Here is a 126,091-nt window from a genome sequence, read left to right on the forward strand (position 1 = left end):
ATAACTGCGATTTTTTTCCCAATGTACTGGACAAGCCTTTAAAAAATCGTGATCGACCGATTCTTGAACCTTATCTACTACTTTTTTAAGCACATGCTTTTCGTGTCCTATATCTTTAAGCATTCTGTTTATCACCAAAGCACAGGATTCCACATAATTTATAATATTTAAATGAGGATATTTTAAGCTCTGCTTTTCGGAATTGTATTCTTTAAATTGTAGGAATAAATGTTCTACTAAACACTTTTCCTTGGAAAATAAAATGTTATTACAGCTAGAGCAACTACAATCAAGTCTTTTAATTAAAAATCCACAAACATATGCACATGCCTGAGCTTCACCACTTGATGTTTCAGCATTACATATACTTTCAAGTTCCTCAGACAAATTTGAGGAATATGAAAAACTCTGTTGAGTGGAAGTTGTATAATTTGTGCATAAGTTTGTGGATCTGGTCAATACGTCTTTATAATTATCAATTATGGCTTCGCAGTAATCGCTCTCGCAATTCCCAGTGCTTAGGTGAGCTAGGTTGCTTAATATTGATGTTTTTAGTGCTGCAATAAATTGACCAGCGGTAGGATTGTAGTTTGCACCACAATTACTCCGAATGCAACCAAACAGATTTTCTAGTGGGTCCTGCTGTAGCCTGCGGGTGGCAAGACTTTGAATATTTGAATGCTTATTACGGAGTTTATTCCATAATAGTTCAATTGCATTCAGAGTCCACACCCATCCTTCTTTTGAAGGTGGTGTACGTGTGCTGCCTACAAATTTTGAAGTATTAAAAAATATTTTCATTTTCTTAAATAACGTGAGATGTGGTGTGGTTTGTTTCAAATTTGTAGCATGTATTTTCCCGCGGCGCAAATCTTTAGAGTCGCTGTTGACAGAATCAAAAAGTTGATCCATGTTTGATATGACACCTGCAGTTACAGCTGCTTCAGAAGTCAATACTCCTGAAAATATAGTGAAAATGTATTTAGAGTCTTAGATGTCTTTATTGCTTGATGAATAATAAAAAAACAAGGTTGTGATAATAGATTGAAATAATATTATCATAACAATACCTTCTGAAATTTATGCCATCATCCCAGCAGCAACTGTATGACTCAACGTTTGTGCTGCCAGCTTAACCTTCATTTTTTGCCTGCTGTTCGGATTGAGGTGTTCTAATTTTAAGGCAGGAGCAAAAACAAAATTGGGGTTCTGGTTGTCCAGTTCATAAAAAGTTTTTATGTGGCTCCATTTTGCAACTCCTAAAATAAAGAATTTCATGTAATATATCTTCTAAATAGATAAGATATATAATGATAAATATTCTCACTTCTTATACTATTTTTAATTCTTACCTATTCCACTTTTGTTGCTAGATGTTATTTGTGTAGTGCACTGGATATCATATTTCAGAAATAAATTTCTGAAACACTTTAGAAGATGCGGTGGGTCATACATACTGATAATCTCTATATTATCTATATTAATTGAGGGTTTTTCGGTAGTGGCACCCAAGATGGACAAAGCTCGTCGATTTACCCCATCCATATCGCAAACCATCACCGGTATGTTAAGACCTGCCGCACGACATTCACGTATTATCTGCAAAAAAAAAAACAACTGGCAATTAATACAATACATAACCTGCAGTTTACGCAGTCATCATCATTAGCCTTATTCCGTTTACTGTTGTACATAGGCCTCCTTCAATAAACGCCAAGACGGCCAATCCCCTGCCACTCCCATCCAGCCCAGACCGGCATAAATTAAGTTTTCACAGTATCTAAAATTATTATTTAACATCTATGTTTCAAATTAGTTTTGCTAAATATGTCACCCATGTGCTGTGCATCTGCTACTTCAGAAAGATAACACTGGAATATAGTTCTGAGTTGTATTTGTACAACTCAGAACTTGTAATTGTTGTGTAATAACATACCTCTTTTATCAAGACTGCTAATCGGTCTGCTGTAACATACTCGCTTGATAAGTAATAAGCCACAGGCTGCTTAATCCTCTTTCTAATGCCAGCTAACATAAATACAAGAGCGTGTGATGCTATTTGTGGTGATCTGCCTTGAAGTCCATGGTCTTGAAAACCTTCTATTATATCTGTCTTTCGGTTGTACATGATATTTTTTTTTATTGACATTTCATCAAACATGATAATGTATTCATTGTCTGATGCAGTTTGAAGTTCTGCTGTTCTTTTTAAAACAGAAAAAATACATTCGTTAACTCCAACTTTAAGGGAGAATTTGCTCAAAAGAAATTTTAGAGTAGATTCAGATGGTAGACAAAATAACCTTCTCAACAGTCTATAACACGTTGGTGATCTTTTATATAATCTGAGAGCTGTTACTTTTTCTTCAGTAGTCCATCTCCTTCCTTTAGTTTTTTTTTTTACGTTTTTGATCTGTGCTTGCAGCAACAAGGCAAATGTAGGAGTAATATTTTTCATCAACATATCAATAGACTTGTTTTTATGTAATACTTTTAACATGTCTTTATTTTTCAATGTTTTTATTCTATTTCGCAGTTGCCAAATATGTTTTAAATGTTTCCTGCATTTTGTCAACAGATATTGTTCTTTTGGGGTTTTAGGTTGCCGTGTTGGTGTCTGAGATAGATGGTTGATTTTACTCAAAACATTATTTTCTGCACATGAAGCATATGACACATGCGAAGTCCCAGGTTGAGGTTTAAGTCTAGGTTTTTTCATGGTGGGTACTGGTTTTGGTTCAGAATAGCAGTTGGTAATGTCATTCAATACTTTCAGATGACAATGTGATGGACCTGGTTGAGGTTCAGTCTGAAATTTAAATAAATAAATGTTGTAATAATAGTAATAATAATCATATAAACTTACTTACTTACTTACTACTACCACTGCAACAATAGTTGTAATAACAAAATAATCTAACATCGGGTCACCTTACTCACCAACAGGAACACAATACTGCTTTAAAACAGTATTATTTAGCTGTGGTCTTCACTGGCTGGCTAATCACAGAAAAATTCATAAATCCATTTTAGCATTATTGAGTAACAAGTTTTCAAACATTGTCATAAACTTTTGCATTTGTAAAATTAGTATGATTCACGATTCAGACTGTAATATCCCACTGTTGGGCATAGGCCTCTTCCCCATGTAGGATAAGGATTGGAGCTTAATCCACCATGCTGCTCCAATGCAGGTTGGCGGATATATTCCCTACTATACTATGAGTAACGATTGCTATCAGGTGTACATGATAACAACCGGGACCGACGGCTTAACGTGCTCTCCGAGGCACCAGAAAACCCAGACCACGGCAAACATCTGTATGGCCAATACAAATGTTGTCGTGTGTGGGATCGAACCCGCAACCTCCCGCGCAATAGCCAATCACAATCCAGTGCTGTGACCGCTGCGCCAACGCGACGGCAGCATTATTTATTTAAAAATTTAGTAGGATATCCCTTAAACTAGCTTAAGTTCTGAACCAACAGACAGAAAGTCTATTGCTTTCCATACTCCAAACATTTTGACATGAAACTACTACAAACAAACCTACTATGTGAAATTTCAAATGACTTTATATTATGTTAAATATTATAATAACACTAGCTTCTGCGCGCGACTTCGTCCCTGTGGAATAGGATCAAATCTGTCATATATACTTATGATTTGTGCGAAACTAACCTTTTACGCAGCGGAAGCTCTCAAAAGGATAAAAAAACCGATTTTGAAACATTCTTCATTGGTGCTACGCTTCTAATGGTCCTAGCGTGATTATATATAGCCTATAGCCTTCCTCGATAAATAGGCTATCTAACACTGAAAGAATTTTTCAAATAGGACAGTAGATCCTGAGATTAGCGCGTTCAAACAAGCAAACAAACAAACAAACAAACTCTTCAGCTTTATAATATTAGTATAGATTAATTATATACCTCTTTGATGTCATCTGGAACAGCAAATCTGTGAAGCTTCTTTGAAGTTTCAGGGTAATCACTAAATGATGTCCTTGAAAAATGTCTATTACAGAGCATTAAATGTCGTGTATGAAGTTTTTGCTGAAATTCTGGAGACCAGTGCTCTTTATCAGGAAAGCAGTACTTTGCCCATAATTCACAGCTGAAATAAAATTATAACTATATCAAAATAACAAACTGACTGGGATAGTTGATTGTGAAGTAGAATCAACCTAATATAATAAAACACTGCTCTACTTATGAGAGTAGTGATACATAAAGATAAAATTGCATCAACGCTGCCATCCCCGGTGTGCATTGGACTTTACAGAACAAAATGTTATGACAAATGGCTGATTTCATTTTGTTGTTTGGGGCTGTAGTGCTACTCACAAAAATTAAATTGGAAGATTGGGTGGAAGGCTTCATAGCTGTAGTTTAGTAGCTTTGTTGTTGTAACACATACATCTAGTTCTAGAGTCTAGACTAGATATCACTTGTTCGAAGTCCTGGTACAACTCATACAATGTTCTATATATAATTAGATAATTTATCATAAATTTTATAAATACATACCGTAATGTGTTCGTTATACCGGGTTTAGGAAAGCGAAACAATTTAGTCAGCGAGTCCTCAGCCGGTGAACGTCCGCACTTATAACATCGGCGTTGATTTTCCGCGTTATTTACCGAAGACATAGTCACGTCTTAGTCACTTTTTCGAAATAGGTTCATAAAAATCGTAAAGATAACTCAAACCACACACAAGAGTCACTATCTCAAAATATTTCAATCCCACCGAGTCGAAACAAAAATAAAATTAATATAATAAAATAAAAATTCAATTCTTATAACCTTTTATGACAATAAACCAAAGCAATAAACAAAACAACACATTACACAACGATGGACGCTGGATAAACAAATCCGCCATTTTGATGCTCTGTGTTGCCGTCATCAGTGAATTTTTAATTTCTCGCATTAGGTCCCGATTTTTTTTTACTCTAGCCCATGGAGCATAGAGAAGAGGAGACCGATCGCTACGTACTAAAACATAGCCCACCTGTCCCTAAAAACTTGTACATAATTGTAGTTCATTTTCAGCCACCAGTCTGCGCTGCTGACGGTAAGTTGCCTCTGTGAAGTTAGCTGTTTATGTCATGTGCTTATGAGTACAAGTAAATGAAGTTAGTTGAATAATGTATTTTGTAAACAATGATTACAAATTTTCTTTGCGGCATTTGTGAGAAAATAATCGTGCTCCGTAATTTTTTAATTTTTGACCAAAAGAAACATTAAAAAATGGTGAAACATTGTATTGTGCGTGGATGTAAAAGAGATTTAGTCGTAGTAGAATTTGCGTCAATCATCTTTATTCAAAGTACTAAACTACCAAAGGTAATAATATCTTCATACGTTATTGATTCATAGCTGTACATTGGAATACTGAATATGTAAAATTATTATTTGCTTAGTTAATCATGGTTTTTTTAAATAAATTAATCTTTATTGAACTTTTAAGAAATTGTTGAAATTAAGGTTAATTACAAGATTTGCAAGTAATTACATTCTCAAAATTTATTCATTCACTTTCAGAATATCGTATTGAGGGAAAATGGGTAAAAGCTTTATCACAACAATTGACTCCAAATCAGTTTGTGTGTGAGAAGCACTTTCGCGAAGAAGATATTAAGAAAATTGATCGATTGATTATTAATGGAGCTGAAATTATCATCCCTCGCGAAAGGTGGACTCTTTTGAATGACAATGTCATTCCAATAAACCCTCAGGATTTGGAAAAGGACATTTCTGAAGAGGTTTGAATGCCAAAATTTATTATTTTTAGATGATATTGAAATATAAGAAATATCAAATCTGTTTACTTTACTTTAAAGTTGTTTTTTTTTTTTGTTACAGCAAGTTCCAATAGTGCAAAATGACATTAATAACTGATCAATCGAAAACCTGGATTATACACAACCCTTGTTAAAAATCGTTCAAGTAACAATTTAAAAGAAGATTCTCAACCAGCAGGACCCCATCATATGGAATCACCAGAGATTGTAACAGCTAATAATGTAAAAGAATTAGATATTATTATGTTTATCATATTGTTATAGATTTGCGAGATTTTAATATTTTTTGGCTAAGATCTAGATTAGGTAAAACCGAATTTCGGGACCGTGGGGGGATGGGGGAGGGGAGGGTGGGGAACACTACCCCTGGTACCACTATCACACCTCGGAACCCCATGGTTATGGAGATATCGATGGTTAAAGTTTTGAGGTTAGAAGAAGAATTGGTCATCGTTAGTTAAGTGGCCTCCAATTTATGGGGTGAAATGGGGGTGGGAGGGTAGAGGGTGGTGGGGAGGGTGGGTTTTTTAGCCCCCCGTAGTGTGCGTTTCGCGTAAACCCCGTGGTTTCGAAGATATCGTGTTTGAAGTTTTGGGGTTAACTTTACGTGATTCAGAGATATTACAATACCTTAGAGCTCCGTGTCTGACTCCACCTTAACTCCGGTGCAGCGGGAAGTGCACTCATATGCTCCATTCACCAACTTTCACATTTTATTTTCGAACAAATTTACGTAAAAACGATCTCGATTGCAAGATCAACAAACGATACGAACTGACGCTTAACGACTGACAAATCGACATTTTTAAACAAAATAACGCGTCAGACATAATATTCTAATAAAATTAGTAACATTGCGTGCTAGAATATAGGTTTAGAAATTCGAAAAATACCCAAAACCGAATCGGAGCACCCCACTGTCCACGTGGTCTTGGTCTGTCCTACCCCTAGAGTGGTTTTTTTGTGCCGCGGAGGCGCGGAGGGAGGGCAAACCCTCGCCCGCCGTGCGAAAGCGCGCGAACGAATGCGTAGAGGAGCGGCTGAGGCTGGTCGCCTTCGGCGACCAGCCTCCGCTGCGGAACGGAGCATGAGTGAGCGTGCTTTCGCACGCAAGGGCGGAAGGGCTGCACTTCCCGCAGCGCCGGAGCCAAGCGTTCCTCTAACTTTCGAAATTCTTCTTCTAACCTCAAAACTTTAACCATGGATATCTCCATAACCATGGGGTTCCGAGGTGTGACAGTGGTACCAGGGGTAGCGTTCCCCACCCTCTCCCCCCCCCCCATCCCCCCACGGTCTCGAAATTCGGTTTTACCTAATCTAAAGCTTTACCTATTTTTTTTTTTGTACATAAATTTCAACATTAGGCCATTATCTCGAACATGTCTCCACCATCATGTGTTACACTAGAAGAGATCCACTCATTTTCACTCAATACTGATCCAAGGATGGTGTTATTTTGCTTGTGATGAAGAGTTGATATTATATAAGATATGAATTTTACTTTCCTAATAATCTTTCAGTGAAGGTAAATAATTTTCTCATGCTTTTTTAAATAATTTTATCTATTCATAATGCATACAGAGCATTTTATAAAATTTATTAAGTTTTGCTCACATAATCATTTCTGATACAACAGGTTTCTTTCTCTCAACAACCAGAAATTGTTATTGATACTACATCGTCTATAGAAGATATAAAAATGTATATGGAAACTCTGCAAGCCACTATTTTATGTAAAGGAACTGACATACACTAAAGGTACGATATATTTTCTTTCATTTCTTTTAATATAAATAAAAATTTCATACTATTACACATTAGGTGAAAATTGAAAATAAACTTAAAGATTCACCTAAATCGAGGCTCCATCTAGAACTGTGACACCTGAAGTAAAATCAAGCATCAAGTACATCTTTTAGTAGTAGTGTGAAAAGAAAGAATCTACATTACCTTTGAAAAATTCCAAATCATCTTGTAAGTCAATAGATATGTTTTTTAGGTAGCAGATTTTTTTTGTAATTATCTAACTGTATGCAAATGAACTTGTAAATAATGTAAATACATTTAAAAAGCAATTTTATGAAATAAAAAAATATGATATTTTAATTGTTTTTTATTTATTTTACTACTATGTCGTTAAATCTAGCAAATTTTGATCTTTCATTTCTACTATCACTCAATATTTATACTAATTCACCACTTCGCCAGTAAACCTGTATAGTAGTCACAATGCAAAGGCCACGTTTATATTGTCTCATTGTTAATTAAATAATTAACAGATAGTCTAATAATATGGATAATATATTTCTGATAATTTTAGTACTATTTATTGACTCTTAATTTACTTTGAGAAAAGTTGTATTTATAATTATAAATTATGTGAAGAAACATATTGTAAGCATCATTAAAAACAGTAATTGTGGTGTTTTTATGATTTTTATTGAAAAAAAAAATTAATAAAACCATATCAAAATATGCATAATATTGTTCATAATTAATGAGAGACAATAATGTACTTTTTATACAAAAAAAGCTATAGAATGCTAAAGGTGGTGGTTGCGGGTTCGATCCCCGCACATAACAAACATTTATATTGGCCATACAGATGTTTGCTGTGGTCTGTTTGTGCAGTCCTTTTGAGTCTCCCCACCGTGCCTCGAAGAGAATGTTATGCCGTCGGTTCCTGTTGTTATCATGTACATCTGATAGCGATTGATAGGGAATAAATCTGCCAACCCACATTGGAGCAGCGTGGTGGATTAAGCTCTGACTTAAGCACTGACACGGGGGAAAGAGGCCTATGTACAGCAGTGGGATATTAGAGCATTACATGCTGAAGCATACAGGAAGAATACCACTAACAAATGCTATAGTTTTAACTTATTTAGTATCACAGAACAAAAAAGAAAAAATATAGACCTAATCCCAGCCGTGGGATGTTAAAATATTGATCTTATAAAAACAATTTCACATCTTACTGATAAAGTCTCAGTATCTGTAACTTATTGAATCTATAACGATATGAAACAGATAAGTTTCTGAATGTTTTCATTCCGCTTCACACTTCACTATCTGGCAAATACTTTCTATTCAGAACCTTTTTTAATTATATTATAGGTAATTTCATATTCGAATCTTATTAATAGTTAATCATCGTAAATATTTTAGTTAAAGTTAACATTTACAATAAATGTTAACAAAAAATAAAGGTTATAAAAAATGTATGAGTGTTATATTAACTGTGAAGTTTTATACTAAGCTTCCTATCGCAGCTTTATTGCATTGAAATAGATTATTATTACGTAACTTAATCCAATATCGTCTACTTCTGAATGAATCTTTATTGTGAATTAATGCCCATGGTTAAAAATATGCAAACACCTCACAGACTTATAAATAAGACAGTCTTCTCTATAATTATTATTTAGTACTATCTGATCCGAAAGGCTCGTCCTTTTTTGCGAATTATCGAAGTTTAATCACTGTATTCTGATTTTTCTTTTCAATTTATGCGAAATTTTCGCATGAGTTCGCCACGTATATACACATCTCTGGAGTTGTTATATACGTTGATTTTTTTTTTTCTATCGGTCATTGTAACTTATACTTAAAATATACATAAGTTAAAACTTAAAGAATATCAGGTAAAATGAAACCCAGTCTCTTAATTTATATGCTAGTGTAAATTCGAAACAACATCTGTAAAAGCGTAGAAACGTGTGTATACTATTACGATAACAACTTTTACAACTTTTTGAATTGTTGTAGCTCAGAAACAGTTTTTCAGCTTGTTAGGAATTTATGCACCTTCGAATGTCAAAAAAATGATCGAACTAAATGTTGATAGACTTGATAGGTCAGTTCAAATTAGCGCACAACAGCCCGCGCTTTTATTGAGGCAACTTAGCGATCGCAGCGCTACGCTATTTCGTCGATATTTTCGGGACACTATTTTCTATAGCGATCGTTCTCCTCTTCTCTATGCTCCATGCTCTAGCCTCACTTGAAATAGCCCTTGAAGGTATGTCGTTGATTTGACGTATAGAGTCGACACCCCCTGGTATGTTTCATTAAAGTCCACTCCTTCTTTCTGGGTAAAACCCTTTGCCACTAAACGAGCCCTATATCTCACTTTGTTGTCACTTTCTAACTTTCTTTTAAAAACCCACTTGCACGGAACCACTCTGTCTGCGCTGATCGCCTTTGAACATCTTGTATTGTATCTTTCTTTATAGTGTCTGTATTTTGGTGTACATAAAGAATAAATAAATAAATAAATAAAAATAAATTAACCGTTAACTTATACACAAAGTGAATATGAGTTGAGCAATAAAAAACATATTCTTTTTAATGAAAAACTACTTACTACTACTAAATTCAATTTACAATTACTATTAATTAAAATATTTAAAATTTAAATATTACTATAAAACTGTTTAATACACTCATTTGAAATTTGAATGCTTCATCAAAAAATGTGACTGACCGTATAGGGGATTGCGTTCCGTTTTATATAGTAACCAGTATAACTGGCTATAAATATATAGGAACGGCTTTACACTTATAGTATACTAAATTGACGTCACACTTTAAAGTGGTCACAGTGCATATCGGAACATATCCTTATCTCCTCATCTCTCTATGCTCCATGTCCTCATCTTTAATGACAGTGACAAATGAAGCCAAAAAGAGAATTTCATTTTGAGTGATAGTGTCATAAACACTGTTAATAATTTTGTTAAGTTTTTATTAACTCTTTAATACAGTTTTATATTAAGAAAATTACGGCAAATATAAAGTTACCATTTCTACTATACAATTTGTTTTCGGAGCTCCTCAACAGAAATTGATTATGTATTGATACTATGCGTGGTGAATCATCATCTTAAAACAAGGATTGACATTTTATTCACGTTCATATTGTTTGCCTTAAGGTAATTACTAAAAATTTTGGTCTTTATTTAAACTTTCATACTATATTATTAAAATCAATACAATATTGCACGATAAACAAATACGTTATTCTGGATTCTTTTTGATTTTTATTAAAAAACAGCTACTAGACTTCTTGATGTGATTCAACAGTATTTAACTATTTACTCTTAAATATAAACAATAAAAAAAGTGTTCCTCTTCCGTTTGATTCAGAAAGTCGAAAAATAATTTCAGAGTGTCCTTAGAGATAAACAATGGAGTGGTTATTTGGTCACCGGTTGACGCCGGATGAGATGCTGCGCAAGAACCAGCGAGCCCTCAACAAGGCCATGCGGGATCTCGATCGCGAGCGCCTCAAGATGGAGCAGCAAGAGAAGAAGGTCATCGCTGACATCAAGAAACTCGCTAAAGACGGACAGATGGTTTGCTTATATGATTTGTTTCTAATCTTACCATTCATGATTATATTACTCAGGGTCGGTTTCACTAGTTATGGATAATGTTTATCCTGCACGTAAGTTACAAATAGACTTTAACAGCAGGAGGCAGAGTAGGCCATTAGGAGCTGTTTCTCTTCATTAATAACTACTTTTAGATTCATGTTTGCAAATAGAAATATTAATCTAACTGTGGTAGGGCACAGCAGGAATTTCCTACTCAAAATATGGAGCAGCCCGACTGGGGTAGTACCTCGACCTTACAGAAGATCACAGCTAAATAATACTGTTTTCAAGCAGTATTGTGTTCCTGTTGGTGAGTAATGTGACCAGAGCTCCTGAGAGGGATTGGGGATTAGGTCGGCAACGCGCTTGCGATGCTTCTGGTGTTGCAGGCGTCTATAAGCTACGGTAATCGCTTACCATCAGGTGAGCCGTACGCTTGTTTGCCGACCTAGTGACATAAAAAAAAAAAAAGATATTACATAAATATAGTGGAATTCTATTTATATAATTTCATGATTATCAAGGTATTTAATCAATCAATCAATGTTCTTACAGGATGCAGTAAAAATTATGGCCAAAGACTTAGTCCGTACACGACGGTATGTGCGCAAGTTTATGCTGATGAAGGCCAACATCCAGGCTGTGTCTCTCAAGATACAGACACTAAAGTCACAGAGCAGCATGGCACAGGCCATGCGCGGCGTCACGCGTGCCATGGCCACCATGAACAGGCAGCTTAATGTGCCCCAGATACAAAAGATATTACAGGCAAGTTGCATATAGATTGTTATGAGTTTATTTTATGGGGTTACTACAAATGTTATTTACAAACTTTCGATATTTTGACATCATCATAGCCGCAAAATGTTATCTTCATATTTGTGGTAAGTCTCATAGAACCAAAAATATACTACATGTGTTTTACAACAATGTAATACTATATTTACATGAGAGAAGAAATAATATAATTTGTATTGAGTAAGTAATCTATAATAATCTATAGAAATCTATAATCTATACTCTTGCAGGAATTTGAAAAACAATCAGAAATAATGGACATGAAGGAGGAAATGATGAACGACTCTATCGACGAGGCGATGGAGGCTGATGACGATGAGGAGGAGAGGTAAGCAATGTCTCTACATAATTACTATTTATTATTACTATTATTTTTTTTTTTGGCTGAACTAGTCAGCCCTCTTTTCACGCATAATAGACCACCTTTGCGTCTAAATGCGGAAAACCGAGCCCAATACAATACAATACATACATAATTATTACTATTTGTAACATATCATTAGTTTTATTGATATCATCACCACGGACAATTGACATCTCTGCCCTTGTCAACTTTTATCTATAGCTAAAGAAACTTGCTCTGTTTGTAAATACATATTATAGAACAGCCTCTAAAAAAAACAAAACACTTATTATTACTTACTAGCTGTGCCCGTGACTTCGTTCGCGTGTAATTTAACAAAAAAGTTATTGTTCAGTTCACAGTTATAAAATAAATAAATTTGTAAATTAAAAGTAGCCTAAGTTACTCCTTATATTAAAAACAACTATTAACCTCGCCAACATGATCAAATTTAAATTATTTATATCCAAAAGAGAATTGATGATGATGTTTTTGAAATCTCATAGATGGCGCTGCTTTAAAATTGTCTTGATACTACTTATATTCATTTAATTATGTTTATCGGCCTAAGCTATTTATATTGCGCGATTTTTATTGTGTGAAGCTTGTAGCATGGTTATAACAACAACATTCAAATATGCATCATTAGATTACACGTTGTTACAGAATGTGTTGAAGAAATAAAGCTTCACTGCTCGTTCCCCGTAGGTGATAGGGTGATAATATGTAGCCTATATGTTGATCCGACTAATTAATTTTTTTTTTTTTTTATGTCATTGTATATATGTATTTTTTTTTATGTCATGTCATGTTTATGAATAATTGATTGTAGATCACAACCCTAGTATTTTTTTTTAAATATTCAATGTACAGTTTTGACTTTCCTACCATTTTATTATATGTATAGATTAACCACTAATTTAAATACTTCAAACTCGGTGAAGTGGCTTCAGCTTAGGAGAAGACATGTATTTCTATTTTAATAATTTAGGTTCTATATCAATGTCTAAGTGTTTCTTATCATACATATCTGTAATCATAACTTATATGTGCAATCTTTCCAGTGATGCTGTGGTATCTCAGATCCTCGACGAGCTGGGACTACAGCTCAATGATCAGCTGTCAGGGCTGCCTCAGGCTACAGGCTCACTCTCTGTCACAGGTAAATGTAATCTTTGGCTAATCCAGAGAGCCATGAATTATTTATATGGAAAGGAGTATAGTGGAGGAAATTGTTTATTTTAGGATGTGTGTGTGGAACCGGTGCCAAGGTATTGTCATAATTATGTTCATCCTCGAATAACGTCACGCGTCTCTTTACAGCAAAGACGCCGGCGGCGGCGGTGGCGGCGGGCGGCGGCGGGGCGGGCGGCGCGGGGGCGGGCGGCGCGGGGGCGGGCGCGGGCCCGCTCAGCGACGCGGACGCCGAGCTGCAGGCGCGCCTCGACAACCTGCGCCGCGAGTAGCGCCCGCCCTCGCCACTGGCGCCACACCCTGCGCGCGGCTGCCGCCCGCCTGCACTCTGACCCCACCACCGACACTCACAGACGCTATTGGGTCGACAGCCTGCGCGAGTAGTCTGGAGGGCCGCATCGCTCTCCGTCCTTCCGCTGTCTTTCTTTTGTTCTTTATACAACTCGGTATATCAAACAAGCGTACGACTCACCTGATGGTAAGCGATTACCGTAGCTTATAGACCTCTGCAACACCAGAAGCATCGCAAGAGGGACATTCCTAGCCCCAATCCATAGGTGCCTGGTCACCTTACTCACCACAGGAACACAACACTGCTTGAAAACAATATTATTTTGCTGATCTATACATAGTACGATACTATGATTGTTGATAATATAATTAAACTAAGGCATTGTGTGGACTTCATCATATTGTATGAACTTATTTGTCGAGGGTTTCTGTGAAGGAGGGGTAGCTATATCTGTCCTATCTTTGATGGGTCCATCGACATTGGCATTGATATTCGTGGGTAACTTAGTTTGTCAGTATGAGTCATGGATCCTTCCATAATTAAACAGTTATCCATCGTGGTCATCAACAAAACGCTATTGGGCCAGAAATACCAATACATAAATATAATTTAAATATATTTTATATAACATTAGCAACATCTGCATAAGTTGTTAAATCAATAAATAATTTATAGATAAATGATTTTTATGAAATTTATTTTTATATTGTCAATAATCTCGAAGCTAACACGGTGTCAGTTGAAACTGTTTCTTGGACGTCAGCAGCGGACAGAGGTCCTGTGTGAATTGATCCGAATTACCTCACGGTATAAGTGATATGGACTTTTATGACAGAAGTTTTATCTATAATTTCCTGTTTTATTTCACACTGTTCACATAGCAAACATTTATTTTACCATTCGATTGGCGTAAAAGTTTCGCAGTCTCTGCGATTTACTTGATACAACTTATGTCGTAAATTTGATATCGAATATTATTTGGCTGCAATGACGTCTGCAAAGTACAGCTTGCTATATTGTTATCTATAAACTAATGTAAATATATGCCTATATTATACCATTTGAATAAAAAAGCTACAAAAATAGTTGTGTTTTTCATTGTTATCATTAATAATATTTCAACAGTTTAGTGGCAATAAATTTGACGCGCACGTTGTGCACCTCATTGATTCGTTTCCTATTTTCCATCAATCTGTACAGACGCCGGTTGAGTGGGCTTCGGTTAATAAAACAAAAGCATAACCCATCACAATAAATGTATTTAATCGTGAACGCAAGATACTGCACAGTACATTTATCAAACCCAACATTTAATAAAATATTACACATATAAAGTAACTTCTAATAACAATATCTAAAATGACATTTTGTCGTACATTACTAGCTTATATTACTCTCACTACGTCATACGTGCTTTCGCACTTGCAAAGATCTACAAAACAACGTACAGCACGCGGCAAGGATGTTCACAGAGTTGTAGGGGGAGATGAGGGAGATAGAGAGGGTCGGCTCACTTCGGTTTTATACTATTCACACGGAGCCGTTAAAACATCCCACAAGCACAATATGGCGTCTATGTGAAAAAATAATAAAATACGAAATTACTCATGAAATAAATAAAGCTTTAAGTGATATAATAGGCCAAATGTAATTTAAGCTCGGACTAACTAACTAACTAACTCATCTTGCTCAGTGACCCGAAGTGAGTTTTGGCCTCCGAAACAAGATTTCTCCACTTCGCACGATCTTGCGCGATTTCCCGCCAATTATTGGCTTGGATCTAACATTTTACACATTAGGCTCGGACTAAAAAATTAAACTAGTTTTTTTTTTGTCTGCTGTCTTACATAAGTTATACGGAAGTACAGTTCATTTTAATTATTTAATCTGGCCTAAATATAATAAATAATAATAAATATCTTATAACATACACACACGATAGTCTGTTCCTACAGTAAGCAACTTAATTCTTGTATTATAGGTAAATGTCGGCTGATATAGCTAAATATATAAATTTTTTTTTATAAATATAACTAGAAATATTACATATATAAATACAAATATTACACCCAGATTCAGGCGGGAATCGAACCCGCAATCCGCGGAGCAGAAGGCAGGGTCACTACAAACTGCGCCAACGAGTTAGTGAAAGTCTAAGTATCTGAACCACATTAATATTTTATTAAATTCACGAAAACTAAATAAGGATTTTACGACGTTATTATACGTCGTATATTTTTTTAATTATCTTGGAGCTGTTATACAAAAATTAAATTATAAACAGTATTTTATAAGATAAACACAATAATTAATTATGTAATAAATATAGCTATGGTTATGGAGGCGTGCACTTTTCGAAATTCCAATTTTGTCATTCCAAAATTGCATAAATGTAAAATGTCACATGAAGCGGCTACATGTGTAGTTATCGCGAGATGCGCCGATCTGTGAATGTTTTGTACGCCACCTACATCGCTCTTTTCGAACACAAGCTGACCAACTCTTACTCTGAAACTCAGTGAGCTATACTCATTGCCAGGCGCTGTATTTAAAAGTGTATTGACTCACTGAGGGCGGCCGCTGACGCGCGTCACAAGAAGTCGTGCATGGGACAAGTCAGACGCATGAAAATTTCTCAGTCTCATCACAACCCTATGAAAAAATCTCATAAACATCATAAGAACTTGGACACATGCAGACCTAATTAATAGATCTCATAGACACTCATAACTCGGTATGAAAAAATGGTCTGCATTTGTCCGCGTATTATGAAGTGCATGAGTTTTTGCAGGAACTGATGAGCAAGTGCTGACTGTGTATAGCACGGAGGTGTCGAGGCACTCACTATGAGGACTAATAATTTATTATAAGTAACTGAGTGTCGCGTGTCAGTGACCGCCCTTTGTCTCCTACCTCGAGGAGATTTTAGACAACTATAATATTTTTACAAAATATAGCCTATAGTACGTATAATTTAACTTTACTGTCGAGATATGTCTCATTTTGAAAATTGCATTAAAGATGCAGTGTAGATCAGATATAATGTTAGAAAACGCTGCAGAACTTTGAGATTGAGTGGGATTTTTCCGCGGCTCACTGAGTTCCTCACTAGAGTCGTGAAATGAACTCGTGCAAATGGTCTGTGATAGGCCGTGCTTTGCATTTGGCAATTGTAGGCCATTATCAAATTATTACAATGGACACTATCTCATATAGCTTTGAATAGGCAATATCCATATATACCTATTATTGCTGTGAATAAAACATATCGGCATCGGCGGATATCGGAAATATCGGAATATCGGAATAGATTATCATTAAAATGTTCAAAATTTATGGTGATTACTTCGTTCTTACGAGACGAAGTATGAATTTCGTAGTATTTTATGGGAAACACATTTTCCCATAAAATACTACGAAATTCTAGACTTATTTCTACTCGTTCCATCAATGTTAGATGCGATATCAAAAACTTAGGGCATTGTACAACACCACTCATAGCTAAGTGTTATTATTTCACAACATTGCAAACTGTAGGTAAATGGATTGTTACCGACAGGTGTATCTACTTACGATACAGCACAAGTAGGTTCTGAAAAAATATTAAGTGGCGAACATTTGTTCACAATTTTTATCATTAGGGTAAAAAGGGGTATTACCGGTCAGGCGACAAACCCGGTCACCGCAATATTTTAAAAAATACCGTGTTAGTGCTCTCTCATGCATTGCTTGAGTATGGCGTAAGCGTTCCCCGCGCCGATGCTACGATCCCCGCTCAGTTCCAAGTAAGCGTCAGGCAGAATCACACGTCAGATTGTTTCGCGCCACTTTTTTATAACTTTTTGATCACGGAATTTAACATGTGAGTGTCTTATTTTGCGTATTTTATTCTTTGTTAGTGGTAATTGTTGCCATTTGTTTATTTATCTACACGTTGAGTTATATATTTCATGCTGTTTGGGACAGGTTTTTGTTAAAATTATTATAAATCAGAAAAGTATAAGGATGGCTAATGCCGGTCATGCTGACCGGTATTACCCGCTAGTTTTGTTTACAAATAGATATTTTAGACTTTTTTATTCAGTTATTTTTTATGTAATTTCCTTTTTAGATGTCGGGATTTCGAACTAGGAGAAAAAAATTGAAGGCGAAATGGAGCCAAGATGATATAAATAGGGCATTTAAGCTTGTCGAAGACGGAACCGCGATAAGAGAGGCTGCACGGTTGAATGGTATTCCGTTTTCAACCCTTCAAGAAAGGCTTAAGAGCAAGAACCAGGCGTTACCAGCTATGGGAAGAAATCCAGTCTTCACGAAAGAACAGGAAGCGGAAATGGCAGACCAAGTGAAGTTTCTCGGCAATATATTTTATGGCTGCACTGCCATTCAAATAAGGAAAATGGCTTATGAATACGCTGTTCATAATCACATAAAGCACAATTTTAACAATACTTTAAGAATGGCTGGGAAGGATTGGCTTACAGGATTTATGAAGCGAAATAAGTTGTCTGCTCGGAAAGCTGAGGGCACGAGCCTGAATAGAGCTAAAGCTTTTAACAAGCATGAAGTTTCTATATTTTTCAAATTACTTGAAGAGTTAATGGAGAAATATAAGTTTTTACCAAGGAACATATTTAATATGGACTAAACTGGCATCACATCAGTGCATTACCCGGGAAAAGTGATAACTGAGAAAGGCCAAAAACGTGTAGGCTCTATAACCTCTGGTGAAAGAGGGACGACAGTTACAGCTGTGTGTGCAGTAAGTGCTACTGGAAGTTACATTCCACCAATGCTTATATATCCTCGTCAGAGACATTCACTGGCACTGGAAAAGGATGGTCCACGTGGTGCAGTATACCGGTACTCGAAAAATGGATGGATCAACGAAGACCTTTTCATAGATTGGTTGAAACACTTTGCTGCTGTCACAAAACCTTCTGAAACTGAGCCAATACTTCTCATTTTGGACAATCACAGCAGCCACATTTCTTTGAGAGCTTATGAATTTTGCAAGGAGAGTAACATAGTTATGCTGTCATTACCACCACACGGCTCCCACCGGATCCAGCCCTTGGATGTTTCCATTTATGGTCCTCTCAAAACTGCCTATAAGCAGGAATGCAATATTTTGATGAAAACTGAATTAGGACGAAAAATCACACAAAACGACATTGCCTCGCTTTTTAGAAAAGCTTATCAAAAAATAGCAAGCATCCCAAAAGCTGAAGCAGGATTTGCTGCTACTGGAATATATCCCCTAAACCCAGACGTGTTCACGGATGAAGACTTCCTAGCTGCTGAAATTTTAAACAGCAGTGAATTAATGATATCCGTAGAAGAAAGGCGCAACCAGGATAATAAAACTCCAGAAGTTCAAACCATCTCACTGAACACAGAACCACACATGTCATCATCCAATTCACCATCACTTCTCATGAACCAAAACCAAATAGCACCAGAAACTAATATTGTGGAATCTACTCAAGTTCTGCTCCCTTTCATAGATAATGCCACTCCATCTACTTCAGCAGCTACCGCCAAAGATCTTCTACCAGTTCCAAAGAAATCCACAAACAGTAAGAAAGTGCAGGGAGCCTCTCGAAAACAACATGCAACAGTACTCACAAATACTCCTTTCAAGGAAGCTCTGATACAAAAAGAAGAAAGAAAATTGACGAAGGAAAAGAAGAAACAATGTGGCGTAAAAATGAAACTAGAAACAAAGACAAGGAAAAGACCAGCTAAACCTGCTACTGTCAGAAAGGTGAAAAAGAAGCTGCTTCAGGATAATAACAAGGATCAAAATTTATCAGACTCGCAAATCGATATGGCTGACGTACGCGATGATGATGACACCGATGTCGAAGATCTTGAGAACAAATGCATGTTATGCGACGATTATGGTCGCAACAACGAGCTTTGGTACAGGTGCGTACAGTGTGGCCTTTGGGCGCATGCCGAGTGCTCGGGTTATGAGTCACCCGAAGGCTACGTGTGCGATTTGTGCCGATAAAAAGCTTGACCGGCATTGCCAACCTGCCGACCGGGATTGCCCGCCATGTCGGTCAATACCGGTCAAAGTTCTTTTATTTTTAAGAGTTGATTATGGATTTTTTTTAATTAATATTGATCTCAATGGCTGTGATTTCGTAAGAAGAATACCTTAAGTTATGTTTTATAAAAGTTTTTTAGATAAATACTTATTTTTAACAGATTTATAGTTGTTTTCATTTAAGTGACCGGTAATACCCTTCTTTACCCTATATCTCAAATGCATTTATTTAAATTCATAACTAAAATACACAACATATATTCAATTTTGTTCGCGTGCCTTATACGAGTATACGTCGTAACTTAAATACTTAGGTATTAAGTTGACCTCGCTGTGATCTCACGACCTAAACACAAATAACGATCTCTAGCTAGACTAGTAGCCAAATAAAATGAATACCTTCTGGCTTATACGACGCGACATACTCATTAATGCATTAAGAGCCAATACTAGCCAACGAGTAACTAAAAAAAAAAAATGTCGGTCAATTTCTCATTTTGCCAATTTCATTTTATAATGAATAATCGTGGATTACGATATTTGAGAATTAATCGCACAAATTTGACACGAATCATACGACAAATGTTGGTGACAGCTCGAGAAGCGCCGCAGGCCGCGCCGGAGTAGAGATTCTATACAAAAATATTGAGAGGTTCAGTCTTAATTGTAGCGCTATCGATCATTAGGGTCGGTTGCGACGTCCGCGTCGACGTGCATCGATTGTCAGAATCTGACCGGTGGCGACCGCGCCCGTATCGCCTGGGCCGGGGCTCGGAGGGAAGACTCGGGGTCAGATATGTGAGGGCCTCGGCGCGCCTCTGCGTGATGCGGTAAACCGGTGACCGGGGAGCCCGGGGCTTCGTGCGAGTGTAAAGAGTGCCGGGACATGAACACTAACGGCGTTTGGCAGCGCGCGTCTGATACCGCTTTATACCGCGACCGGTGGACGACTGCGAGGGTCGGCCGAGTCGAGAACGAACACTTATACAGCATATCATAGACGCAAGGAAAAGTTGACTAATACACGGTAAATTCGACGTATGTATGTCGAGGGACACATCGATTAGGAAGATCTAAGACTTCGACAAAGTCGAGAGGGATGATACCGAGCTAGAGCAGCCTTCACCCGCCCAAACTCTGCGCCGCTACTGCGTCGTGGGCGCGGGCGGCTGCTCCAGCGCACTGTGTGCGATGCACAGCTGGCCCAGGTAGTACGTCGACATCACCAGCACCTGGAACCATAGCCGTTAAAGATATTGACGCACGTTATACGAGTAGAGATATAAGTTACGTCTACCTTCCAATGGTAATATTTGGTGATGTTTTGACCATCTCTCGCCATATTCAAAAAATCAAATTACGAGTATATTGAAATTTTCAAAATATTATTTTAAAGTACAAGTACCCGAACCAGTTTTGGAAAATGAAGCATTGTGAGAGAAATTTCCAGAGAGACATATCTAGATTTCAGCGTGTCTGTTGCTTAATTTTTTGGTTTAGAAATCGCACGTTTTAAAAAATAAATTAATTAATTATTTATCGTTGTGTCCATTTGTTATAAATATTCTTTGACGATTAGCAGGAAAGTGGACATAGGGTGCCAATCAAACCACCAATTGCAAATTCATGCGACGTTTCGATCCTTTATTGGACCATCATCAGGCATCTACAAAATACAAAATATTGAAGAAAGTTGTATACCTAAATTAATCCACATTTGGTTGTTGTTGTGGATTAATTTAGGTATACAACTTTCTTCAATATTTTGTATTTTGTAGATGCCTGATGATGGTCCAATAAAGGATCGAAACGTCGCACAGTGCAGTGAAATGTATGGCGCGATGGACAAAAATCATAACACAGTTTTAATGCTGTAATAAACTATATTTCGTACATAATTTTGTTAATGTTGTCTAGTATAATAATTTTTAGCTATATCTAATAACAATATATTAAATATAAAATTATATTTATCTTAATTAAGGTAAAAAAAACACAATATTCATTCTAACTTAATTCATCTACCAAAATAGCCAAACTAAATTATTTTAAATTAATTAAAACTTTCTGGCAGGCGAATCTCCCGTTGTAGCCAACCTCCGTGGCGTTGATAAAGTCTTTGGCGGCTACGACTAACTTCTGTAAGGTTAATTTAATTAAAATATAATTCTTAAGTTTTTTTTAAACATTTTGTAAGCAATGATTAGTCACATTGACTAATCATTGCAAACAAATAATCAAATGATTAATGTCGGTCATTCGATATGTCGGAATCAACTGACAGCAAAGATGTCGACGCACTTTACTTTGTACCGAGCTGTGAGAAGGTTATGTCGAAATATAATTCTGTTTTATTCCTACAAACTACGTTTTATTTCTGAGATAAGGATTTGACTCCTTTATCTCAGAAGTGGGATATATCAAGGACGCCCACGATTTCGAAGAAATATCGCAGATTAAGAGAAAGTAGCTTACACAAGTGCTATTTTTTTTTCCTTTCTACCCTCAATTGAAAATTCGTATCCATTAATTTCGTTTCGAATATAAACGTCTCGAGCAACAATGAAGGTGAAATAAGAAGTCACCCTCGACGAAGAACACCGACTCTAAAGAAAATACGGCAAAAGCGGCGCCGAAACCGAAGTAGAACTGTGTCGAGCGTACGGAAGCGTCGACGACAGCGGACGGTTAGCCCTTCAAGATCTTGTGACGAAAATGAAGATTCTCTTCGGCGAAGTCGTAATCGCAAAAGAAGGAGTGTTAGCAGCAGAAGACATATACGTGATTTTTCGGGAGACCGCCAGTGGAAGGTCACAACATGGCCGCAGAAGACGCAGCAGCAGTGCGCAGCGCAGTAGAAGTCGCAGTAGCAGACCGCGTAGCAGCAGGAGGCGTGGCGGCAGTACATGCGACAAGCGTGCTAGTAGAACGAGGTCGGTAGCGAGAAATGACTGTAAAACTCCTCCCATTCATGTAAGTAATTCTAATTTTCTCAGTAGTGACACACAAACTTTTCTGAGTACTTTGGTAGAGGCTCTGACTAATAATCGACCAAAGGGTAACAAATTTCCCATGTTGGGTAATGTAATACCTGAGTTTGACCCCATGATTAAGGGTCAAACTATCCACATGTGGATTAATAAGGTGGATGAATGTGCGAGTCTTTATAATTGGGGTGATGACCAAATTATTCATTATGCCTTACCAAAATTGTCAGGTGTTGCTAAAACCTGGTATCAGGCACTCCCCACTATGTCATTTTCGTGGTCGGAATGGAAGGTAAAATTGAAAGATTCCTTTCCTAGCAGTGACGACTATGCCGAATTATTAACAGAAATGCTTTCAAAACGTGTCAGGTTTAACGAATCTTTAGAACTTTATTATTATGAAAAAATTAATTTACTCAACCGCTGTGAAATACAGGGTAAGAGAGCTGTTGATTGTCTGTTGTATGGCATCGATGATCGATCCTTAAGGCTAGGTGCAAAAGCGGCGAAATGCCAAGAACCAGAGCAAGTTTTAAAATATTTTCAATCAATAAAACAACAGTCTCGCGAATTAGACAGATTAAAGGTAAATAACGAAAAACGTAATTCTACTAATATAATGTCTAATAATAATTTAAAGAGCATAGCGAGCAGTAACGAGTCTAGAATGTCAAAATCACAAAATAAATCGCCAGTCATTTGTTATAACTGCAATGAACCGGGTCACTTTAGTACTAAATGCACAAAAAGGATATTAAAATGTAACGTTTGCAATAGGCTGGGACACTTAACTATAAACTGCCCCAGATTACCGACAGGATCTTTAAATAAAAATGATACAAGTAAGGACAAGGATGTTATGCGTATCGTGACAAATGACTGTAGTGATTCTAAATATTTATTGAATCTTAAAATCAACGGGGATACAATTCAAGGTTATATTGATCTAGGTAGTCAATGTACGTTGCTCCAATATAGTGAGGCTATTAAAAGGGGTATTACTTGGTCAAATAAGAACTTACCATGTATGAGGGGGATAGGTAATAATATTGTGCAACCATTAGGCGTCACAAATGTAAGCATTGATATTCAAGATCTTATAGAAGACGTCGTGATTTACATTGTTGATGATAATGTTATTAAGTACCCTATCTTAATTGGGCACAGCTTTACTGAAAAGACTGGAATCATTATAACAAAAACTACTGATTCCTTAATATTTTCATGTGACAATTCAACCAAGCTACATTTACGATTATTAAATGACGTCACGGTTCCGTCACTAGGAATGTTTCCGTTACCAGTTTTCTCTAGTGATAATTATTCGGGTGCAGTAGTCGTAAGGGGTTCTTTACGCGGTATACCACAGTCCGAGTTCTATTTGCTTCCTGGCGAGTACGAATTAGTTAACGGAAGGGGTACGTTGCTGGTACAGAATTTTACCAAAAGACCAATTACGTTAAAACACAATTCACTGATCACTCGCGTCGTTTGTACTAAAAATTACTTAAATGTTAATCTATTAAATTTCGATAGTGCCGATACTGTTAGTTCATTTCACTATGGTAAACAGTTAAGTGATACTGAAGTTAAACGATTAAAAGAGTTACTTAAGAAATACGAAACATGTTTTTCGGATAATTTGAATGATTTAGGACTTACTACTATAGTCAAGATGGAAATCGAACTGAATGACAGTCAACCAGTGGTCTATAGGCCATATAGACTATCGTTTCCGGAACGTGAACAGGTTCGGAGTATGGTTAAAGAGATGGTTGAAGCGGATATTGTATGCGAGTCTAACTCATCCTACGCCAGTCCGGTTCTCTTAGTAAAGAAAAAGACTGGTGAAAGTAGACTCTGCATCGATTATCGCGCCTTAAATAATAAAACTTGAAAGGAACACTACCCGATGCCCCTAATAGATGATCAGCTAGATCGATTAGCCGGTAATTCTTTGTTTATAAGTTTAGACCTCGCTTCTGGGTATTACCAGATCGCAGTTGATGCAAACTCACAAGATAAGACATCGTTTGTTACACCCGATGGGCAATACCAATTTAAGCGTATGCCCTTCGGATTGGCAAATGCACCCTCGGTTTTTCAACGAGCGATGAATAAAATACTTTCTAGAGTCAATTACACCATCATTTATATGGATGACGTATTAATCCCGGCGCGGTCGTTCAACGAAGGTATCACTCGCTTAGAAGAGGTATTAAGTATTTTAAATGATGCAGGACTTACCTTAAAACTTAAAAAATGTAACTTTTTCTGTACCGAACTAGAATTCTTAGGATTTCACGTTAGTGGTAATGGTATTCACCCAGGTACACGCAAAACCATGGCCATTAGTAACTTTCCAACCCCAAAAAGTGTTCATGACGTTAGGCGATTTATAGGTCTCGCTAGTTTCTTCCGTAGGTTTGTTAAAGATTTTGCTCTCCTAGCCCGCCCTCTAACAGACCTAATGAGATTAAAATTTGAGTGGAGGTGGACTGAGAGGGAAGAAGAAGCTTTCAAAGTCTTAAAGACAAAATTGATAGAGCGCCCTATTTTAGCCTTATACGATCCAAAATTAGAAACAGAATTGCACACCGATGCTTCTAAAATTGGAATAGCTGGAATTCTAATGCAAAGGGGTGTTGATGGTTTGCTGAGACCTGTGGCTTATTATAGTCGCAAAACGTCAGCGGATGAACAGAAGTTTCACTCATTTGAGTTAGAAACCTTGGCGGTTATTTCTTCTCTAAGCCGTTTTCGTGTTTATTTGTTGGGTTTGAAGTTCAAGATAGTGACGGACTGTAATGCGCTTCGTACCACTTTAACCAAAAGAGACGTCATACTCCGAATTTCTCGCTGGTGGGTTCAACTTCAGGAGTACGACTGTGAAATTGAGTACAGACCGGGCTCCCGAATGAGCCACGTAGATGCCTTGAGTCGTGGTCCTGTAGCTGAGCCTACTGATGAAATTTCCGAACACGTAATTGATGTTTTACATGTAAAAAAATGCGTAAATTTACTAAAAAGTACGTGACTTCGTGTCTGGAATGTGCGCATCACAAGGCACCAGGTGGCCCTAAGGAAGGAATGCTTCACCCAATACCAAAATTAGAAAAACCCTTCCATACCATTCACGCGGATCATTTAGGGCCGTTCATTCGTTCGAAAAGGGGAAACATGTACTTGTTAGTTATTATAGATGCATTTGCCAAGTTTATTAATATATGTAACTGCTGTTAAGGTTACAAAAACTACAACCGCGATGAAGGTATTTAAACAGCACTTTAGTTTTTTGGCTTACCTTCACGCCTTATAACAGATCGCGGTTCTTGCTTCACTAGTGCAAAATTCAAAGATTTTATGGACAAAACTAAAATTAAACATATACTGAATGCCGTAGCGACCCCGAGAGCGAATGGGCAGGTGGAAAGATTTAACCGCACTATCTCAGATGCCTTAAGTACAAAGTGTCATGGAGGTAATGATAGCATATGGGACGAATACATCGGTGATATACAATTAGGAATTAATACAACGGTCAACAAAAGCACGAGTAAAAGTCCCTCTGAATTATTATTTGGGTGTAAATTAGTTAGTGCCTCAGAAAACCTGTTGGTTGACGTGATTGATGAAACATACGATCGGGTTACTGGCGATGATCTGATGCAGTTGAGATCAGATACTAAAAATAAAATAGAGAAACAACAAGAATACGCTCAAAAGCAATTTAACAAACATAGAAAAAGACAAACTAGTTATAAGGTAGGTGACCTAGTTAGGATTGAAAGAACCGTTATCGATAAAGACCACATAGGAAAATCTAAAAAACTGATCCCTAAATTTCAAGGGCCCTATAGAATTTTAAAAATTTTGCCAAATGATCGGTTTTTAGTTGAAGATACCCCCTTAACGAGAAAAGGGAATAAAAGATATGAAAATGTTATCGCTTTAGACAAAATTCATCCCTGGATGAACTTTACTGGTTATTCCAGTGACACTGAAAGTGAGCAGGGTAACAATACCGATGCAACCGATGAGTGAACATAATAATTAATTTTGTATTCATTCGTTATATTAGTTTTTACTCTAATACTTATTTTTGATGAGATGTTAGATTGTGTGTGTTACTGCTGAGAATTACTTTATTATTTAGACTTTATGAGCAATCAGTGCAGATTGAGAATGGCATCGAGTCCGATGTCGCACAGATGATTGCGAGATTATGATCTTTTTTTTTTATTATTATTATTGTAAGCACAGCTAGTTGTCAGAGGTCAGTGCAGATTGAGAATGGCACCATGATGGTGTCGCACAGATGACCGCAGATTGTGACAAACTGTGCAGGATAATAAGATAATAGAAATATAGACTTGAGATTTGTGATAAGAAATAGATAAATATTTGTAGTTTAAATTATGAACTTCAGACGAGAATTGTACTAAGATTAATTAAGGTATTTTATTTAAGGTATAGATTTAATTAGTGTATTTTATTTTGTTATTATTACTTTTTTTTCTTTGCTATGCATACTTATATTATTATTATTTGTGTAATTTTTTTTCTCTTTCTCGCTCTCTTGAGTGATTTTGTTAAATAAAGTGTTGCGAAGGATTATTTAAATTAAAAAGGTATATGATTATTACACGTAAAAGTGAGAGGACTCACTTACAAAGGATGGCCGAGCTGTAAGGTTAATTTAATTAATATATAATTCTTAAGTTTTTTTTAAACATTTTGTAAGCAATGATTAGTCACATTGACTAATCATTGCAAACAAATAATCAAATGATTAATGTCGGTCATTCGATATGTCGGAATCAACTGACAGCAAAGATGTCGACGCACTTTACTTTGTACCGAGCTGTGAGAAGGTTGTGTCGAAATATAATTCTGTTTTATTCCTACAAACTACGTTTTATTTCTGAGATAAGGATTTGACTCCTTTACTTCTTTCCACTTATTGCTCATATTCTAACAAAATAACCGACGAAAAGAGAACAAATTCTCTCAAATACAGCTGATTCTCGACCACTTTTTTCCGTTTCAAACCGTACTTCTACCAGATTACCCGGAGTTTTTGATAGATTTCCTTCTCGCTGAAAAAGATATTATAAAAAAAAATCGCAAACGGAAGCACTTAAACTGTACTGAAAATTAAAGTATACCAATGTAGTAATAATAAAATGTTACAAGTATGCAATGTTATGCAATGTTTTTTTTAAAACTTTCTTCAAAGTTTTAAAATGCACCGAGTTATACTTATTTTCAATAGCAACTTTGGATAGATTCATACATAGTTAAAGACAACGTATAGACTCAAAAACTATAATAATTTAAAGTACATATCTTGGCCTTTAATCTCCATAGCTGTTAGTTTATAAAAACGTTACACTTTCTTTTTACAATGCACTTTGCACAACAGACGATTTACGACTGATAAGGTAGTTAGCGGTATTTATTCAAAGTGAGACATTCAAAGTGTCATTGTAAGCGAATAAAAACTATCCAGCTAATAAAAATTGGTGCTCGTTGTGTAGGAACTCATTATTTTTAAAACGGCAATACCGATTTGTAGGAAACCGAAATTTGTTTTTTTCTTTTTTGTCCTAGACTCACAGCACTGTGCGTCGCATGAATTTGCAATTGGTGGTTTGATTGGCACCCTATGTCCACTTTCCTGCTAATCGTCAAAGAATAAATTAATTAATATTTCATTACTTGACACGCGACATTAACGAGGCGTTGGCGCAGCGTTCACTGTACTGACTGTTGCATTGGCGGTCGTGGTTTCGATCCTCGCTCACGACAGATATTTGTATTGGTTATATAGATGGTTGTCGTGGTTTGGGCGTTTGTGCATGTGTATTGTGTGTTTCCGAATCTCCAACACAGGAGAAAATCCTACTGGCGGCCGTTCAGTGTGAAGCGCTTATTTTATTTATTACGAGTTCCTCCCATCCTCCTTGTGATATTTCGTTATGCGTTATGATGGGTTCCCAACCCTCCCGGATCGCCCGGGAGACTCCGGAAATAATATTTAATCTCCCGACCTCCCGAGGAACAATAATTTTTCCGGTTTTTCTAAAAATTATACGCATCCTACACTGGGTTGACTTCTTTACTATATCGAAAGATAGAAATCCTTGTTCTGAATTGAAAAAAATGGTCACGTTTGTTCTTTCCATTCCTGTCTCTAATGCTTCTTGCGAACGTATATTCAGCATAATGGAACAAGCATGGAGCAAGGAAAGAAACCGAATGAGTATTTCTTTAATAAAAGCAGAATTACAAGTACTCACAAACTTCGATTTTACATGTAAAAACTTTTACGATTTTGTAATGAAAAACCGTAAGATATTAGATGCTGCTAGAAAGCAAAATAAATATAAATTTAAAAATTAATTGAGTTTTTCTTTCCCCAAAGTCTCCCGGGTTGGTCCTTTCAACAGTTGGCAACCCTAGTTATGAAGCTCGCGCGATTAACGGCGGAGCCCACGCGCCTGTTGTCCGGCGACACCCACCTTGCCGTAGGGCACGGGCCCCGCGAACAGCCCGTAGCCGAGCAGCGCGTCGGACAGCAGGAAGAGCAGCGCGCCGCGGCGCTGCGGGCCGGCGCGCGCGGCGCCGCGCCACGCCATGGCGGCCAGCAGCAGCGCGTAGGCGGCCACGGGCGCGGCCAGCGGCGCGGGCGGCGGCGCGGCGCGCAGGAACAGCGCCGCGCCGCCCAGCAGCGCCAGCGCCACGCCGTAGCGCCGCGGCCGCAGCCCGAAGGCGCGGACGTAGGCCACGTGCGCGCCCGCGAAGGCCGCCATGCCCGCCACGAAGTGCTGCGGCCACACCAGCAGCGCGTCGCCCAGCGCCGACAGCGCCAGCCCGGCCGCTACGCTCTGCGTGTACTGCCGTCTGCGACCACGCCCGCACTCAACTACGAGTATACCTACGGCGGTTACCGCTCGACCGCCTCGGGAGCGATGCCGTGTAGCCCTTTCCGATAAGCGGAAGATTTTACAAAAAAAAAAACTTGTCGTACTGACCGTTTTCTATTTTTCTTTATAACTTAACAATTGAATGAAAATACCATTGTATAAAAGACAACTACCGTTTAAACATGTCAGAAATCGAACGAAAACAAGCAAAACAAATTATTTATTATTAAACGAGGAATCTGGCTTAAATATGTTTAAAGAACTTCTAGATTATAATAATTATAATAATGTAACCAAATAACGCGGCTGTAGACACGTGAATTCCTGTTGATAGAATAGATAATCTTGAACATTACTCGCTCGAGATAATATCGGAGCCCTTGACAAAGTCGCGTGGCCAGTCACTCCGAGCAGCGTACGAGCAATGAATGTACCGCATCGTCCGCATCACATCACAAATACACTGACAATGACGTATTAAGTACTTTAGAGTTTACACTCATCATTATATCATCATTACAGCCTATACAGTCCACTGCTAGACATAGGCCTCCACAAGTTTACGCCAAAAATAACGTGATCTCATATGTTTTGCCCATAGTCACCACGCTGGGCAGGCGGGTTGGTGACCGCAGTACTGGCTTTGTCGCACCGAAGACGCTGCTGCCCGTCTTCGACCTGTGTATTTCAAAGCAGCAGCATTTTCGGTGCGACAAAGCCAGCTCTGCGGTCCCCAACCCGCCTGCCCAGCGTAATGACTATGGGCAACACACATGAGTTCACGCATTTTTGGCGCGAACTTGTGGAGGCCTATGTCCAGCAGTGGACTGCAATAGGCTAGAATGATAATGATGATGATAGCTTGAAGACTTCTGTGAAGAACTGTGCATGTGGTTGCTGGTGCATCCGCTTGCATGGTGTGCTGTGCTACTTTCAAACAGTTCTTTTCAGAGCTAAAGACGTCATGTTTCTCGAACATTAAAACAGCTCTTTTCAGAGCTATATACTTTCTGTTTCACGAACGCGTCAATGTTTCTTGGTAACGGTAACGGTAATGGTTTCAGGTTATGAACGGTAAAGATATTTTTATGGTAAAGGTATCGGTAAGGTTAAATGGTAATGGTATCAGGTAAGTTATATTGTAGTAGCCTCAATGAATTACTATTACTACTTAAGTAATAATAGTTCGATGTGGTAGGTAGCCACACATGTATTAATGACAAACGTTCCTGGCGGGTCTCATTCGCTTACAACCAATTTCTTCGTAAACGAGTGATTACTTACATATGTATGTTTGTTATTTAAAATAAGGTATCTACTACCAGTTAAATTCTATGTACACATCGTCAATTGGTTGAAATAGCCTTTCAACTGTGCGGTGGTCATTTCATTAATAACACTTAACTTCGCGACTAGCTTTGCTGTTGAGTCGTTACGATATTTAATCATTATTATTCAAAACGGCTGAATCAAGCGCCGACATAAATCTAATTAAATATTAATGATTAATGAGTGTATTCACTGGAATTTGTTTTTAAATGTTAATACTTTCAGTTGGAGTTATTAAACAAAAAAACAAAACGAAATTCGTTTTTTTTTTGCAACTTAATTTATTATTAACTTTTGCATTTTTTTTCCGTCTGTTGGTAGAAAATCTTTCCGATCCATTTTTCTAGACGTCATTCCGGATCGAATGAGCTGTGGCATGAATAATTGTTTGCTCGCAAACGAAAAAAAACCAACTTCAATTACATCGACGAGTAATACAACGTAGATCGACGAAAAAATAGTGAAGTAATTACACGTTATCAAAGATTACTTAAAAAGTAGTTATCAGATCTCGATAAAATTTATATGTAACCACATGATAAACATCAGCTTTTGATTAAATTAAAAATTGTCAAAATCGGTACACCCAGTAAAAAGTTATTGCGGATTTTCGAGAGTTTTCCTCGATTTCTCTAGGATTCCATCATCAGATCCTGATTTTTTTATCATGGTAACAAACTAGGAATATCCTTTTTCCAGCAAAAAAAAGAATTATCAAAATCGGTACATCCAGTAGAAAGTTATGCGGTATAATACAACGTAGGTCGACGAAAAAAGCGTCAAGTAAAAACGCATTATTAGATATAACTCGAAAAGTAGTTATTAGATCTCAAATAAATTTAAATGGGACCAAATGACACACACTACCTTTCGATCAAAAGAAAATTTGTTGAAATCGGTCCACCCAGTCAAAAGTTTTGAAGTAACATACATAAAAAAAATACAGTCGAATTGAGAACCTCCAACTTTTTGGAAGTCGATTAAAAAAATATATAAATACAAGTTGCTCTGTAAGTCGCAAACATGATAACGTTGCAGTCGCGCGAATCCGCAAACCGGCGGTGTTTGAGCAGTCACGATACAAATCTTTTGTCCAAATAAATACGATATTCATTACAAGTATTTCTTTTTGAATAGAATTGTTCTTAACGTCATTCGATAACTATGAATATCGTGAACTTTGTCTTTTATAGCATTTGATTTGACGCATAACTTCTAGGAGATAGCTAATGTAAAATTAAATAAAACAACGCGCTGCGTCGCGCCGCGCGCCTTTGTATCGCCCGAGTTGCACAGTATTGGCTTAAAAATATTTTAGTAGGTTTTTTTCTCAAATGAACGCGGGTAAAACCAGGGAGCACAACAAGTGTGTTATAAATAGTTAAAATTACCTAAATAACAACAAAACGTTTTCACGAAATAATACCTAGCATGTTACTGGCAGTAGTACGCGTCGTCACGCGATGGCACGTGGAGCGCAATTTACTGAACAGCTGACAAGTTAATCAACCGACCCGATTGTGTCGACAACAATGATAATGAACTCCTATTAAGGGACAGCGGGTCTTCGGACCGGCTTGTAACAACTTAGTAAAAACCCTTTATAAAAGAGATTCGAAGTCGTTCATCAGATTCATTTTAGTTAATACGAAAACTAAACATCTCTTGAATGAATTGAGCTTCAATAGGTACTCTTTAGAATTTAGACTTTTTGTCTGTAACCAACATATACATATATAATAAATTGTGTTTAACTCTAGGTAATCTCGCTGGTTAATTGGGTATTTTCTTTTCGAAACCACGATCCCTGTATAAAGTGACCAGATGCCCGTTTTGAATGGAACTGTCCCGTTTTTCAGTTGCGTCCCGGTGTCCGTCTCCGTCTCGTGACTCAAAATATCCTTTTTTCGAAAAGGCGCGAATATGTTGTCAGCCGTGTTTCACATGTTAGGATGAGGTAGGAGTTAGGAAACCCAGTAGGAAATATGTTGCTCAAAGTCTGGAGCAGCCCGGTTGGGAGAGTACCTCGACCTTATAGAAGATTACAGCTACTTAGCACTGCTCTCGAGTCATGTCGTTTTCCTGTGGTGAGTGAGTTGGCCAGAGCGTGGGGAGGGTCTGGGGTAGGGTCAACACGCTTGCGATGCTTCTGGTGTCCCAGGCGCTTATAGGCTACGGTAACCGCTTATCATGATTTAGGCTTTGGGCTTGTTTTCCGACCTAGTTGTATAAAACAAAGCGTGCACTGACTGCGGCGGGGTGGCGGCGGGCGCGCGAACCGCTACGGTGAGCAGCAGCCACACCAGGGGCGTGCACTTGAGCGCCGCGGCCGAGACCGAGGGCGCGAGGTCGCCTGCTATGAAGTACAAGGCCACCGCCTTGAAGAAAGGGATCAGCCTGCTTTCGCGCACGAACGCCTTCATCTGCAAGAGGACGCGTCGTCGTCGATGATATCGAAAAAATGAATAAAATATAAAGATATTTTTGTCTTTAAATTTATCACTTTTCAGGACTCGTGAACTTTATGCTACTGAATATAACTACATCGCGTATGCATATGTGTACCTATATAGATGCATACACATAAACACATATAGGTAGCGGTGGGCGATCGGAACATAAGATATTTATCATTAGATACCCGGTGGAAATTTTTGTTTGAAAAAGTCTTAGTCTACACAACTCCGCATAAGACTTTTAGGAGAATGAGTCTCTCTGACCGACTGAAAAAGTCAAATATTCTCTGCAATGTTCTCAAAATTTTAACCGACTTCAAAAAAAGGAGAACGTTACTCAATTCGACCGTATATATTTTTTTAATGTATGTTCGGGGATAACTCCGTCGTTTATGAACCGATTTTGATTTCTTTTTTTGTTGGAAAGGAGATATCCCTAGTTTGGTATTATGATAAGGAAACCAGGATCTGATGATGGGATCCCAGAGAAATCGAGGGAAACTCTCGAAAATCCACATAACTTTTTACTGGGTGTACCGATTTCGATGATTTTTAATTTTTTCGAAAGCCGATGTTTATCATGTGGTCATATGTAAATTTCATCGAGATCTGGTCACAACTTTTGGTGTAATGTTTGATAATGCGTATTTACTTGACTATTTTTTCGTCTTCTTACGTTGTATTACTTGTCGATATAATTGAAGTCAGTTTTTTCTTCGTTTGCCTGCAAACACAATTATATTTATATAGACTTACAGACTATTTATATGAAATCTATTCTTTTAAAAGTATTATGCCGAGTTATGAAGACCTTTTTAGATTTTTTTCAAACAAATTATTCAAACAATGTAGAAAAACTCAATAGACTACTTCTAAGGGGACATCCGTTTATTGTGGTTTTTAGCTTATTGTTACAGTTCTCTTTTGTTTAAATATAGTTAGTCAAAACATAATTATCTTCCCCACTTAGAGTCTAAAAACAATGCGAGCGGTTGCTTTGCGACTGGGACTGGTAGAAAAAAAGCAGACGACAAGATCTCGGATACAAATATCGCAAAAAAAATCCCAGGACTTATTATTAGTATAGTTAAGATTTAGGATAGTTACCTATAAATATTGTAAAGATCAATTATTTCTACAAAAAGTATTCATGAGTTATTTCAAGTTCATTTTCTTTTCGTATTGTTAAACGATGTGAAGGGTCGCTTGAGTCTTAGTAGCAAGAGGGCATTCAGTTTAAAAAAATCATGTATATACATTAGAAGATAATATTCAACAATGTAAATGAGTCATTATAAAAAAAATAAAAAAAAACCTTTATTTGCACTCTAGTGTTGCTTGCCGATAAGAACGAGTTGTGCGCTGACTTTTTTAACCACTTGACCGATTGTATTTTTTAGTTATGTTACCTCAGAACTTTTCACTGGGTGGACTGATTTTGATAATTTCTTTTTAATTCAAGGATGTTTAGTTTTTTGATTGATATGTGTTACTATTTAAATTTAATTGAGATCTGACAAGTACTTTTCGAGTAATATCTAATAATGCGTTTTACTTTTACTTGACAATTTTTTCGTTGACCTACCATGTATGCACTCTGTGTCCTGTATATACCACATAAGTTTTCACTGGCTGTACCGATTTTGATGATTCTTGTTTTAATCAAAAGCCGATTCTTGTCATGTGGTCCCTTTTAAATTTAATCAATATTTTTGGACTAGTTTTTGAGTAGTTTCTTTGATAACGCATATTTACTTGACTATTTTTTTGTCTACCTAAGTGGTACACTACTAGCCTAAATTAAGTAATTTTAGTATCGTCAAAAACAGTCCATTAGTTTCAGAGATTAACCATAATAAATAAGTAACTTAAGTAAGAAACTCTGAACTTATTCCCTCTCATCAAAGGTCCTTAACACATAACTACATTTCATTGTAAGATATAAATATCCAATTAAAATGATAAGTTACACGTTACGTACTTCGGTTAAATTTATAACCATTATGGGGTACAGATTGCTTTTATAAATAGAATGACGGAGGTTCCCCGCGACCGACTGCATCCGCATTATGATACGTCGTGGAACTCGCTTTGTAAGGCATATTTTATGATGGACAAATCTGACCTCACTGTCACAGTAGATTCCACCAATGTTGGCTTCTTAAGTAGACTACTATCCTAAATAACATTCTATTGATTATCTATACAAATAAATAAAATTGTAGTGTCTGTTTGTAATATTAAAATAACCGCTTTTTACTAAGTGCATATGGATGTATACACGATACATATACCAAAATAACATTTTTTGTCTGTCTGTCTGTCTGTTACGGCTAATCTCAGAAACGGCTGGACCGATTTTGACGGGACTTTTACTGGCCAGATAGCTGATGTAGTAGGGAGTAACTTAGGCTACTTTTATTTTAGAAATTTATTTATTTTATGACTTTGCAAACTGAACAATAACTTTTTTGTTAAGTATCACGCGGACGAAGTCGCGGGTACGCTAGTCTTAATATACATAAATTACTAGTCACGTTGTTTGTCCGCGATGGACTCCTAAACTACTAAACCTATTTTGATCGAATTTGCACACCGTATGCAGTTTGATCCAACTTGAAAATTAGACTATATTTAATTTTGATATATGTAATTATTATATTTAAGGAAAAAAAAAGAGGCGGTACGAAGTTCGCCAGGTCACCTAGTTATAGGATAAAATAAAACACTAAGTAGTGACTGAATACGTAAGGCTCATATCTCCGTATTAAAATAATTTGCCACAATATCGTTTTAATACAACTTATATTTATTACTTTCCATTTATTAAGCTTTCGTTTTTCCGAAAATTTACATTTTTAATGCATATTCACACCATAATACAAAAGTAAGTTCTAACTTACAAAAATATTTTAATACTAATAAATATTAATACGCTTCAGCCTGTAATATTCCACTGCTGGGCATTGGCTTCTTTCCCCATGTAGGAGAAGCATCAGAGCTTAATCCACCACGTTGCTCCATTGCGGGTTGGTGGATATATTCCCTAATATGAGCAACGATCGCCATCTGGTGTACACGTCTTAACGTGCTCTCCGAGGCACGCTGAGGAGACCTTTAAGGACTGCACAAACACCCAGACCACGGCAAACATCTGCAGGGTCAATACAAATGTTTGTCATGTGCGGGAATCGAACCCGCAACCGCCAGCGCAACAGCGACAAACCAGTGCTGTGACCGTTGCGCCAACGCGTCGTCAAATAATAATATCTGACCATAAAACAGAAGCATTAAATTCTCCCATTAGTAATTAATTGAATAAAAAAATATTGCTGTTAACATAATATAATATAAATTAAGCGTCACCTTGTTTGTCCGCGATGGACTCTACTACTTAACCGATTTTAATGAAATTTCGCACAGATATGTAACTTTGTCCAACTTAAAATATAGGCTATATTTTATTTTGATATATATAATTATTATGTTCAGGAAACAAAAAAAAATAAAAAAATAAGGCCGTACGAAGTTCGCCAAGTCAGCTAGTAGTAATATAAACTGTACATAACAAATTTATATTAGTTTTAAAGAATAAGAGCACCCGAAATCGATATACTGCTTTTATGTTGTGTGATATTTAAATTGTGATACTCACGAAATCAATAAATGATATCATATTGAAGCATAAAGAATAAGCACTTTTGTTCCAACAGTGAAATCAATTACGCACGAACTAAACTCGGCTTAGAAGCATCCATCTTCTGCGACGCGATACTGCGTTTACTGGCGTTTACAAAACAAAAATGCCCAGTGTTTATATATTATTTTGATTCATGAAGCGTAAGCGTAACATTGCAAAAATGTAAAAACGAAAATAATAGAAATCCAATATGATGTATATAATACTACATTACTTCTTGTTTTGTATGGATCATATTTTGCCGTTCAGAAATGATAAAGTAACATGTTTCATCAAAGTAAAAAAAAAAAATACGCAAGTAACTTTGCATGTATAAAAAATAATCTGATTTGTATTTTAAGGAAAACTAAATATATTTATTTTAGAATAAATATCGATATTATTGTTGTGTTTGTTTTAAATACAGACAGATTGCTAAATGCTAGTAATTGCTAAACAATAAATAATAACATTGACGTTACCACGGGACCTTACTGACATTGTTTGACAATTGACATACCATAGCGAATGTGTCAAATGTGTGGCATTTGTAATTTTATACCGTAGAGCACAGAGTACTTTATTATATAGGTATAGGAAACCGTAGAGAGAGTAACGTTTTTTACAGTATTTCAGTGTGTAAGTTAGTAGGTATATTGAAATAAATTATAACATCAGCCAGTTGTGCTTCTAAACTAAAATACTGAAGAAGTAAGGCCAAGAAATGCCCAAGAAAAAAACAGGTCAACGCAAAAAAGCTGAAAAACAAAAACAGCGTCAAAAAGAGATTCGCAATGCCCGAGAACACGTCGACTTAGCTCAACATCCATGTAACCTGCCGATGGAATGCGATAAATGCCAAAAGTAAGAGACGTATCTACGTTAACAGCGCTTCTAAAAAGCTTAGCAGCTATTCTATGTTTATGTTAGGTATTGTGTTATATAAAAATGTCATTATCCTTCACGACTTCGATAAAATTATCTTTTTTAAATAGTGTATATGTAATATATATTGTGTATATGTATTGATTTTGCAGGAAACAGAAAAGCCGGGCATTCTGTTACTTCTGCTCGGCAGTCCAGCGGCTGCCGACGTGCGCCCAATGCGGCAAGATGAAGTGTATGTTGAAGTCAGGTGACTGCGTGGTGAGGCACCCGGGCGTGTTCACCACTGGCCTTGGTATGGTGGTAAGTTCATTCTATAAATCACAGCTCAATTTAATTATTACTGTTGGTGTTTTTTTTTTTTAAGAACACCTACAATTTTTTACACATTGAGGATAAAATTGAAACCTATAATCTGTCAGCTCAGCTATTTATGTATATCAGCTATATAGACCCTTTTCTGAAGAATTATACTTACCTGTAACACAAACATCTCTTAAATTAAAAATAACAAATTTATTGGAAGAAGATTTGGTAAAGCTTTAGATTAGGTAAAACCGAATTTCGGGACCGTGGGGGGGGAGAGGGTGGGGAACGCTACCCCTGGTACCACTGTCACACCTCAGAACCCCATGGTTAAGGAGATATCCATGGTTAAAGTTTTGAGGTTAGAAGAAGAATTTCGAGTTAGAGGAACGCTTGGCTCCGGCGCTGCGGGAAGTGCAGCCCTTCCGTCCTTGCGTGCGAAAGCACGCTCAGCGGCGGGCGAGGGCTGCCCTCCCTCCGTGCCTCCGCGGCACAAAAAAAAAACACTAGGGGTAGGACAGACCAAGAACACGTGGACAGTGGGGTGCTCCGATTCGGTTTTGGGTATTTTTCGAATTTCTAAACCTATATTCTAGCACGCAATGTTACTAATTTTATTAGAATATTATGTCTGACGCGTTTTTTTGTTTAAAAGTGTCGATTTGTCATACAATGCAAACAGTACGAGCTCAAAAGTATTATAATAGCTTTAAATTCTTCTTCTAACCTCAAAACTTTAACCATGGATATCTCCATAACCATGGGGTTTCGAGGTGTGACAGTGTTACCTTGTATAGATTCCCCTACACCCTCCACCCTCCACACCCAAAAACCCCATAATTCGGTTTTTCTAATTCGGTTTTACCTAATCTAGATCTTAGCCGAAGATTTAATGTCTTAGTTAAAAATTGTGTCAATTTCTAGGGTGCAATCTGTGACTTCTGTGAAGCATGGGTCTGTCACGGCCGCAAATGCCTCACAACCCATGCCTGCTCCTGTCCCTTGGCTGATGCAGTATGCCTTGAGTGTGAGCGAGGTAGCTTTTTTTTATATAATTAGATCAGCAAACAAGTGTACGGCCCACCTGATGGTAAGCGGCTACCTTAGCTTATAGACCCCTGCAATACCAGAAGCATCGCAAGTGCATTGCCAACCCAATCCCAAATGGTCTAGGTCTTCCCCAGGAGCTCTGGTCACCTTACTCACCAACAAAAACATAGTTTTTTTTTATATCACTAGATCGGCAAACAAGCATACGATTCACCTGATGGTAAAAGATTACCGTAGCTTATAGACGCCTGCAATGCCAAAAGCATCGCAAGCGCGTTGCTGACCCAATCCCCCCAGGAGCTCTGGTCACCTTACTCACCAGTAGGAACACAATACTGCTTGAAAACAGTATTATTTAGCTGTGGTCATCTATAAGGTCAGGTACCACTCCAGTTGGGCTGCTTCATATTTTGAGCAGGAAATTCCTGTTGTGCCCTACCTCAGTTAAAAGCTAGCCAAATAAAACATAAATAAATTTAATTTCCCAATTTACAGCTTGCTTGCTACCACTGCTGCACTGTACTACTGTGTGATACTTGCAATGCATGTTATAATATAACAATTTTATTTCTTGATAAATCTTAGTAAAGTTGGTAACAATAATTTGCAACTATTATAATCTATACAAATAAATAAAATTGGAGTATCTGTTTGTAATATTAAAATAACCGCCTTTTACTAAATCCATATGGATGTATACATGGTACATATACCCAAAATAAAAAAAATTAAAATTTTTGTCTGCTTGTCTGTTTGTTCCGGCTAATCTCTCTGGGAACTGAACAATAACTTTTTTGTTAAATTCCATGGGGACAAAGTCGCGGGCACAGCTAGTTAAAATTTAAAAAAATAAGGTTTTTCTGAATTCAAACTAATTCCTTTTTTTAATTTAATGTAATAATTTATCAGAAACTATTACAACTGTATTTTTGAGGGTTTTAACGTATGTTTCTGTGCAAATTGTCTGCTATAACTTTTATAATATGTAATTAAAAGACTACAATCTTGAAAATGGCAACAAAATGTATAAAAGATAACTTACAGTAATGTAGATTATTTTTTTTTTAAATATTTTAAGGAGTGTGGGAGCACGGAGGGCGTGTGTTCCGCTGCTGCTTCTGTCAAGGCTTTCTCTGCGAGGATGATCAGTTCGAGCACCAGGCTTCCTGCCAAGTGCTGGAATCTGAGACCTACAAATGTATGTTGAATTAATATTTACTTTTTATTTGTGGAAGTTTCATATCATTAGGTGAATAAGTAATCAAATACTATACTATAGTGTCCCAATGCTCCATGAAGCCCCCAGTCTCGGTAACTCTACTTCTACTTATCCTTTCTTCTTCTTCATACGGCCAATTAGCAAACATACACCTCTAAAATTTCTTCTAAACATGCATACTTATATGCTCACATTGTTTAATAAGATGAAAATGTAAAACTTGAATACTCAACTGAACAACACTTTGCAGGCCAGTCGTGCAACCGCCTGGGACAGTACTCGTGCCTGCGCTGCAAGACGTGCTTCTGCGAGGAGCACGTGCGGCGCAAGGGCGCGCGGCCGGCGCGCGGGCCCGTGCCCTGCCCGCGCTGCGCCTACGCGCTGCACCTCACCGCCGACCTCAGCATGTCCAGTCAGTGCCGGCCGCTACCGCACGTCATAATATATTATACAATACTCAACTTCTGCGAGGAGCACGTGCGGCGCAAGGGCGCGCGGCCGGCGCGCGGGCCCGTGCCCTGCCCGCGCTGCGCCTACGCGCTGCACCTCACCGCCGACCTCAGCATGTCCAGTCAGTGCCGGCCGCTACCGCACGTCATAATATATTATACAATACTCAACTTCTGCGAGGAGCACGTGCGGCGCAAGGGCGCGCGGCCGGCGCGCGGGCCCGTGCCCTGCCCGCGCTGCGCCTACGCGCTGCACCTCACCGCCGACCTCAGCATGTCCAGTCAGTGCCGGCCGCTACCGCACGTCATAATATATTATACAATACTCAACTTCTGCGAGGAGCACGTGCGGCGCAAGGGCGCGCGGCCGGCGCGCGGGCCCGTGCCCTGCCCGCGCTGCGCCTACGCGCTGCACCTCACCGCCGACCTCAGCATGTCCAGTCAGTGCCGGCCGCTACCGCACGTCATAATATATTATACAATACTCAACTTCTGCGAGGAGCACGTGCGGCGCAAGGGCGCGCGGCCGGCGCGCGGGCCCGTGCCCTGCCCGCGCTGCGCCTACGCGCTGCACCTCACCGCCGACCTCAGCATGTCCAGTCAGTGCCGGCCGCTACCGCACGTCATAATATATTATACAATACTCAACTTCTGCGAGGAGCACGTGCGGCGCAAGGGCGCGCGGCCGGCGCGCGGGCCCGTGCCCTGCCCGCGCTGCGCCTACGCGCTGCACCTCACCGCCGACCTCAGCATGTCCAGTCAGTGCCGGCCGCTACCGCACGTCATAATATATTATACAATACTCAACTTCTGCGAGGAGCACGTGCGGCGCAAGGGCGCGCGGCCGGCGCGCGGGCCCGTGCCCTGCCCGCGCTGCGCCTACGCGCTGCACCTCACCGCCGACCTCAGCATGTCCAGTCAGTGCCGGCCGCTACCGCACGTCATAATATATTATACAATACTCAACTTCTGCGAGGAGCACGTGCGGCGCAAGGGCGCGTTTTAATGTATGTTTCTGTTTTGATAATTCTTTTTTTGTTGGAAAGAAGATGTCCCCGGTGTGGTACCATGATAAAGAAACCAGGATCTAATGAAGGGATCTCAGAGAAATCGAGGGAAACTCTCGAAAATCTGCATAACTTTTTACTGAGTGTACCGATTTTAATGATTTTTAATTTAATCGAAAGCCGATGTTTATCATGTGGTCACATTTAAATTTCATCGAGATTTGGTTAGAACTTTTGTAGTAATCTTTGATAATGCGTATTTACTTGGCTATTTTTTCAGCTACCTACATTGTATTACTTGTCGTTATAATTGAAGTCGGTTTTTTTTTTCGTTTGCCTGCAAACACAATTATTTTACTTTTGATTTTAAAAATTATTAGATTATAAAACTTTTTCTGTCACAGCACGTTCGCACCGCTACGGACGGCAAGGCACGGCGGCCGCCGACTGCGACGACGACGCGGACTACGGCCAGTCCGGTGAGTATCGACGAATGATATTAAACTTATGCTCATTTATTTGTCTTTTTAACATTTAATTTTTCTTAGTATAATGTACACTTAAACCCTAAGTCAGTCAGTCACTGAAACCCTAGTCTTCCCTAAGCAGAAGTTCATCAAGTTTGTTGTAATACCTAGTGTTAATAAATAAACGAAGTAGAAAAGAAACGATCAAAAATTATTAAGTGTAATTTAATAATAATTATTGTCTTTAGTGGTAAAAGAATATCAAATTGGTTGAGTCGTTTTAGGGTATAAAAACATAGTATACTAGCGACCCGCCCCGGCTTCGCATGGGTGCAATGCCAATACTAAATATACTACAGAATGTCTTTATTTATAGTGTGAAGCTAGCTTATGACATGGTTATTAACATAATAACAACAACATTCAAATATGCGTCGTCGTTAGATTACACGTTGTTACAGAATGCGTTGAAGAAATAAAGGTTCACTGCTCATTCCCCGTAGGTGATAGCGTGATAATTTGTAGCCTATATGTTGACCCGACTTGTTAATAATGCGAAGCCGCGGCGGGTCGCTAGTGTGAGCTAAACTTAAACAAGAATGAAAGCGACATAAAAACTTAACGGCTAATTTACAAAATGGACCCTACAATTTTTAGTTAGCGAGTACGTCTAAAATTCCATATTAATAAAACAGGTGAAGTGTTTTTATGGACCGATCGAATTAGTCTGATTTAGAACGTCTTGACTGAGAACACTGTAATCACTTTGCTCGCAGGGTTACTGCTTGACTTTCACTAGCTGAACCCGCAAACATTGTTTTGCCGTACATGTTATTATATCTCTCCCCCTACCTTTATAACTTGGGGAATGAAAATAGATGTTGGCAGATTCTCAGACCTACCCGATATGTACACAAAATTTTATAAAAATCGGTTTTGTGAGGTGTATTGTAATTGTAACTAACACTGTGACACGAGAATTTTATATAAAGATTAAATAATTGTGTTTGCTCGCAAACGAAAAAAAAAACCGACTTCAATTACATCGACAAGTAATACAACGTAGATCGACGAAAAAATAGTCAAGCAACTACGCGTTATCAAAGATTACTCAAAAAGTAGTTATCAGATCTCGATAAAATTTATATGTGACCACATGATAAACATCAGCTTTCGATTAAATTAAAAATTATCAAAATCGGTACACCCAGTAAAAAGTTATTACGGATTTTCGAGAGTTTCCCTCGATTTATCTGGGATCCCATCATCAGATCCTGGTTTCCTTATCACGGTACCAAACTAGGGATATCCCCTTTCCAACAAAAAAAAAAAATAAAATATCAAAATCGGTACATTCAGTAGAAAGTTATGCGGTATAATACAACGTAGGTCGACGAAAAAAGCGTCAAGTAAAAACGCATTATTAGATATAACTCGAAAAGTAGTTGTTAGATCTCAAATAAATTTAAATGGGACCAATTGGCACACACTACCTTTCGATTAAAACAAAATTTGTCGAAATCGGTCTACCCAGTCAAAAGTTCTGATGTAACATACATAAAAATAAAAAAAATACAGTCGAATTGAGAACCTCCTCCTTTTTTGGAAGTCGGTTAAAAATATCTCATTATTATTGAATGCAATAAAGTATATATATATAAATAGATCATAATATTAGCATGTTTGGTTTATTGCCAGGTTACGAAGGCGATACCGGGGTGGAAGGTGGAGACTACTCATACTCGGAGTCGGATGACGACGATGATGACGATGATGAGGGTTCCGAAGAAACCTCAACTGGTGAAGAAGAGGAAGAAGACTCCACGCCTTCAGCCAGCAAAACTACCTAGACTGCTGGAGCCTCCCACGCCAATAATATAGTTTATAAAAATATGTGGTTGAATTGTAATAAAGTATGTGAAATGTATAAATATATATATGGTTTCTTAAATAATTACATAAATTTATTTATATGTTGATTCTGTTACCTTGGTGCTTATCGTCATTTTTTACATTTATTGAATGAATGAAAATTATAAATAGCTCTGAAATGTTTTTAATGTATTAATTTAAAAAAAAAAAAACATTCATACAATATAAAAATTTGTAATATAATTTAGTGATAACAATATTTAGGAAGATATTCTTGGTGAATCATTTAATCGTTGTAAATATTTTATTTATAAATTTTGACAGTGATATTACAATGAAAACATTTGATTTCATATCGATAAAACATTCAACTTTGTGACATTAGAAAAATGTAAACAAGGATTAATATGTATATTTTTCTTCAAATGAAATCTTAAAACTTCGGTTATTACACATTTAAATTTCTTTGTATTTTTCATTGTCTTAAAAGTAGAATTAATTTGAAACAATACATAATATTTAAATTATAAAGCTCAGAGATGAATAGGACTTAGAGACCCATGTTTTTGATAAAACAACGACCATTATCATTTAACAATAAATTATGTATGTATAAGCGATTCGCCCCGACTAAGCACGGGTGCAATGGTGACACTTAATATAAAATAAAATATATATAATATATGCGCAAAAAATGTGTTTATTTACGATATCACATTAGAAACCTCTAAAATATCAGTTCATATTCAGTTCCTCTACATATATTATACATATAAACCTTCCTCTGGAATCACTCTATATAATAAAGAAAACTGCGTCAAAATCCGTTGCGTAGTTTTAAAGATCTAAGCATACATAGGGACAGACAGACAGCGGAAGCGACTTTGTTTTATACTATGTAGTGATTATCAAGATCATTTGCTTAATATTATTTTAATTTAAGTTCCATCAAATATTTTTATAGGTAGAAAAAATAATAATTGAACTGGTAACACTACGATACCTACTATAATCTTGTTGCATGTACACTCAAGTGACAGTAGCAGTGTTTTACATATCTATTGCGATGAACGATGTATTGAAACGAAACATCGGTGTTCATTTTTTAATTAAATTTGTATGTAGTTTAGTGAACTAAGTGGTGTATTTGTCACGTTATAAGAGCCATTCCGTCCGTTCATAGTTGTGTACGTAGGCCGCTATGTCGTCGGAGAGTCGGTGAAAGTGTTGTTGGTGCGGTTGTAAGGCGGGCTAGGCGCAGCAGGCGCAGTGGGCGAGGATGGGCGTGGGTCTGCAGCCACTCGAGTTCACCGAGTGCCTGGCGGACAGTCCGCACTTCCGCGAGAACCTCCAGCGACACGAGAAAGAGCTCGAGCGCACGAGCCAGCAGATAAAGAGACTCATTAAAGAAGTCAAGGATGTTGTGCAGGCTGCTAAACGTAAGCCATCTGTGTTTTACGATAATCGACAGGGAATGGTCGAGATAGAATGACAAAGTAGGTGAAGAGTAGGGTAGTAGCAAGTACAAATGCTAATTAATAACAATTAAGGGTATGTGTAGGAATTAGTTTAAATTATAATTTATTAAAATAAGTTTATCACATAAAACTTTCCAATACATCTGCTTTAAACATTCACAAATTTATTTTGCTCAAATATGTAGCATAACAATTTACATTACATAAAGCTCTTTGACAGTCATAGCAAATTAAATTAAGGATAGTCAATAAAGTGTCCACAAATCTGTAGCTATGTAGTGAAATTAAAATATATATTTATATATATATATTTATAGCATTATCTGTACAGTATGTATACTGAATCTTATTTATATTTGTTAATGATGTTGAAGTAAACTTAAAAGCCTGTTGTTCATTCATAGAGTACACAATGAGTAAAGAGTATACGACTTTTATGATAATAACCGTACAAAAAAATAAAATCAGTTTTAAATGCAGTTGTAAAAGTAAAAGTAAACAAGAGCTCATGTCGACGAGCTCTGCAGCCGCCCTTGATAGCTCTCAGATTATATAACCTTGCTGCCTAATTGAAAGTATTGTTCACGTAATGTCACTACATAACACACTGAGATATCTTGTTATCACAGACAAGCTGTGGAGCGGTAAATGTACACTTGAAGTATGTCAATAATAGAAGACTTAGTGTAAACACTAAGAAAATACTCTAACAAGTATGCTGTTTCTTGAAATTTTTACCTTTAATTCTGGTTTATGGTGTCTTTTATATTGTATAAAAAATATAAATAAGTACATGATTAATATTACTTTAAATTTTCATGTAGCATATCTTTTCCAGGGTAGGTTACACATTTAATTTTTACATACATAAAAATTAAGGCAAATTTTGAATGCATCTTAAAGTCTGAATGTAACATAAGAGTGTATGAAATAGGAGTCAATGAAATTTATGTGAATGGATGATGTGTTTCTTTTGTGGTGATTTATTTTAAACATTATTAGTTCACTCTATATAAGTACAACACCCATTAAATTGGCTTGTTTATCACATTAATTTTCTTCATTGACAAATTAACAGGACTTGCCCTTCAAATAACCATACAAGCACCTTAATTATTTTTGCTTGTTTTACTTAATGTGAATAAGTTAATATTCAAGTTAATCTAAATACTAGTAACCTATCTTTATTAGTGAGTGAGGTAGTGTGAGTGTGCCACATTCGAGACGATATGAGCATCACACTGACTCACCGGTGCTGGTCATCTGTGGCCATAACGGCCGCCGACGCAAACACTAAAATCAATAACAATAGTGTCATTAGCATTGCCTTATCACTCCCCTGCAGAACACAGACACACTGACAAAGTAAAGGAATTTTATTGTTGCCAGGCATTTGTATGTGTGTGTGTGTGCAAACATTACCTCATGGCACACAGTAAAGTATGTCACTTATCAATGAGTTGGGTTTGATTACTACAGAGGAGCTGTGTTTTGTTACCTTTTGTTGGATTTAATTAGTAGTAATTATATAAAATATTATGTGTGACTCACTGATTAGCTTCCTATAATATTGCACCTTGTTTAGTTGTTTCAAAGGATTGTCAAGATTTAAACCATTTAATTTATTCATGTTTTTGTTTTAAGAGAACAATGATGTCTCGTTATTATATAAAAATTAGTATATAAAAATATAAAAAAGCAATATGTAGAATAGTCTTGGTCAGTGGACTTGCGTTGACTTTTAGATATTTGAAATTTTAAGACTAGTTATTAAGGCTTCTAGATTCTAAAGTTGCGGTGAAGTACCGATGCATATTAAAAAAATAATAATAGTATATGGAATAAAAAAGCATGGGCATAATAAGCCTGTGGATATATCGCATAATAAAAAAAAAAAAAAATGATGTCTCGTTAATAATAATAATAATACACTTTATTGTACACCAAAAACAGAAATAATACATATCAAAGAAAGAAAAAAAAAAAAAAAAAACAATTTCAATGTGTAGGTGTATTTAATTTTTTATGTAGATTTACCAGTAGTATGGATTGAATATTTGTTACTTGTAAAAAATATTCATAACTAACAGCCCATAAACGACCAGCTGTTGGACAGTTCTGTGTAGATGTTGAAGCTGAGAACTGATACATGATTAATTCTAGAGGAAAAAAATTAGTTGAAATAAAGTTGAGGTTCCAGGCAATAAGCAGTCACCATCAAGTGCAGGCATTGGTGTTTTACTTTGTATAACATTTCAAGAATGTATTTTTATACACAACTTTTATTCATTATCTATTTGATTTAAGATATTAACATGCCACATCATTATTTTATTTGGAAATAAAAGCTTTCCTTGTGTACTCGTGCTGTAGGTAGTAGATAGCAGTATATAGCCAAGAGTTTCATAAGGGTAGGTAAGCAAAGTTTAAAACAAGTAAACATGCGTGCAAACTGAAACACATGCATCTAAAGTGTGTGTGAAAGTACATAATAGGTAATTGTATCTTCATTAAAAAAGTTATTTATATATATAAAAATGAATGTTTGTCTATATGTCCTTTATAGAATCGTAAACTATGCATTTGATTTGGTATTGTCTTCAGCAAAACATTGTGCATGAGCCCATAAAGGCTTTTGAGTTTGTGCGACAAATAAAAAAACAAAAACGCGTAGCAACGCGCGCAGGGTACACCTAGTAGAGAATAAATTCAAGTGTGTATTGGTTATGATAAATAAAAATGCTTTGGAAACTAATGAACGTCGATGCATCACCCGCCTTGCCGATAAGCGCTGATAGTAGATAGTGGACCAAGGCGTGACTGTCCAGCGCTCGCCTCTTGCACTCGCTTAGCTTTCGTAATGACTTAGCTACGTCTAATAACTTCTGAAATACCTAACGTTGACTTAAAACTAAGTAGGACTGAATAAACTTTTAATTGTTCAGTTTAATTGATCTTTTTGATTAGTCATTTAAAATGTTATATTTATAGTTCGACTAACTGCTTGACGTCCGTTTCTAATAGTGAAATTTAGAATAAAAAGTTGACTGTGATGATGACAAACTGCCAGTAGACTTACCGACACACAGACTACCGTATTTTATGTAAAAGTGGCATACGTACAGAGTCTGGTAACAGTTGACCATAATTCGAACAAAAGCGGCGCGGGACGTGCGCGAAGCCTCGGAGCGCCGCCGTCTTATCAGATAGCGATAGCTACATGCTTATCATTGTTATTCGTAATCACGGCCTTGAAATGTGATTTCTCGTATTACTTAATTGACGTATCCTCAACCAACGAGTAGGAAAACATTGTTGTGTTAAATCGACTGTACGTGAACACAGCCGAAGTCAATTGAAACTAATCTTAAGAGTCCCGACGTCTGTCGTCATCGTGATCTGATTGATCTTGATAGAAGTTATTTTGCTTAAAGCAACTTCCTTGTTCAAAAGTTCAAAACTACGATTTATTTTGTATATAAACATACCAATAATTGTGTTTGCTCGCAAACGAAAAAAAAAACCGACTTCAATTACATTGACGAGTAATACAACGTAGATCGACGAAAAAATAGTCAAGTAACTACGCGTTATCAAAGATTACTCAAAAAGTAGTTATCAGATCTCAATAAAATTTATATAAATTATTTTAATATAAATTAAAAATTATTAAAATCGGTACACCCAGTAAAAAGTTATTGCGGATTTTCAAGAAGTTCCCTCGATTTCTCTGGGATCCCATCATCAGATCCTGATTTCCTTATCATGGTACTAAACTAGGGATATCTTCTTTCCAACAAAAAAAGAATTATCAAAATAGGTACACCCAGTAAAAAGTTATTGAGGATTTTCAAGAGTTTCCCTCGATTTCTCCGGGATCCCATCATTAGATCCTAGTTTCCTTATCATGGTACCAAACTAGGGATATCCCCTTTCCAACAAAGAAAGAATTATCAAAATCGGTACATCCAGTAGAAAGTTATGCTGTATAATACAACGTAGGTCGACGAAAAAAGCGTCAAGTAAAAACGCATTATTAGATATAGCTCGAAAAGTAGTTAGATCTCAAATAAATTTAAATGGGACCAATTGACACACACCACCTTTCGGTTAAAAAAAAATTGTCGAAATCGGTCCACACGGTCAAAAGTTCTGATGTAACATACATAAAAAAAAATACAGTCGAATTGAGAACCTCCTCCTTTTTTGGAAGTCGGTTAAAAATAAAACTGGGTGTGTGCAGTTTCAGTTCGCACACGGCATAAGTAAAACTTCTAAAAAGTCGTAGGAAGGCGATTGCGATTTGTTCTATGATTCTATCGATAATGATCATGATCTCGTGAGAAAGGTCGTAAGCGGCATGCAAAACGCGTCGCTTACGCGTTTTGAGCAGTACTAGTACTATATTTTTCTATTATTCATTCTCTCCTATACATTTATGTGTTTATTTCTTTATCGTAACGAATTTTCATTTCATAGAGTTTCAAATCACAACGTTTTTAACGAAGTTTCACTTCAAAAATACTGCTATGACGGTGGTCTAACGAACCCTGAATTTGAGCCAAGATTGCCAGACGATTTCAGGTTCTTATTTGTCCTGGCATTGCTTACGCTTGACGTGCTAGATGGGTTTTAAATTCAATTGGTCTTTGAAATTAAAACTACGGATGAACTTGAATGGGACTGAATGTCAGGACTTGTGTCGTGGGTTTATATTTAAAGAATAAATAAGCGCAAACAGAGGCGCGGACGTCGCTTATGTTATTTGTTAAGCAAACGATGTCGTAAATATCTATTCACAATATAGATTATGATAGACGTGTGTGACCAATCTCGTTTGTTTGTGTGTGTATGTGTGTAACTCTTATACACCGATTTAGTGTCTGCGGTCGAATAGGGCTCAATTTGACGACGTATTCAGGGGATACGATCATTTTAAGACGGCTACTTCCGGTATTCTTCCCCTCTCGTATCTATACTTACTTAGTATTCGGCGGCACGACGTCTTTGTGGTGCTGAGATGTCGTGCACGTGCAAGCTGTTTTTGTTATTGTTTAGCTACAAAAAGTATCAAACAAACCGTCGCTACTTCGCTAGAATGATCCCGTGTGTACTCATGACTTTATATATGTAGTCTGTAAGTGTGAACAATTATGGGACCATCATCTTCCATATAATCCCACCTTTTTTAATGTGAAAGTTTGTGATGGTGGATACTTGTTACGCTTTCACCCAAAAGCAACTGAACTGATCGTAATAAAATCCAGAACACAGGCTACTGTATTTCGCGACGTTCCCACGGGATCGTGCTAAGTAACCGGCTAGTATTATAACATGTCAAATGTTTGTGACACGGCGGGGTCAGTGTAACGTGGCGGTGGTTGGCAGGGCTGAGCGCGGCGCAGCTGGCGCTAGCGTCCAGTATGGAGCAGTTTGAGTTCGCGTGCATCGGCGCGTCCATGACGGACGACGAGCGCGTCATCGGCGCCTCGCTGCAGCACTTCGCGCAGCTCATCCGCACCATCGAGGACGAGCGCGACCGCATGGTGACTATCGCTACCACACCACCACACCACCACACTACCACACGCTCTACAGCTCTACACGATACACACTGCTACGCGACAGTAACGCCTCACCTCGTACACTGACAGTGAAACATATGTGTTTACATTGGATTAATAGCTTACGGTGCTGTCTACGCCTCCGTTCCCGTTATCGTCTGCCATTGTTCTATCATTTATTGCACTGAAATGTATTAAATTGTTTCTTTAGCTGCTGCGCGCAGTGGCATTGACATTATTTATTGTGATACCTCTTCTGAAGTCGATTATAATTAATATTGATCTTAAAATTTTATGAAAGATACAGGAAATAAGAAGTTTTAGTGACATGTTCTTCTCTCATACACATGCACGAAATACGGATCAACAAGATGAGATGTGTAATGTTAAATTACGAGTATATGTTATTGAACTTGTTGTTTCAAACGTAACATGGACTCGCTCGTGTAGTGCCGCGTAACGTGCGTTATATAATTATAATAACTCAATTATTAATTATTTTGTAACCAAAGTAATCAACGCTGTCTCCATTTGTAAAGAGCTAATTAGCGTCGGCCGCCCCGGCGGGTGTCCATAGCTCCTGCGCAGTGAAAGCCACTGGCGCCGCGTCGCACTTGATCCCGTTTATGTTAATCCGTGGCGCGTGGGCCGTGTATAACGTAGTAACTAACCGTAAATCACTAAACTTGTTGAAACACCGCGCCCATTTTTATACGATAACTCTAAAACTCTCTTTTACAATATAGTAAACAGGCGTGTTATACAATTTATTTGTTATCACACTCGTTCCTCGACCGCATCCCGCGGCGCCGCCGAATGCGTCTGAATAGCGAATCGCTACAGAAGTAGAACGTAGATCACACGCAAGGTGCGGGACCGAGGTCGCGAGGAAGCGGGTCACCTCGCGGCCGAGTGCGCGGCCTTCGGGCACTTTCACTATCGCCCGCGCCTCGCGCCTTGCCTCGCCTCGCCTCACGCATGTCGACGAGGCGAGGCGGCGGTCTCAGCGGACATGCGTCGGCGCATCGCGACCTAGCGCAACACGGAGCGACGCGTCCTCCGCGCACACGACCCGTCTACTTCCTTGCTGTCCGACGATACGCTCGTGGTTCAAGTGTTCGACTGTCAACACCAGCAATAGGTCAAGGATGTCTCGCGCGACTCGAGCTGCACGTAACACCTCGCGCGCTCTGCTCGCTGGAAAACTTCTTTAGTCGAATGTCTCCGGACTGTAGGTTCTTCTAATTAGAATCATTAACAGTAAATTTGTGACTAGATAAAATAATTAGATCGTAAAAATTCTCTAAGTTGCGAAACGTAGAAAGTAAATATTTTGTAAAGTAACAGCGCGGCTGTACCGCTACTGTGCGGCTGTCGTATGCGGTGGAATGTTTTCAATCTATTATTAAAACTCTATTCACTTTCATTCACATTTATTCACTTTAGGTCTAACTCCTGTCTTCCCTGAGACCTCGGTATATTTATTATTAACAGCGGTCTGTTAATAATAAATATACCGATAATAATTAAAGGGAATTTCGTTTTTACGTTTTTTTTGGTTAATATTTTTATGTGCGAATTACTTTTCTTTCTACCAATAAATCAAAAATCAATCTGTCATCATCATCGAACAGACAGACAAACAGAATCGTAATATATTGACTCATTTGTATATTTCGTCATTTCGTGTATAAACATTCGAGGTGCAGTTAATTTTTTTTGTTTGTATAGAACTTTAGAGGTTGAACATAGCAACTAGCAAGTGACGTAGGTACTGTAGGTATAACTAGTGCCTTATATCGTATAGAGCCTATTATAAATATTTTATTTAGTTGCTTAGGGGCGTAATCGCGAGACTGAGAGTTCTGTTCTCGTAGATCTAGAGAATATTTTTGTTTTATAAAGTAGGAACTTAAGTTCAGTACGTCTGGTTCTGGTCAGAACTATGTTTGTTGAAGTCACCTTATAAAGCCCTGAGAACCGGATGATTAATAGTAATTAATAGTTGTAACTGGTTTTATCTCAAGTTGGTCACTCTTTAAACGTTTTTAGGGTTCCGTACCCAAAGCGGGACCCTATTACTAAGACTTCGCTGTCTGTCCGTCCGTCCGTCTGTCTGTCACCACGCTGTATCTCAAGAACCGCGATAGCTAGACAGTTGAAAAAACGCCATTTTTGCCTATATTTGCTCGATATCAATAAATGGTACCAGGTACACATGAACATTTAAAACATGTAACAATATGAACATTCACAAAATAATTGTATATTTACTTTAATAATAAATAATAAAATAAAAAAAAATTAAACGAATTTTTTTTGTCTCAATATTTTACCAAGTCAATGGTACAGAACCCTTCGTGCGCGAGTCCGACTCGCAGTTGACCGGTTTTTTGAATGATTTCTGACGTTAACCACTCACACAGAAAAAAAATTTTTTTGTAATAGTTACTCATAATTTTTGCCTAGAAAGAATATTATATACCTAGGTAGAATACTGACTGGTCGCGCTCCGATTATACTTGCTTCTACATGTACGTGTGATGATATGCACCGCCGCCACACCGCCTGACCACGTTTGTCATCTGTATGTTACAGATATCTGATGATGCTCTCTTCTTGTAAAAGTTGATATTTCATTTTACACACCTAATACATATTTATTTTACATATTTATTTTTATTTTGACGGTCATTGTTAATAAAATCAAAAACGTTATTTAAATTGGCTTCAAAAGCACTTTCGAATCGTCATCTTACAATTTGAAATTTTAATTATTTTTAAAGGTGAAGCTGAAGAACCGGCAAGAAATTCCGCAGTTATAAACTGTGCTCTAATACACAATTGGTAATATCTTGCAGGAGGTACAGCGTCACTAAGTCCACACGTCTTTATCATTCATGTAATTCTGCATCGAATAAAAAACTTTAAGCTATTAATTTATTTTTAATAAAATATTAATTAAACCCCTTATTTACCGTGATTGCCTTTTTGAGAGTCCCGCTATTAAAGGATCACAAATTGCTTATCTATATCCACGAGTTAACCAGTGACGATGGCGTCAGAAACGTCGCCGAGATGTCGGAATCTCACAACATTAATCGCAATAGGACCCGTTCATAAGAAAGTACAAATTTTATCTGGACAAATGAGATATGTTCTAACGTGAGATCCCTTCTCTCAGGTAGCTTGGTCGGTATACTTTCAAATGACAAATCGACACCAACAATTTATACTACGCCAACTCGAATTTTCTATAAGTTGGTTTTTTTAATGCCAACTTGATAAAATGTGTTTTTATATGTAATAAAAAAACTGTGAAATTGCAATGAAAAAATTAACTATTAAGATACAAAATTCCAAATAAGTTTCTTAATTAATATAAAAGGAATCACGTTTTTTCCCTTTTATAAGCCGCTATTGTAAAGTTCACTTTTATGAGTTAGCTTAGTATAAATTGCTGGTGTCGAAATACGATATAATTATGATATGCGTTTAGTAAAAGTTGTTGAACTGAGGTGCGGCACAGCAGGAAATTTCCTGCTCAAAATATGGATCAGCCCGACTGTTATAAATTATGTATGTTATATGTTGTTATATGTATGTTAAATAATACTGTTTTCAAGCAGTGTTGTGTTCCTGTTGGTGAGCAAGTTGACCAGAGCTCCAGGGGAATTGGGTATAGAGTCAGCAATGCGCTTGCAATGTTTCTGGTGTTGCAGACGTCTATAAGCTACGGTAATCGCTTACCATTAGGTGAGCCTTACGCTTGTTTGACGATCTTGTTAAAAAAAAAAAGATATTTAAGAGGATAGTGAATATAATTTTAACCAAGACGAAGTCGGGGCGTGTGGCTTGTACATCATAGTGCCTATCTCAGCGTCAGTAGTGATGCAATTTACAAAGGTATTAATATATTAAATACACACATCAGATGAGTCATTACAACAATACTCTCGATCACTTCGCTCGGAACCCGCGCTAGCCTTCACATTAACTCACCCGCGCTCTAGTCGTAACCTTTCGAACCACTTGCATTCAATAATAAAACGACACGAAGCGTACAATTCGTGAATATCAAATGATACGGTCGATAGAAACGTATATTTATTTAACACCTACTCTATTGCACATTTAAAAAATACAATACACAAACTCAAAATAATGCAAAGACAAGCTCAGTCTATAAAGAAAACATTGATAAGGCTTTATTACGGCGGTAACTTTGAAATAGTACTCTGTTTACATTCCCAGGTGACCAGGTGTGTACTTCTCGTAACTGATTACAACATTTCTCTGAACTTTACGAGTATAATATACAAGATTAATTACTTCACACGTCTGGTATCCAACAAATGTGTCCCCAGAATTAAAATATTATCACCCACCAGCTCATTTATACTCAAGCTAAACAGCTTGGCGCGACCAATAAAATTAATATTCTAATAACATAATGACTATGACGCTTCCGAACGTAATCAAAGTACTGTAACTATTTCTACACCCCACCAAACTTAGCAACGCCTTAGTGAGAGTGCTTATTAGCAGTTACGTGTACGTCGGACCGTTTAGCGAGTTGTTTATGTCGCGCGTGTGTGATTAGTATGTCCGCGGCGTGTCGGCGTGCGCTGTCGCCACTTGCGTACGCGCTCGCACGCAGCGTGTGACGCGGAATGCGATGGGGACATCTCATTAGTATTAACAGCATGCCGTGTCGCCTATCCTACCTCATTGTGTTCCTAATTAACGCACGTTAGATCTATTCGGACGTGGTATGACGTACCTCTACACGACCGAATTAGAAACACGGTGCGACATGAGCGTGTCCTACTGAGGTAGTGAGCGGTCCGCCTCATCAACAAACACAATAATTATTATCACTCAGCTAACTTGCGTACTCGTCGGTTAAGAACTTGAGGCCCTTCAGTAACTAGATTGAGAATGATTATAATTACAATGACCTATTTTAGTTAGTACTTAGTATACGAATAACATATACGAGTATGTAATACCGAGAAAATTCCGTAGAGCAGTATCTTGTGCGATACATTCGATTCACTTGTAAGTTTAGTAAGTGTACTGTGTGGCTACGGTACTAAATATAGCCACCCCCTCTCTTTCCGTGGGTGTCGTAAGAGGCGACTAAGGGATAACACAGTTCCGCTACCATCTTGGAACTTAAAAAGCCGACCGGTGGCGGGATAACCATCCAACTGCTGGCTTTGAAATACAGAGGCCGAAGACGGGCAGCAGCGTCTACGGTGAGTCAAAGCCAGCCCGCCTGCCCAGCGTGGGTGACTATGAGCAAAACACATGAGTTCACGTTATTTTTTGGCGTAAACTTGTGGAGGCCTATGTCCAGCAGTGGACTGTATAGGCTGTAATAATGACTTGTAAGTTTGACCGCGCAGTATCAGAAGCTTTACCATTTTAGTTTAACAGACCTGTTTGACTTAAGTTATTCTGTACTGTCTTGTAAATTATAATATAAAATATATTTTCTGTATATTATTCAAAATGTCAAATGTAGATTTGTAGGATATCATGGTCAATTTTCTGATTTTTTAAGATTACTTATGGTTATTTAAAAAAATATACACACAAACAGGCCTTAACATGCATGACTTTTTATTTAATTATTAAACAAAGTGTCACTTCAAAAAAGACTGATGATGTTCCTTTGCCATTATTCCAGCTGGGTCGAGCGCACGAGCAGATCATCCAGCCCCTGGAGCGGTTTCGGAAAGATCACATTGGTGCCGTGAAGGTGACGATAAGTCTGACTTAATAACAAGACTTAATTCTTTACAAATATGGACTTCGAATCAATCTCCTCTGTTCTCTTCCCTTTCAGGAGGGTAAGAAGAAATTCGACAAAAAGACTGCCAAATTTTGCCAGAGCCAGGAGCGCACGCTGTCGCTCTCGACGAAGAAACCGGAAAATGTCTTTCAGGAGGTAAGCTCTTACCGTGCAGACCGCCACCAGCTTTCTGCAATGGGGTTTGTGGGTTAGATTCACGCCCCGAGTCTGGGTGTAATATATGTATTTATTTATCTATGTATGTTTATTGAAAAAAATGAAGCTATATCAGTAGACTGCTACCTATAACGCAAGTACCTAGTCGCTTACCTTAGGAACAGACGACCGTGTGTGATGTTAAAGATATTTATTGATCGGTCGCCCGTGGCCTGCAGGCGGACGCGGCCATGGACATGGCGGAGCGCGACTTCTGCCAGGCGTCGCTGGAGTACGTGTTCCAGCTGCAGGCGGTGCAGGAGCGCAAGAAGTTCGAGCTGGTGGAGACGCTGCTGGGCTTCGTGTTCGGCTGGTGGACGTTCCACCACACGGCGCACGACGTGCACGCGGACGCCGAGCCGCTCGTGCGCGACCTGCAGCTGCGCATTCAGCGGGTGCGGCCCCCCCCGCGCCGAGGTCCGCCGCCGAGCACGCGCGTGGCCGCCCCACTAACCCCCCCGCGATAACCGTGTGACTTGCATCCCGACTAACTTGTCCTCTCCGTCTGCTACATCGAGTTCCCTAACCGTTCATTCGGCAGATACCGATCGACCTCCGCGTGGCTCGCGGCGCATGCGTGTGCGTGTGTGCGACTTCGAATGTTCGAATTTGTGTTTGCGTGTTACTTTGTGTGTGCGCAGTGTGTGTGTGCGTGTGAGTGTGCGCGTGTGTATGTGTGTGTGCCCGCGCGTGTTGTCGAGCGTTATACTGACATAACATTGACTTTACAGACGAGGAGCAATTTCGAAGAGACGAGCAAGCAAACGGAATCACTGATGAAGAAGATGATGGAAGTCAGACAAATGGTGAGCGGACAACGTTTGGAAAATAAATTAAAACCTTCGCGTAGAAGCTGGTCCTACATTATGATATCTGTTGCAGAATAAAGAGGACGAGGGCATGGAGGACGGCGCGGGAGGAGTTTCGCGAGCTGGATACCTCTTTCTTATGGAAAAAAGTTAGTAAACTTACATTTCCAAACATAATATATGAGTTAAATAGGTTTTATGAATTTCTATGCAACACCTTGTCTAGAGGAACTTGTCTAGGAAAAGTAACCCCAACCGTACAGAAGATCAATGTTAAATAGCATTACTTTTAAGTAGTATGGTGAGTAAGGTGGCCGGAGCTCCTGGAGAGAATCGGAAATGAGCTTGCGTGCTTCTGGTATAGCAGGTGTCAATAGGTTACGGTAACCGCTTACAATCATGTGGAATTGTGGACCCTTCGCTTGTTTGCCGACCTAGTTGTATAAAAAGAAATACCCATCTTATATCACCTACCATTACGTACCATCTTCACTCATTGTTAACAACTAAGTGAAACCCGCTCGTGTCCGCAGAGGCGTTCGGCACGACGTGGAGCAAGCAGTACTGCACGTACGAGAAGGGATCGCGCACGCTGTCGCTGCTGCCCTACAACCAGATCAATGTAAAGACGGTGAGCGGCGCAAGGGGCTTGTCCCGGTGGGGGTGGGGGGGGGCATATCCGCGCTCCGTGCGCTGAGCGTGGGAATGAGCTCGCTGGCATACTAGCGATCATTGAGCGGCGTGTTTCTGTGTTTGTGTAACGCAGCGTACTCCTGACGGGAGGCTAGAGGGATGAGTGGACACGCTGTGCTTGACAATCGCTAGCATGATGACGGCTTAATCATTATTATATTATGTATTTTTATTGCAATTAAAATTAATAAAATACAGTAGGCTAGTTTCTGTGTGCAAAGGCGGGCTTATCATTAGGAGAGATTTCTTCCAGCCAGAAATTTTTTAACCGTAATGCTGAAAAGGGTCGGAACGCCAGAGAACTGGATTGTAAGTGTTGAATTCCAGTTGATTTTACTCATCAGTCTACTGCTACCAAAAATTATACATTGTGATTTTCTGGGAATCGCAATAAGGCTGAAGCACCGCGCCCACGACTAAATCACAATAAGGTCTGAATTTATTGCACCAATAGCTTCATGCAGCTCGTTCAGCTTAATATGTTGATATAATTGTAAGTCATCTGCATACAGATGGAAGGGAGAAGAAATGACGACATGTTACTAAACATGTTAATAAAGATGAAAAACAACAAAGAGGAATGTACGCAACAAGCAACAGGCAGTTTTCACGCACCGCTGACGTCCGAAAAGGTAAAAGTGAAACCAGTCTAAAACAGTTGGAGAAATTTTGAGCGCTCTGAGAGTTCCAATAAGGATGTCAACGTCGTGTTGAAAGCACTGCCAAAATCTAGCAGGACCGTTGCGGTTAACTTCGTATTATCCGCCGCATCACGAATATCCTTTGTGGTATTTAGCAGTGCCCCAACAGTGCTCTGAGAGCAGCGGAAACCGGATTGGTAAGGGCAAAGAAGGTTATTTTGAGATAGATACTAGCAGTAAAGTTAGTTATGAACCACGGATTCTATGACTAGATAAGATAGGTAGGGTCGATATAGGATGGTCTTGAGTAAAACAAGTAGAATTTGGGGTTTTAGGCAGTAGAATGACATAAGCTTTCTTCCACAATGACAGGGAAACATTGTGTGTGAGTGACAAGTTAACAATGTGAGTGATCATAGGCGCAATATCCTCCAGTACGGGAAGAAGCATGTCGAGGCGAAGGGTGACACTGCCAATGGCTTTTGTGATAGAGCGGACGCATTTTTTTATAGCATCTACTGAGATTGAAGATTTGAAGGTAGGTCAGGAGTAGCAAGATTGAATAAAAAATGAGAGTGTAACAGATTTGACGTTATCATTTAAAGTTATGGGTGGAGTAGTAAAATGACAATTTATAGCATTAAGATCCAATTTGACAAGTTGCAAGTTGTTTCAAGGTCACAACCTTGCTTTCGGGCCTTGGTGACCGAATGAATTTGACTTAGATCCTGAATCGTGGAGTAAATATAGCGACGTTTGGCGTCCCTATTCTGTTGCACGTAATATCTTATATGCGTCAAGATTTTGGGAGACCCACCTTTTTGTTACTAGGCCTTATCACTTCTGGCCATAGTTCTCTTAATCGCAGGTTATAGCCATGGAGCGGGTGCATATTCTAATCAGTTCAGCACTTAAAGAGTCAACCATGCTATCGATTTTATCCGGTACTAAAATATACGAGGTCGAGTAATGAGCAGGATTTTTTTTATTTTTTTTTTTATTTTTTATTTTTTTTTTTTTTATTTTTATTTATTCAGAAAAACTTACAGCTATACATAACAAATTAAAAAATACAATTAAAAAACTAAAAGCCATTTATAAGTTTTTACAATTAACAACTAAAGAGTGCTGTACTGATTAAGAGCTTGGGTAAAACAAAATTAAACTTAGGATGGTTTGAGAACTTAGCTGGATCATTAAACTGCTTAGACATTATTAGCTATCGGAAGAGAAATATTCTGTGGTCACCAATCGTCTAATAGAGTAAGGTTTAATGAGAAAAACATCAACGTCACGATGGTCGCGCAAAAAGTCATTAAATCGCGTGGTAGATCTACAAATAAAGGAATTTCGACGATAATTACTATGACAAAGTGGGACATAAAATGGGGCAAAATTACGAAAGAACCTACTGGGTACATTAAATTTAATTATGTTGTGTAAGTCTGTGTTATCTATAATATTGTTGATAATTTTATTTAGATATACCAAATCAGAAACATTTCGACGTAATCTCAGGGGAAGAAAATGGTATTTTTTACATCTGCTTTCATAGTCAACTAAATTATCACCACATTTATACTGCAAGTATCTTAAAAACCGTTTCTGGATACATTCGATTCTATTTACATACGTACTATATGTTGGGTTCCAGATTTCAGAACAATACTCAAGTATACTACGTACGTATGAACAGTATAGAATTTTTACAGGCTTAAGTGTTCTAAAGTTTTTGCAAGATCTAATAACAAACCCCAAAGCCCTTGAGGCCTTTTTTACGATATATTCGACATGCTCGTTGAATAACAGCTTGCAGTCTACAACTACACCTAGGTCTTTAATTTTATTTATATGTACCATCGTTTGATCTTTTAGGGTGTAATTGTATCTAAGAGTGTTTAATTTGCGAGTAAAATTCATGATGTGGCATTTCGAGACATTAAGATCTAATTTATTAATTTGGCAATAATTGTTGAATCTGTTTAGGTCCTCCTGCAGTAATCGACAGTCATCCATAGAAGAAATACGTTTTATTATTTTAGCATCATCAGCATACAATAAGCAAAGAGAATGATGAAAACATAATGATACATCGTTCAGAAATATGGCAAAGAGAAGTGGCCCCAATAATGAGCCTTGCGGCACTCCAGAAGGAACAGACACCCAGGCAGAGACGTAGCCGTTTAAAGCTACTGCCTGGGAGCGGTTATTTATATATGAGGAGAACCAACGAAATAGATTTCCGTGTATTCCCGCCATATAGATCTTTTGAAGCAGAATACAGTGGTCAATACGATCAAAAGCCTTACTAAAATCGGTATATATTATGTCAACCTGTGCACCCGAATCCATTGATGAGCTAACATAATCATATGTAAGAAGAAGATTAGATGTAGTCGAGCGACCCTTAAAAAAACCATGCTGCTCTGGAATGAACCAAGCCTGAATTGTAGCATAAACCTGTCGATAAACGATATTCTCAAAGATTTTGGCAAAAATGCAAAGTTTTGAGATTGGTCTATAATTTTTTATGTTAGTTTTATCGCCATTTTTATATATAGGGGTTATAAACGCCGACTTCCACATGTTTGGTACATAGCCTTCATCCAATGATCGTCTAAAAAGCATACTCAAAGGGGTAACCAAACTTTTAGCACATTTTAAAATCATTAAAGGAGGAATGTCATCGGGGCCGGCACCTTTATTTAAATTAACGGATTCCAAGAGCTTGAGGAGCTCGTCATTATCAATACGTATATCTCCAATATTGTAGTTATTTATTTTCTGCGTCACGGGGTAGGTGAAGTTGGAGTTCGGACTAGAATTAAGAAAGTTAGCTTGAAAATAATTTGAAAACAAATCACAAATTTTGTCACCGGTGGAAGCAGTTTCACTATTATAAGACATGGTGGAAGGAAAAGTGGAAGATGTTTTGCTATTGTACTTTATAAAGGACCAAAAAGCTCTAGGATTAGTTGTTATAGCATCTTCAGTTCTATTTATGTAAGATTCATAACATGAATGTTCAAGAGACTTAGCCCTTTTTCTAAGTAGTGAAAAAGTCATATAATCGCTTTGGTTCCCATAAAGTTTAAATTTTCGGAAAAATTTGTGTTTTTCCTTTAGTACCTTAATAAGAGCCAAACTGTACCATGGAGGGTAAGAATTCGGCTGGATAAATTTATGAGGTACATAGGTATTACGAAGATGGTATATTGTGTCGTAAAAGTATTTCACGGCGTCATCTAACGACTTATTGTACAAGCTATCAGTCCAATTAATAGCATTTAAAGAAGTACTAATAGAATTAAAGTCGCCAGATTTGTAAAAGTACTTAAGTCTTTTCTTCGATTTTAAGGAGCTTTCAAGGGAGTGTGATAGGCATATACATAGCGATCTGTGATGAGGTATATCGTCAGGTACCAGGGGGTCGTCGCAGGGGCTGATATCAAGTTCACAGTTTGAAAAAACTAGGTCTAAGAATCGATTATTATTGTTACGAACCTGACTGCGCTGAATAAGGTCGCATTGAGCTAGGGTGTCGATAAAATCTATTTGAGCTCCACTGAGGGATATTCCACTCACTGTGAAGTAGTTTCCTTGTGGGTCCCAGTCTATATGTGGCAAATTAAAATCCCCCATAATAATGAATTCGTCATTTGGGCAGGAGTTGATTATGTCAGATAAGTTACTTGAGAAATTTTCTAATTGCACAGAGGAGGAGTTGCCCATGTTCTGTTTACACAAATAAAGAGTACAAATATGTATTTTAGCGGAAGATCTACTAATTGTGTAGGGGATAATAGTTACCCATAGATCCTCAGACGTAGAATGCCACTCTGGACGACCGATCATCGCAAAATCACGACGAATACCCAACAAGACACCCCCTCCCAGTGACTGATTAGTTAGAGAATAGTCCCGGTCTCGACGCCACACTGTATAGCGGTCATCAAATAATTCCTCGTCGCGTACACTTCCCAATAGCCACGTCTCAGTGATCGATATCACGTCATAATTATTAAGTAACACATTCCTTTTAAAACAAGAGGTCTTAGTACGTAATCCTCTTGCATTCTGATAAAAAATGCTTATTTTAGAATCCATTTATGAAAAATATACATTAATAATAGAAATAGTAACGGTTAAGTTTATTTTGAAATAATATCTTATTCCAACATAAAAAAATACCAACGCAAGAGGGTATGAAAAAATTATTATTATAAAAACAATTTTAAAATAAAATGTTATGATTAGAATGAAATAAATAAACAAGACGTGTATTATACCAATTGAACTATGCAAGAGTGAATTAATCATATTATATATTAGTAAATCCATATATAATATGTAGTAGTTACCAGACAATAAGCTTAATATAGATATAATATTCAAATAGTATTCGGTAATAATGTTATAATGATTGAAAGATGATAAAATGCAGTATCTCATCAAAAAACAGTGATGCGGACTTTTTACTGCTAGTATTATATTAGAATGTTCGCACAAATTGCAATCGACATGATATATTTTACGAATGTATGGATGTAAAATTATCATTAATGAATAACCACAAACAAACATGCATTTATGTGAATAAGTAATATGAACCGTTAGTAAATATCTTATACATACTCTTAAAATAGTGCAATATTCTTTACAAGACCTCATCAAATCACCCAATCTCAAATTCATCATATTTATCAAGTAGATATAAAAGATTAACAATATTACTATATCAATTCGCATTACACAGGACCCAGCGATAACACTAAGATACCTCTCAAGAAATATAATTATGGGTATTTTCATTACTAAGAGTAGCATATAATAATAACATGAACATCGCTCTCTAAAAAGAGTATAAAATAAAATTAAATTTGTGCCAGTACGTAATTTGTACTGTGAGTAAAAACTATAGAACGTAACAAAATTAAATAAAAACAGCGCATAGTATCGTCTAATATAGTGCGGCAACGATATCGTCTCGGGTGGCGGGTAGGTGCTGAACTCAATAGTTGTGAATCCGTCAATGTTGGCCCGTCGGACTGACGTAGCGCATGGGATATTAGACAGCAATAACACACGAGTGTAATGACTGAGGGGCGATAACCGTGTACAAAAGAAATTACTTACGGATGTCAATAGATTAGCAGCGATCCATCTATTCATAACGCTGTGTAAACAATAAGATACAAATTCAACGCCAGCAGTTCTCAAACCAAATAATAAAATAGAAATATACAGAATTAAAATAATTACGTGATTAAGATAACATAAAGTGAGCAATAATTTAAGATACATTTTTTTATTTATTGAGTTATCCTTGCAAGATCTTTTTCGTTTTTTATAAAAAATACAGGCGATGAATCAGTCTTTCTTGCGATTATTTTTGAATGTTTCACCCATATATATTTAAATCCGACCTCTTTCGCACGGGATTTGGCTTTGCCGAGCAAACTTTTATAATGTTGAGTTAGATGGTCATTTATATAGAACGTAGAGGATGAGGAGTAACCGATATCGGATATATTTAGATTACTTTTCCGCGCAACAGCCACCAGGTCTTCTTTCATATAGCGATTATTAAAACAGATTATGATTGGCTTGGCCATATTAGGTGATCGCGTTGGTATGCGGGCGATGTAGTTTATATCCTCTTTCTTAATAGGAAAGTTGACACAATTCCCAATGTTTTGTACCAAACTATATAGATTTTCATCCTTTTTTTGTGGGATACCCTTAATCTCGACATTATTGGCTCTTGCCCATTGATCTCTCTCTTCCAGTTCGGAGTTCAAACGGGCTATTTCCTTTTGAATAATGGGTATATCGGAGGCAATCTTCTCAACATCTTTAACTTTGGCTTCGAGTGATTGGACTTTATCAAGAAGTTTATCCGTACGCTGATGAGCCATTTCAACCGATTGTTTCAAGTCCGAAAGGTCATCTTTTATAATTTTTAAATCTTGACTCAGGATAGGAAGTGACGCAAGTTGCACCAGAATGTCATTCAACTTCTCCTGCATAATATCCAATTGGTTAGGTATTTGGAGATCTGGGTATGCAATAGAGGGAACTGGCGAGACTGAGGGACTTGCTTTACATTTTGGACAGCGCCAAGTATTTTTTCTTTCGCCCAAACGTCTGAATCCAGTCTCCGTAACTCCAACGCAGCCAAAACCATATTGTTTTTTGCAAATATGGCAAATAGGTCCGTCGGTATGAGATTCATCACAGATACTACAGTGAAACATTTTGAGAACAACTGGAATTTACGTGGTCAACGACTAGGTGCACTCAGAAAACACAAGCGGTGCCAAGCGATGCTAGGCGATGACGGATTTTTGAGAAAAGCTTTAAAAGTTTGTCATCAACTGTACCATCATCTGAAAAAGAAGAGTTCAAATTATTTATTTATTTATTGAACACCAACAGCATAACATACAACATATTGCAAAATATTACTTTTAATAATAAACATACACAGTATGCATGCAAATCAAAGGTGCGTACAGTACTCAAAAATGTGTTACTCGATACAATATTTAAAAAAAAAAAAAAAATGTACGATACGGTAATTGTCTAATGGAATTAAGTTATAGTGAATTGAACAAGGATAATGTATAGACCGACTATTGTAAAAATACTAAAATTATACATAATAACAATCCATTGAATAAGCATACAAAAAAGAAGAATAGAGAAAAAAAAAAGAATAAACAAAAAATAAAAACATTCACAAGCAGATATGTGCGGTGAGCTTTTTTTTCAAGCTTGGACCTGAATCATGAAAAATATCCATGTCTTTGATGAAAGCAGCAAATCGATTGTACTCCGAGCAAATGCGCCGTAATGAGCTGCAGGTCTTGTTTTATAATACGCGACAGAGTCCTAGCGGGAATCTTCATTTCTCGCGATAAGATTTTTTGCGTCCTAATGGGGTTTCGACGAATTCTGGCTTTAACAGCATTAACAGCCTCTGTAGTTCTAACAACACGCGGCCGCCCCGATCTTTTCTGGTCTTCGACAGACGAAGTGTTGTTGTATCGGTTGATAGTGCGATATACGAACATACGGCTGATACCAAGCTTTTGAAGTGTCTGGAATATGATCGACGGCTCCATACCCACTTTGTGCAAGGCGATCACTGCAATCCTATTTTCTTTAACACCCCATTCCATATTGTAGTGATAATGAACACGAAAAAATATGTGAAATAGCGCAAAATCGAAATAAGTTTTTAAAATAATATACGTGTTCCAATTTTAAAATAATATACGTGTTCCAATTTTAAAATAATTAAAAAGTTAAAAAAAAAGAAAAGTTTTTATGTAACAGTATTTATGGCCAGACTTTGTACATATATTACAAATTGGCAATTAATATCAAACATAAAATTATAAATAAACATAAAAGTATTAAGCACAATAAAGATACAAGTACAGTACACAAGTTGACGTACCCACACAGTCAAAACTATTATATACTAATATTATAAAGTGGAGAAAGCCCATTTCAGGACCACAGTGGACAACTGTCTTAAGGAGACTTACTTTGTCCAGAAATCTACCACAAAGAGACTTGATTTTTAACATTTAAATAGGCACCACTTCAATCAGTAATGTTTCAATAAAAAAAGGGAATTTTAATTAATATAACATAGATAATATAAGTAAGACAATAAATTTTGATAAATATAACAAAGTTGAGGTAAAATATTGTCCGAACATAAAATATCTTTACTATGGTCAATCGATCCGAATATCGATTTATAAACAAATAAAATAAACTCAGATTAAATAAAAATAACGGGCCGCTGTTGGTAATTCTACATAGAATTAACCAAATGAAAACATTATAGAACTAATGTGTACGTTTGTTATTTTATTCAGTAAAGATTTTAAAACAATCGTCTATCGATTATTTTTATTTACGTAACCGATTTATCGATTTAATTTTTTTTTTGACCAATGGCAACACTGATGAATGATATGACATTTTTCAAACTAATTAAATATGATTCTGTTGACTGACTATTCAGTGTTCGCTTGTTGCTTGTGCTCAATGAGGATGCGTTTTATATATTAAAATAAAAAATAATTTTGTTAGCAGAGATGCAATTGAATTAAATTATTGCAATTGCATAGTAGAGAAACGCACGGTATATAAGATAATAAATACGTAGTATAAATGTTATGCCAATCTATAATGGTTAAAAGATACTGTTGAAAAAATCTCTTTTATTTCAAAACGCACCAGAACTTTTTTGTCAAACTTAATAAGCTATATTTGAAACACACCTGGTGTTATACTCAATATCTTATTTACTATGAATTATTGAAAAACTCTGAAAAGGCCTTGAATTATCTTTCTTTCATGCACATTTTAAAAATATATAAAAGAGCCAAAAAGTAAAAAAAAAAAAATCTACAATAATGGCGCCATTTTAAGTTTTTTTCCCAGATATGTAATGCTCTTAAGATTTTAGAACACTCATTTTTTGATATCCACATTGGGCCTGAGACACTATGGAGAGTGGGCATTCCCCTTTATAACTTTGTTTGTATGTAGGGGGTAATCTTCGCAAATACTGATCCGATTATGAAAATTCTTTCACTAACTGAAAGCTACACTATTCAGGAGTGACATAGGCTACATTTTATTGTAATTGAACAAAAACATCAGTAAATAAGAAAAAGATTAAAATATAATATCAAAATGGTAAAAAACTAGCGCCATCTATCGCTATTAGAAAACAATTTATTAGTCTTACATTATTAATTTAGTCTTATTTTAGTCTATCGACGACGTTTTCTCCATTTTTGATAGATGGCGTTGGAGCAACATATTATTTATTTAAGTGCTATAAAATTTGTTATTTAAAGTATGTTATTTCGTTCTGTAATTTAAAATAATAAAACCGACCGGATAATAACCGGACCGGATAATGACCGGAAAATAAACTATAAACAAGTAAATGTCTGGCTTTTGTCGGTTTCACTCTACAATGTCCCCACCTTCAGTTCTGATAAAGATGCGACTTATCAAGGAGAAGAATGATTATGACACCGTCTGCTGACCAGCATTACTTTATCTCAAAGTGATTACTAGCAGACAAATATATCCTACCGAGTCTTCGTTAAGAACCTTGTCACGGTTGTTTTAGTGCCCTTTAATAAAGTTCGAAAGAGTTTGCATATATTTGTAAAATGCGCTAAAGGCCTAGCAGATTCCCCGTCACGCCTAACCTGTGACAGGAATCGATTGCGTCAAGATTAAAGTCATTTAGCTACTTATTTAAAGTTGCCGTGATCTTCAGTACATCTTCATGCTTATCTTCCTTGATACCATAGAAGAGCTAAGTCTTCCTTCGGGATTGAGTCTTTATGCGATCCAGATCATGTGCAATAAGCTCCACTTGACATTTGAGTATCTCCAGTGATTTCCATATAAAAGTCTGGAAAGCTGTTCAACTTTGTGGTAGTGTGACAGAGTAAAATCTAAAATTATAATAGTTTTTTAAAGAATTATGATTCCCGCTTCACTTTTCAATGTTTTATAATATATAGTCTGTAACCTTCCTGAAGAGAATTTTTTAAAATCGGAGAATAGAATTACCATCGCTTTACGCAACCGGCACGTTCCCGTCGCCGGTCTCGTCGACCGCAGCAGTAGCACCAGTAGCAGCAGTCGCGCTGTCGCAGGTGGGCGTGGGCGACAGCGTGCGCGTGGCGGGCGCGCGCGCCTCGGCGGAGGTGGAGCGGCGCTTCTGCTGGGAGGCCGTGCCCGCCGAGCGCGAGCGCGCGCCGCTCACGCTGCAGGCGCTGGGCGAGCGCGACCGCGCCGCCTGGCTGCGCGCGCTGGCCGCGCCGCCCGCCCCGCCCGCCCCGGCCGCGCGCGCGCCGCCCAGCGCCGCGCCCGGCGACGCCTGGCCGCTGGACGACGCCGGCTTCGCCTTCGTGAGCCGCGTCATCGCCGTGCTGGAGGCGCGCGGCCTCGAGGAGCAGGGCCTCTACAGGTGCGGCTCGCCCGGCGCGAATGACGTGTACGCGCGCGGACTTTGAGCGCTTGCGTTTAAATATAGGTCGCTGGTGGCAGAGGTGAAGTGGTGAAGAGGAGTGGGACGATTATATTGTCATATAGTCGTTTGCCATTCGTGAGACGCCCCAAAACCGCTACTCGCTCACTTCCTGATTCGTTCTTTTCTCTTACTACAAGTTCGTTACAACTTAATAATAAAATTTTTGCCCACAAAAAGTTCACAATTTCTTTGATTTCATGACAAGTATATGAACAGCGATAAACGGGTGTGCATGTAATTCACCGTTCGCGTGCGACGCGCGCCTGAGACCGCGTCGGTGACTGTGAGGTCTCGCAGGGTGGCGGGCGTGGCGTCCAAGGTGTCGCGGCTGGTGGCGCTGGCCCGCGAGCGACGCCTGCCCGCCACGCTGGACGACCCGCTGGAGTGGGAGAGCAAGACGCTGACGTCGGCGCTCAAGGCCTACCTGCGCGCGCTGCCCGAGCCGCTGCTCACGCGCCAGCTGCACCGCGCCTTCCTGGGCGCCGCCAAGTGCGAGCGGCGCGCCGAGCGCGCGGCGGCCCTGCGCGCGCTGGTGGCGGCGCTGCCGCCGCGCAACCTGGACATGCTGCGCCTGGTGCTGGCGCACCTGCTGCGCGTGGCGGCGCGCGCCGAGCGCAACCTCATGACGCCCTCCAACCTGGCCGTGTGCTTCGGCCCCACGCTGCTGCGCGCCGAGCGCGAGACGGTCGCCTCCATCCTCGAGCTCAAGTTCTACAACGTGCTGGTCGAGGCGCTCATCGAGAACTACGCGGCCGTGTTCTCGCCGGAGCCGCCCCCGGGGCAGCCGCCGCCCGCCCCGGTGCCGCCCGCCCCCGCGCCGCCGCCCGCCCCGGCGCTCGCGCACAACGGTCTGCTCGGGTGAGTGACGTTCCTCATTACATTTCCTACGAAATTGAAGACTGCACACTCGGAGTTAGTGTACACGGACGTGAGTCTATGTTCCGGTAGGTGTTAGTAATGGGAGTAATGGATCTCGTTTCATGCGTATATTAATGAATTAGTGAATTTGTTAGTGTCTTTTCTACGCAGCAATCGATGACCTTCTGATCTGTTGAGCTTATTTCTTCAACATGTGTAACCTCAGATGTTCAAGAAAAAAAAATATTTTCATTATTTTGCCATTCCATTGTTTAGTATGTATGGCGTAGAGGATGTGGTCATTGAAAGGTCAAATATGTATAGCTTGGTTAGGAAGTGATCATGGGCAAGAAAATCAGACGAACAAGATAAAGCGCATTTAACACTAGAACAAAAAGTGCTGTCGTATACACGACCAGTGCATCCTGCCAATTCTCACTTTCGGAGCGGAAACCTGGGTTTTCAGAAAATAAATCTTAAACAAACTCGTGCCACCCAAAGATCAATAGAGAGAAAGTTAGTAGGTATTGCGTTCAAATACCGCAAAAGAGACGACTGGCTCCGAAAGCACAGCAAAGTCACAGATGCCGTCAAACTTGTAGCGAAGCTGAAATGACAACGGGTTCGCCACGTCGCCAGAAAGAGAGATTTATGGCTGATTATTGCCTAGGCTTTGGCATAGGAGCCCGTGGGATGAAAAATGTCCACGAGGCAGACCGCAGACCGAAGAAAGGTTGCCGGAGTCTAACGGTCTTTTACAGGTTGTACTTTGGAGAGTGTGCCCTGGAGCTGCACGAGCTTATACCCCCATCTCCTTTCTTCCATCGGACTTTCAGACGTACCGCAGGCTTTCATTCCTACCTGATTGATATACCTTTCATACGTACAAAGCGCTTCGAATCATCTTTTTTAATGCGCACAGCCAAGGAATGGAATTCCCTGCCGGCGTCTGTATTTCCGAGTTCATATAACCCGAACATATTTAAAGCGCGAGTGAACAGGCTTCTTCTGGGCGAACTCGCTCCATCTTCGACCTCGTCTGTGCTCTAGGGCTAGACTGAGGTCAAGAGTAAGCCCATATCGTAATAAAAAAAAAAAAAAAAGATGTGTTTGTGCGACGACATAAAGAGAACTGCCTGAACTGATATGGAGGTCATTTCACCCTAGAGGTTGAAAAGGGCTGTTAAGAAGAAGATTTATGGCGGAGTCATCGGTGATCTGTCATCGAAACCGGTCGTTACCTGCGTGCGCTAGTGATTTATTTTTCCACGAGTGCATTTCTACCCTCATTGTGTAAAGTGATTATTATAATGGAATCGGATTTTTTGTTTTTTCAATAAGTGACAACATCGCAACTTTCCCATTGTTTCTGACTACAGGAACAAAATGAACTCCCAAACGTTAGTCAATAATCCCAGTTACGCTACTGTAACACAAAACACCATGTTCCCTAAAAAAGACCAAGCAATTATCAGCGATGCTTTAGAAAACGTACAAATCAAAGATTATGCTCAAGCGTTAGGAAGAATAATCGACCCATCGCAAATCCGTTTTTTTGTCAAGAATATCAAACAATAGAATTTGCATCTACGTGTCATCAAAGGTAATCGCTGATGAGATCATTGATAAAATAAAATATGTCACAATTCAAAACCAAAAACTACCCATCCGACCGCTGATCAGCAGAAACAGACGTATCATCATATCCAATGTGTGTCCCATTATACCGCACGTCGAAATTGAAAAGAAACTATTAGAAATGAATATTACACCACAATCACCCATCTCTTTCCTGCGTGCTGGCTTCAATGAAACGGGCTACAACCACATTCTAAGCTTTCGAAGACAAGTTTATGTAACTCCTGAGGATTTCACCCGACTTCCAGATAAAATATCTATGAATTTTGAAGACACGAATTACGGGATCTATTTCTCATCAGACACAATGACTTGTTTTATATGCAAAAAAGACGGACACGTAGCCTCTAAATGCCCGGAAAATATCAACGACACGAATGTTTTTAACCAAAAAACACTGGATACTACGGAGACAGCAATTTTCAAGCGTCCACATCCACCCACTGAATCTTCAACTACAACTGATTTCATTGAATCCGAAACAACAAAAGAAAACAGCATTCCTAGCAACGAAAACAGTGATGATGACCTTGATGATAAATCTTCCCAGTCCAGCTTAGACGAAGTTTACAAACCCAAGAGCGGAAAGAAACTTAAAAGAACACCTAATAACGATTTGGAATCAATTGACTGGGATCACGTGGAAAACTTTATAAACATCTCCGGTAAAACATACCCACTATCCGGAAAACAAGTTAAAGAGTATCTCACACACACATATGGAGTTAAGGACATATCAGAAATTACTTACAATTACACAGAAGAAATTGGTGCGTTGATCGAAATGTTTACTGACTTGATACCGACCATCTCATATCGCAGTGTTAAAAACAGACTCTCACGTATTGTAGGTAAACTAAAGTACTTATCTCGTAAGAAAATTTCCGATATAAATAAACAAATTACTTTTAGGTAAGAACTACTCTATTTCTAGTGTGATTTAATGGTCTTGACTGTAGGATTTAAGCTTAATATTATTCAATGGAACTGTCAAAGTTTGATACCAAAATTAAGTGAATTGGATTCATATCTACATAATGAAAAAGTACATATATGCATTCTTTCTGAAACTTGGCTGCAAGACGAACACAATATTAACTTAACCGGTTACTCTATCTTTAGAAAGGATCGAGTAGATGGATATGCAGGCTTAGCAATTTTGGTTCATCAATCTATAAATTGTTGCCTTGAAACTCTTCCAAGAAATTATAATAACATTGACGTTTTGTGCCTTGAAGTCCTTAATATTAATAAACTCCAACATATCATAGGGGTCTATTCTCCCACAAATGTCACAGTGAGCGTTGGGGACTATCAGGAGCTTTTCAGTTATTTTTCTGAGAAAACTCTAATAGTCGGAGACTTCAATGCACATCACTCGGCTTGGTCATACACAACTGACACACGGGGTAGACTTTTGGCGGACACTAGTATAAATCATAATTACGTATTTCTTAACAATGGAGACTTTACCCGTTGCGCTAAACTTAATGATAGTATAATATGCACATCACCTGATGTATCTTTCTGTAGTTCCGATCTAACACTCGATTTTGATTGGAACGTTACTAACGAATCTCTTGGCAGTGATCACCTCATTATTTCTATTAAAACGTTAGACAGTACTCAAAATAGCCCCGAATTAAAAAGGAACATCGAAAAGGCCAACTGGGTAGAGTACACGCAACACATAGAATCTGCATGTGAGGGATTAAATTATAGAAATAATGTACAAAGTAACTACGATAAACTCATAGATATTATTGAGGAAAGTGCCAACAAAAACATACCATATATTAAAACTGGTTTTAACCCTAACAAATTTAAGCCAAAACCGTGGTGGAATCCTGACTTATCGAAGGCAGTAGCTGAGAGACGAAAAACTTTAGGAAATTACGCACGGTCGAAAACTATTTAATTTACAGAGAAAAAGTAATTATTGCTCGAAAATTGATAAAACTCGCTAAAAGGAATTCCTGGCAAAAGCTTTGTGACAGCATAGACAGCAACATGCCCAGTCGTGAGGTTTGGAGGAAACTCAGATGGCTTAAAGGTTACCGAAGCCCTAAACATAACTTACCAGAAAGTACCGCAGTCTCTTTTGTAACAGAACTCACTCCTGACAGTGTTTCCTTCCAGCCCCTAGATTCCGATATTGATGGTTCCAACCCTTTGTTTTTCACTTTTTCAGAGCTTGCCATGATTCTTAAAAGAGTAGATACTTCGGCGGGTTTGGATACTATTACTTATTCTATGATTAGTCACTTACCAGATAACGCGAAAAAATATCTCTTGCATATATTTAACACAATTTATAAAAAAGGCGAAATACCAGAGCAATGGCGTAGGATCAAACTTATTGCCATACCTAAGAGAAACACTGATAAGTATCGTCCTATTTCACTCATGAATTGCCTTTGTAAAACCTTTAATTTAATGATAACTCGTCGTCTTGAACATCATTTCGAAAGCAACAAATTATTTAATGGTAGCACGTTGGGTTTCCGCCGTGGACTTTCTTGTCTAGACAATCTTAGTAGGTTTATTGTAGACACAGAAACTGCTTTTATACACAAGAAATACGTTTTGTGCGCGTATGGAGACATAAGTAACGCTTATAACAATTTGGCAATCGAACCTCTTATTAGCTCTTTGGTTGAATTTGATGTCGATCCGCTCATATGTAGATACATTAGGGAATTTTTGAAAGAAAGAGTTCTGATATATAGGCTACGGGATGGTACAGAAATAACAAGAACAAGCAGGCAAGGTGTAGCTCAAGGTGACCCAATGTCACCCATTTTGTTCAATATAGTCATAATTAAATTATGCAACAAACTTGTTAAGACAGTTAAGGTGTCACAATATGCCGATGACTTCGCTTTTTACTGTATTAATCAAAGTATTGATTTGTGTGCTAGTGTCCTTCAATCAAGTCTTAGCGTCTTTATAACAATGTTACAGGAAATTGGATTAGAAATATCTCTCACTAAGACTAAAGTTTGCATCCTAGCTAGAAAATATAAAGTGCCTTCTATTAGTATACGAATAAATAACACTGAAATTAACCTTACAAATTGTACAAAGTTTCTGGGTGTATGGGTGGACAGTCGCCTGAACTGGACCTGACAAGTTTTAGAAACTGCTCAAAAATGTATTCCATTTGTCAATATCCTTAGCTCTATAAGTAGTTCAAAGTGGGGTATCCATCCAACTCACTTAAGAAGACTTTATTTAGCACTAGTGCGATCCCGACTCGATTACGGGTGTATTACTTACGGTAACGCCAACTCTAGGCTCCTACGGAGGTTGGACGTGATACAGAACCAATGTCTTCGGCTTTGTGGTAGCTTTATTCGGGACACCCCAATTTTTACAATGGAAAGCGAACTATGTATTCCATCCTTAAGTCTTAGAAGAATATATCTAAGTGACAAATACTTTCTGAAACTTTCTTCCAGAATATCCGACCTTTTGAAAAAACAATTAGAAGCATTAGACAAGACTTTGAATTCGGGTACAAGATATTGGCGCAAAAACCAAATTCCACTTCTGCTTGAGAGTTTCAGAAACTATTCCAACTTACCCATGTCAAAATTCGAGATTTTGCCCCAATTTTCGCTTTCTTTTGATATTAAAACATTCCCCTGGGATAATATTATCGTGCATAGAGTAAACACTATTAATGAACCTAAAGCTCAACTACCCATTCACGACCTTAAGCAACATACCCAAGATATGATAGATATAAAGTTCTCAGATTACATCCAAATTTACACCGACGGGTCTAAAACAAGAGACGGTTCTAGTTGTGCGTTTTACGATGTAGCTGCGGATTTTGGGGCCAAATTTCTTATTGAAAATTCATTATACCCATCATGGGAGTTGAACTGACAGCAATTAATGAAGCAGTACATTACATAGAGTCGACACCATACCATAAAATTGTAATCTTTACAGACTCTAAGAGTAGTTTACAACATTTGTTGAGATGTGCTAAGGGCGGTTGTGTCGGTAGAAAAGAAGCTTACCTCATTATTAAATGAATCCATAGATTGATACGTAACGGGGTTGAAGTTCGTCTACAATGGATTCCTTCACATGTGGGCATCAAGGGTAACGAAGTTGCAGACTCACTTGCATCCAAAGCTCTACAGAACGGCATACCTCTCGACATCGTACCGCACTATACTGACCATCTTCCAAAAATAAAAAACGACAATTATATTAAATTTAAATATTATTTCAATGAGTGCTCTCAAAACAAGGGCCTCTGGTACAGGACCATTGTAGACGAACCACCACGCGAACCTTGGTTTGCCTCAAGAAACCTCAACAGAAAATATTTAACTGTTTGCTTCCGGACCCGTACTTACCACATCCCACTTAACAAGTTTAACTTCATTATGAAAAAAAGAGACGATCCAAACTGTACACGATGTGAGAGAGAAGAGGACCTCCTACACTTAGTTCTCGAGTGTAAAATCAACGAACAAGCTAGGTTGAATTTCTTAAATGAAACTCGATGCTCTACTGGTGAGTTTCTCTTCTTTCTCCATCGAATCTTAAGTTCAGGGTTCAGGGCCGAATATAGTGATAGATTTGTAGATTTCATGATACATTCGTTGAATCTTAGATATGACTATTATAAAAATACTCATTAAGTTGCAATCCCAACTGTTAACGTAACGCCTAGAGTATAAGCATCATTGTCATTATTTTTAAGTCGACTTAATCACTTGATGTATGGCTTATAAAATAAATAAGATTAAAAAAAAAAGAAGATTTCTGGAAAGATAGATATCAATATTGGTGAAACTAAACATTTAATTTTGCCTTTATCTGTGCTTATAAGACGTTGGTGCGTACCAAATTTAGAGATTCTGAGTTCACAGGAAGTAAATTTGCAGCATAAACGGCTGTATCTTTTGATAGCGTTGGTTTAGAAGTTTGATTTCTTCACAGCTCCAAGGGACAGTAGGCCTGAGTATTTGATATGACTCTTACCTTGATAACCTCCACGCGTTCAAAATGCATTATATGCGCAGTTTAAAATGCATTATATGCGGCGTTAAGAAATAGAATATCTCTGACAGCGCCCGCCCCTCGTGGATGTCGCGTCGGTTCAGTTTGTTGCGCAAAACGTGACGTAACATATCGGTGACCCTCATTAAGGGTAGAGTAATGGCCGCGGCATGACATTGACGCGAGCGTTTATGATGATTATAATGAATTCACACATTTCTGTAACGGATTTTTTTTCGATTATGTAACGTCCAAAATATAAACAAACTCAGAAACCGGTTGCGGGTCAATTAGTATTTAGCGCGTATCGTCGCGAATTCGCGCTGCTACTGCTGTTAGTTGGAGGGTATGAGTGTATGTAAATGAGACCTTTAAAAGTTGTTGGTTTTAGGAACTAGACTCCTACTCGAACGTAAGACATTTTAACTGACATTAGCTGAAAGACGCCTGCTTGTGATATTTATTTAGTTTTTACCTGTATCTGCACCCTTGAAACATCTTTAGCTATTGACACACTTTTGGAAAAACGTTGAAGATTTCAAGTGTATGTTTACATAATATTGTACAATTAAGTGTCTTTGTAACTCACACAAATTAATTGAGAAGTTAATGAAAAAATAAATGATTTTTAGTAAAGGACAGGAGTAAACGTATAAAAGTTACGTAATTGAAAAATTATCGTTGCGAACCAAACTCTAATTTGCCTCTCATATAAAAATTCTATACAAATTCTGTCCGGCGACCCGGTGACATGTGCTTATCAATCTGGTCGCGAAGCCAAACAAATACGTTCGTTCAAAATGGCAGTGAAGCGGGCAACCTGTTCCAGTACCGTTCAGGCTCCGCCCGCCAATGAGTCACAAGCACAGGACAGTGCGCGAGGGCGCAAGGAGTGGGACGATTCAAAAGTGCTTCGAAGCCTCGTCGTATAAAGTAATTTTTGATTTTCATTTAGAGAAGTAGGATGACTAGCTGCCGACCTGTCTGCTGGCCACTGACGATGTCGCTGCCCGTAGGGTTGTTAATGTAACATTAGCGTTAGCGTTAGTTATAGGACAGACGTCGCTTTAGTTTACTTCAAATAAGATTAGGCTTATACACAAGCAACAAGGTCATCACGACTTATTGGAATGAAGTTCCTTACGGCAGGCTTGACATTTGGCTGGGCGAGCGAACTGAAAAAAATGTGTGAAACCGTAAGAAAAATATATAACGGAAGTGACGTAATATCAGTCACACGACTGTATAATATGACGTTTCTAAAACTAAAATATTACTAGTCAACTTTTTTTTAAATTATTTTTTGTAATTTTATACTGTCGAAAATAAAAATAAAGACACATGTTTTTATATTTCACTTAGTAGTTTGAATTATTATTATTATTATTATTTTGTTTGATTTATTTTATTTTACGGTATTTGTTACTTTCTAAAATACTAAATTTCCTAAATACTTTTATGTACTCAATTAAAAACCAATCAACAAAATTAAAAAAAAAAAAACAAGAACTAGAAAAAATATATAAAATTCAACATTTTTTTTTTGTTGCTTTAATTGTGCATAAATTGTGTTGCTTCTATACTATCCGAAGGAACTTCGTTCCTACCTGGTGTCCCATGACACCACATAATTTTTATGTTAGCGTACTTTTTTGTTTAAATTTGATTTCTAAACACGCAGAAATACAACTTAAAATCGTTTTGATTCGTCAAAACTGAATTGTCAACAACCTACACAAAGACATTTTAAGGACAACAGTGTAGTTAAAGCGTTATCCGCACTGTAAATAATAGGCACGTTATTTCGAAAGGTAATAATAATCCGGCCTCGCTCGTAGAGCAGCCGTCCGCGCAATCCGTGCAACCTCAGGGCGGCTCAGGGCGGCAGGTGTGCGCGAACAGACAGCGGGACTCGCCTACATACTTGCACAATGTATTTTAAGAATTCTAAGGTTCACGTTCTGTATGAATTCTATAGAATACGCTGATTTTATTGCTAGTCATCGTTTTATAAAAACATTAGAGCTACTCTCGGAGGCTGAGTTGTATTTTTGTGTAGTTCGGCTGATACAAATGTTTGCGAGTCCTTTTTAGTCGACATCCAATGTAAAAGATTACATTTATTTTGATTTATGAATGTCCGTTATGCAGTCGCCTTTATGTAAGTTATTATTGAAGTTTAAGGCGAGACTAACTTTATAAAATTACTTTAAAACTCGGGGAACAATTTAAGTTAGTTAGTGCAAAAAAATAACTTAGGTATGCATTAGCAAAAGTTGTTTGACGACAAGTTACAGTTAGTTAAATAATTTCCATCATTTTTTTTATTTCTTTGGTAAAATTTTCTATGATATTTCTATTGCGGTGGAATATAAAAATTATAGCGACTAATTGTAACAAATAATCGTTTCAAGAAATATCTCGTTATCCGAACCGCCCTGTCAGGAGGTTCCATGGTGTAGTCCATCACTTCCGCGTCATTTGAAATGTTTACGCGGCCGCGGCCGGTGTGCGCGCACGTGTGTCCGCGCAGGGCGCATACAATCGCGAGTACAATCCGACCGCCACGTGTCTCTTCCGCCGGCTCCGCTCCTTTTCCTTATCCTGCAGCTTTGTGTTTTTGTACCGATTACGACCGCCAGCCGCCCGGGGCGAGTGCGACGCGCCGGGACGCACCGGGACGCACCTTGGGTCTAATCTCTCAAAAATAAATTGCTTAAATGTATGAAGCGCGTGTAGCTTCCGAACGACTGCACCCAATTGGGTATTTTTTGTGTTCACTATCGTCAGTATAGGAAAGTTATTCACGAAAAAATATTTTGGTACGAGATTCGCCGCATTAGATGTATTAAAAGATATATAAGATATATAAAATAACCGTGTTTGCTAACAAACGAAAAAAACCGACTTCAATTATATCGACAAATAATACAACGTAGGTAGACGAAAAAATAGTCAAGTAAATACCTACTCATTATCAAAGATTGCTCCAAAAGTTTATTTTTATTTATTTAATAAGCTTTATTGCACACACAAAAAGAAGATACATTTAGATTCTAAATTTTAGAACGATTAGATAGAAAAACAAATAATGTATGCAAAGGCGGCCTTATCGCGATCTCTTCCAGGCAACCTTTAATAAAAGTAGTATAAGAAAAATATATGTACGATTTTATTTTTGTGTTACCCACACATTAGGAATTCTAAACATTTTTAATATCATATCAAAAATTGACCGCTCCAGCGGGATTCGAACCCGCGTCTCCGACTGACCGTGTCGGCGCTCTAGCCAATTAAGCTATGGAACGATGTACCCGCTAGAGCGAAAATAGACGCGGGTTCGAATCCCATACAGCATAATAGCGGGTACATCGTTCCATAGCTTAATTGGCTAGAGCGCCGACACGGTCAGTCGGAGACGCGGGTTCGAATCCCGCTGGAGCGGTCAATTTTTGATATGATATTCAAAAATGATAAGAAAAATATGTTGGTAATAGTGCGCAATCAACAACGCAAGTTTAGTACATATAATTAAATTAATTTACAATACATTTAAATGATATATACCTACATAAACATATAAACACATATGTAACTACATATAAAATATATTTATAAAAACATACAAAAGTTGTAATCAGATCATGGTAAACATCGGCTTTCGATTAACTTAAAAATTATCAAAATCGGTACACCCAGTAAAAAGTTATGCGGATTTTCGAGGATGTCCCTGGATTTCTCAGACATCCCATTATCAGATCTTGGTTTGCTTATCATGGTATCACACTTAAGATATCTCCTTTCCAACAAAAAAAGAATTATCAAAATCGGTTCATAAACGACGAAGTTATCCCCGAACATACATAAAAAATATACGGTCGAATTAACTTCCTCCTTTTTTGAAGTCGGTTAAATAACACGTTATTCCTTTCTGCAGTAACTGCGGTGCTTTCAAACATTTTATTTTGCCATTGATTATTATTAATAAAAAAGCAAGAAACGCTTATAAACTTGAGCCTTATCTAGTCTTGTCCAGGTTTTTATCCCGAGGTTGAAATGTGCATACTTTGTATAGAAAGAGGTAAAAAACTTGATGCCGCGCGGTGCACGCGATCAGGTGTTCGCGCTGACAAGACATCTGCTCTCTGCCGGCACACATAGCCCCCCCCCCCCCGCCCCCGCCCCCCGCACACCCGCCACGACCTACCTTTCGATTTGACGACTTTTTATTTTTTGTACGGTCGCTGTTATTGCATTTTAAATCACATTTAATTTTATAATAATTTTCCTTCGCTGCAGTCTCACATTTTTTAACCGACTTTTATTTTGAAAATATTGTGTTTGGTTGCAAACGAAAAATAACATCAATAACATCGACAAGGATTTACTTATAAAAGAAAATGAAATGCGCTATGAAAGATTATCAAAAAGTAGTCATCAGATCTCGATTAAATTTATTTATTTATAAATTGGGCCACAAGACAAGCATCAGCTTTCGATTAAATAAGAATCATCAAAATAGGTACAACCAGTAAAAAGGTATGAGGTAACTAGTACAGTGAAATTAAAAAACTTCCCTTTTTTAAAGTCGGTTTAAAAGAAGGACATTCTCAATTGGACTGTATTTTAACAGACTTCCAAAAAGGAGGTTTTTTTATAAGAATTGTGCAATAAAACTTGTGCTTTTATTTAAATTTTATTATAAACGCTAGGCTTATTAAACAGGTCCTACTACATTCGTTCATGAAACAGATGATATGTCAATGACAAAGTTTTCGGCATCAATAAAGGCTTAATGAATTTATTGATAGCAACTATTACTAACTTATATATACTTTGACTAGCTGACCCGGCAATCGGTCTTGCCGCTAAACGTTATTAAAAATAGAGGTTGGCGATAGAGTTAAAAAATTTAGGGTTGTATGTATTTTTTAATGTTCAATAAAAAAAAAAAATAATATAAAATTAAGAAAAAATTAGTGGTGGACTACCCTTTAACATTTAGGGGGATGAAAAAAAGATGTCTGATTCTCAGACCTACCCAAAATGCACACAAAATTTCATGAGCCTCGGTCAAGCCGTTTCGGAGGAGTTTAACTACAAACACCGCAACACGAGAATTTTGATTGTCGTCTAGTTCTAGCGAGCAAACGAAGGTTACACGTAATTCGGTCATCGATGTACTGTAAAATATTGTAATTTTCGGTAAATTTCGTAATGGCGCGTGGACGGGACAGGCAGTGCAACAGGGCGGCCAGATAACGGAGGCTGCGCGTGCGGCAGCTGCGCAGAGTTATTATTATTATCACGACACGAGATGATCGACTACTGCGGCTCTTTGTGTTGTCGTAAGGAGACATTGCGATCGTGCACAGACAGCTAGGAGGCACACGGTGCGCGAGCCTTTTGTTCCGTCGTTTCTTTGTCTTTGTTTGTTTTAGTTTGTGTTATTAGACAAATAATAATATTTGCGGTCACCAACCCGCCTGCCCAGCGTGGTGACTATGGGCAAAACACATGAGTTCACGTTATTTTCGGCGTAAACTTGTGGAGGCCTATGTCCAGCAGTGGATTGTATAGGCTGTAATGATGAATATTTGTCAAATTATTTTGAGAGAGATAACGCATATATGTATGAATATGCGGTGTCTTACACATTTGCGATATATTGCAGTGCGTTTGTCTTCCGGACGATCGTGTCAGAGCTCAGTGGTTGCGGAGGACCGGAAGCCAGGTGGCCTCACTTTGCGTTCTGCGAGAGATTTTTAACCCCTGTTTACATCGATTCGCGGACTTAGAATATTAAGAGCCTTAGCCTTATAAAGTGCTTTAGTTTTGTTTTTAGTCTTTTAAAATGAGCACCACAAGCTCTAAATTGCCCATGCCTTTTATCCTGCAGGTGATTTATTGCTCGAGACTAAAAGATTGACAGTTCTGTGACTGCCTAGAAACCTAGGCAGCGTTCTGATGGTGGCGGTATTTTTCTATTACAATGTTTTAGTTTTTTTTTTTTTTAAATCTATCTATTGGTATTGTTGAGAGGGAATCGTATCTTCTGATCTCCGTCGGGACTAGTTCGGCTCGTAGGCGGCAGCTGCGCGGCGGAATGCGCACCTGTCGCCCGTCGCCGGCATCTCGGCAGATGTGCGCCCTCTGAGGGTCTTCTCCGTTCACTGCTCATCTTCGATTTGCGACTATATGCCTATTTATGCGTACTAACGTTTATATAATAATATATTCTTTAATATGCACGTCAAAGAAAATTATAATAAATTACGAAAACAAGAAAAAATACAAAAGCAGCGGCCTTATCGCATAAAGTGATTTCTTCCAGGCAACCTTTGGCCGAAAACTGAAAAACTTAGGTGTACCGGGACAAAACAAATAGCTATGAATAAATATAACACATGAGTAAATATGTGTACGTATGTTGCAACTTTACTGGAAATATTTAAAGTAAAATGACTGACGATGATATGACTACATAGACTTGAGTTTCTCAGTTGAATGGTTTAGGTTATCGATTATCGCCAATTAGAACATTAAATAGTAGATACTTACATATATGAATTACTTGATCCTCTACATAGTTTTATTCGCGGTAATTTAGCAGGAAATATAATTCATAATTTAGTTATCATCTAATGATAATATTAATTTTAAAAAGTGCTTCTAATACAGAAGCGTAATAACCAATTTCTACATTCAAAAAATTTAAGGGCCAATTGCATTGGTAGCTGGTAAAGCTTATCTCGCACATAAGTTACCGACAGTTTATCAGTCTCAATCAGCAGGAGGTATAAAGAGCGTAGGCTCTGCTCCGTATCTAGGTACTAAAAAACTATGGCTTATGGTTTCGAATAGAAATCTATTAGACAAAAACAAAAATGATAAATATCAGAATTTTTAATCTAAAATGTTATCAGCATCCAAATGACTTTAAAAGAAAAATGATATTGACATTAATATACACATATTTTAACGCCATTCCAAAAATATTAAAATATGTCAATTTTAATAGCTATCAACAGTTAGTATCAGTTACAATATTTATATTCTTTTTACTCCATATTCTATCCGTTTACTAAGTCCTTCTTTGCTGACGTCTCATAATCTACCACCGTAGTATTTTTCGCCGTAGATTTATGGATTTAATCTTAAGAAAATTAAATAAGATACCCTAAATGATCGGAATCCTTAAAAATAAAATCCAACTTTTATTGACGCATCCGTCGAGATAACAAAAGAGTGCAGATTGAAAGCCTGCGCAGGCGCAACACCTGGCAGGTGCGCACGTGCGGCCGCGCATATATAGCGCGCCGCCGGCCGCGGCCCGCAGTCGCCGCCTCTACTCCCGCGAGTGCACACGTCGCGCCGCTACACAATACACAGTGCCGTCCGTAGTACGCAAATGTTTTGTTGTCAATATTGAGTGTTCCTAAGTGTGTCATACAAAATGATCATTTGCCTCTCTGGATTTGTGATCGCGGGGTTGGTATTCATAACGCTATTTTTGTGCTAGTTTATTTATTTTACAGCATACATTTTATTTAACATATGTTATATTCGACTAAAATCTTTTTAATAGGGTAAATTGTAAATATAGAACATTTGATAAAGTAACTGCAGTAAAATGTGAAATGCAGTGATAGTAAACGTATAGTTGTTGTGAATAATGTGGTGTCAGAATTATTTGTTATCAATACTGGACATGTTTCGATATTTATGTAAGTTTTATTTATTTGACTCATTTTCGTTTTTTTTTTGTTCCAGCACATCCCCGCCCTCGTTATCACTGTCCTCTAGAAATGATATTGTAAGTAACATTATTATAATACACTAACAAAAGACACCCTGATTAATTCGATTCGATTTCAATGTTAGGAAACACTGTTATGAACATGTATTGAGCGTATTACACATATAATTACTCCATTTATTTCCATAACAAATGAAAGACAAAACCGTATTTTATAATATTTCTCAAATAGGTTTGCATCTGTTGTGCAAATAAATGAAAGCTTAGTCTTATATCGCAGAGTGGAAGACGCAGGCGCCTGTATCACAGTTACATATTATCACGGCTGCCGCCGTTACCCTGTGTTTGTTATTTGTTCGAACTATAAATATATTTTTATCATCATGATTAGTACATTCCGAGTGACAAGCCGGCCCCGAGCGCCAGCTACTCGCCGCACCACCAGCAGCTGCTGCAGCACTTCGCGGCGCCGCACCGTGAGTACCGCCGCCCTTACGTCTCATTCGCTCGTGCGCCATTGTCACATATTTTGCCATTTTAGACCTATAAATTTTGACTAGCCCTTTGGCGCAGTTTTTAACGACCCTGCTTTCTGCTCCAGGAATTGTGGGTTCGATTCCCACCCCGAGTCTGGGTGTAACATATATATATTTACATATGCATTATTTATCGAAAAAAAAAGTAGCTATACCAGTCGGCTGTTACCTACGACACACGAGCATTAAGTCGCTTACTTTAGGAACAGACGACCGTGTGTGTACGTTGTAGATGTGTATTAAGTGACTGCCGCCCGCAGGCGCCGGCCGCTGCAGCAGCAGCTCGGAGTCGGTGTCGAGCCACAGCGCGTCGCCGCCGCCGCGCGCGCCGCCCGCCTTCCCGCCCGCCTTCCCGCCGCGCACCACGTGAGTGTCCGAGTGTGGCAGTACTGCCGTTGTGTCGTGTGTCGTGTGGCGGTCTACTGACGGGGCGTGTCCGCAGGCGCGTGCGCACGCTGTACGCCTGCCTGGGCGAGAGCGAGGGCGAGCTGTCGTTCGAGCCCAACCAGATCATCACCAACGTGGCGCCGTCCGCGGAGCCGGGCTGGCTGCGCGGCACGCTCAACGGCAAGAGCGGGCTCGTGCCGCAGAACTACGTCGAGCCGCTGCCGTAGGCGCCGCCCCGCACTCGCCGCACACCAAATATCATATCGTTGTAGTTTTACTTTGTTGATTCTTTTGTAACTATATTTGTATATTTTGTATATTGTAAATACAGAGTTGTTGCTATTTTAACTATTTATACTATATTATACTTACGTTGTGAATTTTGTACCAAATATACTTTAGTGTATGTGGATTTGTATTATAGAATATAATATAAAATATTACTAATTAAACACGTGTTTGCATTAATCCTCTTTATTTCGCCTTTACAAACCACGGTACACAGTAGTAGGGAGTTTCTTCGAACGCTGTACAATTTTAGACGAAATAACTCGAAAAGCGAAGTAGTACCTACGTACGGGCCGAGGCCAGAGTCGACGATCGACAGCTAGTGTTGAATAACGATCGTTGACTCGGACGCTTCGTGAAAATAACAACAGAAATACAATGAGATACTTAGTCTACTACATACATATATATCTATACTTATTATACATTAGTAGACGCGGGTCTCGCCCGCGACCGCACTCCGCCCGCGCACGGCACGGCGCGAGTGAAGCGCGCCGAAGCGACTCGCACACAGGCGCAATGGCACAGATGCACTCGCACACAGGCACTCTGGCACAGATACACGGGCGCACTGGCACATATACACTTGCAAACAGGCGTACTGGCACAGATACACTCGCACAGGGGCGCGGCACATATGCAGGCGCACTGACACAGATACACTCGCACACATGCGCACTGGCACATACACTCGCACACAGGCGCTCTGGCACAGATACACTAGCACACAGGCGCACTGGCACATATACAGGCGCAGACACAGATACACTCGCACCAGGCGCACTGGCACAGACACTCGCACACGGGCACACTCGCTCACAGCGGTGGCTCGCACGGCGGGCGGCGTGTGAGTCGTGGCGTCGGTACCGGTCAGTACATAGAACAGCAAGCTACGTGTCGCGTTCGCTCTCCACTCGTCACCCCTTATTAGCTATCGTTGAAAATATTAATTCATTTCACACAATCGTAATAGACACAAAATTGTAACGGTTGTACATAAAATCATTTTATTTTAATTTACATAAAATAATTTTATTTTAATTTACATAAAACTATCATAGGTGTATAAACTCATACATACAATTCCGAGGTAAGAAGTTACATACTAAAGTTAGTCACTATTCGTCGACAAGAGTACGATCGCGCGGTCAATTGAGTAGTCGTCAATTATCACGAGGCACGGAGCCAGAATTACACGTTTTAAACGCACTTTGCCATTGAATTTCAACTAGGATCCATCGTTTGAGAAACACGAGAGGCGGCGCAGTCGAGGAGCGGCCGGTGGGGAGGAGGGTCTCGTACGAGTGTGGGGCACATCCAATAGAGCGGCACACGTCGACAGGTGGTCTTCTTAAGGATACGGCGTACCGTAACACTCCGCCGAAGTTATTTCATATTATTTTACTTTTAGTTATAAAAACCAAATAAACTGAAGCAGCTCGATCTCGGTAGAACGAATCACAGTCTATCGTCTAGTTCACTGTTAGTATTCACTCGTTTAAAAGTCCATCAGAGGAGCACGCTTCAAGTCTCGTCGCGACGTCACTAACGTCAGTACGTCGACGGTAACCGTCGCCACCCGCGCGTCCGCATTAGCTGCGCTCCGCCGCGTCGGCGCCGGCCGCGCCGGTCCCGTCGGCCGCGTCCGCCGCGCCGGCCACGTCCGCGTCGTCGCGCTCCAGCAGCACGCGCACGCGGCTGCACTCCTGCAGCGCCGGGGGCCCCGCGCGGCCGGCCGCCGCCGGCGCGGGCGCCGCCCCCGCCGCGCCGGCGCGCCACTGCAGCCGCCGGCCCTCCACGGCGCGCACCAGCCGCGCCAGCGCCGCGCACTTGTCCTGCACGGCGCCCAGGCGCGCCGCGTGCTCCTCGGCGGCCTGGCGCGCCGCGCGCCGCAGCTCGGCCACGGCCGCGTCGCGCGCGCCCAGCGCCGCCTCCAGCTCGTGCGCGCGCAGCGAGGCGGCGTCGGCGCGCGCCGCGGCGCCCTCGGCCTCGGCCTCCGCGCGCGCCAGCGCCGCCCGCAGCGCGCGCTCCTCGGCGGCGGCGCGCTCGGCCTCGGCGCCCGCGGCGGCGGCGCGCGCCTCGCGCACGGCGCCGCCCAGGCGCGCCTCGCGCTCGGCCAGCACGAGCAGCTCGCGGCGCAGGCGGCGCACGTGCTCGGCGCGGCGCTCGGCGGCCAGCGCGGCGCGCGCCAGCGCCTCCACGTGGCGCGCCGCCTCGAAGGACTCGCCGCGCGTGCGCCGCAGCTCGGCGGCGTCGGCGGCGCGCAGCGCCTCGGCCTCGTGCAGCGCGGCCTCGGCGCGCAGGCGCGCGGCGCTCTCCTCGGCGAGCGCGGCCTCGAGGCGCAGCTCGCGCTCGGAGGCGGCGGGCGGCGGCGGGGCGGGCGCGCGGCGCGCCAGCAGCTGGTCGCGCTCCAGCTGGGCGGCGCGCAGGCGCTCGCGCAGCGCCGCGTTCTGCAGCTCGAGCGCGCGCGCCTCGCGGCAGCGGCCCAGCAGGCGCCGGTTGCGCTCGGCGTGCGCCTCGCGGCGCCAGCGCTCGTACATGAGCTGCGCGTGCACGAGCGCCAGCTGCTCGGCCAGCTCGTCGGGCGCGGCGGCCACGCGGCCGGAGTACAGCTCGGTCAGGTAGCGGTCGAGCCGCTCGCACGGCTGGGTCGGGTCGTCCGCCTTCTCGTCGAAACACTGGAAGGACCGAATCTTTCATTTGTGACTGAATACTAATTATTATAATATAAAAATACTCGACACGACGATAATGGATATAAAGAGAGTTGGCTCTCTTGATCTCTTCAAACATTTAAATTTACTTCGTTTTAAGATGTCACTGTCGGGTGACGTGGCAACATCGACCGACGAAAAAACATGGCGACTGATATTATTTATTCATCTTATCTTTTTTAAATCTATATTTTATGATTGGTTGAATAGTTTGTGATATTCTGTGATTACTTTAAGCTAAACATGTCAAAATTACATGCTGTGCTGTGTTCACTGTAATAAGAATGAACATTGTACACCTTTAAAATTGTTAAACACAAACTTTCTTATATTGTATCATTCAATTTGTGAACCTAATAAAAAATAAAAACAATGCAATAGTTTATTTAAAAACAATACCTCATATGAATAGCTGTTAATGATAAGAAATATAGGTAAGCCGCAAAAGGAAATTTCCTGCACAAGATCTGCAGTAGACCGACTAGAGTTGTACCTCGACCTTTAGATTTTTTATTTTTATTATTACAGCCGATACAGTCCACTGCTGGACATAGGCCTCCACAAGTTTACGCCAAAAATAACGTAAACTCATGTGTTTTGCCCATTCACCACGCTGGGCAGGCGGGTTGGTGACCGGTGACCTTCAGATTATCACAGCTAAATAATAGTGTTTGCAGTGTTACGTTCCTTTGGGTGAGTAAAGTGACCAGAGCTCCTGCAGGCAATCGGGGCGTCTATAAGCTACGGTAATCGCTCACCATTAGGTGAGCCGTACGTTTGTTTGTTGACCTAGTTATGTAATAAAAGGAAACATAAAAACGGGTACATATTGAAAATTTACAAACATTGTCGGAACGAGAGAAGAGCAAATGAATGAACAATATTAATAAGCCATAGACGAATAATTATAAAATTCATTTTATGTTCAAATATTTAACGCTACATGTTGCTAAAATTATTTTAAAACCTAGTAATATATTAAATACTTTGGTAAGAATTAGTAGAGGTACAGAATAACGAAAAAAAAAAAAAAAAAATATTAATTGATCATCGAGCATAAAAGGCAACAAATTTATATTTCGTTTATGTGAAATGGTCGCTAAAAGACGTTAAAAAATAAAATTTACAACAAAATGGGGCCTGCCTGTGTACCAATGTTTTTAAGCGCACTTAGTATATATACAGTTATGAGGACAGTCTAGCAGGGAGTCCATTACTACACAGTAGAGCAGTTGTTAGTAGCAGTGATTAAGGGGCCCGGTAGCGATGCACTGATTTCACTTTTTAAATAAAACTACCGGGCTTGAACTTTGGTTAATACGAGATTTATTGAACTAATTTAACTAAGAGTCAACGGTTAAGGCCTAATTGTCACCCTTGACCTTTCACCTGGCCTGATCTCTCCCAAAACAAATTTTCGTTTCTTCATATGGTATAATATAAAACAAATGATAGCGCGATTTATTCTACTACTAACGCCATCTTGTAGTAAATAATAAAATTATGTAAATTAACAATATATCAAACTTATAACTTAATTTACTTCACAAGTAACGCCCTCTTTTAATGAATAGAAAAAAAATTATACAAAATTAGCTTTATAAAATGATCTTAAACATACCGCCCACCAAGGACGTTACTGAGGGGACGTCCTTCAAAATTTTGATAAAAGTTGTACTACGTTACAAAAGACTTACACTACATATAGAACTTATTTGATCTTACTTTAAGTTTGATCTTGAAAAAAAAATACAATCTTTATACAATAATAAATCAAAGAAACGAAATTTAAATAAATGAAAATATTTGAACTTGAACTGCATCAACTGTTACTAGTATAACAAAATTTAAAATAATTCAGAACTTATATAAAACTAAAAATCTATCAAATCCTTTAAATATAAGATTTGGATTTAAATATAGCATACAATAATTAGAGCTATTAATAATAACAATATCACATTGTTATTACAATATAAAGATGAATTGAACCTTAAATTTATGCTTAATAAACTAGGTATAACTACTATGACAATGGTTTACTTAACTTAAAATAACACAATAAGATGTAATTATAAACAATTGATAAAACTATGCTATTCTGCTACAGGTAAAATACAAATTTTTGATGTTGGTCTTTTAATAGTAGATGATTTTGTGCGCAATGTGACTACACGAGTTATGCCATCATCACCTGGATGTTTTTCCAAGATGCAACCCAACAACCAACGACTAGGTGGCAAATCATCTTCTTTTATCAAGACAATATCTCCAATTTTAGGTTCGGGAACCATATAAGACCATTTATACCGATTCATTAAATTTGAGAGGTATTCATTATACCAACGCTTCCAAAACGACTGTACCATCCCCTGAACAAATTGCCAACGCGATAATAAACTTAAATTTGGACTTTCATGTTGATTATCTGGTACGCTAACTAAGGGTTCCCCTATTAGAAAATGTCCAGGTGTTAAAGGTAACGGTTCACCGGGCTCATCCACATGAATAATGCTTATGGGTCGCGAGTTCAAGCAAGCTTCTACTTGACTAAGAAGTGTGGTGATCTCTTCAAACGTGAGAGTAGCATCACCAATCACCCGTTTTACATGAAATTTCGTAGACTTTACTCCTGCTTCCCAAAGACCACCAAAATTAGGACTATGAGGAGGAATAAAGTGCCACTCAGTTCCGTTAGCTCCCAAGTGTTCTGCTATTGATGGTTGAATCGAAACTAAGTCCTGTAATTCCCTAGAGGCACCCACAAACGTTGTACTATTGTCACTCCATAGCTTGGCACAGTGGCCTCGCCGTGACACGAATCTTCTAAATGCAGCCAAAAATGACTGCGTACTCATATCACTCACTGCTTCTAAATGCAGCGCACGAGTGACCATGCATACAAACAGGCAAATGTACCCCTTATAAGACCGGTGACCACGACCTTTCGTTGTCCTAATATTTATGGGTCCCGCATAATCCACTCCACTATGCAAAAACGGTCGTGCTGGAGTGCATCGAACAGCTGGTAATGATCCCATAAATTGCTTTTGAATTTTAGCTCTCTGCCTAGCACACTTAACACACTTATGAACTTGATATTTAACTAGATTCCTGACCCCTCTAATCCAGTAAGCTGTTCTCAAATAATTTATCATTAATTGCAGACCTCCGTGCAATGTTTTCTTATGAGCATCATCAATGATAAGACAAGTTAAATGACTAGAGTGCGGCAGAAGTATTGGATGTTTCATTTGTTCACTCAACTGTGATTTCTCTAGTCTACCTGCAACTCTGATAATGCCCTTAGCATCAAGATATGGACATAATGATTTTAATGAACTTGATTTTAATTGTAAATATCCTTTATCCTTTAATTCTGTATATTCTTTTGTATATATTTCCTTTTGTGTTTGTCTTATACAGCATTCTAACGCACCGTCTAACTCTACCTTTTGCAAATATAGTCCGTGATATATTTTGTTCTGTTTTAGAAATCTTCGACAGTATGCGATTGTTCTGAGTAATTTCGTTAACGTCGAAAATCGTTCAAATAATCCGCTTTCAGGAACTAAGCCTACATGAGTCTTCACTGACTCCTCCATGTCTACATTAACTTCAGTCCTATAAGTTGGTCTACTGTAGTCTAATTCAGTCGCTTTTAAGAATGCCGGTCCACGAAACCATAAATCACAGGTAAGTAATGAACTTGGTAGTATTCCCCTTGATGCAATGTCCGCTGGGTTATTCTTGGTGGAAACGTGAAACCATTGAGATGCTTTTATATTATTTAAAATTTCAGATGTTCGATTGGCCACAAAGGTCTTCCATCTACTTGGGTGGCTATTTATCCAGGCTAGCACGACTGTAGAATCTGTCCATGCTCTGATGTTATCTTTAGGTATTTTCAGGACTTCAGCTGTTTCATTTAACAGTTTTGCCAATAGAACTGCGCCACACAACTCCAAGCGAGGAATACTCACTTGTTTTACAGGTGCTACTCTGGTTTTTGCAACTAGTAGTGATACATGTACTTCGCCTCTGTGATCCATGATCCTCAAATAACTTACCGCTGAGTAAGCTGTTTTAGATGCATCACTAAACCCATGAAGCTCCAACTCATCATTCAATTTCGTACCAAGCCAACGAGGTATCCTTATACAAGTAAGTAGTGATAGCTCCTTACGATATATATTCCATTCTTCAACCAATTCTGTTGACAGTTTTTCATCCCAATCCACACCTGCAAGCCACAATTTTTGGATGAACGCCTTTGCTAGTATCACACTTGGAGCTAACCAGCCTAAAGGATCGAACAATCGAGCTATGTTTGAAATTATAGATCTTTTGGTTACAGGTGCAGTCGTCGGTGGAGGAAGATTCACGGTGTACTGGAAAGTGTCATCCTTGCGATTCCAGGTAAGTCCTAAGATTTTCATTATATTATCCATTTTTATTTCTACTCCTTTTTCTTCACTGTCTATTTTATTTACTTTTGAGTGTTCTTTTATATCTATGTCCTTATGAATATCTATATTTGTTCTATATTTATTTATTTGTCCTATACTGCATTCCATTGATTTTATTTTGTCTATTATTTCTTGATTGTTACTATTCCATTTCTGCAATTCGAATCCACCTTTTCCTAATAGCCCTGTCACTTGCTTATATATTTCTATTGCCGTATCTACGGTGTAACATCCTGTCATTAAATCATCCATATAAAAACAACTGAGAACTTTGTCCTTTGCAAGTGGGTAATTTTCACCTTCATCCAAAGCCACCTGATGAAGTGTACGAACTGCTTGGTAAGGCGCAGAAGCTGTTCCAAAGGTGACCGTTGTCAATTCATAGTCCCTTATTTCCTTTTCAGGCTCGTCTCGCCAAAGTACACGTTGAAACATGACATCCGTTTCAGCTACCTTGATTTGACGATACATTTTGATAATATCTGCAACTAGAGCTATGGAATACACCCTCCATCTTAATACAGTGTGTCTTAAGTCAGCTTGAAGTGTCGGTCCAACCATAAGAGTGTCATTCAGTGAGACTCCGTTACTGTTCTTTTGTGAAGCATTAAACACAACCCGAACCTTTGTGGTAGCTTTATCGTCCCTTACCACTGCATGGTGAGGTAAGTAGACAGCTGCTTCTTTATTCAAATCATTCGCTTCGACAAGTCTCATATGTCCTAATTCTCGATATTCATGTATTACTTCACTGTACTTTTCCTTTAAGTCCTTATCATTTCTTAATTTTCTTTCTAATGAGATTAATCTTTTTTCAGCTATAGCACGTGAATTTCCAGACTTGCAAGATAGATCTACTTCTTTAAAAGGTAACCGAACAATATATCTTCCGCTTTCATCTCTCCTTGTTGTAGAATTATAAAATTCTTCACATTTTTTCTCTTCAGGTGTGAGTATTTTCTTTTGACCACTTTGCTCTTCTATTTCCCAAAATTTCTTGAGGATATCATCTTCATTTACTTGTACATGCATTACATTTATTTTTTGTGACCTTTCCATATTTCCTGTAGTAATTGTTCCTGATAAAACCCACCCTAAAGTAGTATTCTGTGCAATCAAATTACCATAAGGATTTTTAATAATGCCATTTTTTATGATGTAACTATAGGCGTCCGCCCCCAACAATATATCGATTTTATTAGAGTTCTTAAACCCAGGATCTGCAAGAAATACTTTCGTTGTATCTAACCAATTCAGTGTGGTTTCGATGCTGCGCTCAGGTAAGTAAGATGTTATTCTCTTTAATACATACGCCTTCACTTTAATTACAAATTCGGGGTCTATTCGGGACTGTATAGTCAAATACACCATATGCTTTACCACGGTTGACTCATCCTTTCCAAGACCCGAAATAAGACCTTGTATAGGAATCTTTTTCAGTCTCAGACACTGCACAGTGGCCTCTGTTACAAAGCAAGCCTGCGAACCCGGATCAAGCAAGGCACGGGCGGAATAATATTCACCAGTCCTAGACTCGATCTTTACTAATGCAGTGGCTAATAAAACCTGACTGGGACGAGTCACCTCTCCCGTAGACAAGCAAGAAACTATTGGTGGTGAATTAGTTGAAGGGCTAGATTGTTGTGCCGAACTGGATTGGTTTGCCTCATGATCTATATGAAGTAGAGAATGGTGACGCTTCTTACAAACTCTGCAAGTCGCGTCCCTTTTACAATTATACACGCTATGATTACTACCCAAACAGTTAAAACAAATACTATTGTTCTTAACAAAATTACGTCTTGTTTCAATTGGCTCTTTAGCGAACCTTTTACAAAAGCAAAGCTTGTGGAACTCTGAACAGTACTCACAGCGCATAGGTGAACTCGTGGCTAACATTGACTTTGAACTATGAGAACCATCAGCACTCTTATTGGCCCGATGAACAGTGACATTTTTTGGCTCCATAAACTCTAAAGCTCTAAAACGTTTATATTTTTTCACATTTATATTTAGATTTTTAAGTGCATTTAAACAATCACATGTGGTGTCGAGCAATTCTTTCAACGACATTGCTGATTCCGTATGTATGCGTTTTTGACCAAACAATCTTTTTAAAATACAATTACTTAAATATTTTTTATTATTATAACGTTTTTCTAACAGTGCCCAACACTCACTGTAATTAGCATCAGTTATTGGAGTGTGGCGAATAAGCTGTTCAGCTTCACCAGACAGGTGACTTTTTAGATAGTGGAGCTTTTGTACATTATCAAGAGGCTCATTTTTGTGAACTAATGATATGAAAAGATCATGAAACGTAGTCCATTCACCATATTTGCCAGAAAATATTGGTATAGCGATTTTTGGCAACTTAACAAAAGAATTAGGTGACTTAGTTGAACTAGAATTACTATCATCTTATACAGAACACTTGCTCACACGAATTTTGTTAAGTGTTGTTTTCATAAGGCTTTTATACATTATATAAGTGTCCTCCACCCCATCATAAATATCAACAACTTTTTGACCTATATCCTCTATTTTAAACTTTTCATATATTTTAGTATTAGTATCTTTAAATAAAGACCAATCTTTCTCTAGTAATTCTTGTCTTGCTTCTATATATTCGACCGTTAATTTGTCTTTATTACATTTTTTAAAGTTAGTCAATCCTCTAGTTATAACATTTTGTAAATCCTTTAAAACATTAAGCAATCCGTCCATTTTTATAATGACTTATAATATATTTTTATTTCAATTAATATTACAAAAAAAAACTAATATCTCAAAGTAAATATTGATATAAAAAGAAAAACACTAAGTTATTAAACAATTTATAAAGCAAGACCCGATTGTAGTTAGTATAAATATTACAAGTTAAATGAAATGAAATATCATAAAATTTTCTAAGTCTCAAAAAATGTTTAAAATTTTACAAGTATTTTAGACACATTAAAGTTTGACGGAAATCGGACATAGACTTCTCGTTCCCCCGTTTTTTATAAAATATTCTAAGTCCTTAATTAACATGCACAGTTACTAAGTTAATTTTAAATTAAAACAATAATTTTCTAAGTCTAAGAATGATCACAAATATATAAGTCCAAATTTCTTCGAATTTTTTAAAGTTGAAATCTTCATATAAATTAAGTTCAATTTAGCTTGACAAATTAACTTCCAAACAATAGTTAAATAATTCAAAATAATGTACTCACAAAATTGCACTTCACACAAACTCAATATGATGATCTGCTTGTGGCGCCCTCTGGTGGCCAGTTGCACGAGTCCGCCGTTGGGTTGCTGCGTCCGCCCACCAATGCTGGGCTACTTTGCTGTTGCTTCTGCTTCTGCTTTGTCACCGCTTCTTAGGTGACTGGCATGTACCCTTTATTGCAGCGATCCACTGCAGGTACATGTAACGGCCGAACCGTTGAACTCAAAAATCCCGATATTATCCGGCTCGAAGGACCAATGATTAAGGGGCCCGGTAGCGATGCACTGATTTCACTTTTTAAATAAAACTACCGGGCTTGAACTTTGGTTAATACGAGATTTATTGAACTAATTTAACTAAGAGTCAACGGTTAAGGCCTAATTGTCACCCTTGACCTTTCACCTGGCCTGATCTCTCCCAAAACAAATTTTCGTTTCTTCATATGGTATAATATAAAACAAATGATAGCGCGATTTATTCTACTACTAACGCCATCTTGTAGTAAATAATAAAATTATGTAAATTAACAATATATCAAACTTATAACTTAATTTACTTCACAAGTAACGCCCTCTTTTAATGAATAGAAAAAAAATTATACAAAATTAGCTTTATAAAATGATCTTAAACAAGCAGGAAGTAGTTAATAAGTGGTTAATTTATTAGAAGTTAATAAATAAAATTTAGTTAATAACAATAGTTAATTAATAATAAAAAAATGAATAAAAATAATTGATATTTAAAGTAAAAACATAAATAAATAATACATTGGAAAAAATAAACGGAAATAAATGTCAAAATAATTATGATAAGTAATATAATTATGTATAATATCAATTCGCTTTTTATTATTATTATTTTTATTTTAAGAATATACATTCGTGTTTTTAAAAGAACCGGACCGAGCTGGCTGATCAGGATGAGATGAGATTTTCTGATGTGGAGCCGATCAGGAAATCTCACCTCATCCTGATCAGGTCCAGACAAATCATCTGCGTTACATACCTTATCCGGTCCAGATCAGGCATGCCCGGTCCGGTCCTTCTAAGGAACACGAAAAAATTTCTACTCGGGACTTTACCATAAGAGATTGACATTTGCAATATTTGTAAGGATTTTTTTTGCGCTTAACATTAAAAAAAGAAAAAAAAAAAACAATAACAAAAAACAAATTAAAAACAAATCGCTTTACGGTAACTTTATTTAACAGGTTATAATTTGTGATAATTTAAAATATAGGTAAAGAACATGGCCTATTTTATCGCTCTATGCTGTTCATTCACTTATACTCAGGTAAATAAAGCTTTAGTTCCAACAATTCAACTCGTCATTAGAACCGACAATTCAGTGAATAAAATTTATGAAAGCATAAACGAAAACACGAATGGAACTCGTAGGACGACAATTTATACTTTAGTTACTACGAAAGCTCACGATTAATTTAATTAAACTCGCAAATAATTCAACTTCATACTCGTACTTGACCGACCTGTTTGCGTTCCTCGGAGGGCAGACTGCGGTAGAAATCGGCGATGAGGAACTCGTAGGGCGCGGGCCACACGTCGAGCGTCTGCACGGCGGCGTCGGCCGTGCGCGCGCCGCGCCCGCGCGCGCTGCACGACGCGGCGCGGCGCGCGGGCGCCCCGCCCGCCCCCGCCCCCGCCCCGCGCGCGCCGCCCGCCCCGCGCTCGCGGGCGCGCGGGTCGCGCATCACGGGGGCGCGCGTGGGCGCGGAGGGCCAGGCGCGCTCGGGCCGCGCGCGCTCCGTGAGCTCGCGCACCTCGCGGTCCTCGGTGCTGGTCCCCACGACGTTGAGCGGCTCGCAGTCGGCGGCCGGCGCGGCGCGGCTGGGCTGCGGGCGCGCCACCGCCCCGGCGGGGGGCGGGCCGCCGCCGAACGGCACCGGCGACTCCGCGGCGCGCCTCTCGAGAGCCACGCGCGCGAGGCGCCCCGCGTATCCCTCGGAGGCGCCCCCGACTACGGCGGGCGGGGAGGTCTCCTTGCGCAGCGGCGAGGGCGGCTGGGAGCGGCGGCCGATCGCGCGGACCGCGGCGGACTCCGTCGGAAATCGGAACTGCGCCCGGGTCTCCTTCGCCGGCGTGTTCTCCGGGGTGGCCTCGATGGCGGCCTCCGGGGGCTCCGCGGCGTCGACGTCGGCCGGGAGCGGCGTGTTGGGCGCGGAGTCGGCCCCGCAGCGGTTCTCGAGCGCGAACCACGGCTCGGCGCCGGGCCGCAGCGCCGCGGCGGCGCGCGTGGCGTGCGCGCCGCTGCCGGGCGCCGGGGACGCGGGCGGGGCGGGCCCGGGGTGCGCGGGGCCCGGCGGGGCGCGCTCGTCGGGCCGGTCGCGCACGCGCATGGACAGCCGGCGCGTCTCGGCCAGCACGTCGTGGATCTCGACGTGCGCCCAGCGCGCCGCGTCCGCCTCGCGCAGGCGCGAGCCCGTCACGAGCGCGGGGTGCAGGCGCACGGAGCGCAGCAGCGGCGCCAGGCCGCGCTCCCACACCTCGCGCTTGCCGGGCGCGGCGCACTCGGCGCGCAGCGTCTCCAGCAGCGTGCAGGGGTGCGTGGCGTACAGCGCGTGGAACAGGGCCAGCTGCGCCAGCTGCAGGTGGTCTCGGGCGGCGGGCGGCGGCGGCGGCTCGAGCGCGGCGGGCCGCAGCAGCGCCTCGGCCAGGTCGGGCCAGTGCGGCGCCGCCAGCGCGGGCACGGCGGGCACGAGCGCGGCCAGCGCCAGCAGCGCGTGCAGCAGCGGCAGCGCCTCGCGCTCCTGGCGGGCCGCGCGCAGCAGGTCGCGCGCCAGCGAGGTGGGCAGGCGGTGCAGCCAGGGCGGGCGGCGCGCCACGAGCGGCGCCAGCGCGGCCAGGGCGTGGCGGCGCGCGGCGCGCTCGCCGCGCAGCTGCTCCAGCAGCGCGTCCAGCAGGTGCAGCGCGTGCGCGTCGGGCGCGCGCGCCAGCAGGTCGAGCGCGCGCGCCGAACCGGTGCGCGCGTGGTACATGAGCAGCGCGCGCGTGAGCCAGGGTTCGCGGACGCTGTTGTACAGCACGGCGAAGTTGTCGAGCGTGTCGCGCGCCTCCAGCAGCGCGAACACTTCGCCCGTCTCGACCGCGGCGGCCAACATCTCCGACCACCTGCGACGCGTAATGGACGGATGAACTACAGAGATTGACTACCGTCGAATTACTATCTACTAATGAGCGTTGGCGTTTCCCTAAATAGTCTTCCTCGTCGGAGATGCAATGCGACGGTACATCCATTCAGATTCGGCCATCGACGCACAGAGAAAATATCATCGGGCCTCTTCAATAAATAAATAAACAAAATCCATGCACATATCACAAACATAAAACAATAATTAATTTAGGAACAGACGATCGTGTGTGTAATTGTGTAGATATTTATTTATTTTATTTATTTATAAAAGACACTCGGGTGGTTTTATTTTCCAAGACGCACAGTTTCTACGACAGGTCGGGGCGAGGACAACCTCGGCAGATTTCGTAGTTACTGCAACCTACAGCTGCGAGCTAGGTTGATGTTTATCAATACAAATAAATAAAATTGGAGTGTCTGTTTGTAATATTAAAATAAACGCTTTTTAACCGACTTTCAAAAAAGGAGGAGGTTCTCAATTCGACTGTATTTTTTTTTTATGTATGTTACATCAGAACTTTTGACCGGGTAGACCGATTTCGACAAATTTTGTTTTAATCGAAAGGTGGTGTGTGTCAATTGGTCCCATTTAAATTTATTTGAGATCTAGCAACTACTTTTCGAGTTATATCTATCTAATAATGCGTTTTTACTTGACGCTTTTTTCGTCGACCTACGTTGTATTATACCGCATAACTTTCTACTGGATTTACCGATTTTGATAATTCTTTTTTTGTTGGAAAGGGGATATCACTAGTATGGTACCATGATAAGGAAACCAGGATCTGATGATGGGATCCCAGAGAAATCGAGGAAAACTCTTGAAAATCCGCAATAACTTTTTACTGAGTGTATCGATTTTGATAATTTTTAATTTAATCGAAAGCTGATGTTTATCATGTGGTCACATATAAATTTTATTGAGATCTGATAACTACTTTTTGAGTTATCTTTGATAACGCGTAGTTACTTGACTATTTTTTCGTCGATCTACGTTGTATTACTCGTCGATGAAATTGAAGTCGGTTTTTTTTTCGTTTGTGAGCAAACACAATTATTACTAATTGCATATGTATCTATACACGGTACATATACCAAAATAACATTTTTTAAAATTTGTGTCTGTCTGTCTGTTTGTTCCGGTAATGTCTTAAACGGCTGGACCGATTTTGACGGGACTTTCACTGGCAGATAGCTGATGTAATAAGGAGTAACTAAGGTTATTTTTATTTCAGAAGTTTATTTATTTTATAACTCTACGAACTGAACAATAACTTTTTTGTTAAATTCCACGCGAACGAAGTCACGGGCACAGCTAGTAAATAAATAAAGAAGTCCTTACGTGAATAAAGTTTTAATATATAGTTTGTTTTTGTTAAGAATATTTTTTTACAAGAACACGTGCTTAATTGCTTACACGCGAGGGGGAGGAGGAGGAGCGCTAACCCAAGGGTCCGTCTAACGGATACAGCATGTACGGCGGCAGCTACGAAGCCCTGAAACTGCACATATGTTAGGTATATTTTTAAACTCGAGTAAAAAATTATTTTTTTTTTTTTGAAGTTTTCAATAGGAAAAGTCCACATTTTGTCATTAATCACAAGTTCCAAAATTATGGGCACATCATTGTTGGGAAATTAGAGCAATCAGTGAAAGTAAAAAATATGTTTATGTAAAGTACGACGAATAAATACTAATCAGTACAAAGCAGACCGATTCCCCCTCCGTGGCCGGCTCAGGACAAGCCGAGGCTGGCTCGCGCCTGATTTCGACCAAATGAAACTTCGTTATTGACGATGATTTACTTTAAGTATGGCTTACTCTAAATATTTTAATTTTTATTTTTTATGAAAAGTTCAAAAAAATTCGATGAGCGCTTTTCGAACTATTCAACAACGAACGTCGGGGCTCTGTCGCTCAGCCAGAGTAGCTGGCGGCAGTTTCTTCGGGTTCTTTTGTCATAGATTCTTTGTTATTGTATTAAATGTCCTACTCGTGTTGTTATAATAAGTACGAAAACATTCTATTTACTAATATAATATTATAAATGCAAAAGGTTGCTACTCTCAGTTTTTTTACTCTTTCAAGCAAAAACTACTGGACCGAATTTAATGAAACTGTAGGTAAATAGCTGGAGATCTAGAATAACAAATTAGCAACTTTTTAACCGACTTCAAAAAAGGAGGAGGTTACTCAATTCGACCGTATATATATTTAATGTATGTTCGAGGATAATTTCGTCGTTTAAGAACCGATTTTGATAATTCTTTTTTTGTTGGAAAGGATATATCCCAAGGGCGGTACCATAATAAGGAAACCAGAATCTGATGATGAGATCCCAGAGAAAACGACGGGGTCCATCGAAAATCATATATAATTACGTTGTATTACTTGTGTATGTAATTGAAGTCGGTTTTTTTCGTTTGCCAGCAAACACAATTATTATCCCGACATTACCACGGAATCGGAGATTACGCGGCTGAAACTGCTAAGCGCAGCTAGCGCTATTACAGATACGACAGTTTGTAAGGATGGATGGCTGTTAGTCTTTCACGCAAACACTAAAGTCACTGCAACTACACGCGGTGAGCAATTAGCTGGAGATCCAGAACAACATACGAGCTAAATTAATATCGACATATACGACTTAATGCGGGTAGAACTGCGAGATGCGGCCAGTCAAGTCTATACTTGACAAGCAATTAAAGGAATACATACAGAATATTGCCACAATCTATAAACATTTGTTGTAAAGTGCAGATTGCTGCGGGTGCCTACGCGTTTCAAGCAATATTGTATTCTAACTCATTCTCTTCTATACGTGTATGTCTTTGTTTCTTTATCGTGACGCAATTTGATATCGTTGAGTTTCAAATCACAACGATTCTTACTAAGTTTCACTTGTATGAATGAAGAAATGTATATTTGTTGTTTGGTCACTTTGGAGCACCAAGATTTGAGCACTATTGCAAGTGCCACAGTCATGAGTGCACTCAGTGCAAGTACATGCATTACACAAACATAATATTTACCAAGTAGATGCAAGTGATAAAAAGTAAATTACAAAATGTAAACAACATTATAAAACACTCATACAGTGAACTATTAAACAATGAATGTAAAATATACAAAAGAACATAAAGGAATCTCATTTTCAAACAAAAATTTAATTTAAATTTAAGCAATAACAATAAATTTAAAAACTTCTTTTTTCTTTAACTAACATGCTCCATGCATCCTCTTAGTGGATAGGGTCGGCAATGTGTGTGCGATGCTTCTGGTGTTGCAGACGTCTATAAGCTACGGTAATCACTTACCATCAGGTAAGCCATATGCTTGTTTGCCAACATAGTTGTATAAAAAAAAAACATGCTATGGTATATTATATTATATAACATTTATGTTAGTTACAATTATAAAAACCCATCCACATTAACATTAAGGAACCATTAAGACATGGTTTGAAGTGTTCAAGCTGCTCCATCTTAAAGTTCATGAAGCAATATCAGTGCTCCCACTGTTTGAATTTGTGATTTTCAAGTCTACCCTCCTTAATTAATTTGAATTACAATTTTAAACTACTTGTGTATTTTGTTTGATTGTATTGGATTAGTTCTATAGCAAATGAAACAGGTTTGTTTCTTCAAAACTAAATAAATACATATTTTTAATTACCTAATTATGTTTTGAAACAAAATAAAAATATCCAAGTTTTTAATATTCATTAAATTAATCTATTTATTGAATAATAACATCAATGTGTACTAGATTTACTAGATTTTCAATAACAATATTGAACAAAGAAGCTTCATCATCATTATATTAACTATTTAGAATGACATCTCTAAGGCTCCAAACAATGGCAACAATTTCAAATACTTATTAAAAATAGTGATTATAAAAGCAAAGAAAAATAAAGAAGTAAACTTTTGAAACAGAGCATATTTAGTTCTTTACTATTCATTTCTTGGAAGTGTTTATTTAATGAGGAGAGTTTAATGTGGAAGTGAAGTAGTGTAGTGTGAGTAGTCCACTGTTAGTGTGCTTCAAATTTTCCTCCGAGCAATATGCATTGTTGCAATAACACATGTAACATCTTTTAGTGGTGGCTTAATTGTACACGCAAAAGATTTATATATGCCTAGTCTCATCGTTTACAAAAACACCGAGACAACATCCACGTTCATTCTTAGAGGAACGGGTGTATTAACAAACAGTATTAGATAAGGGATAAGTTTACTGTTGTGACTTGTGATGCAATAAATAGTGCATACATACCAATTAGCAGTACGGAGAGAAGATCCTTCGTTTATCGCAGCTGGAGGAATTTTGAAGCAGGCTTTGTCACTTGGAGGAAAGACGACTAGAACTACTCCGTAGTTACTAATAGTTACTAATAATTCTATTCCAATCTATATTTATATAAATACACTAAATGTGATATTTATCTACACAACGAAAAAGACCGACATATTTGACATTGACATAATTTTACCTACGATTCTTCCGTAGCTATTTTTGACAGGATTACTATACTTGTACAATACACAAAAATTATTGCTATGTATAAAATAGAGTTACCTTTTTACAATATTTTGTATTGGCCATAGCCATACAGATGTTTGCCGTGGTCTGGGTATTTGTGCAGTCCTTGTGGGTCTCCCCACCGTGCCTCGGAGAGAGCACGTTAAGCAGTTGGTCCCGGTTGTTATCATGTAAACCTGATAGCCATCGTTACTCATAGTAGAGAATATATTCGCCAACCCGCATTGGAGCAGTGTGGTATATAAAGCTCTAATCTTTCTCTTACATGGTGAAAGAGGCCTATGACCCGCAATGGAATATTACAGGTTGAAGCATAAATGTAAATAAAGGCCTAAGCTGTCAAGATAATCTATATATTATTCCATGAAGCAAAAACTTTGTACCCCTTTTTACAAAAATTGCCCGGACTGATGAGTATGAAATTTCACACGCTTATACGGAATGGAATCTTTGCGTGGCCAACACAATGTTTGACCACAAAAAGATCCATTTGTATACAAGAGACGAGGGTGAGTCTAAAAGTATGATTGATTCTGGAATAGTGGATGAAAGACTGAGGAAGAAAGTGTTAAACGCTCAGGCATACCGCGGTGTAGGCCTCGACACAGACCACTTCCTGGTCGTAGCCCGAATGCGTGGCCTCTTTAAACGGTGGTGACATCAAAGGGCCGAGCCTACGAGTGTTTTGGACAGAGTGAAAGTGGAAAACCTACAAGAAAAGAAAAAGAAAGACGAGTATGTAGAGAAACTGAAAGAAAGTTTTAAAGGCATAGAAGAGATAGGTGTGATTGAAGATTTGTGGGATAAATTTAAGAAAGAGGTTGTAAATGTTGCTATTGAGGTATGCGGGGTAGCTAAAAGAAGAAAAGGAAGAAAGAACTATAATGTGTGGATGGATAAAGATGTACAAAAGGCTGTGCAAGAAAAGAAGAAAGCGTGGTTGGATTGGTTAGCGACAAAAGCTAACCAAAAAGTTCAAAAGGCAATGGATGACGAGATAAAGGAAGCAAGAACGAAGTATAAAGATTGAAATTAGCGGCGAAAGAAGTTGTGTCTAGAAAGAAAGAAGAACGAAAGGATGATTTTGATAGAAGGCTCTTCGAAGATTTTCAGTCAAACATCAAGTTTTTCTGGAAATCCATCAAAACAGCCAGAGGAGAAACTTCTACCTCGGAACTGAGTACAATCAGGAGTCAAGATCCCAGCATTATAAAAGGAGAATAATGTGTGTTAAAGAGATGGAAAGAGTATTTTGAAAGTTTGTTCGAAAGAGAGGAAGTGCAGGTACAATATACGGCACCTCCCATGGATGAGAGTATAAATGGTGATGAAAGTGAGATAAGCATGGATGAAATAGTGAAAGCGTTGCAAACTATGAGATTAGGTAAGGCCGTCGAAATGCTGAAGGCTGGACATGGCATAGTGGCTAGTCAGCTGTACTGCCTTTTCAATTTGTGCTGGCGAAATGGGCAAGTACTAGGAGACTGGTGCAAAGCCGTAATCGTCCCATTGTACAAGGGAAAAGGGTCACGGCAGGACTGCAGGAATTACCGCAGTATAAGCCTCTTCAGCGTCGTCGGTAAACTGTATGCAAAAGTGTTGATTGAGAGGGTTGTGAATGAAACAGACGATAAAGTATGCGATGTACAAGCGGAATTTAGAAAGGGAATGGGATGTGCGGATCAGGTCTTTTACTTGCGGTGCATAGCCGAAAAGTGTTTGGCAAATAACAAAAAAGTCTATTGCGCGTTCGTGGACTTAGAAAAGGTCTATGATAGAGTGATCAAGAATGAATTGAGGTCAGCATTGTCTGTGAATGATGTGAGCAGTGTCCTCATACGAGCATTGCAATCTCTTTATAGGGATTCTAGTGCTTGTGTGAGGATAAATGGGGCACACACAGATTGGTTTAATATCGAAAAAGGTGTTAGACAGGGATGTGTAGCGTCATCGTGGCTGTTTAATTTGTTCATGGACAATTGTTTGACAGATTTAAAAGAGAATGAAAATGGGTTGAGGATGAATGAGTTACTCGTCAAATGTCTTCTCTATGCTGATGATCAAGTATTACTTGCGTCCTCGCCCGAAGAGTTGGAGTAGATGGTAACTGATATGAGTGGAGCTTTTGTAAGAAAGGGAATGAAGGTGAATGTAAAGAATTGAGTTTAACTGAGGTAGGGCACAGCAGGAATTTCCTGCTCAAAATATGGAGCAGCCCCACTGGGGTAGTACCTCGACCTTACAGAAGATCACAGCTAAATAATGCTGTTTTCAAGCAGTATTGTGTTCCTGTTGGTGAGTAAGGTGACCAGAGCTCCGGATTGATTGGGGATTTGGTCGGCAACGCGCTTGCGATGCTTCTGGTGTTGCAGGCATCTTTAAGCTACGTTTGTATAAGTGTCCTCTATCCAAATATACCACTTTTATCGTGCTTGGAAATTTTGAAAAAAAAACCAAGATGGCGGCGGCTAGATATGCCACAAAGGTTTGTACCCCTTTCAATTTCGTAGGTTAAAGTTAGCTAGTTTAAGTGTATTATCTATGGTTATAGTTTCGGAGATTTCGTGATGAGTGAGTGACCTATCACTATTTATATATCAAGAAGCTTATATAAAACAGTGTATAAACTTCTTGTTATATATATATATATATATATATAGATAAAGAGTCCTCCTGACGTTTAATTCTAGTTTATTCTCCTTGATCAGAAGGTAAACGTCAAAATAGACTATAGTGAATAGTAGAGTGAATAGATTTTTTTATGATTTATTCAGTTGTCAATTGTCAGGTTGTCGAAATGAAAATCATAACCTATAATTTTCTCTCTATTTGAATTGCCGTAAAGTGTATGATGAAATTTACAGAAATGAAATCAATAATAAGATAAAGGACCTCGACTTAGTTTGATAATTAAAAGTTGTGGTTTTTTTAAAGGCATTTACCATGCTCAGAGCCTTAGCAAGCATTTATATCGAGAGCCACGGAATCTCTCGGAGGGATGTTTTTAAAGTTTTCCGTAAGTAGTGTTTATTTCGAAAACTATTTATTAATAAATGTTTGTGATTTAAAACTGTTGAGGCTTATACCATCTAAAAATGTCTACAAATTACTAAAAACATATTTTATTAGTTATTGTCAATTAACACTAGTTTATGAATTTCTTTTATAATTGTTAATCTTGTTATAATAATTACTATTATTATAGCTTTGATAATTCGTGTGATACTTTGTTTACTGCAGTTAATCTCAGCAGATACTGCGGATTTTAGTATTCAAACCACAAAAATAAATTTGACAAATTGTCTTTTTTTTGTATACATTCTTGTATGATTTGTGTATCCGTAATTGCTTACCCTCAAGCTGCATTCATCATTACTGCAGAGGATCATCACCAGTGAGGCGATTGGCATGCTTATCAGTAGCATAAACAATGCTTCTTGCGAACAACTATGGATGCATACAAAGCCATATATCTTAATGGTTTTTTCAGTTTTAGTATGTGTAAATTTTTATCTCAAATAAAGGCCTTCAAAGCCATAAAATATTTTTTATTTCAATTCATTAATAGTTTATGTAGTAAAGGGTTAAATTAAGATAAATACATTCTCCATCTTCAATAGGCTGAGGATATTCGGACACTAGTGTGAATCCGCTCCAGCAGTAATCTAGCGTGACTGGTACTTCTTGAAAAAAAATCCCACAGACTTAACCTCAAAATTAGATCTTTCACTGTCATAATTTAGTTCTGTGGTGTCTCCGGCGCTTTGGAAGGTGCAGTCCCTTCACGTTTGCTTAACAAAATGCAGAAACCCTCCCTGTAAATTACCGCTGGAATCACGCTAGTGTTCGAATATCCTTATCATTCTAAATAATAAACAATTTACAATATATCTAATAAGTTTAAAATATGTTATTTTTAGGTGTTTGTGCACATTCAAGTTCGGCAGGGGAACAGGTGAGCTGTGTTTGATCTAAAAAGTATTTATTACAAAATAGTAAAACATTTTAAATGTAATGTAGATAGCAATTTGAAATTTTACTTTATAAATGTTGTGTCTACTCATTTATATACATTTACTTATTAAGATTCCAGTAGTTATAAATTTTTTATAAACTATACTCCTATGTTTGTCAAATAAGGACAGTAGGAACGGTACGGATCATCAAAAGAGAAGTAGAACTGGCCTACCTTTTTAAGTAACACATCCTATGCTCAACAACAACAATATATCTAGAGTAGTCAAGTGATTATTAGACTTTATTATACATCAGCGATTTATTGATAACATTTTTCTTTCATATTATTAATGTTTATTTTTTCTCTGCAAGCATACAAAAAAGTTGAGGAAATATCGAACGGTAATTCTTTTATCCTTATAAATAAAAGCATTTTAAAATAGTACTACTACACTTTCTATGTTTGAGGCAAACTATTTATTAATGCTTAGAAATCACGCTATTGTAAATGTAATTTAACATATAGTATAATTCTGAAGACAGTGTTAAGTAGCACCGGTGTTCAGAAGTCAAACACACGAGACCCGAGCCATGTTACGGTTTCCACCGACACGGGGGGAGGTGGGCCGAGAGACCGTCCGAAGCGCCCCTGGTCCGCTCTCGCGGCACTCGCGGCCATCACAGCATCACTGGGTGGAGTACGTTTCTGTCAACTATTATTACTAACTGAATTGAATAATTCATACTAATACTATTCTCTAATTATTAACTGTTTGCAGGTATACTTCTATCGCAAGACGAATGGAGAAGTAGATGACAAAAAAGACTCAAAACTATCCAGTATGTATTGTAGGTAATATGGATACGTTGCTCTTACGTTAAGGAACGACTGACAATTTTATATTTGTAGGTGACCAAAAAGAAGCAGACGCAGTCGAACCCGCCATCCCGGCCAGCGGCGACTCGCTGCCGGCGCACGTGCAGTACCTGCTCGTGGGCGGCGGCACGGCGTCGTTCGCGGCCATGCGCGCCATCCGCAGCGCGCGGCCCGACGCGCAGGTGCTCATCGTGGGCGCCGAGAGCGCGCTGCCCTACATGCGGCCGCCGCTCAGCAAGGAGCTGTGGCGCGAGCCCGACCTGGCCGCGCGCGCCGCCCGCCCCGACGCGCTCACCTTCCGCCAGTGGAACGGGCGCCGCCGCAGCGTCACGTACGAGCCGAGCGCCTTCTACGCGCCGCCCGAGCGCCTGCGGGACGGCGGCGCCGGCGCGGCGCTGGCGCGCGGCTGGCGCGCCACGCGCCTCGACCCCGCGCGCCACGCGGCCGAGCTGGTGGCGCCCGGCGGCGCCTCGCACTCGCTCACCTACGACAAGTGCCTCGTGGCCACGGGCGCGCGGCCGCGGCGCGTGGTGGCGCTGCGCGCGGCGGCGGCGGCGGGGCGCTCGCTGGCGCTGCGCGGCGTGCGCGACGCGGCGCGCCTGGCCGCCGCGCTGGAGCAGCCCGGCCTGCGCACCGTGGCCGTGGTCGGCGGCGGCTTCCTGGCCTGCGAGCTGGCCGTGGCGCTGGCCGACCGCCTGCGCGGGGACGGCCGCACGGTGGTCCAGGTGTTCCGCGAGGGCGCCCCGCTGGCGGCCGTGCTGCCGCGCTACCTGGCCGACGACGTCGCGGTTCGCCTGGCGGAGGCCGGCGTCGCGCTGGTGCCCGACGCGGAGGTGGCGGACGCGGAGCTGGCGGAGGGCGGCGTGCGGCTGGAGCTGTCGACGGGCGCGCGGCTGGACGCGCAGCTGGTGGTGGAGTGCGTGGGCAGCGAGCCCGAGGTGGAGCTGGCGCGCGCGTCGGGCCTGGAGCTGCACCCGGAGCTGGGCGGCGTGCTGGTGAACGCCGAGCTGCAGGCGCGCTCGGACCTGTTCGCGGCCGGCGACGTGGCGTGCTTCTACGACGAGGCGCTGGGCCGGCGCCGCGTGGAGCACCACGACCACGCAGTGGTGTCGGGCCGTCTCGCCGGCGAGAACATGGCCGCGCTCGCGCCGCCCAAGCACTACCAGCACCAAAGCATGTTCTGGAGCGACCTGGGGCCGCGGCTCGGTTACGAGGTGAGGCCTATTCCCACCGGGCGCCGTTTCTTTCCCGATAACGTAATTAATTTTTTTTTCTGCTCCGTTTTAGGCGATCGGCATCATAGATTCCAGATTACCGACTTTCGGTGTCTTCTCTGCGGACGCCGTCAGCGACGGGGTGACGGAGGCGAGGGCGCTGAGCGCCAGCGGAGCCGGAGACGAGGCGGGGGCCGGCGGTGAGGCGGGCGCCGTGGGCGAGGCGGGGGCCGGGGGCGATGCGGAGGCGGGGGGCGAGACGGGGGCCGGGGGCGAGGCGGGGGCCGGGGGCGAGGCGGGGGCCGGGGGCGAGGCGGGGGCCGGGGGCGCGGCGCGGCGCTACGAGCGCGGCGTGGTGTTCTACGTGCGCGAGCGGCGCGTGGTGGGCGTGCTGCTGTGGAACCTGTTCAACCGCATGCACGTCGCCAGGCAGGTGCGGACAGTCTGCTCGACACTTTCAATAATACCTAATAGCTGTTTCGAAAACCTAATTCCAAACCCAGATTGACTCACGCGATTGTTGTTGCAGGTCCTGTCGAAGGGACAGTTCGAAGATCTTTTCGAAGTAGCGAAATTGTTTTCACCACAGGAGGAGGATTAACTTATATATATTAAGCATTTATTGACTTATTGTACAAATTATTTAGAAATAAAGTGTTATAAGCGTATATTTTTTATAATTAATTTTCCTGAGCCGTTTACAAGTTACATTTTTAACTGTTTAATCACTACAAAGTATAAAACAAAGTCGCTTACATTTCAAACGCTGGCTGAATTCTTCGAGAATTATCAAAATAATGTACTATAGGTGAACAATACACCTTAAAAAGGTCTAGAAAAAGTCCGCGATGGTATATGTCATCTCTTAGGGATAACCCACAATAACCATTTTTTATCCTTTACTTTTTACGAGAAATAATAGCTTATTTACCAAGCTATTTTAAACAATACAGCATTAATCCTTATTCAATTAAGTACCACAAATTCGTTATGCATTTAATATAGATTAATATGGCCCTTTACAGCATGTAATTACCCGACTGCCAAGGAAGGGTTATGTTTTTCGCGCGTATCTTGTATGTATGTATATTTGTATGTAATATTCTTTGCTACCTCATATTTCCAGAACTACTGAACGGATTTACATAATTGAGGTATCGTTAGGTTCGTCTTAGCTGCCCAAGTGTTCTTAGATAGGTGACATTAAAAAAAAAATCAAACATGGCGGCTGCGCGAAGCCATTGTAGTTAATGAAAAAAAAAGAAATTCTCGAATACTACAATATGGGTATCAAATTGAAAGGCACGATACAAGGATTTTAAAAAGGTACATCATTATTATTTCAATGAATATTTTTGAAGATATTACAGATTTAAAATGCAGGGACATAACGGTTGCGGCGGTACCGGCCGGGGGCTGCGGTTGGCGCAACAATTTTTTCAAAATAGTATGTTCGTACTTTAGTCGGTATTGAGGTTCATTTTTAAACCACATTTATAGTAAGTACATTAGGTTGGATAGGATTAGACTGTAGCGACATCTATCACGTGGCATATAAACTAGAGAAAACTTACGTGTCCTGTAGTGTCGGAGGTACGAGGGGCAAGTGAAACGAATGACGTTCGATATTAGACTGTCTTTATTGTATTAGAATACTATCTTATATACCACTACACCTCCGGGGGTGAACGAAAAAAAAAATCAAATACATTTAGATTTTTTTTTAATAAACTAAAACTAAGTATAATAGTATAAACATGTTATATTACTTGACTAGTAAAACAAAACTTTTCTTACTGATTACAAGAATTGACGATTCTTTGTTGGGACTGTTTGTGATTGGTATCAACAATATTATTTATTGTTGGACTCTGCTAAAGACATTAAATTTCTGTAAAGTAACATTGTATAAATTTAAATTGATAATTAACTATAATAAAATTCGATTTAATACAAAATAATCTTAACAATATAGACTCTGTCTCTGTGTCTGAATCTTCAACGTGTGACTTGGACCATTGTATCCCACCAAACTTTAATCCAGCCCAGTCACTGAAATTCCTAAGTCAAAACATACGAAGTATTACAAAAAACATGCCAGGTTTTATGACCATACTGGCTAGGGCAAAAATTGACTGGGAAATAATCGCCTTAACTGAATGTTGGTTGCTTAATACACAAAATATTCCTGAGTTAGCAAACTACAATAGTTTTAAGACGGTTAATAACCGTACACAAAACGAGGGTGTGGTGGTTTATACACACAATGCACTAAGGGTCACGGTGATAGAGCCTACTTTTATGGATGCTAATTGTCTTCAAATAACAATTGACTCTAGTACAGTACTGTTAGTCATATACCGACCTCCGAGCTATAGAGACATTACCAACTTTTTATCTTCCTTAAATGACATATTAACAAATATAGCTCATTATAAAAATATTATAATTACGGGAGATATAAATATTAACATTCACCAACAATGCCGAGATACAATCAAATATAAGTACTTAAACCTATTAGCATCACATGGCCTGCTGCCCGCCCATTACTTGCCCACTCGACAGAATGCTTGTCTTGATCATTTTATCCTCAAAACTGGGCTACCTGCTTCTACCTTGGTCGCACACTCTGCTTTAACTGATCATGACACAATCTTATTATATCTTGCGAAAAAAGTAACTAAAACCATAGCAAAAAAGTTGTTGTCCGTGTTAATTATGAACAATTGGATGCCCACATGATGAAGCTTGACTTTAGCGAAGTGTACAAGACGCAAAACCCTCACGATGCCGCTCAGACGATGATAAATTTAATTAAAAATTTAATTGATCTAATTTCTAAAACAGTTAAAATACCAAATCGAAAAGTAACTATAAAACCATGGATTACTCCTGGTCTACTCCGATGTATCAGACACAGGGACGCCTTACATAAGAACCTCAAAAAGGCACCTAGTAATGAGATCTTGCGAATCACTTTTTCTACGTACAGAAATTTTTGTAATAGGCTATTAAAAAATATTAAATTAGAATATGATAGACAAGCAGTAATCAAAGCAGACAGAAACCCAAAAGAACTATGGTCAGTGATAAATAACATATCAGGCAGAACCAAATATAAAGAAAATGCATCTACTAATTTGTTGAATACACTAGCCACACCGAATCTCTCGATAAACTTTGTCAATGATTTTTTCTCAAACATTGGTAAACAGCTTGCGGAGAAAAATATAACCTCACAGAATGAACCACTTAACACCTTGGTAAAATATATAAACCCGCAATCAATGGTCATGTTGCCAACTGACGAGGAGGAAGTCACTGGGCTGTTGAGGGCACTCCGTAGTGACTGTGCAAAGGGTTGGGACAACATTTCCAGCAACCTATTAAAAAAACACGAGCTCATTATAGTACCACCTCTAACATACATTTGCAACCTTGCGCTCTCTACAGGCAAATTTCCTAAGGTGTTCAAGAAGGCCATCATACACCCGATCTATAAGAGTGGGGATCGAGGCTGTGTTAATAACTATAGGCCAATAGCCGTACTTCCTGCTCTCTCAAAAATACTGGAGCGGATTATGAATAGCAGGCTTACTAATTTTCTGGAAAAAAACAATCTTCTCTCACCTGCGCAGTTTGGCTTTCGTGCGGGTAGATCCACCTCTGATGCTGTAAATGAACTTACCAACTTTATAGTATCAGAGATGGATGGAGGGCGGAAAGTCTTGAGTATATTCCTGAATATTGTCAAAGCATTTGACACGGTTTCTGTACCCCTCCTTATCCGGAAAATGGAAAATCTAGGGATTAGAGGTGTACCTCTATGCCTTTTTGAAGATTATTTGAGTGAGCGTACCCAGAGAGTTAGAATAGACGAATACATCAGTAACGAGAGTACATTGACTTATGGTACCCCTCAAGGTAGCGTACTTGGACCTGCTCTATTTCTAATTTACATCAACGACCTGAGTATGCTCACCCTCCCTGGTTGCAAAATAATCAGCTTTGCCGACGACACTGCTCTCTTATTCACTGCAGATACATGGGCCGAAACATACAGGTATACTCAGTCGGGTTTCAATACTATCTCAAAGTGGTTACGAGGAAACCTATTGACTTTAAATAGCGCGAAAACCACTTACATCACTTTCTCCTTTAAAGGCATTGTACCACAGTCTACTACTCACGCCATACAAGTTCACTCGTGTTCTGAACCACAAAACGCTACATGCGACTGCACACGCTTGCAAAAAAAAGAGACTGTAAAATACTTGGGAGTAGTGATTGATAATAATCTTAGATTTGACGAACATATAGATGCGATTAATAACAGGTTACGAAAACTTATATACGTCTTTAAAACAATAAGAAATGTCTTGGATGCTAACCGATTGAAATCTGTCTATTTTGCCCTCGCTCAATCGGTGCTAACTTATTGTATCACGTCCTGGGGTGGTGCACCGAAAACCAGACTGATTTGCCTGGAGAGAGCACAAAGAGCTATACTGAAGATATCATTATTTAAACCGTATCGTTACCCCACTGTATTGTTATACAAAGAGTGCCAGGTCTTAACGGTGCGCCAATTGTTTATACTTGACACCCTACTAAGACAACACACACTTCTTGAATATCACCCGTCAGTGTCAGACGCCAAAAGGCGGTACAATCCTGTACAGTGTAGCAAGTTTTCCACAAGGTTCTCAAAGCGATTCTTTTGCAGCTTGGGTGGCTTTTTGTACAACAAAATCAATAGATTTCTGCCTATATACAGCCTCACTAAAAATAGGTGTAAACGGAAATTAACTGACTGGTTACAGAAATTGAACTATGATGACACGGAAGCGATTCTTTCTGCCCTAACTTAGAGTACTTCTAACATACTAGCACCCATGCCCACACAACACACACACACACACACACACACACACACACACGCGCACACACATACACACACACTACCTAACCCATACACACACACTACCTAACCCATATCGTACCACGAATAACATAAAATAGACTAACCTTAGATATATAAAGTTACTATCTCATATAATATTGTTTACAACAAAATTGTTAATGCCCGTATGATGATATTTGAAATGTACTTTTTTAAGGGGTGGAGACCTGGTGTCCTGAAACACAGGCCTCGAGCCTAGCTTAGGCACCAGTCTCCCACAGTATTAGTGCTCATGTTATTATGTACCTATCTAATGTCCTGTTAGCAATATTGTGGTGAGAAAATAAATAAATATTATTATTATTTCTTTTATTCAATATATTTTCTTATGATTACATTTTTAAATATATTTATAAAAAAGACAAATAAAAATATTTAAAAATATAAAAATAGTAGTCCTCCGATGGCAGGTTGGGGCCCAGGCCACCGGTAGTTAAGGTTCCAGGCTGAGGAACCTCCTCACAATGCGGGCCGTTTCAAGCAACACTGCCTTTTGAATCCGACCCTTGATCCAACAGTCAAGTGAGAGTTTCTTAAGGTGTTGGTCGAAACTCTTCGCTAATAGACCATTAACCGATACAACAATAGGAACAATTATTGTTGAGTCTACATTCCACATGCCGGTAATCTCGTGGGCAAGGTCTAAATATTTACTTAATTTTTCTTTTTCGGCCTTTACGAGATTATCGTCATGTGGAACTGTAATGTCAACAATAATTGCTCGGCGCGCTGATCGGTCTACTAGCACTATATCAGGTTTATTGGCTGCAATAAACCTGTCAGTGACAATAGATCGATCCCAGTAGAGCAATGCACGACCATTCTCAAGAAATGGCGTTGGGCTATACCTATAATAAGGCAACTCATTTTCAACAAGGCCGTAACGAATAGCAAGTTGTTGGTGTATAATCCTGGCTACTTGGTTATGTCTGTGCAAGTACTCACCGTTAGCAAGATGACTACAACCGGAAACAACATGTCTAATGGATTCTCCAGGCTTATGGCAAGCTCGGCATATGTCTGGAGTTCCGTCTTTCATGATATGTTTCCGGTAGTTATTCGTCTTAATAACTTCGTCCATAATTGCACAGACAAAACCTTCGGTTTCTCCGAAGAGGTTCCCGTGTTGTAACCAGGATATAGAGCTGGGCTGGTCTACATCTGGGTCTGTCAGAACTTTGTAGAACCGGCCATGTAATTCCTTGCTCTTCCATATGGCCACGCGGTCAACGGTACGCATTACTATAGGCTTACGCCATTTCTCTTTGCCTAAGGACAGCGGAGTAAAGCGCCTATCAACTGCAACAACGTCCATGTGCATATCGCTCTTCATATTTAAAAAGTACTCTCTGAGATTATACACCTCACGATTGTGGAGATTTTTAGCGTTTAAAAAGCCACGACCCCCACATTTTCGTGGGATGTATAATCTCATCACAGACGATCGAGGATGGTGTATTCGGTACGTTGTTAACAGTTTACGGACTTGGCGATCAAGGGTATCTAATTCCGTTTGAGTCCATCTCAAAATGCCAAAGGTATAGACGATTAAGGGCATAACCCAACTGTTAAAGGCACGCACCTTGTTACCGCCCGAAAGAAAGCTATTGAGAACTTTCTTCAGCCGGCCAAAGAATCGTTCCTTTACCAGTTGTTTCATGGCTCCGTCATCAATGCCCAATGCCTCTGACATTCCGAGATATTTATAGGTTTCACCTTCGTTGAGAGATCGAAAAGACAAAGAGTTGTTAAGTTTTAAATTTTGTGATGATACAGTTCTACCTCTTTCTACATGGATGACAGCGCATTTATCCACACCAAACTCCATTCTTATACAAGTGCTAAAGGTTTCTGTTATTTTTAACAACTTGTATAAGTCTGGTAGTTTGGATGCGAAAAGCTTCAAATCATCCATATAAAGTAGGTGAGAGATTGCTTTGCTTCCTCTACGAAGGTGAAAGCCCAACCTTGAATCCTCTAATAAAGTGCTTAAAGGGTTCAAGGCTAGACAAAACCACAATGGACTCAAACTATCACCTTGAAAAATACCCCGCATAATCCTTATCGGTTCAGTCGATCCTGAAACATCAACCGCACCCGGATGACGCAAAAAAGTGTTCCACTGTCTCATACACGTACTCAGAAAGGAGCACAAAGCAGCATCAATTTTGTATAGCTCCATTACTTTCATAAGCCATGTATGAGGCACTGAATCATACGCTTTCTTGTAGTCAATCCAAGCGGCAGCCAGATTTTTCCGGTTTCGACGTACCTGTTGGCATATGGTCATGTCTATGAGGAGAAGTTCCTTGGTACCGCGACTACCAGACTTACATCCGTTCTGAGTCGTAGCCAAAATATTATTTGTAGTAATATGTTTTGTAATTTTTGTGACGAGAACAGATGTAAGTAGCTTATAGATGGTGGGTAAGCAAGTTATAGGGCGGTAGTTTTTAGGATCAGCGGTACATCCCGATTTGTATAACAGGAATGTGGTACCAGTCGTCATAAATTTTGGTAAAGTATTAGTTGAAATTGCATTTTGAAATTGTGATGCCAGGATGGGGTGCGAACTATGAAACCATTTAAGCCAAAAGTTATGCAATCCGTCTAGTCCAGGACATTTCCAATTCGACGTTGAACGGATTGCATAACTTATATCTTCTGAATTTATTTTAATTTGTTCCATTTGTGGAAGTGAGCTGCACCTCCTCCTGACAACATCCATCCAATCACTCTCAATGTGGTCAATGGGGTTCGACCAAATATTTCGCCAAAAATTATTTATCGATTCTCGGGTCGGTAAATTACCATTGACCACATTAGTAGTGCACTGTTCCCAATTCCTGTATACCTTTCGTTGGTCGCTTTGAAATATGCTATTTTGATGATATCGATCCCTGCGTTTTTTATACCTCTTAATGCGTTTTGCCCATGCACAGAGTTTTTGCTTCAGAAAATCTATGCGGTCCGAGACTGATGTTATGTACTCGTTGGATCTTATATTTGTACCCGCAAAAGCCTGATGTACAAACCGCATGATTTTTGGACGCATGTTACCTGCCCTGAAACATGTTAATTTGGCTATTAGTGTTCTGGTTAAATTTATTCGTTTTTCAATTCTGGCCTGCCAAGCTGGAGCTGTATGGGATGGTAAAGTAATTTTATTTGATTTAAACTTCAAATTAGCTACATTACAAACAGCTGCAGCTCCACAGTACAGAAGTGAGTGAGTATCGGATAAATTTTGAGTGCTGTCTAAATATTGTTGTAAAATTTTATCCATAACACCTACTAAAGCCAAATTACGTCTGTGAATAGGCAAACGAGGTAGCTGTGGCCTAATATTTGGTGGCAAGGATCTATATTTCAAAATAGCATCCTCCAAAGCTCTCCTCATAGGCTCATTATCCTGTTCGTTTACCGACAAATCAACACTGTTAGGAGATATATGATTTATATTAAAATTTATTACCTCTCTTTGCTCTTTTTGTGATGTTTGTATATCACGAATGTGACTAACAGTATTAAGTTGTGGTAAATTTGTACGCAGCCGCTCAAGTACTGATTCATCCAGAAGGTGACAACGCTGAATGGCTCGTACTTGATCCGATAGTCGTTGTGCGGTTACGGTGATGGTTGGTTCAAGCGCCTGAAACAGAGACAACATCGTTGAACGATACGCAGTGAGGTTAATTCCCCCACCTGTCGCCTCATAGTACGCTCGCATGACACTCTCATTCATTTTTTGAGTCCATCTCATGCGGCGCACAGCACCACTGGCAGCTGGATTTCTTGTGGGAGCGTATTGTCCCTGAACTTCCAAGCAAGCTGGTGGCGGGCGTATGACTCGTCGACGGTTAGATGGTCTCGTAGATGAGTCAGCATCGTCAGCATCCGATTCCGCGGTGGACGGCGGTGTTTGATATTCGTCATCTGTCGTTGACTGTGTTTCGGAGCTCGATGGAACCTTTGGTCTTTTTTGTGCGCGTCGTCCTCTGGCTTTATTCATTTTATCTTCTTGGTATTAGTCATTTTTGTGATATTTTAATTGTATTTTCATATTTAAATATATTTTAAAATAATAAATTTAATGACAAGATAAAAAAGCGTCATTTCAGTTGACAGCTGCCAGGTTTTTTTTATTATTATTATTATTATTACGTTATTAATTACTAAGACAATTATCAACTAATAAACAGTTTTGTTCTGTCTTTATGAACTAATTCTACTTTATTATTTTTATTTATTTTAATATTGAACCCATATCGTCTAATATGCGATAGGGACCTTCAAATATACTATCTAATTTTTTAGTACATTCATTTTTTATTAAAACGAAGTAATTTATTTTAAAAGTGATTGGGTTACATTTCTTATCATATACATGTTTTCTAGTCTCATTTAGAGCAATTTCTAATCTATACTTTAAATCTAAAGAAAAGTTATCTTGGTTATACAAAGGTTCTATATGATGAGATATTGATTTTGGAATGTTACATAATCTTCCAAAAATTAATTCGAAAGGAGCATATTTAGTTTCGCTATGAATTGTATTATTAAAACTAAAGCACCAAAAAGGTATCCAGTGAGACTATGAATAGGTACTATTACTGCAATATGTTCTCAAAAATGCACTTAAATGCTTATGAGCATTTTCTAGAGACCCAATCGATTGATGGTGATAAGCTGTTGACGTTAGTTTGTTTATTTCCAATAACTTACAAACTTCTGCCATAGTTGAAGAGGTAAATTCAGAACCTCTATCTGTTGCTATAGATTCTGGTATACCAAACCTTAATATAAAATTATATACAAAGGCTTTCACCACACTCACCGTCTCCTTATTTTTAATTGGATACGCCTCTATCAACTTTGTTAGTTCACACTGGATCGTGAGAATGTAACAGTTACCATCTTCGTCTTTATCCAGTGGACCAACTAAATCTAAATATATTTTTTGAAAACCAGCTGAGGCTGTTGTCGTAATTGTCATAGGCTGTTTTGTGTACCTACAATATTTTGTCTTTTGACACTTGCACCTACATGGTTATTTTTTTTTTTTTTTTTTTAAAACTCAAAAGTAAAATCTTCAAGGAATGCCATATATGCACAAATAAACTTATGGCACCAGAAGGCCATGAGAGAATATACATTACATACCGAGAGTATGCAGGTCGACGTTGGTTTTGCTATCCCAGCAGTGATTTTAATAAATTATTAATAGATATAAAACATATTATTCATGAAATCTTAAAAAAGAATATTTATAAGAAATCACTTAAAGAATGTTTAAAAACTGCTGTATTAACCACCGTCGATTTTAATGTATTTGCCCATTGTACAGATCACGGAGAAAAAAATATTGATTTGATAATAAAGTTAGTAATAAGATTTATGATATATAATTATTGTAAAAATATTAATAAAATAATGACATCATCATCATCATTACAGCCTATACAGTCCACTGCTGGACATAGGCCTCCACAAGTTTACGCCAAAAATAACGTGAACTCATGTGTTTTGCCCATAGTCACCACGCTGGGCAGGCGGGTTGGTGACCGCAGTACTGGCTTTGTCGCACCGAAGACGCTGCTGCCCGTCTTCGGCCTGTGTATTTCAAAGCCAGCAGTAATGACAATTATTATATTATATAACAAAAAAATAATGACAGGTAAAATAAAAATTTACGATTTAAACGACCACTTACAGTTATAATTGTGTTTGCTCGCAAACGAAAAAAAACCGACTTCAATTACATCGACGAGTAATACAACGTAGATCGACGAAAAAATAGTCAAGTAACTACGCGTTATCAAAGATTACTCAAAAAGTAGTTATCAGATCTCAATAAAATTTATATGTGACCACATGACAGTTTCTCTCGATTTCTCTGGGATCCCATCATCAGATCTTGGTTTCCTTATCATGGTACTAAACTAGGGATATCTTCTTTCCAACAAAAAAAAAAAAAAGAATTATTAAAATCGGTACACCCAGTAAAAAGTTATTGCGAATTTTCAAGAGTTTCCCTCGATTTCTCTGGGATCCCATCATCAAATCCTGGTTTCCTTATCATGGTACTAAACTAGGGATATGTCCTTTCCAACAAAAAAAGAATTATCAAAATCGGCACCTCCAGCAGAAAGTTATGCGGTATAATACAACGTAGGTCGACGAAAAAAGTGTCAAGTAAAAACGCATTATTTGATATAACTCGAAAAGTAGTTGTTAGATCTCAAATAAATTTAAATGGGACCAATTGACATACACCACCTTTCGATTAAAAATTTTTTGTTGAAATCGATCCACTCAGTCAAAAGTTCTGATGTAACATACATAAAAAAAATACAGTCGAATTGAGAACCTCCTCCTTTTTTGGAAGTCGGTTAAAAAGAGTAATATATTCTTACTTGAAAAGCATCCCTTTCCTTTTTTTTTGTTATTTTCCCGCCATTGTATATGCATCAGTATCTTTGCTGCAGTTGAACAATTTTCAACTGTATTTAAAAATTCTGATGTTGCAATTTTTTTTGCAGCTCTTAATTCCATTGACTGCCTCTTTGCTTTAGTTTTAATTTGCAAATTTGAACTTCAGCTGCATTTATTTTCTTATGCAGCTCAATGTCATTGTCTGCCATAAATAATTGTTTCGATTTCTTACTGAGTTTCACTTGATTTTCTCTGACAGCTCTTTCATCTGCAATATAAAGAAAGTAGGTGGTTTAGTATAAAAGTAATGACATAGTTTTCTATTTTGCATACAATTACACCAGTAATAAAGATTTTATTTTAAAACAAAAATTACATATTGTACTTAAATATATTATTATTAAGGTAAATTTATGTGTGCTTATAAATATCGATTCAGCCTGTATGTACCACTGCTGGGCATAGACCTCTTTTTTCATGTATGAGAAGGATCAGAGCTTAATCCACCACGCTACTCTAATGCGGGTTGGCGGATATATTTCCTACTATGAGTAACGATCGCTAGCATGTGTACATGATAACAGCCGGGACCGACTCACAAGGATTGCACAAACACCCAGACCACGGAAAAACATACACATATATTGATGTATGACCAATAAAATTGTTTGTCATGTGTGGAGATCGAACCCGCAAATGCCAGCGCAACAGCCACAAACTAGTGCTGTGACCGTTGCGCCAACGCGTTCGCCACTGTGGTATTTAAAACGGTGGGGAGACCCACAGGGACTGCACAAACACCCAAACTACGGCAAACACCTGTATGGGCAATACAAATATTTGTCATGTGCGGGGATCGAACCCGCAACCGTCAGCGCAACAGGCACAATCCATAGCTGTGACCGTTGCGTCAACACGGCATCCACTAACAACTACTAAGGCATACAACCTATTAATTAGTAATTCTTTTTAATTGAATATAATCGTGTCTTTAATGTAAGCTTTAATATCGGCTGAATTAATTTATTAGAAAATTATTATTTAAGAACAGTATATGAAGCGTGCAAAAAGAAGTTTTACTTCAAAAAACGGCGTGAGTGGTCGTTCAAATGAAGTTCCTTTTGCCATTTTTTTTTTTTTTTTTTTTTTAAATATAAACGCTTGCTGTACAGTCTGTTAACTTGATATTTTACAATATAAATTATGATAATATTATATAATTACATTATTTACTAGCGTACTCGGAAGACGTTGTTCTGAGCAGAAAACAGCTGCGCAATTTGATTGCTTTCATACCGATAATATTGCCACCTACTGGGTCCAATTGAGATAGAAAAAAAAACTACCTTATCTTCCAAGTCAGACAAAAATACAGATGCTTAGAAAACTTGATGAAAATTGGTTCATTAGTTTCGGAGTAACATACCGATAGCAGCGCCACCTACCTGTCCGATTGATGTAAAATTAATAATCTTAAAAAAAAAAAAAAATTAACAAATTTATATCTGGGCGTTAAGTACTCGGACATGATAAACATTTTTTTTTTTTTTTTTTTTTTTTTTTTTTTTTTTTTTTTTTTTTTTTTTTTTTTTTTTTTTTTTTTTTTCGCGCGTATAGGACAGCGTCTGCCGGGTCCGCTAGTTGTAAATATATACTAAAATTATAAAGCTGAAAAGTTTGCTTTTATTGGAAGGATATTTGAGAGTTATGGCCACAAGTATTCTAAACTAATTTTATACTCTAAAATGTGTACACTAATTTGTATTGTGATCGATATTTATAGAAATAAATGAAACATAAAATCGGTTTGTCGTCTTCACAATAGATGGCAGTGGTTGTATTTTAAATCACGCTAACGTTGTGTCAATCTTAAAATATATGATAAGCGATGGTTCGGTCTTCTGGTGGTTTGGTGGTTTGGTGGTTTGGTGGTTTGGTGGTTTGGTGGTTTGGTGGTTTGGTGGTTTGGTGGTTTGGTGGTTTGGTGGTTTGGTGGTTTGGTGGTTTGGTGGTTTGGTGGTTTGGTGGTTTGGTGGTTTGGGTTAGGTTTCGGTTAGGTTTCGGTTAGGTTTCGGTTAGGTTTCGGTTAGGTTTCGGTTAGGTTTCGGTTAGGTTTCGGTTAGGTTTCGGTTAGGTTTCGGTTAGGTTTCGGTTAGGTTTCGGTTAGGTTTCGGTTAGGTTTCGGTTAGGTTTCGGTTAGGTTTCGGTTAGGTTTCGGTTAGGTTTCGGTTAGGTTTCGGTTAGGTTTCGGTTAGGTTTCGGTTAGGTTTCGGTTAGGTTTCGGTTAGGTTTCGGTTAGGTTTCGGTTAGGTTTCGGTTAGGTTTCGGTTAGGTTTCGGTTAGGTTTCGGTTAGGTTTCGGTTAGGTTTCGGTTAGGTTTCGGTTAGGTTTCGGTTAGGTTTCGGTTAGGTTTCGGTTAGGTTTCGGTTAGGTTTCGGTTAGGTTTCGGTTAGGTTTCGGTTAGGTTTCGGTTAGGTTTCGGTTAGGTTTCGGTTAGGTTTCGGTTAGGTTTCGGTTAGGTTTCGGTTAGGTTTCGGTTAGGTTTCGGTTAGGTTTCGGTTAGGTTTCGGTTAGGTTTCGGTTAGGTTTCGGTTAGGTTTCGGTTAGGTTTCGGTTAGGTTTCGGTTAGGTTTCGGTTAGGTTTCGGTTAGGTTTCGGTTAGGTTTCGGTTAGGTTTCGGTTAGGTTTCGGTTAGGTTTCGGTTAGGTTTCGGTTAGGTTTCGGTTAGGTTTCGGTTAGGTTTCGGTTAGGTTTCGGTTAGGTTTCGGTTAGGTTTCGGTTAGGTTTCGGTTAGGTTTCGGTTAGGTTTCGGTTAGGTTTCGGTTAGGTTTCGGTTAGGTTTCGGTTAGGTTTCGGTTAGGTTTCGGTTAGGTTTCGGTTAGGTTTCGGTTAGGTTTCGGTTAGGTTTCGGTTAGGTTTCGGTTAGGTTTCGGTTAGGTTTCGGTTAGGTTTCGGTTAGGTTTCGGTTAGGTTTCGGTTAGGTTTCGGTTAGGTTTCGGTTAGGTTTCGGTTAGGTTTCGGTTAGGTTTCGGTTAGGTTTCGGTTAGGTTTCGGTTAGGTTTCGGTTAGGTTTCGGTTAGGTTTCGGTTAGGTTTCGGTTAGGTTTCGGTTAGGTTTCGGTTAGGTTTCGGTTAGGTTTCGGTTAGGTTTCGGTTAGGTTTCGGTTAGGTTAGGTTAGGTTAGGTTAGGTTAGGTTAGGTTAGGTTAGGTTAGGTTAGGTTAGGTTAGGTTCCCAGGCCTTTGGAGCCCAGGCCCCAGACTTAGGTCTGGGACCTGGGCTCCAAGGGGACGAGTTGCTGGACTTCTACTGGGCGCGTCCCCCGGGTGGCGGATAGGGGAGTGCCGCCTGCGGTTTCACGACTGCGGGCGGTAGGGGTCTTCGGATCCCCGCGGACCAAAACCAGACGATGCGCTCCGGGTCCCGCTCTGGTCTAGTACTGGGGTGGTCCTGCGAGCGCGGGTGTGTTGGCGCGGAGGCGCGGCGGTGCGTGTGGCGCTGAGACGGCGCGGTGACGTGGGGGTCGGTCTTTCCTTCCCCCACGCGGAGGACGGGGTGGGCGGGTTCGCTCGCCCGCCCTAAGGCGTGCGAGGGCGCTTTCTCGCGCCGAGGCTGCGGTCGGCTGGAGGGCCTAGACTGCGGCCACCCTGGCCTTTGTCGGCTTCGTCGGGCTGACATTGTCCGCCCCGGGCTAGGTGCCTGGTGTCCCGCAACGCCGGGCTAGGCCTGGGGTGCCGGGGCGGCGCGGGATTGTACCCACCGGCGCAATGCGGGCGGGGGGTGTCCCCCTGCCCGCAGGGAGGGCCACGCGGGCGATGGGTCGGGGGATTCGTCGTCCGACTTGCACGGTCCCCCCAAGGAGGGGAGGGCGCGCTTCGTGTTCGAGTGCGTCCTCCGAGGTGCTTTGCACCGCGGTGGGCCCGAAAGGGCAAGCGCCGGCGGGGTTGCGAAAGAGCTAACAGCGTCCTTGTGACCCCGCCACATTGGCGTACGGCAGAACACACGTGGCGGTTTTTATTCAGTAAGAGTCTGAATCCCCTCCAAGCCCCCCCTACCGGAGGGTGTCCATGATGGATTTTCCCCACGTTAAAAAAAAAAAAAAAAAAAAAAAAGGTTAGGTTAGGTTAGGTTAGGTTAGGTTAGGTTAGGTTAGGTTAGGTTAGGTTAGGTTAGGTTAGGTTAGGTTAGGTTAGGTTAGGTTTCCCGATAGGCGGCGGCGGTCTGTCGAGGCGGTCCATGTCGTGCGGCGTTCCGCAGGGTTCGGTCCTC

The 126,091-nt window shown here is 39.3% G+C and overlaps 9 protein-coding genes and 2 long non-coding RNA genes across 12 annotated transcripts; 6 read left to right on the forward strand and 5 right to left on the reverse strand.

The window, feature by feature from the left end:
• Positions 1 to 1,080: 1,080 nt before the first annotated feature.
• LOC123662819 lies at positions 1,081 to 4,903 on the reverse strand. The gene is made up of 5 exons (XM_045597614.1): positions 4,531 to 4,903; positions 3,934 to 4,117; positions 1,937 to 2,809; positions 1,353 to 1,599; positions 1,081 to 1,259 (listed from the first exon to the last, which is right to left on the reverse strand). Exons 1-5 carry the CDS (start codon positions 4,650 to 4,652, stop codon positions 1,081 to 1,083), a joined length of 1,605 nt encoding a protein of 534 aa, XP_045453570.1. The 5' UTR covers positions 4,653 to 4,903.
• Positions 4,904 to 5,563: 660 nt separating this feature from the next.
• On the forward strand, positions 5,564 to 7,843 carry LOC123662852. Its single transcript, XR_006744550.1, has 4 exons — positions 5,564 to 5,770; positions 5,871 to 6,031; positions 7,174 to 7,334; positions 7,446 to 7,843. It is a non-coding gene; the product is annotated as an uncharacterized LOC123662852 (long non-coding RNA).
• A 2,620-nt stretch (positions 7,844 to 10,463) lies between these two features.
• Positions 10,464 to 14,899, forward strand: LOC123662971 (charged multivesicular body protein 2a). Its single transcript, XM_045597737.1, has 6 exons — positions 10,464 to 10,743; positions 10,979 to 11,166; positions 11,743 to 11,955; positions 12,216 to 12,313; positions 13,393 to 13,519; positions 13,657 to 14,899. Exons 2-6 carry the CDS (start codon positions 10,999 to 11,001, stop codon positions 13,792 to 13,794), a joined length of 744 nt encoding a protein of 247 aa, XP_045453693.1. The 5' UTR covers positions 10,464 to 10,743; positions 10,979 to 10,998; the 3' UTR covers positions 13,795 to 14,899.
• A 3,707-nt stretch (positions 14,900 to 18,606) lies between these two features.
• Positions 18,607 to 19,830, forward strand: LOC123662820. Its single transcript, XM_045597615.1, has one exon. The coding sequence runs from the start codon at positions 18,607 to 18,609 to the stop codon at positions 19,828 to 19,830; it is 1,224 nt and encodes a 407-aa protein (XP_045453571.1).
• A 1,169-nt stretch (positions 19,831 to 20,999) lies between these two features.
• Positions 21,000 to 37,542, reverse strand: LOC123662854 (lysoplasmalogenase). The gene is made up of 4 exons (XM_045597641.1): positions 37,226 to 37,542; positions 33,365 to 33,537; positions 29,381 to 29,762; positions 21,000 to 21,101 (listed from the first exon to the last, which is right to left on the reverse strand). Exons 1-4 carry the CDS (start codon positions 37,244 to 37,246, stop codon positions 21,015 to 21,017), a joined length of 663 nt encoding a protein of 220 aa, XP_045453597.1. The 5' UTR covers positions 37,247 to 37,542; the 3' UTR covers positions 21,000 to 21,014.
• A 310-nt stretch (positions 37,543 to 37,852) lies between these two features.
• On the forward strand, positions 37,853 to 45,199 carry LOC123662669 (zinc finger protein 330 homolog). Of its 2 annotated transcripts, none has more exons than XM_045597472.1 (7): positions 37,853 to 38,113; positions 38,287 to 38,437; positions 39,365 to 39,476; positions 40,569 to 40,688; positions 40,960 to 41,121; positions 42,570 to 42,644; positions 44,331 to 45,199. In XM_045597472.1, exons 1-7 carry the CDS (start codon positions 37,974 to 37,976, stop codon positions 44,480 to 44,482), a joined length of 912 nt encoding a protein of 303 aa, XP_045453428.1. In that variant the 5' UTR covers positions 37,853 to 37,973; the 3' UTR covers positions 44,483 to 45,199. The 2 variants fall into 2 exon arrangements, with proteins under 2 accessions (XP_045453428.1, XP_045453429.1); XM_045597473.1 differs by having other exon boundaries at positions 44,358 to 45,199.
• Positions 45,200 to 45,783: 584 nt separating this feature from the next.
• Positions 45,784 to 86,444, forward strand: LOC123662821 (rho GTPase-activating protein 26). Its single transcript, XM_045597616.1, has 17 exons — positions 45,784 to 45,943; positions 51,371 to 51,528; positions 57,242 to 57,313; positions 57,401 to 57,502; positions 57,742 to 57,957; positions 58,294 to 58,368; positions 58,445 to 58,520; positions 58,905 to 59,002; positions 59,577 to 59,696; positions 69,413 to 69,726; positions 70,087 to 70,647; positions 72,027 to 72,138; positions 72,251 to 73,197; positions 73,819 to 74,182; positions 85,461 to 85,545; positions 85,866 to 85,971; positions 86,048 to 86,444. Exons 1-17 carry the CDS (start codon positions 45,784 to 45,786, stop codon positions 86,217 to 86,219), a joined length of 3,738 nt encoding a protein of 1,245 aa, XP_045453572.1. The 3' UTR covers positions 86,220 to 86,444.
• A 6-nt stretch (positions 86,445 to 86,450) lies between these two features.
• Positions 86,451 to 87,853, reverse strand: LOC123662607. The gene is made up of 2 exons (XR_006744520.1): positions 86,883 to 87,853; positions 86,451 to 86,827 (listed from the first exon to the last, which is right to left on the reverse strand). It is a non-coding gene; the product is annotated as an uncharacterized LOC123662607 (long non-coding RNA).
• Positions 87,854 to 87,872: 19 nt separating this feature from the next.
• LOC123662822 (hamartin) lies at positions 87,873 to 105,036 on the reverse strand. The gene is made up of 4 exons (XM_045597617.1): positions 104,962 to 105,036; positions 104,109 to 104,242; positions 98,170 to 99,808; positions 87,873 to 88,943 (listed from the first exon to the last, which is right to left on the reverse strand). The coding sequence occupies exons 1-4, from the start codon at positions 105,034 to 105,036 to the stop codon at positions 87,873 to 87,875; spliced, it is 2,919 nt and encodes a 972-aa protein (XP_045453573.1).
• Positions 105,037 to 107,149: 2,113 nt separating this feature from the next.
• Positions 107,150 to 111,091, forward strand: LOC123662676 (apoptosis-inducing factor 1, mitochondrial-like). The gene is made up of 8 exons (XM_045597481.1): positions 107,150 to 107,391; positions 108,296 to 108,330; positions 108,872 to 109,030; positions 109,112 to 109,172; positions 109,243 to 110,423; positions 110,497 to 110,637; positions 110,719 to 110,856; positions 110,953 to 111,091. The coding sequence occupies exons 1-8, from the start codon at positions 107,319 to 107,321 to the stop codon at positions 111,022 to 111,024; spliced, it is 1,860 nt and encodes a 619-aa protein (XP_045453437.1). The 5' UTR covers positions 107,150 to 107,318; the 3' UTR covers positions 111,025 to 111,091.
• A 2,619-nt stretch (positions 111,092 to 113,710) lies between these two features.
• LOC123662824 lies at positions 113,711 to 119,401 on the reverse strand. Its single transcript, XM_045597618.1, has 2 exons — positions 117,662 to 119,401; positions 113,711 to 113,809 (listed from the first exon to the last, which is right to left on the reverse strand). The coding sequence occupies exons 1-2, from the start codon at positions 119,399 to 119,401 to the stop codon at positions 113,711 to 113,713; spliced, it is 1,839 nt and encodes a 612-aa protein (XP_045453574.1).
• Positions 119,402 to 126,091: the final 6,690 nt, after the last annotated feature.

The sequence above is a fragment of the Melitaea cinxia genome, chromosome 19, assembly GCF_905220565.1.
Source record: "Melitaea cinxia chromosome 19, ilMelCinx1.1, whole genome shotgun sequence".
NCBI lineage: Eukaryota > Metazoa > Arthropoda > Insecta > Lepidoptera > Nymphalidae > Melitaea > Melitaea cinxia.

Coding starts and splice junctions, on each gene's coding strand:
- LOC123662819 (XM_045597614.1), bottom strand. CDS start 4,652: ATGTCTTCGGTAAATAACGCGGAAAATCAACGCCGATGTTATAAGTGC. Junction 2,810..3,933: donor TTCCAGATGACATCAAAGAG/GTATATAATTAA, acceptor TTTAAATTTCAG/ACTGAACCTCAACCAGGTCC. Junction 1,600..1,936: donor TAGCAGTCTTGATAAAAGAG/GTATGTTATTAC, acceptor TTTTTTTTGCAG/ATAATACGTGAATGTCGTGC.
- LOC123662971 (XM_045597737.1), top strand. CDS start 10,999: ATGGAGTGGTTATTTGGTCACCGGTTGACGCCGGATGAGATGCTGCGC. Junction 11,167..11,742: donor TCGCTAAAGACGGACAGATG/GTTTGCTTATAT, acceptor ATGTTCTTACAG/GATGCAGTAAAAATTATGGC. Junction 13,520..13,656: donor ATCTTTGGCTAATCCAGAGA/GCCATGAATTAT, acceptor TTTACAGCAAAG/ACGCCGGCGGCGGCGGTGGC.
- LOC123662820 (XM_045597615.1), top strand. CDS start 18,607: ATGCTTATATATCCTCGTCAGAGACATTCACTGGCACTGGAAAAGGAT.
- LOC123662854 (XM_045597641.1), bottom strand. CDS start 37,246: ATGATATCATTTATTGATTTC. Junction 33,538..37,225: donor TGATATCATTTATTGATTTC/GTGAGTATCACA, acceptor GTCCTCTTGCAG/ATGAAGGCGTTCGTGCGCGA. Junction 21,102..29,380: donor GGCCCGTGCCCTACGGCAAG/GTGGGTGTCGCC, acceptor CTATGGTTCCAG/GTGCTGGTGATGTCGACGTA.
- LOC123662669 (XM_045597472.1), top strand. CDS start 37,974: ATGCCCAAGAAAAAAACAGGTCAACGCAAAAAAGCTGAAAAACAAAAA. Junction 39,477..40,568: donor ATGCCTTGAGTGTGAGCGAG/GTAGCTTTTTTT, acceptor AAATATTTTAAG/GAGTGTGGGAGCACGGAGGG. Junction 40,689..40,959: donor GGAATCTGAGACCTACAAAT/GTATGTTGAATT, acceptor AACACTTTGCAG/GCCAGTCGTGCAACCGCCTG.
- LOC123662821 (XM_045597616.1), top strand. CDS start 45,784: ATGGGCGTGGGTCTGCAGCCACTCGAGTTCACCGAGTGCCTGGCGGAC. Junction 58,369..58,444: donor TGATGGAAGTCAGACAAATG/GTGAGCGGACAA, acceptor TATCTGTTGCAG/AATAAAGAGGACGAGGGCAT. Junction 85,972..86,047: donor GCCTTCCCGCCGCGCACCAC/GTGAGTGTCCGA, acceptor GCGTGTCCGCAG/GCGCGTGCGCACGCTGTACG.
- LOC123662822 (XM_045597617.1), bottom strand. CDS start 105,036: ATGTCACCACCGTTTAAAGAGGCCACGCATTCGGGCTACGACCAGGAA. Junction 104,243..104,961: donor GTGTCGAGGCCTACACCGCG/GTATGCCTGAGC, acceptor ATATAAATATAG/ATTGGAATAGAATTATTAGT. Junction 99,809..104,108: donor TCTCTCCGTACTGCTAATTG/GTATGTATGCAC, acceptor TACGCGTCGCAG/GTGGTCGGAGATGTTGGCCG.
- LOC123662676 (XM_045597481.1), top strand. CDS start 107,319: ATGCTCAGAGCCTTAGCAAGCATTTATATCGAGAGCCACGGAATCTCT. Junction 109,031..109,111: donor TCACAGCATCACTGGGTGGA/GTACGTTTCTGT, acceptor AACTGTTTGCAG/GTATACTTCTATCGCAAGAC. Junction 110,638..110,718: donor CCGGCGGTGAGGCGGGCGCC/GTGGGCGAGGCG, acceptor GCCGGGGGCGAG/GCGGGGGCCGGGGGCGAGGC.
- LOC123662824 (XM_045597618.1), bottom strand. CDS start 119,401: ATGAATAAAGCCAGAGGACGACGCGCACAAAAAAGACCAAAGGTTCCA. Junction 113,810..117,661: donor ACATGACCATATGCCAACAG/GTACGTCGAAAC, acceptor TTTTTTTAATAG/GTTGCTGGAAATGTTGTCCC.